Below are 144179 nucleotides of genomic sequence, written 5' to 3'. Positions count from 1 at the left end.
TTAAAAATGTGATTTCTGCAGTCATTATATAATTACTGGTATTTTTCAGTAACATTATTAGAAATAAATGGGCTACTGTTTCTGCAATTATAAAAGATAAAAATACTGAAACTTCCTTATTAGAACTGGTTGTTGAGTAGGTAGAAAGGGAAAATGGCCTGTTTCTCTAAAATGCCAAACCAAACTTTCTTCTATGCACACGGCATCAACCTGGCATTTTTCACCTTTTGAAAAAAGTGATTTGTCCCATTTCTCACATATTCTTTCAAGCCTCCATCTTGCTTAACTTCTGCTTTCTGGCTTCTTGTTCTATATTAATGCTGACCTATAAGAAAAACACTCCTAGAACCTAGAATCCCACTGTTTCATGCTTCCCAGCCAACATGATAGTAAAGAAAAGATTAGGAAGCAGAATCCTGTTTTTACTTTCTAGGCTACTTTGAGAGCTCAGTAGAGTCACCTCAACAAACGTGTAAAGCATTTCTTTGTTTTCTCATGACTTTCAACATTTTTCTTCCTGTGCCTTCTACCCCCTCAACAGTCTTTACTCTTAAAGATCTTCATGTAAAAACCTGAACCAAGTGCCAGGTGGGAGGGGAGTTAGGGTGGGTAAAAAAGGTGAAGGGATTAAGAAGTACAAATTGGTTGTTACAGAATAGTCATGGGAGTGTAAAGTACAGCATAGGGAATGTATCAATAATATTCCAATATCTAGGCATGATGTTGGATGTGTGTAATGTCTGGTCACTGGAGTGAGCAAAAAATAAAAGTAAATAAAAAGATAGGAAATTTTAAAAAATAAAAACCTGAACCAAGCCCCAGATATGCACATCATCTATACCCATGAAAGCCTCCTTCCCTCATCCAAGTTAATAACCCCTTGTGCAATTCCCAGCTCCCTGTTCCAGACGCAACAATGGAGACAATAGGTGGGAAGCAGCTAACAATAAGATAAACAAATTCCTGCTACTATGTTCATTAATGTGCTGGTCCTTGCTCCTCTGCTCCTTGCATCCAGATAACATCATATTTTAACCTGGCCACAGTTCACTAGTCTGCACAAGGCCCTTAAGGGAGAATACCGCTGTTGCGGGTGTCAGACACTATATAGCAGGAAAAGGGGAAAATATTTTCATCAGGCTGACCTTTCAGCTCTCTCAAATCGTACCACACAATTATCAAAACTGCCAGGGCATAAAGCTGACACTGTTTATAATTGTCATTACCTCAAAAGTTAACAGCAAAGGAAGGGAGAAATCGCCCTCTAAAATCCTGGTTCCAGGCCATTTCTCAAAGCAGCATCAGAAGTAGAGCAGCCAAGTTACAGCACTGCCAAGAATTTAGCCATAGCTCACTCCTAGGGGAAGTGTAAGTGAACTGGCTAATTAACCACAAAGGCCTGACTGAAAGGTAACAAAAGAAATAACAAATGCAGAGGAATGGCAGAATTAGAAAAACAGTATTTTGCACACCTAAATGAAAGAATGGATCTAAGCAAGTTACATCAATGGCTGTCAAAAAACACTAGTTGACAAGATAATGACTCTACCTGAATCCTATAATCAATCTTAGCATCACCAAAAGTGGGACATGCACACATGGCATGCCTCATACAATCAGAAGTATGTAACAGCACCTATAAAGTATTCTTGCCTCCTTTCCCAAATAAAAACACTGAACCATGGTCTAATCAATCCTTTAGATGTAACTACTAATTTTCAGAAAACATGAGGGGGGCGGGCAGAGGAATGTGTTAAGTAGCACAATGGGGGCACAGTCGGCAAAAGGCAGATTCAGAATGTGGGAAATTATAAGGGACAAATGACCTGGTTTCTTCAACAAATAAAAGTGATGAGGGGTGGAGAGGGTGGAAGGAGAAGGAACATTACAAATGCAAAAGGACTTTAGAAACATGAATCGAAGCATTTTGTTTAGACCCCAATCCAAACAAATTTAACTGTAAAATGACATTTTTAAGATGACTGGAGAAATTCCAACATAGACTGGATATTAGATGATATTAGGGAATAACTCTCAATTCTTCCAGGTGTAAGGTATTAAGAGGAAAATTGACATAATGCTTAAAACTCAAAATACTTCAGCAAAAGCAAATGGCATGAGATTGGTAAAACATCAGGAGACTCATCATTCTTTATAATTTGGGGAATTCTGGAACACTTCCAGAGTAAATGTTCTCCATTGGTTTGGTTTGGTTTGGTTTTTACAGAAACTACAGGACAGCCTTGATAACTTTATTAGGTAGTCATATCCCTCATCATTGATTTTTTTAAGGCCTGATTTAATTCAGAAGATCCAGCTAATTAAAAGAGGCAGTTCTCTGCACAAACCATAGAGAAGGTAAGCCAGCAACTCGGCCAGGTGTTCCGGAGCTGGCAGCACCAAACAGAGTAGGAAGGCTTGTGTGAAATCCCAGGACCTTCCACAGCTGGCTTGACAAAGACAGCGAGCCAAAGTTCCCCACCCCGAGCACAGACCTGCTGGCTGGTTTCCCACTCCTCCTTGCCAGCTGGCTCCAAGGGTCTAAGAGCCTGTGCCCCCAGCTCCCAGGAGCAGAGGGCAGGAAAAAAGAGGCAGCTCTATTGCAGATGGAGCCGACCATCTCTGAGCCAGCTGTCCTCCTCCTAGGGCTCCATGCAAGAGGCCCAGAGGGCTGATGGCCCATCACTCGCAGGCCATCCTGGGAACATTCTCGGCCATGGCACCAGTCACTCTCCACCCCGCAGTGAACAATCGCACTGGACCAGGCAGAGTTATCAAATTATTGCAAATTGGGGAAAAGACGAATGTGGACTGGATACTAGATATTAAGGAACTGTTAACTTTGCTTCATGTGACTATGAGACTACGGTTATGGAGAAAAATATTCTTCATTTTAAACTATTAAGGGTAATATGTCATGACAACTGTACTATACCTTAAAATACTTCAGCAATGAAAAATAGCAAAATGTTGACAATTATTAAATAAGGTTGGAATTAGATTTGCTTAATTAAAATCAAAAAAGGGCAATGCAGTACACATGAAAACATACATAGGCCCAGCACAACTACTTTCATGTTTTGCATATTACTTTCCAGTCTTTTTTATTAATTCATCTTTATTGTTGAAAGTATTACAGATGTCCCCTTTTTTTCTCCCATTGACCCCCTCCACCCCACACTCACCTACCCCCAGGCCTTCACCACACTATTGTCTGTGTCCATGGGCTATGCATATAAGTCCCCCAGTTAATCTCTCTTCCCTATACCCTCACCCCGCCTTGCCTCTGAGTACTTTCCAGTCTTTATCTAAACAAATACATATTCTTTAGTATCTGAAATCATAATAGAAAATCATTTTTATTCAGCTTTTCTTATTTACTATTTTCATAAAGAGTTTTCCACTCTTTTATCTTAATAATTATTTTAACATTACTTCATAGTGTGCCATAATATTGATGCTCCCTAAATAAAAGCCATACCTTAATTTTAAAGTTAGTTTCCTTTTTTTTTTTTTTTGCTATTGGATTTAATGCTGCAATGAAAAACCATGTGCATATAGCTGCTAATTGTTTCTCTAGAATAAATCCTTAGAAATATGAGTTCTGAGCACAAGTATATTAATTTCAGAACATTACTAGCATTTTCTTAAATTTTTATCTAATTTTTATATTTAAGGATATCTTAATGTGCATATCTTTGATTTCTATGAGAAGGAACATGTTTGCACATCTTTGTTTACCAGCAAGTTGGTTAATTCCTTTTATTTGCCATCGAGTAACTAAATCACAAAACTTTCTCATAAATATTAATGAGTTATTTATATATTGCTATTACCTCCTGTTATGTAATTATCCTTGTTTTATTTTACCTGAGTTTTGTTTCTGTAAGGGTATAACAGATGTTTTTGTTATTTATATATAGGGTATCCCAAAAAAAATGTATACACACACTTTGAGAAATTATAAAGGCAGTGTTTATTAAAATAGATTTCATTTTCAAAATTGAGCTACCAGCTGTTAAAGTGTGCATACATTTTGGGAGACATCCTGTATTCAAATGCATCATCTTTTTCCCCCCTTTTTAGGCCATATTTATCAACAAAATATAACCCGCGCCCTCCCCCCATTACCTAAAGTGCATTTGCCAATAGCCCACTGACACAGTGTGATAGTACTGAACACTTTGTAACTATCTTATCATTACTACACTTGACTCCTCATTCTCTCACACTCCTACTCACGAAATCCTGTCAAAGTTACCTGACAGATATTTAACTCTATCCGCTCCTCTCCATCCCTATTACCACTGTCCCTCATCATCTGTCAGTGGAAATGCTGAAATGCACTGCCTCCTAACTGATCTCCCTACTTCCAAAAAAACAGTCCTCTTGCCCTGCAAACTGCCCATGGATGCCAGCTTACACCTTCCAGGGGCCCTCCTTTTGTGGTCCCTGCACAACTCTCCAATCTCTCAAAAACATTTAGCCAACATGCTTTGCATGTTTGCCTTGTGCCAAGCACTTTGTAAGGATTACTTACACTAACCCTCTCAAGAAGACTTTAAACATAATGCTGTTGTTGTTCCCAGTGCACAGATGAGGAGACTGAGGTGTATAGAGGTTAAGCCATTTGGCCAAGTTCCCACAGCTAGGATGATGCAGAGCCAGGATGCAAACTTAGCTCTGCCTAGCTCTAAAGCCCTCTTAACCACTGCGTCACACTTCCTACATAGCAATCACCAAAGTCTAATGTTTGAGCAAATCTCTAGGCTAGGACCATGTCTAACAATAAAAGAAAGCTGAGAAGTTCATCTCCTTCCTCTTGCTCCTGAGCACCATCTGCTTAGCCATGCCCTTATCTGAGTACAAGGTGCCAAATTCAAGTTTTATTCCAGGACATCTAATCTCTCAATGATGAGCAGCTCACCTTAACTCTTAGACCATTTCCAGAAAATCATGGAAATGCTTCTAAATAAATTAAAAACCTAGAGATTGTTAGATCATGAGATACACTAATAATGACAAAATGTCAGAAACACGTGCAGCCCCATGTAATGAATTCAACAACTATCCTAAGGTCACAGAGGTCTCCCTACAAAATACATGCCATTCTATTTACATCAAACACAGAAAACTCATTTACAAGTGAATGTCATTTTCATCTCTGTTCCATGGCCAAGTGCATCTCATTTGCATTCATTTGTTTCCCTATTGGACTGCTCGGCACTATTTTACAGCTGGTGCAAGTTATGCTCTGTACCTGCTACTTACCATAGGCCCACACTCCAGTCATCCAGTTACACGTCTGAATCAAAATCCCAAAATGGGTTTAGATAAGGTACTTTTAAATAATACACATCATAAGGAAATCAAAATTTGATGCTCATGTTGGTAGAAGAGGTCTTTAAAAGTTCAAATGCCTCTGCACACAAACACACATTTTCCATGTCAGGCTAACATTCGGATTTCCATGTTGCCTGCCATGGAGAAGTAAAGTTCTACAGGTGAGGTTTCCCATGGATTCTTCGCCAGTTTACCAAAAGAACAGAAAGAATGGGATGGAGGCTCCATTTTCGTCTCCCTGTTGCAGAATATGGTCATGAGCTAAAGGTGTGACTCTGAGATCTGCAACCACAGAGAGCAAGAGCAGTCAATTGTCCATCTCCTGGAGGTTTGGTCTGGTTCTGACACGCCTGTGGCCAGCTCAGAGTTTTCACTAACCACCTCCCCACTGTCAGAGCAATGACACCTGAAAATACCTGCACTCCACCTACAAAATCACTTAGCACAAGTTACTCGTTGAAGCATTCTTTATAGAAAACAATCCAAATATCCACCAAGAGAAAAATTGGTTAAATAATCTGTGTATGTATGTCTACATAATAGAATACTATGCAGCAGTAAATGAAAATAAAAACAAGGAAGCTCCCTTTGGACTGTCTGGAAAGACCACCAGGATAGATAATTTCATATATATATATCTATTCTTGAGTGTTTATACTGACAAAAAGAAGCACTGTAAGTACACAAGATACTAAAACAAGTGGTTGCAAAGTACAGATCCAGATATTGTAGGTTCTGACACTCATAGGATTTGGGGGGAACACTTTAAGAAAAAGAATACAAATTAGGTACAGGTATTGGAAGGAACTCATTACAGGGAGTTTCATAACAAAGCTATTTCTGGTCATTGCCTCTGGGTGGACAGGAGTGTATAGAAATGAGATATTGAGTTAATACTCCTAAATATAAATATATTTGTACAGTTATCTTTGAACAGGTGAGCATGTTACCTATTTTAAAAAATTAACTTTATTTTTTAAATTCCAGGTTCTAGCTGCTCAAGATCTCACTCCTTCTCCACCCCCTTTCATTCTATCTCAACCTTCTTATTCTAGTTTGGTTTCATTCTGCTGCCTGGCAAGGACTGGGATTCTGCCACAGCCTGGCTCCTTCCACATGATAGTGTGCCTGGCATTTGGTTTTGATTTTGCCCCTTTATTTCTCTCTTCCTGATCACCCTCAGCTCTACCATTAGCAGAGCAGCTTTTAGGCCAACCCAGCACCACCCCTGTACCTTGACTGGCCCAGACTCCCAGGAATCCAGTCTGCTGCATGAGAGGGGAAAGTTTGAAAATTAACTGAACTATACCACAGGTGATCAGTCCCAAAGAAGGCTAGAGACTGGGAAATGTTTTAGGTCCTACTTTGGCAATTGGGTGATTCTCTGGCAACAGAATCCAACTGTCATACCTTTCTTTCTAGGATTGTTAGGACCACAGGTGGGTCATTATAGACTCACCCCTATATATATATATATATATCTTTGTGTTTAATAAGAGCAAGCCAGGCTATACTGACCTGAACTCAGCCTTATAGGAAGTTACCAGAATTCCAATAATTTCAAGTACATAATAAGCCAAAATGAACTCTACCGCTGATTCAGCTGAAAAAGTCTCAGAATCCATGGATTTTTCAGCTCAGCTCATCTTTGTCCTTTAAAACTGGATCTAGCTGTAAAGAATGCAAACTGAATTTCTAAACATTTCCTATATCAGATGACAGTGTTTTAAAGAGAACATATAGCAGCATTTTGAGAGTGAGGCTGTGGAGTCGACAGACCTAGGAATAAATCTTGGGAATATTTCTAGCTAGCTGTGAAATGTAAACCTTATTTCCTTCCCTGTAAAATAGGTTGTTATCAAGATTAAATAGATAATGGAGATTTAATGAAATGAGTGCTGTCAAGAAAACCTCAAGGCAAAGCTATTTTTCTCTTTATGGGGAGAATATTGGCCAATATGAATATCATGAAGTCCCAAACTACCAATTCAAGACAATAATAAACTAATTGATTTTGGAAACAACATAGGGCACAGTATATGTACAAACACCTGTAACTGGCAAAGCCAGTACTCTGAGACCACATTGCAGCATGTTAGCTTTAAATAATTTAAAAAGTGTGTGTGTGTATGTGTGTGTGCGCGCGCATGTGTGACCTAATGTATTTTCTCTACATCTTCTTGGTTGCTAAGGCATTTCTTTCTTCAGCTTTCTGAATAGTACAAGTAAGCTTATAAAATGCGACATCCTCCATTGACTCGTTTCTCATTGAATTGACTTGTAGCATACATGAAAGCATTTTGTTGTGCATAGATGTGCTCTGCTAGGGTCCAATGCACTCAAGTGAGCTTAAGCCTGACCTGGTCATGTCTCCATTTACCTTAAGGTGGTAATTCAGGAATCAACTGCTCAGTGTCAAGTATGAAAGCTCATCTTTCTGCCTGTTGTCAGGGATTTTTTTTTAAAGGATTACAAACTATCTTTGACCTTCAGTATGTTCTTATGTAAAGCCATCTGCTATTGCATCTGTCTTCACTATAAGACTTCACTGCATCTGTCACATAAGACATTTCCACTTGAGGCTTTCTACACAAATCACTGGAATTGAGTGTCTGCCATTCAAATGTAACTTGCCATGGAATGTTGGAATTTAAATAGCTCTCCACTTAAAGTAACTTTTAGGAACTTTACTGTACTGCCAACATTAAGAATAGAAAATGTGTTGCCCTGGCTGGTTTGGCTCAGTGGATAGAGTGTCAGTCTGTGAACTGAAGGGTCCCTGGTTCTATTCTGGTCAAGGGCACAAGCCCAGGTTTCTGGCTCGATCTCCAGTAGGGGGCGTGCAGGAGACAGCCGATTGATGATTCTCTCACCATTGATGTTTCTATCTCTTTCCCTCTCCCTTCCTCTCTGAAATCAAGAAAAATTTTAAAAAGAGTTTTTTTAAAAAAAAAAAAAAGAAAAGGATGGGAAATGTGTTTTTGCAGCCATTTCCTACAATACTGAATTATGCAAAACATAGGTACGTAGAAAAACAGTAGAGAATACTCATGATATCTAACATTTTGTTGTTGTTAATCATCACCTGAGGATATTTTTCCATTGATTTTTTAGAGATAGTGGAAGGGAGGGGGGAAGAGACAGACATAGAGAGAGAGAGAGAGAGAAACATCAAAGTGAGAGAGCCCACACGGGGTGGGGATCAAGCCTGCAACCGAGGTACCTGCCCTTCACCAGGTTCGAAGCTGGGACCCTACACTCTGCAGGCCAACACTCTATCCACTGAGACAAACCGGCTAGGGCTCCAATATATTTTTAATAAAAGTTCCTCATTCTCCATAAAAATGGCCCTCTTAATCTGTTTGTGAATACCAAAAATCTGTCTTTATGCTATCACTTTTATATTCTTTGATAACTTTCGCTTTAGTTTTTACCTACTTGCATAAAAAGCTAAAATTTAAACAATTAAAACAAATTGTACTTTGAAATAAAATCAGTGTCTTCAAAGTGTTCACACGCATATATGCAGTCCACCCACTCTCGGTCCCTTTTTGAAGGGACCTCTGCTCGGATGGCTTGCAAGCCAAAGGCATTAACAAGTTGTCTGTCTACAACCAGTTACACCTCATTTGAATTAAACTACAATCGCGGGTGACAGAAGCGCTCCTTTCATCTTTTGTAGGAAGGTCCCCCAGCCCAGAGCAAGCGCCACGCTCCTTCTGGAACTAAACACGGCGGGCCCCGCCTCTGGTGAGCGCGCCCCTTCACAACACACACCTGGGCGGCCAAGGGTCAAGTCTGACTTCCCAATGGCGCCAGCGCCTCTGCCCCCTTTCCTTTGGGGGAGCAGCAGATGGCCAGGGCACGCTGACTGGTGCCGCAGCTCCCGCCAGAAGGACTAGCTGGGCGCGGGGTGGGGAGTGAGGGACGGGGGGGGGGGGGAGGGGGGGTCGGTGCCCTGGTCTCCCTCCTCTCCAGGGCTCCGGACTGTACACTTAAACATGGGGGGCTCCCAAATCTCTGCCCCAACCCAGCCCCCCAAAACCCCTGTTCCGAGGGAGAGCCAAGCGGTGACCCGGGAGGGCCCTACAGGACTGGTTGACCCCGTAGCAGGAGCCCAAAGGCGACACCGCCACTGGGCTAGGGGTTCCCACGGGGCAGCGCCAGCCCAGACCTTGGCACGGGCCAGCCCGCCCTCAAGAGCAACCCTGGCTCCCAAAGATGAGCCAATGAGATCTCTCGGACTGAAGAGGCGCCGCCAGTCACCGCCCTGGCAGCTCTGGGACCCAGCGCCCGCACCCCCAAAGCTCCCGAGCTGCAGGTCTAACCTGGAGCCCCGCGCCACTCGCCTCCTTGCCTTGGAGTCTAGACAAGCGATGGCATCAACAAGCTTTCCCCGGAGGAGAAGCCGGAGGAGCCGCAGCACCGGCCGCACGCTCCGCGCTCCGCTCTCCGCTGGGCTCGGGAGAGAAGGACGGGCGCTCACCTCCGCCGCGGTTTTCTTTTGAAACTCTTCACCCACCGCGCCGCGGAGCATTTCAAAAATAAGTGAAAACCGCTGAAAGGCATTCTTCTTCCGGTTCACTTAATCGCTGTGAACCAATTGAATCCGTGTCTGGGGTCAAAATAGAAAGATAGCCTGTTAAGGGGTCTGAAAAGTTTCTCTTTAGCAAAAGTCTGAAATTTACTTACTGTAATTGATGTGAGTTTATCCGGGACTGGAAATGGGCCAAGGGGAGAGGAGTGTCCTTGCAAAAAGATGTTAATGTTTATATAAAAGGGAGGCAACCTTTATCATGTTCCTTGCTGTCCTCAAAATGAAATCACAGAGTTGCTAGAGTTGTTTTACTTTATTACTTATTGATGAGAGAGAGAGAGGAGAAATCTGTTGTCCCACTTATTTATGCATTCATTGCTTGTTTCTTGCACGTGCCCTGACGTGGGATCCAAACCACAACAGTGGAGTATGGGACAACTTTCTCACCAACTGAGCTACCCTTAGGGCGGCTAGCATTCGGAGTATAGCTCCTGGGCCCATAAGATTATAATGGTTTATAATTTTAAAAAAAAAAAAAAAAAAGCTTGTTTGAATGTTAAAAGGAAAAGCTGGAACCTACCGGGTGTTAAATTTACTGCTAGCTCTGAGTGGTTTGAAGAGGGAGGAAGGGAGCCAGAGAGCCCTCCCCCTCCACACACACACCAGCCTCTCTGCACACACTCACTTCTCTTCCCTCCATTGCTCTTCCCTCCGTTTCTCTTCTCTTCTCCATCTCCTCCCGCTCTTCATTTTATAACCTTTATTTCTTTGTGTCTCTTTCAATCTCTACTCTCCCGTTCTCTCTTCTTCTCTTCTTTCCCTCTCTCCCTTCTCCTCTCTCTGATGTCTACTCTCATTGTATTGTTTGAGAGTTTAATATGTGTCAGGCTTGATTCTAAGCAGTTTACCTGCATTAACTCATTTACTCTTCACAACTACCCTGGTGTTTATTTTCACCTGTTTTACAGATGCGACAATTGAAACAATAGAGAGAGTGGCCCAAGAAGTCAAGTGAGAAAGTGGTGGAGTCAAGCCTATAACTCACCTCTATCTGATTTATTTTAATATCCAAATTAACCAGGCCCAAACAATCTAGAGTCATTCACTTCTAAAAGGCATGAATCCCTTTTTTAAAAATCTTTTGGTACAAAATTCTGTTAAAATCTCAGAAATTTCTAGTGGCTTTAGCATAAACCCTCAAAGTTACTTGTGGTCACCAGGATGAGAAGTGTTGAGGGTTGGGGGTGGGAGTGGAGAAAAAGAGATAGGAGATTGACAGAAATGAACTGAAAACACTAATTCAACTGAACCATTTGAAATAAGTAATATTGTTATTGATTTTATATCTCTGGTTTGACTTTTGCAATTGGAATAAATAATTGCATTAATTATGTATGAGGTTGCGCATCTGTGGACCTACAGGTTATCTGACACAACTGATGGAGAATTACAAATGACTTGTGATTAAGAGTCTTTTAAATCTATGTTCAATTTTAATGTTTTATAACATACAAGTTTCAATTTATAAAGGGGAAAACAGAAGGCTATAGGGTGTTTGTTTGTTTTATTAAATCTTGATCATTCTAAATGTATTTCCTTTCCTTCCACTAAATACATTTAGTTTTAATGTCTTTCTTTAAAATCTATTTCCACACAACAAGAGTTATAGGACTTAGTACTAAGCTAGGAAGTGGGAAAGAAAACATGATTTTCATAGCTGATAAAAACTTTTCCTCGCCAAACCGGTTTGGTTCAGTGGATAGAGCGTCGGCCTGCGGACTGAAGGGTCCCAGGTTCGATTCTGGTGAAGGGCATGTACCTTGGTTGCGGGCACATCCCCACTGGGGGGCGTGCAGGAGGCAGCTGATCGACCTCTCTCATCGATGTTTCTAACTCTCTATTCCTCTCACTTCTTCTCTGTAAGAGATCAATAAAATATATTTAAAAAAAAAAAAAACTTTTCCTCACCCTGACTGGTTTGGCTCAGTGGATAGAGCGTTGGCCTGCGGACCGAAAGGTCCCAGGTTCGATTCCAGTCAAGGGCATGTACCTTGTTTGCGGGCACATCTCCAGTGGGAGGTGTGCAGGAGGCAGCTGATCGATGTTTCTCTCTCATCAATGTTTCTAACTCTCTATCCTTCTACCTTCCTCTCTGTAAAAAATTAATAAAAATATATTTTAAAAAAAACTTTCCCTGTGCTCACTTCAGCAGCACATATACTAAAATTGGGATGGTACAGAGAAGATTAGCATGCCCTCTACACAAGGATGACACACAAACTCGTGAAGCATTAAAAAAAAAAAAATGTTCCTATGTTTCAAATCTGGGCAGCCTTTCCCACTTTCCCTGATGACTAACACGATCTGACTTCAGAAAAGTTTTCCAATATTTCTCTATACTGGAAGATTTGGTTTTAAGTAATGATGGCTTCAAAGGGCAGGATCATGATACTAAGCATGTGGTGAGAAAGCCCTGGTCCCTGGAACCCAGGCTGAACAGACAGATGCTGGGGTTCACCTCGTTCTGTGTGGCAGGGCCATCACTGAAAGTGGAGGGACAAGCCCACAATAATCATCTGTGGAGAAGAAAGAACTGCAAACAGCGTAAGGATCTGGAACAAAATAGGTCCTCAATAAATGCCATATTATTGTCACCATATGTACCTGCTAATCCACATATTTTTGTTTCTCTTTAGGCTTCCTTTTACAAAGGAAAATATTTTCTGGTCAGCTGACACGTGCGTGTGCCTGTGCACGCACACACGCACGCACACACACACACACACACACACACACACTAATTTCCAGCAAAAGTTTTCTCACCAGCAAGTCGGATGCCCTCCTCCCAATCCATGCCTCCTGCTGTGATGAGTCAGAAAAAGTCCCTGTCAGCCACCCAATGACTGAGCCCATGTTCCCAACTGAGAGATAGTAGGGTGAAGACTGCTGCCCTACTCTAGATTCCAAAAATACAGGGCAATTTTAAATGACTTAAATCATCAGGGAGCATATTCAGAACCTCTCATGACTTATTAGAATCTTCCCACCATCCTCTGGGAAGAGCACTGCAGACTGGGCTCTTAGTATACATCCTGTCCTTAGCTGAGGGAATGGCAAATCCTACACTTCCTATACAACTCCAGAGCAATCCTCCCCCAGTGTGTGAAGAGGAGGTGGGAGGGGGTGAAAGAGGAAAGAGTACTTTCCAATTTTAACTCACAGAATTATATAATGGATAGCCTTCCATTAGCTAGCATTGATTTTTATGTCCTTAGAGAAAGTCACTGCTTCTAACTTTGCTATTCTAACTATGGGCCTCCCAGGGACCTTGAAGAGTATATTTTTGCTTCTGTAAAATAGAACCTTTACCACAGCATGAGATTATTGGAAGGAGTACATGGGGGGAAAGAAACCTACATAGAGCAAATAGATTAGCGCCTCCAATAAAAATAGATCCTCCTCCATTAGTATTTGTTGTATGACTACTAAAGTGTGTGAATCATAAAAGCAAGTTTCCTTTTGTTTGTTTTGTTTTGTTTTGCTTCCCGATGAAAGTTCTGTCAAAATGGTACATAACAAAAAATAATGATTCTACAGTTTCATAATTCTTTTTGACAAGAAATGTGTGTGTTTCTTGAAGGTCATTAGCTTCTTCCCATAAACAGAAAGATGTTTAACATGATTAAAAATGGTTTCAGAAAACAATTTTCCTACTTGCTATCTGGGAGCCTGTGAAATGTACATATTGAAAATGATATATTCCCCTATTGCAACACTACTTAACATTTATTCTATGAATAATCAAAGTATTCAAGTGTTGTACGATTTGTTTAATTATGGCATCTCCTTGAAAATTGTCTGCAACCTAAACTATTTCTTTAAAGAATCTGCTGAAATCATTATGTGAACAACTCTCATTTGTATCTTTATTTTTATTAAAGATTGCACAAACTTGAACCAAGACGAAATACTGAGTCCACCGTACATCATTCATTACAAAACAACACACATCACATTTGTACTCTATCAAATAGGAGATTTTCTTTAAAATTATACATTGCATGCTCTTAAATGCATGCTTTAGATATTTTACATTTGTCATTATTCTCTTATAAATAATTGCAACTTTACCAATTTGTACCCCTGCTACCAATATATATTCAATGCGCCAAGAAGTGTTTGACAGAACAGATGAAATGGAAACAAGTGTATAGATGCCACATCTACCCATTGTTACTACTCTTCTGCCTATGCAGTGAAATGCTAACACACACACAAAACATTGTTTCAAAGGGCACAGGGGGAAAAAACAATTTTAAAGTACGTGGCAGTTAAAGTCAGCGCCCTCACGGGTGCAGTGACTTTCACTTTCATGTGATCCTGAACCTCGAGAGCCATTGGCCTGGGCGGAGTCCAGCGGCCTGGAGCGCGCGGGCACCCAGCCCCGAAGGCTGCCCATGTAGCCAGGTTTCTTTAAGCCACCTCAAACCTTTGAAAAAAAAACGACTTTATCAGCCAGGTGCTGCTTCTCACCACCAGGAGTTCTCCCCCCCAAAACAGAACCCCCACTTCTCTCTGTCCACGATCCAAACACACACTTTTCCCGGGAGACTGGTTAGGAGACGCGCTCACCGCCACCCCCAGCCTCAGGGTCGCTCTGGTCGTCCGCGAAGCAGACGTTCACGTCGCTGTCGTTGTCGCTCTTGGACTCCCCCAGGTCCAGGGGGTAGTCCGGCTCCGCGCCCGGCCCGTCGCCCGCCTTGGCGAGCAGGTTCTGGCTGGGGTGGCGGGACTTGACGTGGCGCTCCAGGTCCCGGCGGCGCACCAGCACCTTGCCGCAGAACTCGCAGCGGTAGGGCGTGTTGCCTTCGGCGTGCAGCCGGATGTGCTTGTTGAGATTGCTGGGGTCGCCAAAGGGCCGCAAGCACACTTTGCACTTGAGCGGCTTGTAGCCGGTGTGCGTCCGCATGTGGATCTTGAGCCCGTACTTGCGCGAGTACAACTTGCCGCAGTAGAGGCACAGGTGGCCTGTCTTGGGCTTGCCCGCGCCGCCTCCCCCGCCGCCGCCACCCCCCGCGCCACCCGACGCCACGACGGCGGGTGGCAGTGTGCCTACGTCCAGGCGGCCGCGGCCTTTCCCAGCCGCCATCTCGGAGAGCTGGTGCGTGTGCATGGCAATCTCCCGGTCGATGCTGGCCAGGGAGCCCAGCTCGGCGGGGCTTAGGGTGGCCGCCGCCGCCGCCGCTGCGGGCCCGCTGAAGTAGGAGATGGACTCCGGATACTTGAGCAGCCCCCCGAAGTGCAGTTTGAGCGGGTAATAAGCCGCAGCGGCCGGGGAGCCATACAGTAGCTCCCCGTTGTAGACCGTGAAGGCGGGCATGACGGCGGGCAGGTGGCTGCACTCGCTCCCGGGGTAGGCTTTGAGCCCGCTCGCGCCCAGGGCCGGCAGCGCGCAGCGCTCGAGGTGCACGCCCGTCGCTGGGGGCAGCTGCGCGCATCTTGCTCCTGGCAGCGCGGCGGCGGCGGGCAGGGCGCGCTCCACGTGCTTGAAGGCAGACGCCTCTTCCCGGGGCCCGGGGAGCAGAGGGATGCGCAGGGCCTCGGAACAGGGCAAACCGGGCGGGGGCGGCAGCGGCGGGTCCCCCGCGAGCAGGCACTTCGGGTGGTGGTGGTGATGAGCGTGGTGGTGATGGTGATGGCCCAAACCTCCCGCCGCCGGGTTCTCCCGGCTTCCGGGACGCCCTCCCGCCCGCCCCCCTCCCAGCAAACCAGCACCGGATTTGCCACCGCCCTCCTCCCGGTAGGCGTCGCCAAGAGCTGTCGCGGTGGTCCTGGCCAAAGTGGCCGGCCTGAAAGCCGAGCGCACGCCAGGGTAGAAGGCCAGGCCGCCGCCCCCCGCTGGAGAGCCTCCCATGATGCCCAGGAAGTGGCCTTGTCCCCGGGGGGGCCCGCTCGTGTCCAGGGCGCGGTCCGGCTGCTCCTTGCTCTTTTTGGACAGCCCCCACTTGGCGGGTGTCGGGGAGGTGACTGAGAGCGCAGAAGTGGCCTCGCGCTTGATGCTCTCCCTAGCTCCGCAGGCCTGGATAGGCGGTGGTGCCTGCGGATGGGGCCGCAGAGTGCCCGCCATGGCGGCCCCGACGAAGTCGGGCACTGGGTGTTTCGGAGGGAGGCAAAGGCCATCTGCGGCCGGGGCAGCGCCTTGGCGAGGCGCGTGCTCCTGGTGCAGGTAGGCGCGGCCTGCGCTGCTACTGAGCACGCAGTGGAACCGTAGGTGCGCCTTAAGGCTGTTGGGGTACCTGAACGTCCTCCAGCAATACCAGCAAATGTAGCGCTCCTCCCCTGGGCGAGAAAGAGGAGAAAAGCGACCCTGTGAGAGGCGAACAAGCAAGATAGAAAGCGCCAGCGCACCCAAAGCAAAGCCCAGGTTTTGACTAGCGGTATGGGGGGAAGCAGTATTCTTGGGTCCCCGGGGAAAATTAAGCTCGGTAGCCCCACTATAGCAAGGTCCCCGAGAAACCCTAAATGGCCAACTTTGTCATCATCGTCATCCTCTGGAACTACTGAGAGGCCAAGAGAGGTGATCTGGGCGTTTCCAACGAAGGCTTTCTCCGGGCCATCGGAGCAAATCTTCGCTGGGAGAGCAGAGCTCAGGCAGACAAGCCAGGAAAGAGACAGAGCAGAGAGCAGCTGTTGCTTTAAATCAAGTGTTGAGGCTGTGCTGTGCCTGGGCCCATCTGTTGGCGTTTGCAGAATAGGTGGCGTATGTCAAGGAGTTTGGATAAACTAAACAAAGGACAATCTAATGGTCGTGAGCGCCTCATTACCAGGCGAGACAATATCCTGTATGTATGGGCCATATGTAATCATCCCTTTTCATAGAACAATGTCTTTTATGTCCACTGCCCACCCTTTCCACCCCCTCCCAGCCTTAAACACTTTGCCTGAGGTTTTCCTGGAGCGTGACCAACTGAAGGACCACATAGGGACTATGATTCACAATTCTTCTAAATTATTTGTATCTTTATTTCCTCTTTAACCCCACTTAATTTGATGGGAGAAAAGAAAAAGTCCCATGTCCTGATGTTCTAAAAAACTGAAGGATAATGTTGCATTATGTTGTCAGTTTTTTAATTAATTAATTCCTAGATAGCTGCACAAATCCAAGCCTAGTAAAGTCTTTTAGTAAGTGCACAATTGTCTACTAGGATCTGTGTACATGTTTCCTTGTTAAATGTTTTTTGTGTGTTTAATATTATGAACATTGGATGTTTTTTATTTTATCTCAGGGCCTGTGAACACAATCAAGAGATATGTGTATGAAACAGATTCTGACCCCATGGTGGAAGCTAATATTCACTCAAAAAGGTCATGTTACATCTGTATAGAGAGCAGTGATCTGCAATTCGGTGTCTTTTTAAATGTTATTGGTAATAACATTTATTGATAATACTGAAGGGAAGGATTGATGTGAAAAGGAAGTTAGTTGAACCACAAGGAAGTATACAAAGTAAATGTCAGTCTCATTAAATTTAATAGAAAAGCTAAATTTTCCCTCCATGCAGTTAGAAGCGCAACTTTCTACAAAACAACAATGGGAAAAATTTGCAGATCTTCATCCCTTCATGTATTTTGAACAACCATGTAAAATAAATCTTGAAGGAGAGAGAGAAGAGACCTGGGTTCTCTTGGTAGGTATGTTGATTTAATCTTTTAAGTAACTCCCTTCTCTTAAATTCAGGACCTCCCTTTCCTCACCACTTTTTTTAAAAAAATATGTATTTTATTGATTTCTTACAGAGAGGAAGGGAGAGAGATAGAGAGTTAGAAACTTCGATCAGCTGCCTCCTGCACACCTCCTACTGGGTATGCACACCTCCTACTGGGGATATGCTCGCAACCCAGGTACATGCCCTTGACCAGAATCGAACCTGGGACCTTTCAGTCCGCAGGCTGATGCTCTACCCACTTAGCCAAACCGGTTAGGTCTCCTCACCACTTTTTAAAGGAGTTTTCAGAAGCTGCCCAGAATGACTCAGTTCAATGCAAAGCCAAGTAAGCTTTGTTCCTAAAACAAAGGGTCGGTTTTCTTTAATCTTACTGTGGAATTGAAATTCACCAGAATTAGTGAATAATGGAAGAATAGCAGCCATCCCTACTTATGTTTTCCTCTTCTTAAGACATAAGCAAATGTATGTTTTCAGTTTCAATATATTTCTTTTTCAGTTGATCCTAACCAACTGATATGTTCTCTGGACTCTGAAATCCAACCTATGCCAAAAGTATCAAACGTACTCATAAGTGACCTCATCTGCTCTCCTTCATGGAACCCTAAGGTTGTCAAGACTTAAAGCATCTCAAAGGTGGGAAGTCGGGATTCAATATAACCCGTACATTTCCCCAAAGGAAAATGGTATCTGTTTTGACATCTGTTACTATATGACATTTATAAGCTCTATTGGCTGAAATGAAAGCACGGGGCCATCACTCAAACAAGTTGCCTTTATACTATTTGAGGGTGCCTGAGGAAGGGTGTTCTGTGCAGAAATACATGGCCCCTAAAGGCCAGTAGCCCTCAGAATTGTTCTGTAGTTGCAGATTTTTAAGCTCTCCACTATAGGACTTTGGTCATGTTTCTCTTTTACAGGAAGAGGTTGACACGATAATTTAATATAATGTGATGCAAGTAACAAACTGCTTGAGAATAATTTTTATGAATACTGTACATACAAATTTACCCACCAAAAAAATCAATAGGATTAATTTACAGAAGACAGAGATACTCTGAAGTGAAGCAATTCATTGTTTGGATAAACTTATTCTGCCTTGTTCATGAAGTGTTTCTTAATTCCCACATTCAGATTCACTTTTTTAACCCTATTTGTAAAGATCCAAGATTGAGAAGACAATTCAGGAGAAAAGCATGCTAAAATATTTCACAGCATTTATTACATTGACTTTAAGTATTAACTGCGTCTTTAGGGGAAATTACAGATAAACAATTAGCAAGAAAAAAAGTCATGGAAGCATTAAAAGGGAGTTTCTGGATCTTAACTACTTTAGCACCTCCCAGCTTTTTCCACAGGAAGTGCTCTTCAGTGTTTGGGGGAAGTTTTGAAATGTTTTTCTCTTTAGTTACTGCACCTTAATTTGCATAAATCCACTCTTGGCTTTGGAAGGGATCAAATAAATCTTAGAAGAAACTGGGATACATCCCAAATTCGACTTAAGTAGGGAGAGGAAAGTGCATAAATACCATTTAAATGGAAGGGCCTCAGTACCTGCCAACTGACCAGCCATAAGTACCGTAATGCTTCTAAAATGCTGCAGAAGTACATTGCTCTCCTTCAAACCAGTGGAGAAGAGATGCCTTCCACCTTCTAAAAGCATTCCAGGTTTGTTGTGCTTTCTGGAGCTCATGATGTGATCACCCTAATAATATGTTACAGCTTCTTTATTGATTATTGTTTGTTTGTTTGTTTAACCCTTACCCGAGGATATGTTCCCATTGATTTTTAGAGAGAGTGGAAGGAAGGTGGAGAGACAGAGAAACATCGATGTGAGAGACACATGGATTGGTTGCCTTCTGCATGCACCCAACTGGGGCCAGGGACTGAGCCTGCAACCCAGGTACCTGTGCTCTTGGTCAGAATCAAACCCGGGACCCTACAGTCTGAGGGTGGACAATCTATCCACTGAGCCGAACCAACTGGGGCTACTGATTCTTAATTGAGTAAATAGTTGTCTATTTGGATATGCAATAGGGAAGGATGATCCCCATGAAGTTCATGTTTTACACAGAGCAAGAGAAAGGCTTTTCAAGTCAGGGGAGGGTTCCCAAACACCCGGGAGAGCTGGACTCTCGCCCACCCGATCTGTCCTGAAGGCCCTCTCAGAGGCATACCTTTCTCGTCGTGTGTCGGAGTTGCAATTGTGGGGATGTCAAACCACTGAGCCAAAGAGTTGGAATACCACACGGTCAGCTCCTCCCCTGGCTGGACGTCTCTCAACGCTCGGTAGAAGATCTGGGACGCAAGGAACAGGACAGCTTGCTGTCATTTGCTAGGTAATTGGTCAAAAAACAACTGGCAGGACAGGTTCGAATCCTGGCTCAGATGCTGTGTGGCCTTGGAAAAACGACTGGACCTCTCTGAATCACACTTCCCTCATTCTTCAACCGGGGAAAATAACAGTATCTACCTGGGACGTTTCAAAGAGTGGGAGCTAAAGCGCTTTGCTCTTAAGATTGATGGCAGTCAGGTGGATAGAATTGGCAGTGGGAAGCCCGCAGTACCTGTCCTCCGGGTAAGTCTGCAATAGCTTCCAGAGTCTGTTCCTGGGGGTTCCTGGCTGCCCGGATTAACCCTATCCACTCCAGAGGGGAGCCCCCCGATTCGTCCACCAGCTCCCCTCTCACCATGCGCACCTGCAACACAAGCAGTGGTCGTTCTTCCCGCGCCACAGCCAGGCCCACAGCCCAGATGGAGAGTTCATCCTCCACCCACCCACCCGATTCGGGAAGATGGTTGTGGTCACTTTGGCCAGATCGCTGTGGGCTGCTGGGAGGAGGGTAATTACCTAGGACCTGTGCGTGGGAGCGAAGGTAGAGGGGAGGCTGTCTCCTATAGCAGTCCCCCTCTCGCCCCACCTTGCCAACACTAGGGGTGAGAGCATCCTCTCCTGAGCACCTGGGCGCATCCCGTACCAAGACACCCCCACCTCCCTCTAGCTTTCCCTCTCGCGGTTCTGAGAGCAGCCCCATTACCAGGTAGTGATGTTTGAAAGTCAGTGCCAGAACCCAGAGTGTCCCCCAGCCCCTCCCAATCCAGCCCACCCCCATTCTCCCTGCAGTGCACGGAGGTGCCGGCGACCCAAGCAGCGAAAAGGTTTGAACAGAGAGGCTAACCACTGAAAAGCAATGACAGCGCAGTTAAAGGAGTCGTACGCGGCAAACCCCAAACCCGGCTTCAGACCGAGGAGGAGAGGATGACGAATGCGCAGCCAGATGCGCGTCCTGCTGGCTGAGCACCTGAGAAATGTCTTACAAGGAAGCTCCAGGCAGCGGCAAGCAAAGCTAGGGTCCTACCCCACCCCACTCCACCCCCACACAGCACACACAGCACACACACACACACACACACACACACACCACCACCACCACCACCACCACCACCACCACCACCATCACCACCTTCCCTTCCAGGCGGCTGTTCTCAGAGCTGCGCTGGCTGGGACGCCTGAGGGAGGGCAGGGGCCTTGAAAACCCCTCTCTGGTCAGCTTTTGCGATGTTGATTGGGGAGTGAAAGCTGGTGGGTTCGCCTTGGCGCCTCCCAGTTGTGACCCTGGGCTCTCAGAGCCTGGCTGCAGGCGCCGGAACCCGGTGCCCCGCGCGGTGGGCGTTCAGAGCCCGCGTCAAAGCTAGCCCTCCATCCATTTACCCCAAGCCCACAGCAGACATCCGCGGGGAGAGAAATGTGGGGGGTTCTAGGAGCTGAGAGTTTCCTAAGGATCATTTATTTCGGAAGTGAGATTAGATTATGCTAAGGTAAATGTAAGCCTCAAATAAGCACATTGAAGAAAAGAGGTAATAAAAGTCCTCAACGCCCTAAGCTGGCTGGGGGGGGGGGGGGGGAGCATCTGCGGAAAGAGGCCGGGACATCCGCGCCCCTGCTGAGCCCGCAGAGCTGCGGGGAACCACGGGTTCCGAGTGGCCCCGGCACGCAAAAAGCCCCTGGCCCCCCACCCGGGGCTGGCTCCTCTGCGCCACGTCCCCTTCCCGCAGCCCGGCCCCCGATCAGCGCTCAGTTAATGCGACTTTCGGGCAACGATCTGAGTCCCCTTCCACCTGGCACTGTTGGCAGGTAACGAACAACTCAGTCACCCCTTTCTCATCTTCCCGTTTCCGAGGCCAGAGAACAGGGCTGCGAAGGACAATGGTCCAAGGTCAGAATGGCTAATACCTTTTTCTTGGGCCCGGGTTCCCTGCGGTCTGACAGGTACTTGCCCAGCTTGAAAGTTCCCGGCACCGGCCCCAGGCGCAGGCCGGCCGGGATGCAGCAATCAGCGCTCACGCTGGTGGCCGGCGCGCGGGCCGCTCCGTGCATCGCTGCCGCCGCGCCCCGCAGGCGCTCGGGCGCTCCGGGTCCTCCTCGGGGCTCGAGTGACAGAGCCCGAGTGGCGCGCGAGCCGGGGAGCAGCGCCCCGACGTGCGTCCTCCGCCCCCGCAGTGACGCTGCGGGGCCCGCGCCGCGCCTTTTCAATCTGGGCGGGCGCCTTTTGGCACCGCCGGCGCAAGGGCGCGGAGTTTGGTGAGAGAGTTGCGCGGCGGAGCAGCTGCAGAGTCCCACCCGAGAGGGTCACATGGAGTGGTTCCCTCAGCCTCCTGCATAATCGAGCCCTCTGAATGGCTGGCGCACAATGGTCCAGGCGACCTTCCCATTCCTAAAAATCCAATTTGTCAAGGGCGAAGAAAAGGCGCTGGTGAATCAAAGGTCCGGCGGGACCATTAATCCTCAGCATGGGGTATTGTCCGCGAGACAGTTACGATATTTTAAGTGACAAATCCACTGTATAATTTCTCCATAAATTTTGCTTCCTTTTATTGTTCGCCGACAAACCAGTTTTGGGAAATCAGTGACTACTTTAAGTCTACTTGGCTGATTCCTTTGAGCCTTGGTCTACTTCAAAGATTCTTAATTCTCTCCCCTTGGCTTTATTGTAAAGGAGATTAAACAAAGAGATGGGGACTGTTTGGAGGACTTGTTAACTTCTATTGATTTCTGGCGTGTGCCATACAGAAATTAGGCAGGTACTTGATGGGAAAACACCAGAAAATACCTACACTTTCTAAATAACGACCATATTTCCATTTCAGGGGATTGGGTTCAGGCCAGTCATCTATTTAGAACAGCTTTATCGTCCCCTCTGTCCAGTTTCACCCCAAAATATGAAGCGTTTGACCCAGTTTGGGGAGAAGAGGTCAGCTGTGCATCATTGCTCTCGGGTATGGGACCTGCACTCCTCTGGAGAACGGGAGCAGCCGCAGGGACCCAGCTTTGCGGGTACCCCGTAAGCTGACCGCACTGATTCTACCCACTGTGTGGGTTTTTCTTTTTTTTATCATGCCCCCTCACCACACCCGCTAAACAACTGCCCCAAATCCTGATTTCTTATACGTTTAAAACAGTGGAGAAGTCCTTGGCTCTAATTTCCTGAGAACCAAGAAACCAAACTTTTCTTTAAAAAAACAACACCCTCCATGAAAGGTGGGAGGGAGGAGGTTGAGGGGAGCTTTAGAAACCCCTGCCTTTAGCCCAGTTCGTGACCTAGGAGAACAGGTACTTCGGAGTTAAATCAGAGTGCTCTTGGTTTTCTCTTAGGAAAGACTCCGACTTGTGTGGGGACATTTATTTTCATAAGACATAGAGGAGTAATGGAGTTCATCAGGTATTTGCGACAGTTCTGCTCGCACCTGCCACGCTCTGCTAATTCCTGGCACTGCTCCCCAGATCCTAAGGACTTGGACCGAGCCTGATGCAAAATTCCAGGTGAGGCCAGGGTGCCTCTGGGTCTCTGGCCTGGTGTCGTTGGCCCAACCGCTGCATGAATGGGAGGACTCCCAGCAGCTCCACGTGCAATCTCCCACTGGCTCTCCCCTGGCCAAGGAAGGTGTGATACTCAAGCTACTGACCCGATGACTGTCTAACAACGGTGTCAGGACTCAAGGTGGAGACACCTGTAACTCCGCAGTTTGTCCCATGAGGCCCTCAAAGATGCTCCGAGTGAGACCTGAGTTCGCAAGACTGGACACGGTCGTGAGACTGGGGTCATTAAGTCTGTGCTGTCACTCAGGACTCTTCCTTCCTGAATTGCTTCAGAGCCTCAGTCTCCTAATCCTTAAAATGGGAATGATGATGGACCGACCACTGGGCCTCCGCCCACTAAGCTTGTGAAGGTCAATAGCAATGATCGGTAGTGAAAGGGTTCGGGACGCTCCAAAACTTGTGGTTTGCTTAACGGCCAGGCCTACAGGACACATGGCTGGCCGGCCTGTGTAGGCCCAGCTGCTGGGGCGAAGCAGAGAGCCGCTGGCGGGCCTGCGTGGCCACGAGTTGCGGTTCCTCCGACCCTGCGGCCACATCCTGCCCAGATGCCCCTGGCTTTTCCTCCCCAGCGCCCCTCTGCCAGCCGCAGAGGCTGCCTGCCCCGGAGAGGAGGAAGCCTTTGATCCGGCGGCCCATGAATGGCAAAAGCCTGGCAAAAGCCGGGGGAGGGGAGGCGGAGAGGAAACCGCTCCGCAGAGTCGAGGCCAATAAATTTAAGCCATGAACATGTCCCTCTAACCTCTGGCCTGGCGACTCCGGGATGACACCCAGTTTAAATTACCAGCGCTGTGAGCGGGAAAGGGCGAGCGCGGAGCCTGGGTTCGGGCTCCTCCCTGCACCTCCTTAATGAGTGAAAAAGCGTGAACGACACGCGAACAATTTTATCAATAGGACCATGTAAAGGCCGACTGTGAGGAAAGTTATTTATTAATATAGCCGATTGTGGCTGGTTCCCAGCCCCGAGAGAAGAAAGGGCCTGCGCCAGAGGCATTCACACCAGCTCGCCGAGTTTTATTCTGTCCTGTGGCTCGGAGTTGAAGTTCCCCAAGTGAAATAAATTGTCCACAAAGGAGGAAAGGAACACATTTTCTTTTATTTTTCCTCCCCTAAAAAGCAAGGGTGAAACCAATCTAATGTGCCCAGTGGAGCAAGATGGGCCGTGAAAGGCTGGGTGTTAAAAGTAAAAGCGGGCTGTGCAGCAAATGGGATGGAAAATTAAATGAAATTAAATAGCTTGAACGGCCGTATTGTCCCTTATTAAAAAGACACATTAATTACATGGTCTCCGCCTTATTCAAAGACAATGTTGAGACTCAATCAAAACATTCCACTCGGCTTTTTATGGACTTAAAATGGGCGTCCGGAGGCCCCGTTAGTGCGAAATCCCCTCTGCACCGAGACGCGGGGAGAAGCGGTTTCGGGGCCGCCCTGCTCTGCGCACGGCGGGACCACGCAGGCAGGACTCGCGGCACGGAACCGGCTGCCCTTGGCGAGGCCGGGTTCTCCGCGCAGCAGCCCGCAGCCGGGCGGCTCTCCCGGCGGCCTCCCGCCGCCGCGCCGCCAAAGGCCGGGCTGCGCTAGGGGCCGCCCCTGCGCGCAGGGATTCGTCCAGGCGCCGGGCTCCGGTGCAGCCCGCCCGGCACACCTGTGACTTGGCGGGACTCCGCCTCGAGGAAATTCGGGGTTGCGATCAGCGGCTCCCTTCGGAACACCTTTCGCCAGAGCTGCTGGCCTCTGGGATACAAAGCTCTTGGCAGCGGTTCTCAACCTGTGGATCCAACGACCCTTTCACAGGGGTCGCCTAAGACCATCGGAAAACACATCTATAATTACATATTGTTTTTGTGATTAATCACTATGCTTTAATTATGTTCAATTTGTAACAATGAAATTGGGGGTCACCACAACGTGAGGCGCTGTATTAAAGGGTCGCGGCATTAGGAAGGTTGAGAACCACTGTTTCAGGTCCCCAGGGTGGCCCAGCTGTGGCCCTAGGGCTTAGAGAGTCACCAACCCCCTTTCCCCCTCTCACCTCCCCGCCCCGACTCTGGCGGTACTCAGATGCCGGACCCCGAGTTGGAGACGCTTGGAGTCTAGGACTACAGGCGAGGCCGCGGGGAGGGACGGGAGTGGGGGAGGGGGGGGGGAGGCTGGAGACGCGGCGGAGTTGGGGTCTGAGATGGCCCGGGCCGCATCCCCCCCACCCCCACCAGCGTGTCCGCGCCCGCAAGGCCACCGGGTCAGCGCGGACCAGCTGCGAGGCCCCAGAGGCGCGGGTGGGACATTAAGGCCGGGCCTGAATGGGGCGGCAGCGACGGGCTCTGGGAACGCCACCAGATGACACGCCGGCAACCGGGCCATTTTCCCTTAATTGGGAGGCCGGTGGGTGCGCCGCGGCCGGGAGGTTCCAATCGCGCCTCTAGGACGCTGCCCGAACGCCGCCGGTGGGTTTTGCGGTGCCTTTTTTGTTGCTTTTTAAGTCCTTCCTTGGAAGCGGCTCCGTGAGTATATTCAGAGTTCCCCCTCAAGTTGCCTTTTAACCGGAGTTCCCCAACTTATTTCTTGGCTCTTTCGGTTGACATGGTGCAAAGAAAAGTCAAGCGAGCGTGTTGCTGAATTGCAATGTCTCGGGGCACCTCCACATTCAACGCTCCTCTGCGGCCGCTGCCGAGGGAGCCCGCACTCAATTCGATTTTCCTTGCTGTTGGGCACATTTAGGAGCGCTTCTATTTGTGAAGTTCATTTTTAGGCAAATGTATTCAAGAGCTGATGGGAATGAATAGGACCGTGTGTCAGCCGCCCCTAATTGGGATTAAAGCACTTAGGAGCATATGCAGAGAGTGACAGAAATTCTCAGGTTGCATTGTGTTCGGACTTCCACCCGCTTGGACACTCCTCCTCCAAGGGAGATTTATAAAGCTTCCCGGGAGAAACTGAGGAAAGAAAAGCGAAACGGAAAAGAACCCGCCTACTGGCTCGCGGCGGGGCCGCGGTGCAGCAAGTGGTGGTGACAGCTTCGGAGAAAAGATGCTGGGGGGTAATTGAACGCGGGCGGCGGAGCGGGTCTGAACTCTTTAATCAGAAAGGCGGAGAGTTAAAAGGCGAAATAAAGATGTTCTTGAGATTCCCAGACGGTTTTTTTCCCTTCCCCTTGAAGAGCTGGCTTTCTTTCTTCTTTATCTCTGCCTCCCACCCCCTCCCCCAAAGAATGTACCCTCTCTTGGGGCAATAATAAGGACAATTTGGTATTTGAATTGGGCGGGCGGGGGTGGGGGGGATGGGGGGGGGGGCTGGAGGGGGAAGTCAAAAGAAACAAAAGTATCTTCTTTTGTATGTTAAAGAGAACTTCACAACCACTAAGTCAATGAAAATATTTCCTGCTGTGTGTGTGTGTGTGTGTGTGTGTGTGTGTGTGTAAAATATACATCCTCTATGTTAAAACACGAGCATAGGATAAATATTTGTATACATTCAAACTGTGTGTGTAGATAGATAGTCTCTTCTAAATCTCCACCCTGAAGTGACAGGGAAGGGTGCCAAGGCCTTTTAAACGCTGAAAAATCAGCCTGAGGCTGAGGCTGGGACAGTTGTCTAAGCAAAGGGCAGTGATGGCCTCTTTTAGCCCCTGAGGAGCAGAGAAGCCAGAAATGACATATGAACACTGAACAAAAGAATAGTGAGGGGGAAAACAGATAGTTCCAAAATCATCTGGATTTCCTTTTTTGTTTCTTTTTTTTTTTAAATATATTTTATTGATATTTTTGCAGAGAGGAAGGGAGAGAGAGAGTTAGAAACATCAATGAGAGAGAAACATCGATCAGCTGCCTCCTGCACATCTCCTACTGGGGATGTGCCTGCAACCCAGGTACATGCCCTTGACCGGAATCGAACCTGGGACCTTTCAGTCCGCAGGCCGACTCTCTGTCCACTGAGCCAAACCGGTTTTGGCATTGTTTCTTAATTTCTTTAAATCCACCTGGAAACATAGGCTCCTTGGGGAATAGGAGACCTGGCTGACTAAGCTTAGGACCAGCCCCAGTGGTGAGCCCTGAGCCAAACATTTTTTTCTATCTTTTAATTCCTCACCAGACCTAAAACCCTCCTTTCTCCCCAGGCTGGCACATATCCTGGAGAAAGGACTTGTAAATCTGTCTTCAGCAGGTACAGAATTTCCCTTTAACCCGTGACCCATTTGCAACTCTTAGAAAGAGGTGCGTAACAGGAGGAAGCAGTCCTGGCAGATCCCTTCTAGCCCAGGACAATCTGTGAGTGATGGGAGTTCATGAAAGAGTCATTGTGATAGCAATAGGAAAACGTAATAAAAATATTTAGCTATGTCACAACTGAAAACTGAATTCAGGATCATAACCAGCATGTCTGAGTAACAATTAGTAAGTTCACTATAGGATCCTGTATACTCCCCTAATGTCATCGCTATTTATGTTTGTCTGGGGTTTTTTGGTGTTTTTTGTTTTGTTTTGTTTTTTGTTTTTTATTGATTTCTGAGAGGAAGGGAGAGGGAGAGATAGAAACATCAGTGAGAGAGAATCATCGGTCTGCTGCCTCCTGCACGCCCTCTACTGGGAACCAAGCCCACAACCCAGGCATGTGCCTTTGACCAGAACGGAACCTGGGACCCTTCAGTCTGCAGACCAAGGCTCTATCCACTGAGCAACAATGGCTAGAGCTCTGATTGCCTGTTTTAAAATGCAATACCGTCACTCGTGTCCAAGACCAAATGGCAATACATTTCAGGTTCCTGAAAGCATGCTTGAATTTTATGTACCCTTCATTTTACAGTAGGGATTCACATTCAGGTAACCTTTCAAATACATACATAATTACAACATAAAAATGAGGTAAAGTTAAAAAGATGAATCTTTATGCACAAACACTAAAACATTCTTGTTTGCTAAACAGCTTTGTTGAGATATAACTCACATACCATACAATTCACCCGTTTAAAGTGTACAATTCAGTGTTTGGGTTGTTTGTCTTTTTATTTTTGACCATGCATAGATTTTTAAAAATAAATTTTTAAATGCCAGACACAAAACAGCCTGTTAGGTTTAACCATCATAACAACACTATATGGTAGATTTCAGTATTTATTTTTTACCAAGGAGAAAAGTTCAGAGAAGTTAAGAAGCTTGCTTAGGTCACACAGTAAATAATAGAGAGCAGAATTCCTCCCACGTCCTTCTGAGTTTAAAGCCTAGGCTATTTTGACTTGACCACACACATCCAAAAGGTTGCCTTCACATATCTGCTCTTCTCCATGAGGATCATTAAGTTATCATGAGATATTCTAGTGGTTGAGAGAGTAGACTCTAGAGCCAGACTGACTGGGTTCAAATCTGTCTCTGCTACTTACTAACCATGAGTTAGAGTAACCTTTCTATTCTTCAGTTTCTTCATCTGTAAAATATGAGTAATAATATCTTCCTTTCAGGGTTGTTAAGAGGATTTTAAAGATGTTGATGGAAAGTGCTTAGTATAGCACTCAGGACATAGGATGTACTCAGAAATGTTGGTTATTCATATTTGTATAATGATTCTGATGCTTACTAGTTGCTGGTCCCTATGATAAGCTTCTGTACTGTTAGACTGGATAGTGTACATGATACATTAAATGGAACAGGACTTCTGGCACCAGGGGCCACTTAGGCAGTCACATAAGACAGTCATGTGTACTTCAGGGCAACAAATAGTTGATCAAGGAAAGCCTCCCCGCTTTATAGACATATTTCAGATAATAAATGAAGAAGTTCGAGAATTCAGATATTAATGTTTTGCAACCCTTAACAAAATAATGGATGCAGAAAATGATAATCAGTGATGGCGAGCATGACAATGAGCAAGCCATTTACATACAGGGGTGGGCAAAAATAGGTTTATAGGAGGGCAGGAGAGATCTAAGGCAGGCAGTGTGTGTGTATATACTGTTAATATTTCATTGAAATACATGAAAAAATATATATTCTTTTGTTCTGTGATCTTTTAAGAAATTATACCAAGGATGAGCCAGAGAGAATGTGCTGAGTTTCAGAGTCTATGATCTCAATGGCCATCTGGAATCCTCACAGCTACAGTTGTGCCCCATCAGGCCTAAGGAACCACAGGCAGTGTCCAAAGCTGTCACAATAAAAAATACTAATCCTGTGGCACTGAGCAAAATTCTTTTTCTTCCTCTCAATTGGAACAGAAGCCACTAAATGTGGATTGTGATTGTGGATTATAAATAGCCTAAATTCATTTTATATATATAAAGACCTTCCTTAAAAAATATCAATAAAGTTATTTTACATTCATCCCTGACCTTTGAAACCCTGCAGTTTTGGCTTTGAAACCAACAGGAAAGAGGGAAGGCAGGGGGGAGAAGAAGTTTTCTGTATTTCTACTGAAATTAGGGGTAATATGTCCCTAACTGGTGTCCCAACACACACCTACATCAGTGAAGGTCCTTATGTATTGTTATGGGTTAAGTTGTGTCCCCCTGAAATTTATTTGTTAAAATCTTAACCCCAGTTAACCTTAGAATACAACCTTATTTGGAGATAGGGACTTCACTGAAGTAATCAAGTTAAAATTAGATTATTAGGTTGGGTCGTAACCCAATATGACTGGTGTCCTTATAAGAAGGGGAAATCTGGACACAGACTTGAATATAGGGAGAACACCATATGAACATGAAGACAGCCATTTATAAGCCAGAGAGTGAGGCCTGGAACAGACCCTTCCCTCACTGCCAAGGTCGTTCAGAAGGAACCAACTCTGCCAACACTTTGAATTTGGACTTCTCACTTCCAGACCTCTGAGGCAATAAATTTATGTTGTTTAACCCACCTAGTTTGTGGTACTTATTTACAGCCACCCTAGCAAACTAATCCAGGTACAAGCCTCAGAAACCCTTTCTTAAGAGTTGAAGCAGAAAAGGATATTAGGTAGTTCTGATTCTAAGAAATTGCCAGAAAGCCAGACCTGGAGGCCACTGCCCCAGGATAACTGCCCAAAGTAGTCCACAGCATGGTTCCACTGGAGACACCACAGCCACTGTACAGGACACAGACCACGCAAATTGCACTGACAACTCTGAGCATGGACCTGTGCCACTGCTGCCTCAAGAAGTTTGATGCCCCTGCTGTTAACCTCACAAAAATTGGTTATACACAGACATTGTCTTTTTCACATTACCTCCAAGTCAAAGTCCTGGGGTTGGCATCTGACTTAGATTTCAAACTGCTTTCCTATGCCCTAAAAACAAAAAGAAAGCTGAGAGAATGAACTTTTGACTTACAAATAGGGGAAGAAGGATATTCCTAGTCTTAGTTGAAGGGTCTCCGTAGATTCTGGTGAGGAAAAAAGGCATAATACAATTTCACTACATTGCCTTAGTCATTGTAGCAGTCTTTATATTCCTCCCAAGTATCTATTCTCCCCATGTTCTAACAGAACTCTGATTGCATTACATCACACTGGTTATATTGCTGTCTGGAACAAAGACTTGTGTGTCCCCAACCTCTTTGTAGCTAGATGTGGTTCTGTAAATTCTGGTTAATGTGATATAAGCAGAGTTGTCTTTGACTAAGAAGACAACTCGGCCCTCTTTTGCCTTTCCTCATGCCTGTACGCAGACATGATAGCTGGTTCTGCAGAAGCCATCCTAGTCTATGAAATGACCCTGTGTATGGAAGCCATGTGCTGAGGATGCCCAAACAGAAGACAGAAGGAAGCAGGTCTTAAGGATGACTCAGTGGAATCACCACACCAGCCCTGGATTACCTATGTGTTGTTTTCTTTTAGGTGAAAATAAACACTGGTAGCTTTAACCTATTACTTTGGGTGTGTGGGTAGGAGGAGGCGAAGGGAAGAGGGTCTTACTAAAGAAATTCCTAAGTGGTACTACTGACAAATGAAACAGGTTGGTATATTTCTTCTTGGGCTTTGTCTTTGTTTGTTTTTGTTATCAATGCATTGACTTTTTAAATTTCCTTGTAATTTATATTAGTTTTTATTTTGAGAGGTTTATAAATAAATAAACCATTTAAATTGAGATACCACTGATTTTATTGGAGAATAAAAATTTCAATTTATTATTAAATCAGAAACTATTCTCCCAAAAACTGCCATTTAACTTTTTAAAAATAAAGAATCCAGTACAACACTGCTGTGCATTCTGGATTTGTGATCAGTGGTATAAATTATGGACATTGTTAGTTGACTCAAGGTTTAAGTATATTTTAGTAGCTGCTTGATTTAAAAAAACAACAACAGTAAACTAAAAAAAAAAAAGCAGTAAACTATTGGCATAGCATCAATCTTCTTCAATTTCTTCATTTTCAAAATTGAATTAACTCATTCATTCCTCATATCAAAGACAGTAGCTGTGTAACGTATTTCAGGTTTCTGGGGGAGGGGGGTAGGGGAGTAACAAATGCAAAACTGTGTTAAGTGCAGGAAATATGAGCAGGTCCCCATCACTAAACATGAAAGAGAGATACTTACTGGTTTCCATGATCAAACTGAGCCATATTCTTATCAAACTAACCAATTATAACAATATAATTTTACTACTGATGGTGACAACAGAGAACTTTACTTAATTTCAGCTCTTTTTGAGTCATGTGAAGAGTTGAGTTGATTTGAGAGACAGGAATAATAAAGAAGAGAAATGGGGAGTGATAAGGAGATGATAAAGGGGCAGCAGAGAAGAAAAGGAAGATAAAGGAGGGAGAGAAGCTGTTAGAAGTCTTTACAATTAAAAAAAATAAAATAAAATAAAGAAGTCTTTACAATTAAGCAACAGAGAAAGATGTAATGATTTTCTGATTAATATGATTGAAAACATGGGGAGAGATGGATTCTGCTGGTATAACATCTGGGTTTAATACTTCACAAGGAAAATGCAAGTAAGCAAAATATTTTTTTAGATAACATTTAGTATCAGTGATGACTTAGACGTTTCAGTGCCTACTAACCACAAAATGAATGGTTTAACAAAAAAGCAGCAACCAGTAAGCTACTCACTCCCTCATTACACCAGAGCAGAAAGGACATGTCTTGCTAAGATACGTAGCCAAGTACAGTAATTAATAAAGTTGACAAGCTGAAAACAATTTTCAGGTTCTTGTTTCAATAATGACTTTTTGTTTTCACAAAACAATGATGCTGAGTAAAATAATACCAGTAAACAGAAAAAATTTGGTTGCTTTTGCACATAAAAAACATCTAGAAAGATGTTTCACTTTTAATCTTGTACCTGATTCTGTTGCCTTCACCCAAATTTGAATTTAGTTTTCAGATTATTAATTTATAATTTTAAATATATAATAAATCACACATAACAAAAAATTTTATTCCATAGACTTGGTTTTTTGTTTGTTTGTTTTTGTTAATTCTCACTGGAGATATTTTTCCATTGATTTTTAGAGAGTGTGGAAGGGAGGGGGAGAGACACAGAGAGAGAAACATTGATGTGAGAGAGACACATTGATTGGTTGCCTCCCGGACCTGGGCCAGGGACTGAATCTGCAACCAAGGTACGTGCCCTTGACCAGAATCGAAACTGCAACCCTTCAGTCCTCAAGCTGATGCTCTAACCCCTGAGCCAAACCAGCTAGGGTTATTCCATAGACTTGAACTCTCATTTTTACATTTAGCTCAGTCATAGCTTAGAGAAGTTGTATAGTATTCCCAAAATAATGACTCTTTGACTTTTCACAATTATTCCAGTGATTTTTCTTTTCTCTTCAATGGCTAATCTCTTGTGATAAACTGTTAACATAATCATCCCCAGTGAATCAAATGTTCTGATATCTATGTTCTTGTGTAATGTCCTCTCACAAAGACTCTGGGTTTGGCCGTGTGATTTGCTCTGTTCAATGGGACATCAGCCAATGCTGGTTCTGTGACACCAGTAGAAACTTGATAAATATTTGCACATTCGGGCTTTCCTTTTAATACACTGTTGATTACTGTGTGAATAAGATCTAGGAGAGGGAGAGAGAGAGAGAGAGAGAGAGAGAGAGAGAGAGAGAGAGAGAGAGACGCAGCCCCCAGCTGCCCACCACATGATTACAGCCACTTGAATGAGACTAAGTGACACTAGCAATATTGGACTAGGAAATTCCAGTCCAAATTGCAGAATCATGAGTAAATAAATAGTTGTTCTATGCCACTAAGTTTCAAGGTGGTTAGCTATTCAGTATCTGGTAATGCTATATTTCCCATAAGTGAGTACAATTAAATGCAAGATAAATAAATGGGGGATTGCCTTAATTCAAATGATCAGCTGTAGAATTGTGAGAGGGCAACCTATTTAGAAAAGAGATGGCCAACAAAATGGGGATTGTGATTGATCACAAGTGTAGAAAACACTATTAATATGTTCACCCAACAGCCATTGTCCTCACTTCTTTCTTTCTTTCTTTAAAATATTTTTTATTGATTTCAAAGAGGAAGGGAGAGGGAGAGAGAGAACTATCAATGAAGAAAAAGTCATTGATTGGCTGCCTCCTGTATACCCACATCAGGAATTGAGCCCACAAGCCAGGCATGTGCCCAGAATCGAACCACAACCTCCTAGTTCACAGGTTGACACTCAACCACTGAGCCACACAGCTGGGCCCCACTTCTTTTTTGCTTACAGAACCCTGAGTTTATCTTATATAATGAAAGCCTAATATGCTAAGTGTCCGGCCTTTCATTTGACCATTTGACCAGTCACTTTGACGTGCACTGACCACCAGGGGGCAGACGCTCCAACTAGTAGGTTAGCTTGCTGCTGGAGTCTGGCCGGTAGGGACTAGGTGAAACGAGCTGGACACACCCTGGAGCTCTTCTGAGGTCCCTCCCCTGCCGATCATGCACCAGTGGGGTCCCTTGGCCTGGCTTGCGCCCTCTCGCAACCAGGGACCCCTCAGGGGATGTCAGAGAGCCAGTTTAGGCCGATCCCCGCAGGCCAGGTTGAGGGGCCCCACCAGTGCATGAATTTGTTCACCAGGCCTCTAGTTTGTGTATAAAATTGGTCAAGGGCTTTAAGAATGCTAAGTCCCTCCAACTCCCAGGAAGTGAATCTTCATTCAATCATAACAGTTCCTTTCCTCTTACTTGTGAGTGGTTTAGCAATGGGCATGTGAGATAATTCTGGCCAAAAAGACATGACGGAAAGTCTTCTGGAGATCCATGGGAAAGGTTTATCCTGGTCTTAAAAAGTGGTATCCAAAAGAAAAGAGTCTCCATTACTTCTCTTTGAATGTTGTGTGAGGATGAGATTCATAGAGTAATAGCAATCAATCATGAGAGAACAAACCTGAGGGCAGAAACCAACATGCTAAGGAGGCCAGAGACTTGTCATTGTGGGCCATTGAGTTACCCAACCTTAGAGCAGTTCTGCCTTTAGATAATTAAGTAATGTCTGAGATGATAAGTGACCTGAAAAAGAATAAAACAAGGTAAATGGTGAAAGGCTGATGGAGGAAGGTGCTATTTTATATAGATGGCTAGAAAAGTTCTCTCTGATAAGATGATGTCTGATACTCAAAGGAAGTAAGGGGGAAGGCTGTGTAAGATATCTGGAGGAGGTGCAGAGGCCCTGAGGTAAAAGTGTGCCTAGTAAATTCCAGGTATAACAAGAAGGCCAGTATGACTGGAACAGAGTATGTGAGGGGAAGAGTGGTAGGAGAGGAGAGGAGAGAGAAATAATAGGGCCTATTCATGTAGGGCCCTTTGAATCATCTTAAAGACTTTGGATTTTATTCTGGTGATATGGGCAATCATTGCAGGGTTTTGAACAGGGTTGGAACACAATTGGAATGTTGCTTTAGAAGGATCACACTGACTGCTAAAGGGGACAAAGGTGGAAGCAGAGACTAACTAGACTATAATAGTAGAGAGATGATGGTGGCTTAGACCAAGATGGTGGTTGGATAAAGAGGCAAACTTCTAGAGATGTTTCGAAGGCAGAGCCACTAAGATTTCCCGATGGATTGGCTTGGGGTGTCAAAAGAGGAATCAGGGGTGAATTCTAGGTTTTGAGCATAAGAAAATTGTTAGTGTGGATTTGTCATTTACTAAGATGAAAGAGACCAAAGGAGCAGCAAATTTGAAGAGAAACATAAGTTTGTATTAAATTTGAGATGTCTATTAGCATTCAAATGAAATAGTTGAGGAAGCTGGAATGTATATATTTAGAATTTAGAAAAGTGGTCAGTCTAGTGATATAAATTGGAGTATGCATTCAAAGTCACGATAATGACCCTGGCAGGCTTGACTCAGTGGTTAGAGCATTGGCCCACAGACAGAAGGGTAGATGATTTGATTCTCTGTCAAGGGCATGTATCTGGGTTGCAGGTTTGATCCCCAAATCTGGTTGGGGCAAATTTGGGAGGTGACCAATTGATATGATTCACATCAATGTTTCTCTCTCTCTCTCTCTCTCTCTCTCTCTCTCTCTCTCTCTCTCTCTCTCTCCCCCGCCACCCTCCCTTCTGTTCTCTCTAAAAAATCAATGTGGAAGTAAAAATATATATCCTTGGGTAAGGGTTAACAAAGTCACAATAATAGATGAGACTATTAAAGGACTGTTTTTCATATAGAGATGAAAAGCCCAAGGATTGAGTCCTAGAGCACTTCAACTTTTAGAAGTCAGAGAGGTAAGGAGGAACCCCAGAGAAGACAGAAGGGGCAACCTGTGAAGTAGAACTAGAGAAAGTGTGTCCTTGGAGTCAAGTGAGGTTTCTTTCTAAAAGAATGCTGATCTCTGTCAAGTGCTGCTGAGAAGTCAAGTAAGATACGGTTTTAGGAGTTGACCATTACATGTGGTGGCAACATGGCAGACATGGCAGTCAATGCTGACTTTACTAGAAGTTTCCATTGGACTCCTGGGGTGAAAATCTGATAGGATTTGGGCTCAAAGGAGAATGAGAAAAGAGGAAGTAGGGGCAGTGACTGTAGGCTACTTTTTAAATGAGTTTTTATATAAATGGAACTAGAGAAATAGGGTATTAACTGGAGGAGGAAATGGGATCAAGAAGTGTTTAAAGGTTGGTAGATATTTACGACAGGCTTGTATGATATGGTAATGAAGGAAATATTGATGGTGCAAGAAAGAGGAGGGGACAACTGCGGAGTTAAATGAGTTAAATCAGGATGGTTGATAACAACATACCTTTGCAAACTTCTAGCACACTAGCAAACTTCTAGACAGGCTCAACAGGCAGTCCCCAATACTATCCCCCCTCCTCTCTCACCAAATCACAAAACTGAAGGCCTTAATAATAATCTAGTCCAACCCCCTCCATCTTATAAAAGGAGATACCAAATGTTCCAATGAGTACTGCCCTCTCCAAAAGCTTCCTCTTTCTGGAGCAATGAGATTAGCTGGGTTTTCCAATGATTACAGGGGTCATCTCAGGCAGGAAATGGCTGCTCAGGGCATAAGATTGCACTTCACTCCATCAAACTGAAGGTCCGGTGCAGAAAGCAGCACACAAAGAGCCCTTTGACAAACACAGAGGTGAGAACGTACTGCCGTGTGCGACTCGCCCTGGGCCCCAGTCCGTTCTTCAGGCCCCTCGCAAAGCACTCTGGCCTTGGGCGCGATAGAAACGCAGATGCTGACCATGACCAGGCCGAGCGCAGACCGCTAGGGATCCCTGCTGCGCGAGGGGGATGTCCCAGTCCGGGGCTGGGGACTGGAAGGCGCGGGGACCACAGGGTCTCTGCGGACCGGCTGGGTTGGGGAGCAGAGTCGATAGACTAGCCTCCTCCCCTAAACCCGGCGCCCGAGGAGGAGAAGCGTGTGGGCCTTCTCTGGGGCTTGAAAAACCGGGCGCGGGGCCGTTCTGCTGTCCACTGGGGTTGGACTGGCCGGCCGGCAGGGCTGTTTGCTGCGGAGATCGGAGATCGAGAGGAACAGCTGTCCCCAGACCTCGGCGCGGACCCCTCCCTCTTCCCTGTGGCCGGGTCCCCGATGTCTTACGCCTTCTCAGAGGTCGCCTGGTGGCGCGGTGGCGCTAGGACCACCGCGCTCACGGAAAGCCGCGCGTCGGGGCCGGTTCCAGGGGCCACCCCCCTCCCCCCAACACAGAGCCCCCACCCCCCAGGGCAGGCGGACACCCTGTTCGCCGCCCCGCCTGCCAGGTCCCTGCTTTACTCTCAAGGCAAAGCGCAGGGAGCCTGCCCTTAGGCTCGCCCAGCTGGGGGGTGGCGCGCACTCCCGATAGGAGTCCTTTTGAAAGAATATCATCTAATGCTTTTTACTGATAAACACATAAATGATAATAGAGATGCAAACGTTTGAGTAGCCGGCCTCTGGGCGTGAGCACCTGTATTAACTTACGAGCCGTTAATGGTTTCCTAAGAGCACGCCTCCCGAGGCGGATGGCCGGGGTCTGGCGCGTCCCCGCAGGCCTCCCGAGGCCCTTCAGAAGTACTCTCCCCCACGTTTCAGGAGCGCTGCGAGGCAGCTGTTACATGGACGGCTTTCAACACATCTGGAGAGCTCGGCGACCCTTAGGAAGGAAGGTACGATGGCACACGGGAAAGGTGTCCACTCCGCTTGCTCGGTCCCAGGGTCAAGTCTGGGAGTCAGGCCAAGGCTTTGATGCTTTGGAGAAAACAGACCAACGCCAAGGCCAGGAAGACGCTAAAGATGATGTTTATCGTGATTATTTTTTACTTTTTTAAAGGTTGGCATGTCTTTAATCTATTCTTCTTAGTCCACGAGTTAACACTACAGCTAAATAAACTAGCAGCCAATGTAAGTATTCAGATCCTAAGGAAAAACAGATTTGGTGGCTGTGGCTGTAAAAGGTAGTGATTGGTTTCCTGTATCCATAGCGGGCAATTTGATACTGTATATTATGAAACACTAACGAGAAAGCATGCTTATCAAGAAGGAGGACTTGTTTATTTTATTTTATTTTATTTTTAGGACTTGTTTCTTTTAGACAATGTTGTGGGTGAAAGGTTGAAATTATCAGTTGAAATATCTAGTGACGTCTAACATTATCTTTAAGTAAAGCACAAGTGACAGGAGAGTACAGATGCGATATTCCTCTGGGAGATTAACTCTTCCTGGGCTAGTCCTCCCTCCCCCTGCACCCCCAAACTCACCACACAGCCCTGGCAGGGCTTGCCAGTGTTTGAGGAGGTCGGGCCGCGGTAATAGGGCTCACAGCTCTTTGCCTTAGTAAAGGTTAGTAGGTCCCCCGGGTGCCCCAGAGCAGCAGGTGGCATAGGCCGACTCTGGGAGCAAAGGGAGGCGCACACACCTCCTGGGCTCTTACAGCTGCTGCTCCCCCACCTCCACGCCCACCCCCAGCTTCAACGCGGCCGCCACACTCCCTCTTCTGGGCCTCTCGTGCCTGTTCAGAGTGTAAGACGAGGGGAATTTCAAGAGGTCTCTAGAATTGCGCCCGTGAGGCTGGCCCCTGGGCGCGGCGGGTTTCTCCGGCTGCAGCTAACGCTGAAGCTCGGACAAGTCCCACGCGAGATTCGGCCCTGCCCGGACGGAGGTGAAAGCACCGCGCCGAGGACCAGAGGAGCGCAGCGCGGGCCGCGGGGGGAGGAGGGCAGGGCACGCCTGGCCGCTGCCACCCTCCAGGCTGCGCTCCACGCTCTTCCCTGGACTTAAAGCTCGAGCCCACGCGTGATCCGCAGAGCGGAGTGGGCCAAGTTGCGCGGAGGCTCTACGCAGGGAGTTTGTTTTTTGAGGTCCCTGCTCTTTAGGCCCTCGGCCGGGGATGGGACGGGGGCAGGGCTCGTCGCTCCCTGGCGTCCCGCAGGCCTGAGCCCCAGCTGGGCCCAGGAGGTCGGCAGGTGTGTGCTGCGGCCCCGGAGCACCAGGAGCGTCTGGGAATGAGAGCGGAATGCCCCGGGCGAGTCCGTCGGGAGGAATCATCTGGCGTTCAAGACGCCCCCGGGTCTGTTGCTGGAGCTGCAGATCGGTCGGCGCCGCAGGAGCCAGAGAAGCGTGAACCCGGCAGGAACAGACAGACCCTGCAGACACGCACGCCACCCAGCGCCGCCTGGCGCTGGTCTCAGCTCGCGTTCCCTCTTAGCGCGTCGCGTTTAGTGCTGCAGTCCTTAACCTCCCTATTTTCAGCTCCTGGAGTGGCACCCAGTGCACAGCAGCGCTCGGTAAAATAATGGTTCATTCATTTAACAAGTGTTTGCTGAGCGCCCACTATGCGCCAGGCACTGCCACAATCGTGAACACAGGCAAGGCACCTAGCCTCAGCAACTTTACATTTCCCGTTGGCTGAATAAATAAAAAGAGCCGGGTATCAAGAGCAGCTGTAGAAAAGAAAATGCCACCTCTGGGCCACCTTCCCTTTCGTCACCTCCAAAAGGACAGGAAGGGGACCCGGGGCCAGGAAGGCGCCTGCAGGAGGGCACCAGGTGTTAGAAGGTGGGGTCAGACCACAGGACCTGGGTTCAGCAACATCAGTACTTGAGTTTTGCCTAGGAAGGAATTCAGAGCCGAGACTCAAATGTTCAAGAGAATATTTATTTAGAAAATCACAGAGGTAGAAGTAATCAGAGAAGAAATGGCTTAGGAAACAAGTTATAGAGGCAAAGGAAGGGCCCTTGGAGCTTAGAACTGAGGAAGGTAAGGGGTGGTGATCCTGGGTGGGTGGAGAGGGGGAGGAGAAAGGCCCCAGGGTGCTCGCTGGTGGAAGAGCAGAGTGCAGGGTCTTCTGTCCTAAGGGTATTTTTAAAAATATATATTTTTATTGATTTCAGAGAGGAAGGGAGAAGGAGAGAGAGATTAGAAACATCAATGATGAGAGGGGATCATTGATCAGCTGCCTCCTACATGCCCCACACTGAGGATGAGCCTGCTAGCCCCGCATGTCCCTTGACGGAGGATCTAACCCTGACATCCTGGTTCATAGGTCTATCTATGCTCAACCACTGAGCCATTCCGGCTGGGCAGTCCTAAGGGTTTTAAGGGTGGAGTTTTTAGGGGAGGTCCCAAGGGAAGTTCTCAATAGAATATTCAGCGGCTTTCCAGGTGTGTCATTTCAGGGTCCGTCTCCAGTGGTTGATTGGTGGGCCCAGGGCAGGGGTCATTATTCCATGTAGCTGGTCCTGAGGTCAGTCATGGGGTCACTGGTCTGGTTTGCCTGCTTTTCTAGACCTGGAACTGAAATACAACGGCCCACTAGGTGTTATCTCTAGGAAGGAAAGGTTAGGGGATCGAAACCGCATGACCAACAATACGCTAGGGGAGAAAAGGTCACCCTGGGGATGAGGCCCTTCTGTACCCACCCATCGTCCTTGCTCTGTTCATGTCTGTATAACTGCCTACCACAGAACTAGAACAATCCCCTCCCTCTTCCATGTGTCTCTAGGGCGAGAGAATAGGTAAAGGATGATTGGGGGGACTTCCTGTAGTATCAGCTCTGTGTTCTATAAGCATAAAAAATATTGCATACATTCTTTACCTACCTATTTTCAGTGCTATGGTCTGAATATTTTTGTCCTCCAAATGTATATGTTGAATCCCAATGCCCAATGTGATGGCGTTAGCAGGTGGGACCTTTAGGAGGCACTTAGGCTGTAAGGGTGAAGTGCTCATTAACGGGATTAGTGTTCTTATAAAAGAGACCCCAGAGAGATCCCTTCCTCTTTGGGCCTGGGAGGCCCACTGTCTGTGAACCAGTGTTATGCAAAGTGATGAGGTCCCAGAAAACCTCAGCTATTATTCATGAATTCCAAAGAAATAACCTTGAGAAGTAGATGTGGAAGATATGGGTTTATTAGGATTTCCCTGAGCACTGGTGGTGACTGACCAGTGAGGTTTACCACTGAACCAGCTGCCTGCCGCTGGTGAAGCTGTCCCTCTAAGACCCATCCGGACTACAGACAGAGCCTAACTGATAGCAGCCAGCTGCTGCTATTGTTTTGCCGCCACCCAGACTTTCCAAACACAAAGTTTTTTTGTTTTTGTTTTTTAAACATATATTTTTTGGTTTTTCTACAGAAAGGAAGGGAGAGGGACAGAGAGTTAGAAACATCGATCAGCTGCCTCCTGCACACCCCCTACTGGGGATGTGCCCACAACCAAGGTACATGCCCTTGACCGGAATCGAACCTGGGACCCTTGATTCCGAAGGCTGATGCTCTATTCATTGAGCCAAACCGGTTAGGGCCAAACACAAAGTTTTATAGAGTACAAAAAAAAAAAACAAAACAAAACAAAACAAAACAGGGCTCGAAGAGGGAGGGAGACATGCCTGTGTGAGATAAAAACACTAGCTGTTTATAATCCAGGTTCATATCTAGAAGCAGTTTCTTTTTGGCCTTTCTTAGATGAAGTTCTGTCCAGGGTGTCACAGTCTTCTTACAGATGACCTTCACTATAATTCCTAAAGGGTCGGAGGGGGAGTTGGAACATGGGAAGGGACCCATGTTCCTATTTACCATACAACTGGGAAGTGGGCTCTCCACTGGGGTCTTAATCTTGGAATTCTCAGCTTCCAGAGCTATAAGAAATAATTGTTTGTTGTTATTAAGCCACCCATTTTATGATATTTTGTCATAGCAGCCCAAATGGACTAAGGTATTCAGTGTGTTTTATATACTCTAAGGTCTATACACAATTTGCCAGTCTGGTCTCATTGAACAACACCCAAAGAGAACAAAAGCTGAATAAATAAGGTGGGGGGGGGGAAGGAATGAGGCGAAGGAAGAACACAGGCAGTCCAAAGATTAAAAACAAAAAGAATGGTGGGGCTAATCTTGGAACCCATTTCCCTTTTCACAAAGAAACATTGTGAGTTCAAGTCATAGCAACTTTTTCTCTGCCATGTAAGGACTCAGCAGGAAGCCAGCCATCTGCACACCAGGAAGATAGTTCTCACCAGAAATCGAATTACTGGGTATCGAGAACAGGGATGGCACCTTGATCTTGGACCTCTCAGTCTCCAAAACTGTAAGACACAAATGTCTGTTGGTTAAGCCATCCAGACTATGGTATTCTGTTACAGCCGTCTATGCTGACTAAGGCAGCTACATAACTAGTAAGTGGCAGACCTATTCCATGAACTGATCAGTCTACAAGGAGTTTAGAGACTGAGTTCTTAACTAGTACAATTTACCAGAAAGTTTCGAGGTTTAGTCATCTTCAACAAGCATAGGTGTCTAGGAATTGAAGTAAAGGTGGCACAATAAATGACTAGAGGAGAGAATATTTTCACAATAATGACTGTTAGTACCAAAGCATATAATAATTTAATTAAAAGTGAGAAGATGGTCTTCAGTAATAGTGTTTGGGAGGGGAAATTTTTACTACAAACCTAGAATAATGTGTTTACAGTTGTTTAGTCATAGTTTTATCGAAGCTATATAGTTGGGTGAAAAGTTCATTGCATTGGGAAGCAGAACTGAATCCTAACTGTTCTTGCCACTAACTAGCTAAGTGTGCTTGATAAAACCACTAAATTTCTAGGCTTTAGTTTCTGAGAAGTAGTATTTATGCTGCTGGAGAAAGTATTGTAGGAAAAAGGGTAAATTGCTTTTGTGTGTGTGTGTCACAGGAGAATCAACATTAGTATCAAGAATTTATTGATCACTTCCCTATTTGAAAAGCATAAGGTAAATGAAAATTTAGAAGGGACAAGATTGATTGCTTCCAGTAAGTTTAAATTATGAAGGTAGTGAGGACTGAGACACAATATCCCTACAATTATGAAGAAAAGTTAAAAAGCTAAATTAGCAAAAAGAACCAAAACTACATGGCCCATCATCATTTGCATCCAGGTAAGCTGGGATATGTAGGCATTTTAACAGTTTTGTAAATTGCTCTATTCCATCAGATATCCTAAAATGAAGTTAGCTTTTAGCTCAAGTCATTCAATTTAACCTGCCTCTAAAAAGTCCCCTCAGAGATAACTCAATCTGAAGCTAATGAAGCCTGAGCGTCAGGCCCCTGGCTTTCGCAGCCACTGGGAGCACTGGGAGCTGCTGGGCATTTGGAGTTCTGGGTGCAAAGTAGAAACCAGGTTCAGACAAGAGCATTTCTATGTAGTATGTCTGATAAATTGTCTAAAAGTGTTCACAAAAGGACCTAAATCTTCAAGACTAATAATTTGTTATGATTCCTTTTTGTATTCTAAATACCTTTCAACCTAACTTTGTGTCCATGTTATATTATTTTTCTCTAAGCACCCAGCCCCACAAATACCAGTGCCTGCTATGTGTTACACCCTGAACTAATATTTTTTTTAAAAAAAAGATGAAGAAGCTCACAGTTTTGTGGGAAGAAGAGTGCAGAATTAGGTATGAAACAATGCTAGCCTAGTGTTAAAAATAGTGAAATGGGGGCACACAGAATAAAACATTTAATCATATTAGCTTGGATCCTTCCTTACCTTCTGGAGGATGTCAGACTGGCAACCTCTGAGAGTTGAAGAAATTCTGAACCAATGTGAGGTACCCTTGGGCCTGGTGTTTCTTAAGCTACTGCCTTTCAAACTTTTTTGACTGGGATTGGCAGTGCAGCCGATAGCAGCGTTCATCAACTATAGTATAGACTCCTCTATATTTCTCACCTGCCTTGCATTTAAGTTAGAAGCATGTGCCTGTTCTGGTCAATGGGAAGAGAGGAAGTGATGGTGTTGTTTCTGGTTCAAGTCTCTTAACACTGATTAAGAGCCGGTCAAAGTTCTGGGCACTCTTTCTAGAAAGATTTTAAGCCTGAAGGCAAAGAACCAAGATGGAGTAGTTGAAAGATGGAAACATACTACATTCTTGAAGATTTGAAGGGCAACTATCAAGGAGAACAATCTAATCCACATCAGACTTTATGGGACTTTATGGGAGGGACATGTGATATAAAATGCTTTTATGTTAAGCTACTAAGATGCATTTTACATTTTTTTAAATTTAACTTTTATTTTTCAATTGCAGTTTACATTCAATATTATTTTGTATTAGTTTCAGGTGTATGCATAATGGTTAGACAATCATACACTTTACAAACTGTTCCCCTTGATATTTCCAGTACCCACCTGGCACCACACACAGTTATTACAATATTATTGACTATATTCCCTATGCTGTACTTTACATCCCAGTGAGTATTTTGTGACTGCCAATCTGTACTTCTTAATCCCTTCACCTTTTTCACCCAGCCCCCACCCCCACCCCCCCCCCCACCTCTGGCCACCATACATCTGTTCTCTGTGTCTATGAGTCTGTCTCTATTTGCTCCTTTATTTTGTTCACATATAAGTGAAATCATATGGTACATTGATGTAGTACAAGTATATTCGTATGTAACAGTCAAAATTTTAAATAATAGCCTTGCTATTTCTAATATACCTGATTTTTTTTTTCATTTAGGAAAATGCTTATTATACTCATTTCACCACATCCTAATTGGTCTCCACCCACAGTGTGAAAAGTGCTTTCTTGAAAGTACTACTGCTCTAAATCAGTGGTTCTCAACCTTCCTAATGCCGCGACCCTGTAATACAGTTCCTCATGTTGTGGTGACCCCCAATTTCATTGTTACCAATTGAACATAATTAAAGCATAGTGATTAATCACAAAAACAATATGTAATTCTATATGTTTTCCATCGGAAAGGCAACCCCTGTGAAAGGGTCGTTGGACCCCCAAAGGGGTCGCGACCCACAGGTTGAGAACCGCTGCTCTAAATGATCTGCTTCACTCCAAAAGAACTCCATTAAGAACGCAGCCTTGAGGCCAAAATAACCTCTATTTCTCTTCCCAATTGCAGGAGAAAGAAGTGAAGTCAGAAAACCTTTCATTTGATGCCACCATGCTGCTTTGGGGGCCTGTAATATGGACAATGGAATAACACAGCCCGAAGAGCATTGCATCCCCACCCAGCGAATGGTTACAGCCCCAGAAAACCAAGCAGCACGGGCTCCAGGCCGACACTAGCGCGAAGCTCTCGCGAGAGCCTCCCTCCCGCCGCGAGCCTTCGTGAGCACCAGTTCCCATCCACTATCTCCGTGCGACCAGAGGCTGTCTCCTCCCAGCCGGCTTCCTCCCCTGCAGCGGGGCGGGCCGGAACTTTTATCCATAGGAACGGGTTTGCACAGTAGAGTGTTGCCGGCCGGCGTCAAAAGGAATTGGGTGCCATCCTCTTCCTTTTACCTTCGTCGCGGCGGGGCGGAGCGGAGCTGAGCCGATCCGATCGAGGAGCGCGGTTACCGGGCGTGCTGGGTCTATGGTCGCTCCGCGAGCCGCTCCGCCGGCTGGTGCTTTTTTATCAGGGCAAGCTGTGTTCCATGGCAGGGAACTTTTGGCAGAGCTCCCATTAGTAAGTGAGCTTCCGTCTTCTCGCTGGGGCTGGCTCTTGGGGGGGACGGTGATGACGGGGCCTACGACTCCCCTTGGCCTAGAATAGCCAGTGTCCCGAACGCCGCGGAATCTCCCGGCAGTCGGTGGCGGCCGGAAGCGGGATGCGTCTTTCTCTGGCAACTCCCCTCTCCCCTCCCTTGGCTGAGTTGGGGGGCGGGGGAGGGGGGGGGGCTAGATCTGTGAGCGGGAAGCGGGGGAAGGGGCCTCTGTCTCCGGGTCGGAGGTTGAGGATTCTTGGATTAGCTAGGCGCAGAGGGGCTGGGCTGGGCTGGCACAGGTAGGGGAGCGTGGCACAGTTCAGAACTGGGCGCTGGCTCTTCAGGACCTGGTGGGTCACCTTTTGCCTGGGATCTCGCCAATGGGTCGGTATCCTATCTCGTCTTTTGTCATCCACTTCCTGTCTTGAGTGGATTTAATGTTATTCCGAGAAGGAGTCGGGCTTGTTTCTTCTAATTAACCGCCTCCTGCCAGTATTTTATGTCTACATGGAGCTTTATGTTGGTAAGGTATAGGGCAGGTGCTCTCAACATTTATTTCATTAATCATCTGTGCCTGGTATTTTAAGAGTGTATTTATCAGTGACGTTGCCGATTTCCTTCACCTTTTTCATGAATAAATTTTTGTTTCTGTCAATGACCATGGAAGAGCTAGAGTAATATTAAAAACACTAGGGGCCCGGTGCACGAAATTCGTGCACTGGGTGTGTGTGTGGGGGGGAGTGTCCCTCAGCCCAGCCTGCCCCCTCTCACATACTGGGAGCCCTCAGGCGTTGACCCCCATCACCCTCCGATCGCCTGATCGGCCCCTTGCCCAGGCCTGAGGCCTCTGCCAGAGGTGTCAGGCTTGGACAGGGGACCCCCATCTCCCCCCGATCACTGGCTCTGGCCCCCGCTCAGGCCTGAGGCCTCTGGCCCAGGAATCAGGCCTGGGCAGGGGACCCCCATCTCCCTCTGATCGCTTACTCCACCCCCCCCCCCCAAGCCTGATGCCTCTGACCCAGGCTTCAGGCCTGGGCAAGGGGACCATCATATCCCCCCAATCCCCGGGTCTGCCCCACACCCAGGCCTGATGCCTCTGGCCCAGGCATCAGGCCTGGGCAGGGGATCCCCAGCTCCCCGCAGTTGCAGGCTCCGCCCCTGCCCAGGCCTAACGCCTCTGGCCTAGGCGTCCGGCCCGGGCAGCGGGGACCTGCAGCTGCAGCAGCCCCGCGATCGTGGGCTCCGCTTTAGGCCCAGGCAAGGGACCCCTAGCTCCTGGGACTGCCAGCTTCGACCGTGCCCAGCTCCCATCGCTGGCTCCACCCCTACTTCCTGCTATCACTGGCCAGGGCGGAAAAGGCACCTGATTCTCCAATCATGGCTGGGGGGCAGGGCAAAGGCGGCCCCAGGACCGCCTTTGCCCTGCCCCCCAGCTCTTAGCTCTCCCCTGGGTTTCCGATCACTGTCAGTGGCAGGGGGCTTCTTCCTGCTTTCCCTTTCGCCTCCCTGCATTGTGCCTGCATATTCAAATTAGCCGCCATCTTGTCAACAGTTAACTGCCAATCTTAGTTGGCAGTTAATTTGCATATAGCCCTGATTAGCCAATGAAAAGGGTATCGCCGTACACCAATTACCATTTTTCTCTTTTATTAGTGTAGATTTCCGCCTACATACATTTGTTTAAGCAGTCAGGAAGGTGGGTGATGGGGTTAATTGAACTTTGGCTAGACAAGTGAAAGATGAATACAACCCGATAAAGATGATATCTTAGTGTAAATACTCTCTAATGCCAAGAGAGCATTAGTAGTTGTAATTTAAATTTTGATTCTGTTTAAAGATTGGATTACAGTGTTCATTCTTTTTTTTTAGCCCTTTGCAGGAAAAAAGAAACAATGGGCATGGATGCCTGTTTTCAGAAAAGCAGATTTTCCTCTTGTTGTAAAGTGATTCTGTGGAGATGAAATGCTATAAAAGCTTTCCGTCTGATATTTTATTTTATACTGTTTCACTCAATGAAATATTTGTTTGGGCAAAATTAAAATACAGGAAATTTAGGTAGTGGAGAAGAGGTATTCTGAGAAACTGAAAGAAGGTGAGAGAATTGACAGCTGTTTGTCAGAATTTATAGGGATTTTTCAACTTAAAAAAATAATGTATTTGAGGGTTTTTGAGTTTTTTTTATTGTAGTTGATTTCTAACTTCATGCCATTGTGATCCAAAAAGATGCTTAGTATTATATCAATCTTCTTGAATTTGTATAGACTTGTTTTGTGCCCAAACATGTGGTCTGTCTGAGAACGTTTCATGTGCACTTGAGAAGAATGTATATTCTGTTGCTTTGGGGTGAAATGTTCTGTAAATATCGGTTAGATCTATCTGATCTAGTGTGTCATTAAGGCCTCTGTTTCCTTGTTAAGTTTTTGTTGGGAAGATCTATCCAATGATGTCAGTGGGGGTGTTAAAGTCCCCCACTATGACTATTGCTGTCAATCTCTCCCTGTATGTCCATCAAGAGTTTTTTAATGTACTTGGGTTCTCCTATATTGGGTGCATATATGTTTACAAGGGTTATATTTTCTTGTTGAATCATTCCCTTTAGTATTACGAAGTGGCCTTCTTTATCTCTTGTTTTGTGAAGTCTATTTTGTGATAAGAAACCCTTGCCAGTTTGGCTCAGTGGATAGAGCATTGGCCTCCAGACTGAAGCGTCCCGGGTTCCATTCCCGTCAAGGGCAGGTACCTTGGTTGCAGGGTTGCAGGCTCAATCACCAGGAACCATGCAGGAGGCAACCAATTGATGTGTCTCTCTCACATCCATGTGTCTCTCTCTGTCTCTCCCTCTCCTTTCTACTCTCTCTAAAAATGAATGGAAAAATATCCTTAAGTGAAAATTAACATAAAATAATAATAATAATAATAATAATTGTAATAGAATAGCAGGAAATTTTCTGAAAAATAATATCAAGGAGAGGGCATTTTCCATACTAGATTTTAATTATTTAATGTTATATGTTTTTAAATAGTATGGTATAAGGAGGAAAAAACAAAAATAGGAAATTATAAAGAAAATTCAAATATAATGATAAAATTATACATTAGGTAATATTTTGGTGACATTTGGATAACCATTTGACAAACATTTAGCTGGATCTCTATATCCTATACCAAAATAAATTCTGGATGGATCACAAATTTAAAGGAAAAAAAATGGGTAAATTTCAATATATATATAAGTGATTCAGATTACTGTATTACAAATAATTAAATATTGAGAGATCATGCTAAACTTTGGAAATATTTGCAGCATATTTGATAGACAAATGATTTATTGTCCATAATAAACAAACTTTAGATCAGAAGAATCTCCTAAACAAAACAGATGAATATCTCATTTTAAAAATGGCCATATTAGAATTATAATGTACAAAAGAAGAATTCTCTTTGACTAATAAAAACATAGAAAATGTTTAACTTAAGATGTATACTTAAATAGCCCAGCCAGTGTGAGTTAGTGGTTGAGCTTTAACCCATGCACCAGGAGGTTGCTGTTTCGATTCCCCTCAGGACACATGCCTGGTTGCAGGTTTGATCCCCAGTAGGGGCTCTTGCATGAGGCAGCAAGCAGATCGATGTTTCTTTCCTTTTTTTTTTTTTTAAATCTTCACCCAAGGATATTTTCCCATTGATTTTTAGAGAGAGTGGAAAGGAAGGAGAGATACAGAGAGAGAAACATCCATAGAAGAGAGACACATCATTTGGAAGATTGGCAATAACCCATATGGTTAAATACTTTAAGACATGCCCAGGTACTGTTCATAGGAAGGGAAATTGTTGTGACTTATGGAACTTACTAGGTGTACCAGTTAATAATGGCGGATTTTGTAATCAAAGAAAACACAATAATTTCAAGAGAAACATCAAAAGTGCTTTTATTCAAAGTAATGTCCATCGCTAGCTACACATTTCCCCATCTTTCAGGTAATTTGTGGATACCGCCCCAATAGAACTTTTCTTGTTTTGAGGCAAACCATTCAGAGACCCAATTTTCCACTTCTTCGTACGTTTTGAAGTGCTGCTCAGAAAGTGCACGTGCCATCGATTGGAACAAGTGGTAATCTGAAGGAGCAAGGTCTGGTGAATACAGCGGGTGGGTTAATACTTCCCAGACAAGATCTTTTAATGTGTCTTCACCTGGTTCTGAAGTGTGTGATGGTGCGTCATCATGAAACAAAGTTACTTTGCCGTGTCTTCTGGCCCATTCTAGTCGTTTCATGATCAAAGTGTGGTTAAAATTGATTATTTGTTGTCGGTAGCGATCAGTATTAATGGTTTCACCTGGTTTTAGAAGCTCATAATACACCACACCTTCCTGATCCCACCAAACGCAGAGCATTGTCTTCTTTCCGAAGAGATCTGGCCTTGCAGTTGATGTTGATGGTTGACCTTGATCAACCCATGTTTCTGTGCATTTGGGATTCTCAACATAAATCCACTTTTCATTGTCAGTCACAATTTGATGCAAAAAAGACTTTCTTTCGTGCTGTTGAAGCAACATTTTACTGATGACTTTTTAGTTTTCCATTTGTCTTTCGTTCAGTTGATGTGGCACCCATTTTCCTTCCTTTACCGTCTTTCCCATTGCTTGTAAATGATTGGAAATTGTTTGCTGAGCAACATTGAATCTTTCTGCAAGTTGTTTTTGAGTTTGACACACATCTTCAACCAATAATGCCTGTAATTGCTGGTCTTCAAACTTTTTCGGTTGACCTGGACGTTTTTTGTCTTTCACATCGAAATCATCACTTTTAAAGCGTTTAAACCAGCGTTCACAAGTATCTTGAGATGGAGCATGTTCACCATAAGCTTCCTGAAGTATATAACTTTTTCTTCAAAATAATGAATTAAAACTTTCCGCAAATGCTCTTTTTTTGGCATGAAATTCGACATTTTTAAGCATAAAAATATCTATGATGTTAACACCTTTAGCAAATTTGACATGAAGTTTTGAAGCTTGCTGTCAATACAACAAAATAGCATACATAGCAAATCACATATATATCAACATATGTGTAACTCCATCTATCAAAAAAAATCTGCATTATTAACCGGTACACCTAGTAAACTGACAATTTATATCAAAGTTACCAGCAAAACTGGCCCATCAGTTCTACTTCTATGAAATTATTTCAGATGCATTATTAATCAAATATATAAGGCTGAATTTCAAAGATATTCATTAAAGTATTACTTGCAATGGAGTGGGGAAAATAACCTACATGCCTATCAATAGGGATTAACTAAAAAATAATGATTCAATCCATAATGCTGTTCATCAGTTTAAAAGAATGCTGAATAATAAATTCAGTGACATTAAAATACTTCCAATACATACTGAGTGACAAAAGCAGGTTGCAGAATAGTATGTGGTTTTTTTTGGGGGGGGTGGGGGTCATGTCATTTTCATATCTGGTTAAAAATAGTAGACTTGACTAGGCAGGAGGAAGGAGGCTGTCAGTGAATACATTCTGAAGCAGCTTTTACATGTTTGGAATGGTTAGGTAGTAAAATTAAATACTCCAATTACCCATGAACAACTGATACAAGATATACTTCATCAAATTCAAGGCACCATCAGTTGGTGCCAAATATCTTCACCATTATTTTATGTATTACTAAGAAAGAATAAAAGTAGGGCCACTTATAAGGCTGAGGCCCCACTGATTGTAAGATGCATCTTTTTGTCAGAATCTTAGTATCAATGAAAATATAGTAAAACTAGTGACAGACTGAGAAGGAAGAGAGAAAATATAAAATATTTCAGGGCATATTTACTAGCAAAATAATTCTGTGTTGGGAGTTTCAAGAAATGTGGAAAATAATGTCTTTCAGGATTACGTGTACTTTGTATTTCTCAGAATGTTAATAACTTGTTTGATCCTATGACTTCGTTGATTTTTCTATAGCATGTTTATCTTTGCTTCTTCTAGTTTGCAATGGATTTTGGATGAACAAGATCTGTTGAAGGAACGCCAAAAGGACTTAAAGTTTCTTTCAGAAGAAGAATATTGGAAATTACAAATATTTTTTACAAATGGTAAAAACAATTTTTTAATTAGTTGAAATGGTACAGTTGATTACCTCTGAATTAAAATATTTTTGTGCAGTAATTTGTGATGAGCTGTTTTAGTCCCTACTTAATATTTTTATTTATACATGTAACCTTTTTACAACTCATACTCATTTATCTTTTTTTTACGTGATCTAAATAAAGTCGTTTTTGAATCTTAATGTCAGAAACATTCAAGACAGTTTCAAAGTGTTCCTTAATCTTTCTAAGCCTTTATGATGCATTATTAAACTCAATTTAAGATTGGCTAGAGCAGATTACTTTGAGGATAAATGATTCTTTGGATTGACATCCTGTATTGGGCATTCCTATCTTATAAGTTTGCTTTGGAGGGAAGGGGATTTAGAGGCAAAAGATTCTTGCTCTGCTATATGATAGCTTTGTCACATGATCTTTCTAACCTTTAGTTCACTCTTCTGCAAACCTACCTCTTGTTTTGAGGATTCATTATGGATTTGTAAGTAAACTTTATAAGTTGGTAGTTATAGTGAGTTTGATAGGTATTTAATCTTTTCTTTTTATATTCTAAAAATAATATTAGAGGCATTGAAATTCTTAGAAGGTAGAGGAGAAATTCCTATCATTCAACTTCTTTAATACAAGAATAGTGTTTGCTGTGGGGCAATTCAATTTTTTGTTTTTATTTATGCATTTCCATATATTTTTGTAAATTCTAGTATTAACTGTTATCCAAGTAGAGCTTTGTAGGATGTGTAGGTTTTTCCTCTATGTTAGAAATGAATATAGTTATGATTTAACCACATGGATACCAGAAAATACATTTAAAACTTTTTCTTTTTAGTTATCCAAGCATTAGGTGAACATCTTAAGTTAAGACAACAAGTTATTGCCACTGCTACAGTCTATTTCAAGAGATTCTATGCCAGGTAGGACTGCTTTATTTTGGAAATGTTATGCTTATTTGAGACTCTTGTATAAGTTTGATGAACCTTAGTATAGATGAATCATGTGTTTGCCATAGTTATCTTAATTTTTTTAGTGTTTTTTCTACATGTAACTTTGTTTTACTGTTTTTTAGGTATTCTCTGAAAAGTATAGATCCTGTATTAATGGCTCCTACATGTGTGTTTTTGGCATCCAAAGTAGAGGTATGAAATAATTTTCTATTTTTCATCAAGTATAGTCAATGTGTGTTGCCCCAGTTTTCACATTACCTATGTAAAAATAATAATAGATGGTGATTTATGCAAAATACTGAAATTTGTACCAAAATTAAAGAAATATACACATATCTGTATTTTATATATTCATTTAATAAACGATTATATAGCACTTACTGTGTACAATCAAGTGCTATTTTAAGTCCTTTTACAACTATAACTGACTTAATTTTCATAACAAAGAGATATATCCTATATAATAAAAGGGCAATATGCAAATTGACCCTAACAGCAGAATGACTGGGAATGACTGGTCTCTATGACACACATTGACCACCAGGGGGCAGACGCTCAACACAGGAGCTGCCTCTTGGTGGTCAGTGTGCTTCCACATGGGGAGCGCTGCTCAGCCAGAAGCTGGCTCATGGCTGGCCAGCACAGCAGCGGTGGCGGGAGCTTCTCCTGCCTCCGCGGCAGCGCTAAGGATGTCCAACAGGCCTAAGCTGTTGGATATTGGCCAAGGGCTCCTGAGCTGCCAGAGGGATGTCTGACTGCCAGTTTAGGCTTAACCCCCTGGGGAATGGGCCTATGCTATTAGTCGGACATCCCCCAAGGGCTTCCGGGCTGCCAGTGGGATGTCTGACTGCCAGCTTAGGCCTAGTCCCCCTGGGGAGCGGGCCTAAGCCAGCAGGTGGACATCCCCCAAGGGGTCCCAGCCTGCAAAGAGGGCACAGACCAGGATGAAGGACCCCTACCCTCCCTCCGTGCATGGATTTTCATGCACTGGGCCTCTAGTCTATAATAATAAAAGGGTAATATGCTAATTAGACTGGATCTTCCGGATGTCATTCCAGACGTCCTTCCTGACGAAGCTGGGGCAAGGGGAAATCAGCCTGGGTCCCGGGTGCCTGCGGCAGCCGTAGGAGGGAAGCCCAGGTCCTGGGTACCAGAGGGAAGCCGGTGCCAGCAGCCAGGGGAAGGAAGGCCTACTCTACATCGGGCCTCTAGTAGATATATAAATGAGGAAATTGAATGCAGAGAGGTTAAGAAATTTGCCTAAGATCATGGAGCTGGTAAACAGCAAAGCTAATATTTGAACCCTGGGAGTCTAGCTCATAAATCCCATGCACTTAACTGCTTTGCTGTACTGCCTCTAAGACATTTATTGTTTGGCACTAAGTAGTATTCCATAAGTGCCACAAGTTCTTACTATAACTGGGCAGTATCCTTCTTCATTTGCTTTCTATGTCCTACTGTATTCCCTTCCTGCCTCCTAATGATTGGCTTCTCACCAACCCATAGGGAAAGAAAGCTAGGGGAAGGCAGGGATTGGGGGTGGTTCTAGCTACGTAGATTCTAATGAGGAATCATTTTGGCAGTGAGAGTAGAGAAATTAGGTGAGGGAGAGAGAAGAGACATGAAAATTTGCACCTGAAACCAAATCTTTGGCCACCTTATTTCCCTTTTCAGTATTTTTAAGAGAGCTCAGGTAAAATCCAGACAATAGTAGCAGACATTGACTGGTTTACATAATAATCTATGCAGTCTTTAGCATTATGAAACTTTTGTGTTATGTTTCTATTTTTAGCTCACAGCTTTAGAATAGTAATTGTATTCTTGAATATTGAATGTAATTTTAACCAAGTAAGTTTACATTCTTTTTGATACTCATTTTGAATTTTATTTTAGCCATTATTTAGGATTGTTGATGATATCTTTCCTGCATATTACCTAAAATAATGAGAGTTGACTCTATTAGAAATTATATTAAGACAAGCTTTCTAGAGGTTTAAGGTTTTCTAATTGTAAGTGATAGTTGAAGGAGGCAGGACCAGCTTTGTTGTTGTTAAGTTTTTCAATGGAAGACAAAATGTTTATAAAAAGCCCGTATTGTGGGGTGATTTTCCCAAGTATTTCATGTAATTTTATGTATTGGAAGCACAATCAGTATGGGAACCTAGACAAAATTTTATAAACTTCTCTTAATTTGTCTTGTTTCTTTATATTTTTTTGTTATATGATTTTCTAAGTAGAATCCTATTTTACAATTTATTGAAAGTTTTTGCCTTAAGAATTTTGCATAGCCCAGCTAGTGTGGCTCAGTGGTTGAGCCTCAACTTATGAACCAGAAGGTTAAGGTTCAATTCCTGGTCAGGGCATATGCCCTGGTTTTGGGCTCAGTGTCAGTAGGGGGCATGCAGAAGGCAACCGATTGATGATTCTCTCTCATCATTGATGTTGTTATCTCTCCCTCTCCCTTCCTTTCTAAAATCAAATGTGTGTGTGTGTGTGTGTGTGTGTGTGTGTAATTATTTTTATCCAAAAAATAATAAAAAATTATTCCTAAAATAATGTATCTTCATATTTGGTTATAGCTTTATTTTTTTTCATCTTTATGACCAAATCTTTCTTTGTTTTGTCCAGTTGTGTGGAAATTAAATGTGAATGGTACTTGAGGAGATGTCTCAGGTGTTTACTTTTTAATCTTAGTTATTATAGTTTAAGGTTTAAATGTGAATATAGATATATACATACATACATGCCCCACTGCCCTCCCTTGTCCAAGGATAAGGATGTAAGTTGAAGGTATTTGAATAGACTAGATTTAGTTTAGTTTCTTTGTTCGCTAAGGAACCAGTTCTTAATTTTTGTTTTAAAATGAAATGAAGCCCTAACCAGTTTGGCTAAGTGGATAGAGCAGACTGAAGGGTCCCAGGTTCGACTCCACTCAAGGGCATGTACCTTGGTTGCGGGTACATCCCCAGTAGGGGGTGTGAAGAAGGCAGCCGATCGATGTTTCTCTCTCATAGATGTTTCTAACTCTCTATCCCTCTCCCTTCCTCTCTGTAAAAAACTCAAGAAAATATATATTTATTAAAAAAATAAATTGAGCCGAATCGGTTTGGCTCAGTGGATAGAGCGTCGGCCTGCGGACTCAAGGGTCCCGGGTTCGATTCCGGTCGGGGGCATGTGCCTTGGTTGCGGGCACATCCTCACTGGGAGACGTGCAGGAGGCGGCTGGTCGATGTTTCTCTCTCATCGATGTTTCTGGCTCTCTATCCCTCTCCCTTCTTCTCTGTGGAAAGTCAATAAAATATATTTAAAAAAATAAAAATAAAGAAATAAATTGAAATGAAGGCTTTAGTAATTTTTTTAAAATATATTTTAGTCATCTTATTAGGTTGATTACATTAAATGAGGCAATATATGTAAGGTGGATCACCTCGTAAATTTTAGTCATTTTTAGAATGGTGGTATATTAAGCTCAAAGAAGAAATGGGAACTGACATTGGAAGTCTTATACTATATCATTCTTCTCTTGCTGTTTCAAAAAGAATAATTGTGTGGTCTTTTGAGTTCTTTTGGTGATATTAAAGTTTATTTTCTTCAGAAATTCAACTTCTTTATTATTAAATGGCATGAAATATCTGTTAGTCCAGGTCCAGTTGAATAAGAACAACACTTAATATTCTTGCTATTAAGGGCAGAAGCTAAAAAATCTCCTTGGAAGCTAATTTGAGTGCCGAAAACTATCATGTCCCTGGTTTCTAATCTGGTATCTTTCAGTGATGTTAAATTAAAATTATTTAAACACTTAAATTGAAGCAATTTTAAGGAAAGGTAATACATTTAGAGATTTAAGTACATCATACTTCAAGTAGGTAGAAGATGAATAGACAATATAAATATGAGGGGAGCCCTGGCCGATTTAGTTCAGTGGTTAGAGCGTTACCCTTGGACTAAAGGGTTGCAGGTTCAATTCCAGTGAAGGTCACATACCGCAGTTGTAGGCTCCATCCCCGGTCCTGGTTGGGATGCCTGCCAATGGCAACCAATTGATGTGTCTCTCTCACATCAATGCTTCTCACATGTTTTTCTCTTTGTCTCCTCCCTCCCTTCCAATCTCTCTGAAAATCAATGTAAAAAATATCTTTAGGTGAGGATTAAAAATAAATAGATAAAATATAAACAAGGAGGAAACATAGGAAATATTCTGTTTTGAATAGATCTCAAATACCCTTGAGTTCATTGGCTTTCTATGTACCTGATCTTTTTTTTTTTTATTGCTTAAAGTAATACAAAGGGTATTACATATGTGTCCATTTTTTTCCCCCCGCCCTAGACAGTCCCCTCGCCTCCCCTATCCCCCAGTGTCTTATGTCCATTGGTTATGCTTATATGCATGCATACAAGTCCTTTGGTTGATCTCTTACCCCCCTACCTCCTGTCCCCCAACCCTCCCTTCCCACTGCAGTTTGACATTCTGTTTCAGGCAGCTCTGCCTCTGTATGTACCTGATCTTGACCACTTTTTTTTTCTCTAGGAATTTGGAGTTGTCTCAAATACAAGACTGACTGCTGCTGCTACTTCTGTATGTAAGTGCAAAAAGTATATCCTGCTTTAAGGATATAATTCTTAGGAGAGCTCCGTAGGGCATGGATGTTTTTCAGTTTATAAGACCTGTGACAGATTATTTGGGTTAATTAAATCTCCTGAGGTCACTGACCTTCTTGGCTATTATACTTGACAAAAAATAAAGTTAAGCCCGGCTGGAGTGGTTCAGTTGGTTGAGCATTGTCCCATGCACCAAAAGGTAGCTGGTTCGATTCCCGGTCAGGGGCGAGATCAGGCCGGCGCAGGGGAGCAAGCAGTTAGGGGGTGATCAGGCCAGCAAGGGAGAGCAGTTGGGGGTGATCAGGCTGGCAGGGGAGGGCAGTTGGGGGCAATCATGACACTTGCTCCCCAGCGCTGGCCTGATCTTGCCCCTAACTGCTTGCTCCCCTGCGCCAACCTGATCTTACCCCTAACTGCTTGCTCCCCTGCCAGCCTGATTGCCCCTAACCACCTCTGCCTCGGCCCCCACCACCGTGGCTTTGTCTGGAAGGAAGTCGGGTGTCCGGTCGACCCGGTCTAATTAGCATATTACTCTTTTATTAGTATAGATATTTTTTTTGAACAGATTCCTTCTAAGCTAAATGACCACATGGAAGTTTTGGCTTAAGAATATTGAATAAAAAAGTTATTCCTTAAAAAAAAAGTATCTTTTCATATTTGGTTATAGCATTATTTAATTGAGGCTCTGTAATTGTAATATGGATGGGGGCCTGGGACTTCCTGCCACTCATTTTGCTCACCTAAAAGCAAGAAAATCTGGGTTTCTAAGTGTCTCCAAGCTCCCTACTAAAAATGATGAAGCCCTACCTTAAATACTATACAAAATGTTAAAGAAATTTGGGGTTAAGTCACTTTCTCATTTACTGTTTTGTTTTTTGTTTTCTCCAGTAAAAACTAGATTTTCATATGCCTTTCCAAAGGAATTTCCTTATAGGATGAACCATGTAAGTATATTGTATCAAGTAAAACTATTTGTCAAAGTTACATATAAACTAGCTCCATTTTACATTAGAATAAACTGAATAGTCTCCTAGAAATGGCAGTTCCAAATATTACAATATAGACTTTAATTCTAAATGAAAGCTAAATTGTTTCTATTATTTTTAAAAATACTTCATAGCAATGGTTATAAACCTTGGGTGTCTATTAAATCACTTTGGGAACCTAATAATACTGATGTCAGGACCTCTCTAGACCAACTAAATGAAGATTTTCAGTCTTAAGGTCTGGGGACTGGTATTCCTAAAAGCTCCCAGGTGATGCCAATGTGCAGTTGGAGCTACTATGGAATAGTATGAAAATCATATTTGAAATTTTACATTATGTTAGAAGATAAATCTCTATTGGCATTCATATAGGTATGTTGTTTTCCACCTTGCAAGGGGTTTCTTCATTCCGTTTAACTTGTATTTATTTTGTTTCTTTTTTTAAAATTAAATCTTTATTGTTCAGATTATTACAGTTGTTCCTCTTTTTTCCCCCCATAGCTCCCTTCCACCCAGTTCCCACTCCACCCTCCGCCCTTACCCCCGCACCCCCGTCCTCATCCATAGGTGTACGATTTTTGTCCAGTCTCTTCCCGCACCCCCCAGTACCCCTGAGAATTATCAGTCCACTCCCTTTTTATGCCCTGATTCTATTATATTCACCAGTTTATTCAGTTCATCAGATTTTCTGTTCACTTGATTTTTAGATTCACTTGTTGATAGATATGTATTTGTTGTTCATAATTTTTATCTTTACCTTTTTCTTCTTCATTTTCTTAAAGAATACCTTTCACCATTTCATATAATACTGGTTTGGTGGTGATGAACTCCTTTAGCTTTTTCTTCTCTGTGAAGCTCTTTATCTGACCTTCAATTCTACATGATGGCTTTGCTGGGTAGAGTAATCTTGGTTGTAGGGTATTGGCATTCATCACTCTGAATATTTCTTGCCACTCCCTTCTGGCCTGCATAGTTTCTGTTGAGAAGTCAGCTGACAATCGTATGGGTACTTCCTTATAGGTAACTAACTGTTTTTCTCTTGCTGCTTTTAAGATTCTCTCTTTGTCTTTTGCTCTTGGCATTTTAATTATGATGTGTCTTGGTGTGGTCCTCTTTGGATTCCTTTTGTTTGGGGTTCTCTGCACTTCCTGGACTTGTAAGTCTGTTTCTTTCACCAGGTAGGGGAAGTTTTCTGTCATTATTTCTTCAAATAGGTTTTCAATATCTTGCACTCTCTCTTCTTCTGGCAACCCCATAATTCGGATGTTGGTACGCTTGAAGTTGTCCCAGAGGCTCCTTACACTATCTTCATATTTTTGGATTCTTTTTTCTTTTTGTTTTTCCAGTTGGGTGATTTTGCTTCTTCGTATTTCAAATCTTTGACTTGATTCTTGGGATCCTCTTGTCTGCTGTTGGATCTCTGTATATTATTCTTTATTTCAGTCAGTGTATGCTTAATTTCTAGTTGGTCCTTTTTCATATTCTCCAGGGTCTCACTAGATTTCTTTAGGATCTCACTAAATTTACCGGCAGTTTCTAGAAAATTCTTGAAAAACTTTATAACCGTGGTTTTGAACGCTATAGCCAGTAGTTTGCTTTCCTCCATTTCTGTCATTTTGAACCTGTTTGTCTCCACATTTTAGCTGCTTCCCTGTGTTGATAGAGTGGCTTTGTGTGCTAGGTGTCCTATAGGGCCCAGTGGCTCAGCTTCCCCAATTACCTGAGGTGGACACTCTTGGTGCACCCCTTTGTGGGCTTTGTGCACAGTCTTGTTGTAGTTAAACCTTGATTGTTGTTGGTATCACTGGGAGGAATTGACCTCCAGGCCAATTGGCTGTGAGAATCAGCTGTGTCTGCAGTGGGAGAACTTTTGTGCTGGAGACACCCCTCCGGGGCAAGACTTGCTTCAGTGGGTCTTTGGTGCTCACTGAGTCAGCCCCCTGAGTGTGTCCCTTATGGATCTGAGGAGTTGTAATCTGGATGGTCCCCCTCTGACCACTGGGTACACTGGCTCTTGGATCTCTAAGGAAGTGTTAATTTAGCCTCTGCCTGAGGCTACCCAGCAGGAGCTACAGAGAAATCTGCAGATTCCTCTTCTTTGTTTGGGGTTTGGAGGTGCCCAGATGAGGCCCAGCTGTGAAGCAGTGCAAGCTGCTGTGGGGCCTTGGGCCTTCTTTTGGATGTTTGGGTCTCTCTGACCCAGCTGCAGTTTGTTAGGTAATTTTAGATTGCAAAGGGCCAGGGCATTCATATGCAAAAGCCTCTGCACACAGCTTGGATGGGGCAGGGTCTCAGGGAATCAACAGGGCGGAGCAAACAGCTATGGCTGATCCTTAGCCCTGCCCTAAGAGGCCCTGGGTCTCTGTCCCTCAGTAAATGTTGTAAGCACCTCTGAGAGAAAGCCGCCCTCAAGTTCCACCTGATGCCAGACAATCCAGTTTCTCCCCTTATAAGTCTGGGTCCCCAGAGACTCGCCCAGAACTGTAGTTCAGAGCAGTTGGGAGGCTGTGTCTCCCTACTGATTAAAAAAGACAACCGTGCCGAAACCGGTTTGGCTCAGTGGATAGAGCGTCGACCTGCGGACTGAAAGGTCCCAGGTTCGATTCTGGTCAAGGGCATGTACCTGGGTTGCGGGCACATCCCCAGTGGGGGGTGTGCAGGAGGCGGCTGATCAGTGTTTCTAACTCTCTATCTCTCTCCCTTCCTCTCTGTTAAAAAATCAATAAAATATATTTTTTAAAAAAAAAGAAAAAAAAAAAAAGAAAAGACAACCGTGTCCTCAGTTGCCAGCCCTTTCCACCTGCGCCTCCGTACCTCTGCACTTTACTTCTGCACTTTACTTCTGCACCTCTTCTTAGTCTCAGTGTGCTTTTCTCTTTCCTTCTAGTTGTAGAATTTCCACTCAGCCAGCCTTCCTGGGGTTCTGGATGATGTCCGTTTTGTCTTTTAGTTGTAGTTTTGAAGTGGTTGTGCGAGGCAGCAATTTCAGGTGTTTACCTATGCCGCCATCTTGGTTTTCTTTTGTTTCATTTTTTAGTATTCTTTCCTTGTATTGATTTATAATATAATAAGAATAACATTTAAGATAATTCCATTTTGTATATTGTAAAACCTAAAGTTTATACTGGATATTTTAAATAAAAATAAGTAATAAGAATGTTCATGAGGCTGGGTTTCTTTAGGGATTAAAATCCTTTATAATCATAATTGTATGCCTTATGTAGTAATCATTTTATTGCATAAGTTAATTCTAATATGAGTTACTATGTTTATGTTCTTGATTTAAAAGTTTTTAGTAAAAATCTGTGATAAATTACTATGCCTATAAATCGTTGTTAGATTAAGTAGATTCATCTAATTTTATTTCATGTTGACATTGATAATCTTTTTTAAACAGATATTAGAATGTGAATTCTATCTTTTAGAACTAATGGTAAGTATATTTCTTCCTTGTGATTAATAGAATAAAACTTATTTAGTGAAGTTAGAAATTTTTTAAAGAAATATTTGTAGGGAGGTGCATTTTAAAACTAAGTGATGTGATACATGATGGTGAAATCATAGTACCTAGTAGCAACATCACCTGTATCCTCTTAAATAATTTGTAAAGCCTACTTAGGATGGGAATATTTTTCTGTTCTATAGTAACTATAATAAAAGGATTACAAGCAAACCAATCAGGACATTAAACCACTGTCAATTATTTGCACAATTTGTGTATGTTTGTGGTGTTATTTAAAGATAGATATGTCTTTGGCAGAATTCTCCTCCAGGTGGGAATTACAGATTTATAGGCTAATAAGAGGTTTCAGTGTGTTGCAGATGTGACACTTTGAGTCTCTAAGGGATTGGATGCTGACTGACTGCCAACCGATTTGCCAAGGTATATTCCAGAGAGAGCACTGCCTTCTCTATTATAATAGTTTAGGGCTGCCATACTGGTTTCTTAAGACAATAAGAGGGAAGCAAGCATGAGTTAGAGAAATACATAATTATAAATCAGTAGGGTAATGATAAGTTTTTTGTGTTGTAATAAATCTGTTTTTATACATACACATTTTTCAAACTGTTTCTAGGATTGTTGCTTGATAGTGTATCATCCTTATAGACCTTTGCTCCAGTATGTGCAGGACATGGGCCAAGAAGACATGTTGCTTCCCCTTGCATGGTAATTAGAACAGAAGTTATTCATAGTATAACTTGTTATTAGCTAAGAAGATTGATGACTAAATATTAAGTTTAGTATTTTTAAAGTAATTAAAGTAGTGCCCCAAGATATTTTATGTTGAAAAAATATATACTTACTGAATTTTAATAACTATATTGGTACAAATGATAAAAATCTTTAAATTATATATTTGATGAATATTTTCATTAAAATTTGATTATTATGAAAAACGCTGTTGATATAAAAAGTCAATTTATCTTTAAAATTATCAGACTACTTTCTGGTGGTATTCAGTGTACATATTCATTGTATGATTTCTGGTTTCCTATATGATATTCTAATTTTTGGAAAATTAGAAGAAAATCTTTAAAATTTACTGTGAGGTTTTAAATTTTAAAATATATTTAGCTATCATTTTATTCATTAAAATATGCTTATTTATTGAATCATTCATGTATCCATCTTTTTCCCATGATATTTTCACCTTTATATCTGTGCTTCGGTAATATAAAAGAGAAATAATGTGTACAAAGATGGTAAATACAGCCCTTTCTGGAGGGAAATGTATAATCATATGAGGTAGTTCTGCTTTCAGTAATAATATGGTTTACATTTCTATAGGAGGATAGTGAATGATACCTACAGAACGGATCTTTGCCTACTGTATCCTCCTTTCATGATAGCTTTAGGTATGTAAGTGTGATTTATCTTTATTAGTTTAATTGTTATAAATCTATTTAGGTCATCCTAAAAGAAATTTCACACTATAGTACTTTTTTTTATATTTCATGAAGTAATAGACTAATCCTTGCATGTGAGTTTTCTTTTCTTTTCTTTTTTTTTTTTTTTAAATATATTTCATTTATTTTTTACAGAGAGGAAGGGAGAGGGATAGAGAGTTAGAAACATCGATGAGAGAAACACTGATCAGCTGCCTCCTGCACACTCCCCACTGGGGATGTGCCCGCAACCAAGGTACATGCCCTTGACCGGAATCGAACCTGGGACCCTTGAGTCCGAAGGCCGACACTCTATCTATCCACTGAGCCAAACCGGTTAGGGCGAGTTTTCAATAATATGAACTAAACTGTCACAAATCAGGATTATTGTCCCCCTTCACCCTCCTTTTTTTTGTTTTTTTGTTATTTTTGGTTTTTTTAATCATTTAAAATAATTTTAACCAGTGTTTAGGGGGGAAAGTTCAGAATAAAGTCCTCAGAAGTTGAGTAAAGGAGACTCTGTGGTCCTTAACACCTTTTTGGAGGGATAAGTTTGCTACCATTCTATTATCTGTGGAAGGCAGTACTGGGTTAGAACACAGTCTTTGGAGTCAGATGACCCTAGGTTTAAACTTTACTTCCTTTATAGTTGTGGAAAAATTATCTAACTTTTCTTAGTTTGTTTTCTAAATTGTAAAATGTGGGGATACTAACAGCTCCATACAGACTTGTTGTAAGAATTAAATGAGATACCTTATAGAACACCAAATATTGTCTGCCTTATATTAGGCACTTATTACTTTTTGTTCCAGTTCTTTTCTCTGTTGATAGCCATGATTCTATCCACTTGATCACTTCCCCCATTCTTTAACAGTCCAGACTTACTGTTTTCTCTTTTTTCAATTATTCCTTTAATGTTAATGTTTCTTATCCTTCTCATATCAGGGGTGGCATATACGTTATACTTATATATGTTGAAGTTTAATTTCACAAAATTTATTTAAAATAACAATTAATGACAAAAATAACCTGTTAATTATAAGCAAATTTTGCTTTAAAGCATTTTAGAATTAACGGGATATTAATTTTGACAAATGACATAGGGACCTGAAATTTTGTCCATTAAATCCAAAGTTCGTTAAATCAAGGGCTCACTGTATTGGTAATTAGTACCTTTCTTTAGTAATTTCATACCCATAATTTCTTTTTGTTCAGGTTACCACAATAGTCTATTTCCTGACCAATTGGCCTCCAGCATCCCTGTTCTTAGGGAGACAGTCATTCTCCTCCACACTTGAACTTGGCTACTAGTTCTCAACCAGAGATAATTTTGTTCTTCAGGGGATGTTTGGCAATGGTTTTGGTTGTTACAGCTGTGCTGAGATGCCACTGGCATTGGTGGGTAGAAGCCAGGGATATTGTCAGTCTCAGAATTGTCCAGCCCACAATGTCAATGGTGCCAAGATAGAGAAACTCTGATGTAGAATTTTACCCCAATGAAAACCTTTTTTTTTCCAATGAAAACTTTTAAGTGCTTCTCCCAATTTTTGGATAAAATATACAACTTCTTTTGACCATTTATATGCATGCCATTTTCTGCTCCCACTCTCACCTATTTTTAAGACTTGGCTCAGATTTCACCTTTAGCCATACTGTCCCCCCACTATCCCTCCCTATATCATCTCATGCTGGGTTCAGTGTACTCTGCAAATACCCTTATGATGTTTTCCACTGTGTTTTAGTTACCTGTTATAATTTCAGTCTTTAAGCTTCTCAACTCCTCCTGGATCTAAGTCCTTTATATAGCTCCATTTGACTTGGTGCAACCACTGCAACCGTTTACAGTTAAGTCACTGATTGCCTAGAATATCATCCTTAGCAAAGTCGTATGTGTAAGCACATCAGGGAACATAAGTCTTAACAAGCTAGGGTGGAATCCAAATAACCAAGCTGCTCAGTAGGAATTACATTGGGCACAATTATGATGTAGCTTGTTATCTTTGAAATTTTTACTATCTTTGTTAGTTGTATATCTGTTCTATATATATAAAAGCCTAAGCAACTGAACGACCTGTTGACCGGTTACTATGACACACACTGACCACCAGGGGACAGACACTCAATGCAGGAGCTGCCCCCTGGTGGTCAGTGCACTCCCACAGCCAACCTCCCGTGGCCCCTCCCCCCAGCCAGCTAACCTCCTGTGGCCGCAATCGCCGGCCCATGCACGAATTCATGCACCAGGCCTCTAGTAATGTATAGAAGTATATACAATGCATTATATATTTTTTCTAAGATCTATTTTATTACAACACTCAATTCTGTACTAATGTGCCCAGTTTTCACCTAATTTGATATACTAGTAACTTTAAAAAGTAGTTCTGGTTGGGTGGTTCAGTTGGTTGGAGCATCCTCCCATGCAAGGTTCAATTTCTGGCCAGGGCACATACCTAGATTGCTGGTTCAACAGTCAGGGTGCACACAGGAGGCAGTTGGTTGATGTTTCTCTCACACCTGTCTCCCTCCATTCCTTCATCTTTCTAAAACCAATAAACATATCCTCATGTGACAATAAAAAAAAAAGGCAGAGGCTGAGGCTAGTTTGGCTCAGTGGATAGAGCGTTGGCCTGGGGACTGGAAGGTCCCAGGTTCTATTCCAGTCAAGGGCATGTACCTGGGTTGCGGGCACATCCCCAGTAGATGTGCAGGAGGCAGCTGATCGATGCTTCTCTCTCATCGATGTTTCTAACTCTCTATCTCTCTCCCTTCCTCTCTGTAAAAAATCAATAAAATATATTTTTTTAAAAAAAAGGCAGAGTCAACAAACACTACTTTTAGTTGAAATATCAAAACATGGTCCATATTGTTGAAATTTATCAGTATATTGCTTGGCTGAGATTTTTGTTTTGTTTTATTTATTTATTTACTTACCTCCTCACCCGAGGATATGTTTATTGATTTTAGAGAGAGAGGAAGGAAGGGGGGAGAGAGAGAAACATGAATGTGAGAGAGAAACATCAATTGGACTGGGGGTTGAACCCACATCTAGGTATGAACCCTGACCAGGAATCAAACCTTCCACCTTTGGTGTATGGCAAGCACGTCAAACTCACGGCTGGTGGGCCACATGCCTCGTTAACCCTAACCTGCCACGGGATGACACTCCAACCTGTGTGAGCCACCTGGCCAAGCATTTTCTTTCTTTTTTTTTAATCACACTGACTTCTGATTATGTTGTATACTACTTTGTATCATTGTTCAGAGATAATTTCTCTGCTTTAATTTCCTCATTGAATTTTTCTCTCTCTAACATGCCCTGACTCTCAAGGCAACTGCACCATGCCACACTGAGGAGCTGGAAATGTCAAGAACCTTAATATGGTCTAATAATTTTTTCTGTCTGTATGAGGTTAAATTGATGGCATGGTCAGTGGTAACTATTATATGAATCTATGCAATTTTCTAAAAGAATATTGGAAAATATACATGAAAAATGTAAGAGAAAATTTTACCTTTAGTTCTGAGTCCACACATTGTATGTTTCTAGTTAAACGTGGGCCTTTGTCTCTTATTTTCTTTCCAGCTTGCCTACATGTAGCCTGTGTTGTACAGCAGAAAGATGCCAGACAGTGGTTTGCTGAGCTTTCTGTGGATATGGAGAAGGTATTCTTTAAAATTCCCTTAGTGCAGTGGTTCTCAACCTTCCTAATGCCGCGACCCTTTAATACAGTTCCTCATGTTGTGGTGACCCCCAACCATAAAATTATTTTCATTGCTACTTAATAACTGTAATTTTGCTACTGTTATGAATCGTAATGTATATATCTGATATACAGGATGTATTTTCATTGTTACAAATTGAACATAATTAAAGCATAGTGATTAATCACAAAAACAATATGTAATTATATATGTGTTTTCCGATGTTCTTAGGCGACCCCTGTGAAAGGGTCGTTTGACCCCCAAAGGGGTCGTGACCCACAGGTTGAGAACCACTGCCGTAGTGGAATATAAACTTGAACATTTTAAAGTTAATGTCATATTTACTAAAGTCTTAAGGCTCAGGTCAGGCTAAAAAGTTTTTGGTAAAAAATAAAAAAGAAGAAACATGTTTAGCAAGAAGACTAAGGTTCTCTTTCTCTTTTCATTTTAGGCTTAAGCAGAATGGTAAACTTTTAGTTTGATTAGTTGAAGAGCAGCCTCTAATTTTCAGGATTATTTTAAAAGCTACCTAGTGACCACTAAATGGTGCTATAAACTTCTAGGACACAGGCTATCTTCTGGCAAAGCGGTTTTTGCCCTTTTTTCTATCTTTCCTGCTGAAATGTTAATAGCATTCAAATTAATCCAAGGTTAGGTCTACCCAGGTGAGAAAGAAAGAGCTAATTTGGAAACTGGATATACAAATTTATAACTGCCAATTTTTTAGCACCTTAACTTGTTTACTATAGTTAATAGAATCAAAACAATATCTTTTTGCACTACTTTCCATTAAATTGTTTGAAACTACTGTATAGTGGTAAACTTCATGATTTAGACTTCTATTTCTAGTACCTCACTGTTTTCTTTTGGTTTAGATATCAGCAGATGGAAGGAAACTAACTGCAGAGAGATGGATAAGGATGGACAGGGGCATACATGTTAACAGATGAGAGGCTAGAAGGAAAAGCCAAAATAGCAGACACAAATACTACTTTCACATTTATCAGGATTGTCTTGCTTGAATACTTAAGGACAGACATTGTCTTTTCACTGTTTCTGAGGCATGCTGGATGTGTATTCTTTATATACTAGATGTTGCTTTACATTGTCACTGAGAACTTTTTAAATATTTTCTTCTAGATTTTGGAAATAATCAGGGTTATTTTAAAATTATATGAACAGTGGAAGAATTTTGATGAGAGAAAAGAGATGGCAACTATTCTTAGCAAGATGCCAAAACCAAAACCTCCTCCAAACAGGTACTTTGTAAACTTTAATTATAGATTCCATTTAATTATATATTTCATATATATTATCACATTTTTTCATAGATTACATTGGGGGTTTTTTTCCTTAAAATTTCTTCCAAAACTTCACAATACATACTAATTTTTTTTTAAATTTCTGACTTGATAGATTAAGAATGTCTCGTTTTAAAATATTAATTGGATCATCTGTTAGTTACTTCCTAATGCAATGGCAGGTCTATTACAGGTATCCCTCAACATATGGCTAGATACTATACATAAATTTAAGGACAAAATTAGGCCAGTTTATCAGAGATTCAGAGATAAAAAATTCTGTAGTACTCCAATGTCAGTGTGACTCTGTGTCATCTTTTTTATTTTATTTTTCCCCGATACTGGCTGTTATCCTGTTTTATGAATTAGATTATTGATCTGATATTGTAAAGATAAAAAATTTTAGCTTTTGAGTGCCCCAAATGACACCCAATAAACATAATCTTATTAAATATGAATCACTTATGCTCAGGGGGCTTTTGTTGTTGTTTTAATAGGATCTGTTCATTTAGTTTAGTGGTTCTTCGCTTTCACTGTACATCAGATCATTGGGGTAGGAATCAAGGTCAGAAGGGATTAAACAAATAGTGCCCATCCTAATTAACTTATATTTAAGTTATCAAACATTGAGATAGATTTGTAGGTCTGATAAGTTAATGTCACTGTTGGGAAAAAATAAATACTTATACAAGGAGCTGTTTTAAGGCAGTCATTCAAACAGCTACCTTTGGATGCATTTTTTGCAGAAGTTCCCTGAGTGATTCTCCACTAGTGGCAGGGCCTGAAGCTGCAAGATGATGATGGACAAGATAAGGCAATAATCCTATTGCCACAGATACTGGTATTTTCAGTTTTAGTTATTTTTATTTTGAATATTCAGCATTTTCCTGGAAATTACCATATTTTTATTTATAAAGGTTTGCTGTGTTTACATATGATTTTAGTATGCCTTTGGATAGTAATTTTTTGGGTGGAGAATACTTCTTGATTTTCATAGTTGTTTAGTAGAAATAAGATTTTATATGTAAGATTTAATTTTATAGGAAATTTGTTCAGAAGCTCTAATCTATATGTTGAGTGATACCTGTAATGACAATGAAATCCCATACCCTAATTTAAATTTTTTGAGTGTATATGGACACTAACTTCCAGAATGCTTGTTATGTATGAGGGCACTAAGTTATATAAGAATAAAAATTTAAAACCAAATGTTAGTCTTCTGGATTTAATTTTTCCACATCTGTGTCTTACAGTTGGGAATGTATTTGTTTTGTAAGTTTGTACTACAGAATAAATAATGTTAAAATTATTAGTAGGCTTATCCGGGTGTTGAAAATGAATCTTTTAATTGGTATAAAATCTCTTTCTTCCCCACTTGAACAGTGAAGGAGAGCAGGGTCCAAATGGAAGTCAGAATTCTAGCTACAGCCAATCTTAAAACATTCCGAAGAATTCCGTAGTGGACCAGTTGGAAATAAACCATTGGACAGATTTCAGTAATGTCTTCAATGGAACACAAATGAACATGAATAGCTTGTTTCTGTCAAGCATATTGGGAAGTGATTTTATTTTTGCAAAATAAGGTTTTCCTTACCTAATTTGATTCTAGTACATAATTGATTAAAGGCTCTTGATTTTTTAAAGTTTGGAAAGGTTCTAAGGGGACCTACAGACAGACATTTCAAAATTAATAGCTTTTGCTTAGTATAATTTTTCTTAATTTGGATAATAATTGTAGTTTTTTATTAAGCCAGGAAACATGAAGCATAATTTGTTTAAAATTCTCTTTGGTCATTGAAGGACCAAAAAAGGACATAAAAAGTGAACTATATGAGGGGTTTTCTCCCTCCTTAACTTAAACTTTAAAACTGTATTTAAGGAATCAAATCTTACAAAATCCTGGAAGATTTTGGTAATGATATTGATAATTTCAGGGAAATTAATCAAGTACCTATTGATTTTAAAGTGTATTTTATTCAGTAGTTTTAGTATCTTGCCATGGAAGATACTAGCCCAGCCTCGCAGAAAAGTGCAATATGTATAGCATACTTTGACATTTTAAAAATTTTATTAATTCTGTAACCATTTTGAAATGCTGGGCAAACTTTTTTTAAAAACCTACATGAAGTTATTTGCATTTGACTCAGTTTAATCAGACATTTAGAAAGCTAATTGGATAAAACATAAAATGGTTGAAATTTGATAACATTTTAATGTTAATTTTTACTCTACTGTGAAAAGTTTTTTATATGACATACACACTCTAGTTTATTTTTATGTCTTAGCCTGGATTTACAAATTTATTACAGGTATCCTGAGCCAGGAACACAATCAGGTTTCAGGCCAGTTTGATACTGGCTATTCTTAATTCTCACATGAGCGTAGGATTTAAGACTAAATGTTATGTCAGTGGGACTGTGCTGTCTGTGGAACTTAATAAATTAATCATTTTCTTCAGACTTGAAGGGGAGAGATAAAATTTAGAGTCATAGGATATTGATGTACAATTTAAGGATTAAAAAATTTTATGAATCAATTGTGAACAATGAAATTACATGTTGATTTCGTAGTATAAAACTGCAAAAATAAAAGTACGTTCTCCAGCTATATTGACCAGTGTCTTGAATATTTATCTTTTTAAATCTGCCTTATGTTGTTTTCTGAGAAGAGTGCTTCTTCTTTAGACAAGTATTAAAGCCTCCTATAGTTAATCAAGTGGGTAATTTCAAAAGGTTTAAAATTAAGGCTAAATATTAATCACTTGTGTTAAGGGGGCTTTTGTTGTTGTGAAGAGTAGCAGAGAATCTGGAAAGGGAGATTATGTATAAAGTCAGTATCAGCAACAAATAAAGGTCTCATGGGCAGGATAAGACAGATAAAAGAAAAAAAGCTTTTCTCAGGTCTGAAGGAACTAAGATTGGGCTTGTGTTGGAAGAGTGGAGTGATTATATGTCATAATCATTGACTTACCCAGATGGGTCCAAAGAGGCACAGATGGAAGAAAGCACAAATATTTTACCACTAGCACACTAACAAGTGTAAGGCATTGCTAAGGAATATACTCATGCTAGTGGTTAAGTTTAAATATATATACATGTATATATTTTTTTTAATGATATAGAAAATGTATATTTTCAAGTGTCTACTTCAGTGAGTCTTGATGATGTATGTGTCAATACATCAAGATATAAGGCATCTCTATTACCCTAGAAATTTCCCTCCTTGCCTTTCCAGTTAGTCTCCTTCCCTCAATAGAAGCAACCACTGTTCTGATTCCTATTTTTAAATTGAAAATTATTTCACTACCATGCTGGTCACAACACTGCCATAAGTCTTTGGATGCTGTCAATACATTTTCATTGTTTATTATTTCAACTAATAAGGATTCCAGATTCTTTGTATTTTAAGGTCAAGTCTGTTTATTAATCTGGTCTAACTCATAGCCTCTGATTGGTGTGCTAACACATATGCACATGATTAGGAAATCCAAATAGTAATTCGGTTTTTTTGGAATACTATTGAACTCTAGTAACCTACTTAAAAATTAATTCCTGGAATCCCAACCCTTATATTTCCATGGCAAGTCACTAACAGTATCTCAATCCTCAATAGCCTGTGCAAGTAGGCAGGGGGAAGTAGTATTCTTTTTTTCTTTTTTTGTAGAAAGAGTGAAACATCTGTTTGTTCCACTTATTTATGCATTCATTGGTTGATTCTTGTATGTGCCCTGACCAGGGATCAAATCCACAACCTTGGCATATGGGACAACACAATAACCAACTGAGTTACCAGGCCAGGGTGGGAAGTGGTATTCTCAATTTACAGTTGAGAAAAAGATTCAACAATTAATTGACTTATACAAAATCCCCTTCCCATTAGCCAGTGGTGTCAGAGCTAGATTTTTATTCTTTTGCTCATTCCACAACTCTAGGCTGCATGTACATAAGGCAAGAGTCAGCTTGTATTCCAAACTTCAGTTTCCTTGTTTCTTCTCTGAATGTTCATAGGTAGACCATTCCTTCCATCCTCCAGCATAGTGCTGAGACCTGAAAACATACATCAAATAGTGCTGTAAACATTTTTTACTGCTTCATAAAACAAGGTTGATGAAAACTAGTGATTGAGAGATGCGATGGCTACTCACCATACTGTTTAGAGTAGACTACAAGCCTATTTAAAAGATTGTGTTACTTTTGAGCACTATGAAAAGATAGAGGCTCTAACTCTTGCTATACTGCCATTACTAATAGTGTAAGAAATTCAGTAGACCAATAACATAATACATATGAAGCATTACAGTATATATGCTTCACCTACATACCTGGTAAAGCCCAAAGATATTGCTGTGTCCAGAGCCTTCTTGCTTCTCAGGCCAGCTGCACAGGAAAATATTAGACTGTCAGATTTGGATGGCTTTATTTCATTATACTTCTCCTTGAAGTCTTCTGGGTTCATCTGTAGAGCTTCACCTACCTCATTTACTGAAAGAAAGAATCTCAATTAAATTTTATCTACAGTAAATTGGCTGAATATGTATTTTTTGAAATGAATCAGATTAAGATACATGTCACTTACATGGTATATTGACAGACCCAGGGATTTTTCCACACTCAATAATTTCCCATGTGTTTCTAACATCAATTAACATAATTTTTTTGGAATTCAAGAGGTTTTTCAGTTCCTTATAAGTTACATCTTTATAAACAGCAGTACAAAAATTGTGCCAGTTTCCTTTTATTGAGTTCAAACCTGGAAAGAATAAAATAATATAGGCATCTTCAAAATGGTATCACTATTAGTATCTGAAGAAATTTTTCCCCTGGTTCCGGTCAGCTAACTACTCAATCTTTTGACTTTACTAAACTATATTTAATGGATGTACTTTTTACACAGCCTGACTGAGCAGGAAGATACAACTCTATCTTCCTGCCCTGCATGCTTAATGGCTGGCCTTATGCCGGCTCCATATTCTACTCCCTCCAAGCCCCTTAATTGGGGTGGGGGTGGAGGTGGGAAGGACTTGTAAATACACATAAAGCATTTGACAACTGAATTGTGTGAATAATATGTAAATCTTACCCTGATCTAAGTTACAATATTAAAATTTTAATATCATTTTTCCTTACAAATTAAGATAAGTCATGTTAGATGTGGGGGCTTTACATTTGAAAGCACTTGTAAGTACTTAGTGGTACTGTTTCTATCTCTCTTAAATAATTAGCATAATAAGGTAATGGATAAATAACCCATAAGACAAAATAAAAATTCTATCAGTCCATACTGATATAAGGATATAATTAAATAAATGGGGAGAAGGGATTGCTTCAATCAATAAATGTAGAAGGAATGATGGAAACAGTCATCATTAGGTAAACACCCAGTAATAATTGTTGCAGCATAATTTTTCAAACCTTATCCTCCTCCTCATTCCTCCACTGCCCCAATTACCCCACCCTCCAGCTATATAAAAAATATACAAGCCCTGATTTCTGGTGGCCAGTGGGGCTTACTCATTTAGTCCCACATGACTGGGTACATCTGCATACAAAGCTGATGCCTGAGGGTCTGGCATCCAGTCAGCCCGAGAGTCACCCTTTTGGGACACTGACAGGTCTTGGCATATGTTCAACTACTGGGAGCTATTAAAGATGTACTGAGCCCTAGCCAGTTTGGCTCAGTGGATACAGTGTTGGCCTATGGACTGAAGAGTCCCAGGTTCGATTCCAGCCAAGGACACATACCCGGGTTGCAGGCTTCACCCCCAGTGTGGGGCGTGCAGGAGGCAGCCAATCAATGATTCTCTCTCATCATTGATGTTTCTATCTCTTTCTCCCTCACCCTCTCGGAAATCAATAAAAATATATTAAAAAAAAAAAAAGATGTACTGGGCTGCTTGGACAAGCACAAAGATTTGAGAGTCAACCAAAAGCTGAGGCAGTGCTGAATGACAAGACAGTGATGAGGCCACTCCTTCAAGCTGGGAGAGGGATTGTCTCATCTACTATATTCAGCAATTCCATTTCTAGGTATTCAGAAAAAAACAAAGATAGTATTTCAAAGATATATGCACCCGCATATTCACTGTAGCATTTACAAGATATGGAAACAATCTAAGTGCCCATCAACAGATAAATGGATAAAGAAATTGTGATATATACATATATATGGAATGGAATATTACTAGGCCATAAAAAAGAATGAAATCTTGCCATATGTATGTAACATGGATGGACCTCAAAAACTACATTAAGTGAAATAAGCCAGAAAGAGAAATACAAATACTGTACAATGTGTCTTATATGTGGAATAATCTATATGTATAAAGAGGTAATGTGCTAATTGGTCCTAACGGTGTCCCAGTCACGACCGTTCAACAGGTTGCGCACGCACAGGAGCTGGTGAGCGGGGGATGGGGGCGGGGACTTCTGCCCCCAGCGGAGGCATGTGCAGGCCTGCCCAGCGCTAACATCACACTGCCTCCTGACAGGCATGTGCAGGCAGGAGCGGTGGGCAGGGACACAGACGGGGGTGGGGGGGAGGGGGCATGCCTGAGCCACCACTGTGCAGCTTAAGCAGGCCCAGAGCAGACACAGACATTTTTTGTGGTGAGGGGACTGGAGTCTGTATTGATGAAAACATCTTGGCAGCTGCGGCGGCTGGCAGTGGCAGCAGCAGTGGGGTTATGGGGGTGGCCCCCTCCCCTGATTAGCCTGGTCACCTCCCGCAGAGGGAGGCCAGACTGTGGCTTAGGCCCATTCCCCTGGGGAAGCAGGCCTAAGCCGTCAGTAGGACATCCTCTGAGGGTTCTTGGACTGTGAGAGGGGGATCCTCCCCCGCCCTCCCCCAGTGCACGAATTTCGTGCACTGGGCCTCTAGTGTGTGTGTGTGTGTGTGTATAAATAAATAAATGAGTTATACTATTTCCAAGATACCGTCTAAGTAGAATTTCTATAAGTCTATGATTAAAACTTTTTTCTTTGCCAAAATAGTGATAAATAGTAAAACACTATTATATCAAAGCTTGTTATTACCCAGATATTAATATTTATATATACACACACAGACACACACACACAAGCTCATAGATACAGTTTGTTGGTTGCCAACTGTGGGCAGAGGATGGGGGGGGGGGCGGGGAAAGGGGAAGAAAAATAGGTAAAATGTGTGTTTTTTCAGATTAAATAAATTGAGTAAAAACTTTTTTAAATAAGGGAATTGTCACTATTAAAAAGGCAAAAAATAAAATCCTACCTGTCAGGCATCAGCCCTGTCCTAACAACCAGCATCTTCACCCTGATGTCTACTATGAAATATCCACAGGTCAATGGAGGCAGGGATGGGGGTGAGTGTATTGATCTGATGACCTGATCCTCATAGGAGAGACCCCACTCACCACCACTGCTTTCCTAGCTCATCGTTCTTGTTCTTCCAACATTAGTCATCTCTGAATGTAGATGGTAGTGAAGGGTAGGATCACCTGACCTTCCTACATGTGTCATAGCAAATTCTGGTACTGTAGGTATTACTTGTGGACTCCTGGCTATGAGTGAAGTCAGTACCTCATGGAATGACTTTGAAAGTTCATATGCCAAGAAACCCTAGCTTTAAAAATGGAGAGAAAAACTCAGTACTTTCTCCTCATTCATTTATATACAGAACAGATGAACATAGAAGCCTTCTGTGAAGCAGTGCTTGAGCAAAGAAGAGCAGTAGTGTGTATGTGATTTTATGCCACTTGCCTAGCTATTTGAGCTAATGATTCTCAATCTTTTAAGGTTTGTGGGGTTTTTTTTAGCCTAAGTTCCTGATTTATACAATACATGAGTTATACTATTTCCAACATACCATCTAAGTAGAATTTCTATAAATCTATGATTAAAACATTTTTCTTTGCCAAAATAGTGTTAAATAGTAAAACACCATTACATCAAAGCTTGTTATTACCCAGATATTAATATTTATCAGATATAATTAATTCCCTTGAAATATATCAAACATATTAAACAAACATGGATTGTAACACAGAAAAAAAATAGTATACATGTGTCCTACCTACATTTTTATAGTAGTAAGAGCAGGGGTTTTAGAGTCAGATAAACCAGTTTTAAATCCTGGCTTGACCAATTAGTTCTGTAACCCTGGACAGATTACTTAAACTCTCTGGGATTTAGTTTATTATTTGTAAAATGGGAATACTATTACTTAACCTTTTAGAGTTGCTGTGAGGTTTAAATAATCTACACAGTACAAACAGTAAATGTCTAATTTCACTTTTCCTCCATGACTTATGCACACTGTTTCTTCTGAAGGGAATACCTTTCTCCCTCATCTCTACTTGGTACACTCTTACTCTTCTTTAAGACCCAGTTAAATGTCACTTGTTACTCTGATCCAAAAATTATACTTCTAGGTTTCTATTCTAGTAAAATGCTTGTACATATACACAAAGAGGTAGGTACAATGATAATTATGGATAGTGTTTTTATAATAAAAATTTGGAAACCAAAATGTTCATCAACAGGGGACTGAATAAATAAACTGGTTATCCATACTATGGAATATTTGCAGTGTTTAAAAGAGTTATATGTGTTGTCATAAAAAACTGAATACATAACAGGAAAAAATTACAGAAAAATATGCATGGTAAATCACATTATCCTATATAATAAAAGCCCAGCAACCATAACGGCAGAACAACCACTCAACCAGTCACTATGAGGTGCACAGACCATCTCTTGGTCCCTTTCCCTGGCCGGCAGGCTCCTATCACCTGATGGCGAACGGGGACTCCGGGGGTGGGTGGTAGGGGATGCAGGGTCCACAGGCCAAGCCCGCCGCCCCACTGGTTGCCCCACACACAGAGGGCGACCCATGGCAGGGGTGGGGCTGGCGAGTGGGCAGGAACGGCCAACCTCTGGGTTCCTCCCCTCAGCTGGCAGGCTCCCATCGCTGCATGGCAAACAGGGAACCACAGTGAGGGGGGGGGGGGGCAGAACTGGCAAGCGGGTGGACCGCGGCAGTGAGGCTCCAATCGCCCAATGGCTAATGGGGAAACGGGGGTGGGTGGTAGGGGATGCAGGTGGCCCCAGGCCAAGGCCCCTGCCCCACCGGTCCAAGGGTGGGATGGGTGAGCGGGCAGGAACAGCTGACCTCTCAGTCCCTCCTCCCCAGCTGTCAGGCTCCCATTGCCCGATGGCAAACTGGGAACCCGGGTGAGTGGCAGCGGGGGGCGAGGTGGCTGCTGTCAGCTGGGAAAGATGGCCCTGCTCGAAGGCTAGGCCTAGGGACTATACCCACGCACGATTTCGTGTGCTGGGCCTCTAGTAATATAAATAATATATAAAATGTGATTTATAACATAGAGTTCTATTGTATGTAACATATATATGTAGTATTTTAAAAATATATTTTTATTGATTTCAGATAGGAGAGGGAAAGGGAGAAACATCAATGATGAGAGAGAATCATCAATTGGCTGCGTCCTGCACACCCCACACTGAGGATGGAGCCTGCAACCTGGGCATATGCCTTGATAGGGAATCAAACCATGACCTCCTGGTTCATAGGTTGAGGCTCAACCACTGAGCCACGCCGGCCGGACATATATGCAGTATTTTATGTGTATATTTATTTATGTATACTCATAGAAAACTGTTTAGAAAGATTGATAACAAACCATATCTGGGGAGGAGAGTGGAATGGGAGGTTGTATAAAGGACACCAATGCTGTGCTTTATTGTTTTAATGTAATCAAAATATAATCATGTATTACTACTAGAATTTTTAAATGAAAAGGCACCTTTTCTCGAACTTTTCCCAACTCTGGTAGAGTCAGTTGTTCTTTCCATTGCAGTCTCACTAGACTGGGCTGTGTGTGTTGACTGTGTACTTGTGTCTATCTACCCACAAATGGTAGAGAACTGTAGAGGCTGTATCCCCAGGAGGCCTGGCTGAGAAGGTGCTCAATAAATAACTGTTGAACAAAGGCAAAACCAAACTACAAAGAATCTGCATAGAAAAAACACACATCATAAACCGAAGGATTTCCCAACAGTTAAAATGGAATACTTGAGCCCTGACTGTTTTGGCTCAGTGGATAGAGCGTCAGCCTGCGGACTGAAAGGTCACAGGTTCAATTCTGGTCAAGGGCATGTACCTTGGTTGCGGGCACATCCCCAGTGGGCGGTGTGCAGGAGGCAGCTGATCCATGTTTCTAATTATCTCTCTACCTTCCTCTCTGTAAAAAAAAAAAAAAAATCAATAAAATATATTTTTTAAAAAAATAAAATAAATAAATAATCATTGTCAAGTTGCTTCTTACTGGGTGTTCTTAAAAAAAAAAATTTGCCGAAGCCGGTTTGGCTCAGTGGATAGAGCGTCGGCCTGTGGACTGAAAGGTCCCAGGTTTGATTCCGGTCAAGGGCATGTACCTTGGTTGCAGGCACTTCCCCAGTGGGGAGTGTGCAGGAGGCAGCTGATCGATGTTTCTCTCTCATAGATGTTTCTAACTATCTCTCTCCCTTCCTCTCTGTAAAAAATCAATAAAATATATTTTTTAAAAAATGGAATACTGTATTGGGGGGGTGGGGACGGGGGGGGGGGGGTGGGGAGAGACAGTGGTATGCCCGGCCCCTGTACCTGCGTCCACAAATAACAGTTGTTGCCAAAGGAGAGGCAGCATATAAAGCGAAGAGAAGGAAGGGAGGCTGGCGCTGAGTCCTAGACCTAACACCACGCACTACCTTTGTCTGTCTTCTCTTCCGCCATCTGTAAAACCAGGGTGGCACTTTTAGAGTCCTAACTGCTGTAATTCTAGGTGAATGTCCACCGAGCCATCAGCGCTGCTCTCCAGTGGGTCACAAGTGGAACTCAAGGCTGGGCTCGTCATTCCGTCTCTCCCGCCGGCTCGCTTCCCGGGATCGCGAACGGCCTTTATTAGTCAAGCACCAGTATGTTTACAAATGCCTTCCCCGCGAGCTCCCAGGCGCAATGTGGACTCCTCTCCCTGCGTCCCCAGGCCCCAGAAACGCGGGATCTGCGGGAACAAGAACTGTAGGGCGCTCACCCCCAGGTGCCGAGAGGTACGGTGTCACTTTCAGGGGAGTCTAAAGACGCGAGCACCCCCGCCATCCCTTCCCTGCCCTGCCCTTCCCGGGACCCGAGGTTAGGCGCTCCTCCAGGCCCCACCGACCGCCTAGCTCACCCCGCAGCGCAGGCTCCGCGGACCCGAAGACCGCGCGGCGCGCACCCGCGAGCAGCAACCTCTGCAGCGGCATCGCGGGCTGGCGCAGCCACCCGACCACTGACCACTTCCTCCTCCTGCTCCGCCTCCTCCAGCCTTCGCCCCCGCCAGCCGGGTCGGGCTCTTGAGCGCCCCCCAGCCAGGTGCCGGCCGAACCGGGTAGTGCCACAAGGCCTAATCGCTGACCCACACGTGTCCCACGAGCATTTAAAATCCTTTGGCTTATATACATGTATACAAGTCCTTCGGTTGATCTCTTCCCCTTACCCCCGCCCTCCCCTACTTTCCTTCTGGGGATTGTATATAAGCCAAACCAATGGACATGGACAACAGGGGGATGGGAGCATGAGTGTGTGTGTGTGTGTGGTGGGGGGAGGTTGGGGGCTAATGGGGGGGATGAGGACACATTTGTAATACCTTAACTAATAATAATAAAAATAAATAAATAATAAAAAAAATCCTTTGGAAACTGGCTGGTGTGGCTCAGGGGTTGAGCGTCACCCATGAGCCAGGAATATGCCGGGGTTGTGGACTCATCCCCAGTAGGGGCGTGCAGGAGGCAGCCCACGATGTTTCTGTCCCTCTCTCTTCTGCTCTCTGAAATCAATAAAAACATTTAGAAAAAGAAATCCTTTGGAAAGAAGCTAATTTAATTTTTATTAAGGAGAGATAAAGTTAATTTTTATTAAGGAGAGATAAAGTTTAAAAGTAAATACATGCATGGACAGACAATAGTGCGGTGAGGAAGGGGTCAATGGGGGGAAAAAGGGGACATCTGTAATACTCCTTTCAACAAGAAATAAATTAAAAATAAATAAATAAGAAGTAAATAAGTTGTATTAATAAAAGCAAAAAAAGTAGAAAGTAAGAAATATACCAAAGATAATATTTAAAGATTTAAATACATTTCTCCAATTTGCTTCAACGGGATTCTAATATTATAGATTAAAGCAAACTACGTGGAGGTTTTTCTCATAATTGCTCTTGGCTCCAATAGTTCAATTGATTCGAGTGTTATGATAATCTCATGCTGTCATCTTTTTCCCACCACTTGCTGATATTTGATGATATTTGGTGATAACTTTGTCAGGGTTAGGGTGCAACTACTTTTTAAAAATGTGTTAGTTTCCAATTGTTACTATAATACATCACCACAAGTTTGCTGGCTTAAGACAATACAAATTTATTATTATCCAGTTATATAGGTCAGCAGTCTCACATGGCTAAAGTTAAGGTGTCATCAAGCCTGTGTTCCTTCTGAAGGCTCTAGGCGAGAATTTCTTTCCCATCTACGAGAGCAAGCATGACAACTCGCGGACCGTGGGCTACACGTGGCCCACAATGAATATTTCTGCAGCCCAGCCAATATAACAGTATGTAAGAAACTTTTTAAAAAATATATATTTTACTGATTTTTTAGAGAAGAAGGGAGAGGGATAGAGAGTTAGAAACACCGATGAGAGAGAAACATTGATCAGCTGCCTCCTGCACACCCCCCACTGGGGATGTGCCCACAACCAAGGTACATGCCCTTGACTGGAATCGAACCTGGGACCCTTCAGTCCGCAGGCCAACACTCTATCCACTGAGCCAAACCGGTCAAGCTGTCTCAACTATTTTTTAAAAAATACATTTTTATTGATTTCAGAGAGGAAGGGAGATGGAGAGAAACATCAGTGATGAAAGAGGATCATTGATCGGCTGTCTCCTGCACGCCCTCTACTGGGGATCGAGCACGCAACCTGAACATGTGCCCTGGACCAGAACGGTACCCAGGACCCTACAGTCCGCAGGCTCTATTTACTGAGCCAAACCCGCTGGGGCCATCTCAACTATTTCTTACTCAGCTATTTCTTAGCCTTGAGTTCCACTTGTGACCCACTGGAGAGCAGCGCTGATAGCTCGGTGGACATTTCATTACCCAAAGGGGAGGGGGTCAGTAAGGGGACAGGTGTCTGGCCACAAGTCAACCTGTAGTGCCCTAACCTAGAAGGGGAGGGGAGGGATAGAACCTGGGGCTTCTGCTCCCTTGCTTCGGTTCAATGGAAATATTTCCAAACCAGCTACGTTTACTAAGCATATGCAATATGCAGACCACTTTCACGGGTGATCTAAATTTCAGGAGGTATAGGTGTAGATCAAGAAGTTCCCTGTCCAGAAAGGAAATAAGAAAGATAAGACAATCACAATGAAGAAAAGCAAGGTAATGGATGATGGCTGTCAGATGTGACTTGGTTGTTCAGTGTGACGAGGAAAGGAAGAGGCTGTCCCAGCAGGTGCGCAGCAACAAGGGAGATTTCATCCCGACCCTGGGAAGACCGAGCTGCGCACTCCAGGCTGCTATTCGAATCCAAACGGGAGCCCTGCGCTATTATTTTAAGATCAGCGGGCGCCGACCGGCTCTGCCCACGGAGAGAACGCAGGCCTTACCGCGCCCGGCCCGCCCTGTCCACGCCCCGCCCGGTGCGCGGCTCCCCAGGGCGGTCCCCGCCCGCCCGCCCGCCCAGACCTCCGGCCCCGCCCGGCTCCCGGCCCCGCCCCCGGCCCCGCCCCCGCCGCCGGCGGGACGGCCGCGCAGGCGCAGTCCCTTCTGGTGTGGACCCGGAGGCCCGGCCCGGCGGGTGAGTTGGGGCTGCGGGGTCGCAGCTGCTCGGTCTTGGCTTCCGCGACCCTGCCCCCCAGGGGCGTGATGGGCCTGGGAGAGGGGCTCCCCTGCGCCCTCCCGTCCTGCTGATCTCGGAGGGCGCCGGGCGGTCATCCAGCGCCGTGTGGTCGCGGCTGAGCGGGCCCGGTGTCCGGGCGGCGGCCGGAGGGGCCGGGGCGTCCTGGCGGGAGAGGGGCCGAGTCCCCGCCTCACCTTGACCGGGGCGCGCGGCGGCCCAGCGCCCCTCTGGCCCGGCCTCCCTCTGGCATTCTCTCCTCCACGACGCATTTCCTTCGAAGAAATGGGGGGTGTTTGTGTTCGTGGCCGGGGGCCGCGTGTCTACAGGGTCTCTGGCTGCAACGCGCAGTGTTGGGAGCCCTGGAAACGGACTGCCTGGGTCCAGATCACCCTCCCCCCCCCCACCCCCCCAGCACACACACACACACACACACACACACACACACACACACACTTCTTGGCTCCGGGAACCCTGCCCGTCACTTAATCTCTGTGTACCCCTGTTTCTTCAAGTGTAAAATGGGCGAAATAATAGTACCCTACCTCGTAGGGTGGTAGTGCGGATTCCCTGGGCTTAGGCGTGCTTGGAAGCGAGTGTGATGCTCAGTAAAACGGTGTAAGTGCTGTTCATCTCTTTGAGCCTGGAATCTAAAAGGAGAGTTGTGTCCCAATTTCCCCTCCCTCCCCCAACCTGGCCTCCCGCCGCTGAAAATAATTGCTCAAGAGTAAGAAAAATATTTTTCTTTAAAGAATATGGGCTTTTTTTTTTTTTTTTTGCATAACCTGCTTTTAAAAAATTAAACATTCCTAAACAACTTAGTTGTACATCCTACATTAAAGAAAAGAACAGATGTTAGAGTAATGCTGACGTTGAAAACTGAGAAAAATGGTCCGAAAGCATTTGTGCTGAAAGGAGCACAGTAGGCCTGGGCTTGCTGTCTTTTTAGAAAGGCTCCTTCCTGCGAGGTTAGCGCTTGTTTGGTATCTGGCAACAATATGGTATATGCTTTATAATATGGTTGCGCTGAAGTTATCAGCTCCCATAGAAATCCTGGGCCTGCGAGTCTGTAATGGGCTCCCCTGGGCAAAAACATTGCACAGACATTTTGCTGGATTGGATTCCTTCTGGGAGGGAGAGAACATAAAGAAGCCTACACATGGATTCCTCCAGCCTTTGGCTGTATCTTTTTCCATTAAGATGAGGCGGTATTTTCATACTACATTGCCATAGTAAACGTGAGCTGTGAGTACAACTAACTGCTGTATATGCCGAGTTTTGTGAGTTGCTCTAGTCACTAGTGAATCTCCGAATGTGAGGGTGGTCTTGGAACACCCCAGACACAATACTGATAGAAAGTATTTAAAGCTCTAGTAATTGGACTCGTCTTTTTGCTCTAAAGGGAAATTGAAAAAAAAAAGGCATACAGATAAGTGATTGCTGAACAGTAGGTTACTGTCCAAAATGATTCTGTACTAGTATGTGTAGGCATATTGTATATATCAGGAAAATCACTGGAAATTGACATTGCCAAGTTACGTTTGAGTCAGTGTTCTTGGGAAAAACAAAAAAGTCTGTCTTTTACAGATTTTAGATAAAATACCCGGTTCTTTTTTTTTTTTTTTTATGTGTTAATGTTCTTCTTTATTGAGGGTTTATCTGTGCATTTATGGGCCACTTTTCCTGGATTCTTTTAGTTATGTCTATCTCTTTTTTTGGGACATCAACTTAACATAGTTGGGGGTAAATTTGTATGTTTAGGGGTGGAAAGATCAGATTTGCCATCTGATTATGTCTCTTTCAGTAAAGTAGAAAACCAGATTCTATTTTGAGGAGTAGGGAGATGGAAGAGTTGGAGGTTTGGGAGAGTGAAAAAGGTTTCAGGTGGCTGTGTGAGGATAGATACGGTGACCAGAAAGAATAGTAGATAATGGCATGTCTTCATGCATTTGAGATTGGGTGTGAATTTAGTGGACCCACTCTGCTTTCTTAGGAGACTCTCCTGCCCATTGGGATGCAGACATTGAGAAAGTGGTTAATTGTGTTCATCTAGGATTGGGCTTTTGTTAGAGCAGTGATGTACTCATTCAGGCTATGCACACGTATTCTGTTCCTCTTGGGAACGTGATAAGGCTGCATTCTTTGTAGACGCTAACATCCCCACTCTCTATGTCTACTTGAAATGAGTTGCCATCTGACTTGTTTTGCCCAGTAAAATATGAGCAGACATGACACGTGTCACTTCCAAGTGACGCTTGAGGAACCAGCGCTCCCATTTGCCAGGCCTCCTTTTTTCTGCCCTGCTGTAGTGATCCTGGGAACACTTGTTGAGATGCAGCCTCCTGTGAGCCCGGTCACTAAAGGAGAGCAGGAGTGGCTGGGCAAGGAAGCTGGAAGAACTCGAAGTTGTGGTCAGAGAATGGAATACTTGAATTAGTGATTTTGCAAAGCAGGACTGTGGGGCTAAGCGGACGAGGAAGAGGGAGGTAAAAGGCAATCAGAAAGGAAGTGGTCAAGGAACGCAGAGGCCGTGTGCATCTGTGACCTTGAAGGCCTTAATGTTTTGCAGTTCAATATGGTGACCCTTGGACTTAAATAAATTACTCATCAAATGACTCACAAAAGCTCCCTAACGTGGGACATTATGTAACTAAATCAAGATTCAGAATTTATTACTGAGTTGAAAGATTCTTGCACCTTGATCAATAAAAGCAAATAAACAAATCATGAATATTACAGTGTAGCTGAGCCATGGAGCAGGGTGATACTAGATAGGACTTAGGCTAAGCTACTTTAATAAAGACACTAGCCCTGACCGGTTTGGCTCAGTGGATAGAGCGTCGGCCTGCGGACTCAAGGGTCCCAGGTTCGATTCCAGTCAAGGGCATGTACCTGGGTTGCAGGCACATCCTCACTGGGGAGTGTGCAGGAGGCAGCTGATCGATGTTTCTCTCTCATCGATGTTTCTAACTCCCTATCCCTCTCCCTTCCTCTCTGTAAAAAATCAATAAAATATATTTTTTAAAAAAGACTCCAAAATATAGTGGTTTAAAAAAATTGCATAACTTGTATCTAAAATCTTTAGAATTAACTGAGTTTTAAAGAAACATAAGAGATAGCGTTAAATAACACCATGAGGAAAGAGTCAAATTCAATGCGGGATATTATAGTCTTGCTATTGAAAGTGGACCCCCAGCACTGGCTTCCCATTGGGAGCTTGCAAAGGAGGCAGAATCTCAGGTCCTGTGACAATCTTGTTTAATCAAAATCTACATTTTATTTATTATTTTTTTAAATTTTATTTTGTTGTTTAAAGTATTACAAATAGTAGTACATATGTCTCCTTTTAAAATCTACATTTTAGCAAAACCTCCAAGATGACTCATGCACTGCCCTGATCTCTTAAAAAAGCCAGTGTCTTAGGAAAGTAGGGCACTGTTAACTTTCCATCTTTTATGGGAAGAACAGTTGTCAGTTAAAAAGTACTAAAGTGACATAACCAATACAAAAGCCTTGATTGAATCCTTATTCAAAAAACCAGTATAGAAGACACTTTTGGGTCAGCGGAAGAAATTAAATATGTTAATTTTCTGAGATGTGATGTGATTATATAGGAGAATATTGTTATTCTTAAGAGATACATGCTGTCTGCAACATTCAGATAGTTCAGCAAAAACAAACATACAACCCTGGCTGGTTTGGCTCAGTGGATAGAGCATCGGCCTGCGGACTGAAGGGACCCAGGTTCAATTCTGGTCAGGGGCACATACCTGGGCTGTGGGCTCCATCCCCAGTAGGGGGCATACAGGAGGCAGCCAATCAATGATTCCCTCTCATCATTGATGTTTCTCTCTCCCTCTCTTTTCCTCTCTAAAATCAATAAAAATATATGAAAAAAAATCCCCAAAACAAACATATAGGTATATATGTCTATATTCACATTGCTATTTAGATAAAATAAGTATGGCAAAATGTTTTAGTGGGATTTAGATAGTATATGGGTATTCATTATATTGTTCTTTTAATTTTTGTGGAAGTTTAAAACTTTTCATAATAAAAAAGTGGGAGCCAGGCCAGTGTGGTTCAGTGGTTGAGCATTTACCGATGAACCAGGAAGTCACGTTTTGATCCTGATCAGGGCATGTGCCTGGGTTGCAAGCTCAATTCCTGGTGAAGTGTGCAGGAGACAGCTGATCAATGGTTCTCTTTCATCATTGATGTTTCTCTCCCTCCCTCTCCTCTCCTCTGTGAAATCAATAAAAAATATATTTTAAAAAATAATTTAAAAAATAAAATAAAAAGTGGGGGAAAGGTAGAAACTTATTTCTCTCTCAGTAGCCTAGCACTAGGTCATACAGAAAGGTGGGGTGGTTCTACTGTGCTTGGCACATGGCTTCCATCCCTGGTCCATTGTAGCTTTACCAACTCCTACTATCTCCTAGCTAGTGAGACAGACAGGGCAAGCGGAGCGCCTGACTTAGAAGCAGCACTTGTTCCATTGATCAGAACTTTAGTTTTTCATTCATCTAGATAGCATATATCTAGGGAGTAGTCGGTAAAAGTCACATATGAAGTGCCATTTTATGTTGGTTTAATAAAGACTTTTTCATTCCAGCTGACTCTCCCCTCTTCCTCTGTTGATATAATAGACCAATTAAAATGGAAGTAATCTCAATTTTAATATGCATTAACTATAATACATAAAATTTTATTTTTGAGGATTAAATTATATTCATCCCTTCCCCCCCAACCTTTTCAGTAAATAACAGATGCGGGTGAAAGAGCCATCCAAAGTTTTATCTGAGAAAGCCAAAAGAAGTAAAAGGCCGACAATACCTCATGATGAAGACTCTTCAGATGACATTGCTGGTACGTTGTGACTGGCCTCCTAAATAGTGTTCCAGAAAAGAAATAACATACGTTTTTTATTTTATTTTTAAATTACAGTTTACATTCAGTATTATTTTGTATTGGTTTCAAATGTACAGCATAGTGGTTAAACATATACTTTTAATTAATAAAATCTTTTCTCTTTGTTTTTACCATTTTCTGTGTAAACATAAAAATAAGCTTGTTTAGTTTCAAAAGCTGCTGTTGGTGTTTTTATTGATATTTTGTTTAGTTGACAAAGTAAGCAGAAGTGGCTTATTTTTGTCATTGCCCTGTTTCTCATCGTCTATTAAAACCAGTGTTTACATTGTTACAGAACTTACCAGGCGACTGGAAAATACTCACACAGGAGTACTCGGAGATACAGGAAAAAGCTATTTATTTCCAGATGTACTAGTACTGTGACTTAGGGGAGCCTGTTTCCAAATCCTGAGCAAACCAATATGGAGGAACCTTTCCCTTTATACCCTTTGGTTTCTTTGTCCCCCAAATATGGATCAGACTTCCAGACCTTTCGTTGGCTTTGCAAAAAGCCCCATGTGTTAGGATGGGGGCCCTGAGACCACACCTAAAGGCCTGGCCTGGCGCCAGCGCTGATAACCCCCTCCGAGGGTTGTGTATTGTTCATGGTTTAAGGCCTCTGTAAAATGGGAATACTTAGGTAAACAGGTCTTGCAAGACCAGATAATTAAGGAAGGGGCAGTGACTAGATCAGGGGTGGGCAAACATTTTGACTCGAGGGCCACAGTGGGTTCTTAAACTGGACCGGAGGGCCGGAACAAAAGCATGGATGGAGTGTTTGTGTGAACTAATATATATCAAAGTAAACATCATTACATAAAAGGGTATGGTCTTTTTTTTTTTTAGTTTTATTCATTTCAAACTGGCCGGATCCGGCCCGCGGGCCGTAGTTTGCCCATGGCTGGACTAGACTATAGGCTAACAGGAATGTGCATAAGGGATACTAATTAACTAGGTACAGAGTCAGGCTGCTGTCTCCCCCCACCCCAGAAAATGACTTATTTTTCTCATCAACGTCACTGAGGTACAGACGATCCTGGAGAGCTGCTGGCTTTAGGACCTGCATTAGCCTCATGCCTTTGGTTTTGGCCTTGGAGGATTTTCTTTACTTTCTTACCAGTTAGTTCAGCTCTTCATTTAAAAAGATGTTTTGAAGCCCTAGCTGGTTTGGCTTAGTGGATAGAGCGTCAGCCTGTGGACTGAAGTGTCCTGGGTTTGATTCTGGTTAAGGGCACATGCCTGGGTTGCGACTTGAAATCCTGGGGGGGGCGTGCGGGAGGCAGCTGGTCAATGATTCTCTCTCATCATTGTTTCTATCTCTCCCTCTCCCTTCCTCTCTGAAATCAATAAAAATATTCTATGTAATAAAAGGCTAATATGCAAATTGACCAAATGGCAGAACAACCGGTTGCTATGATGCACACTGACCACCAGGGAGCAGATACTGAATGCAGGAGCTGCCCCCTGGTGGTCAGTGAGCTCCCACAGGAGGAGCCCCGCTCAGCCAGAAGCCAGGCTCACGGCTGGCGAGCGCAGCGCCACTGCGGCAGTCCTAATGACCCCTTGGGGGATATCTGACTGCTGGCTTAGGCTCTAGCTAGAGCAGACATCCCCCGAGTGCGAGAGGACACAGGCCAGGCTGAGGGGACCCCCCGCCCCAGTGCATGAATGTCATGCATTGGGCCTCACCCTATCTAATAATAGAGAAACATGGTAATTAACTGTAACTTTGCTACTCTTCCCATTGGCTAATCAACGAGATATGCAAATTAACTGCCAACCAAGATGGCGGCTGGCAGCCAGGCATCTGAAGCGAACAGGAGGCTTGCTTGCTCCAGTGATGGAGGAAGCCAAGGTTCCCCGCCTGCCGCTGCTGGGCTCTGAGCTGCAGTCTAAGAAACAATGTTGCAATTATAGAAGCTAAACAATCCCCAGAAACCTGCTTTCAGCCAGCCAGCCTCGGAGCTGGAGCTGAAACAGTGTTTCAATTATAGAATCCAAACAAACCCAGAGACCTGCTTTCAGCAGCCAAGGTCTCAGAGCCTCAGAGCTAAAGCCGGCTCTCAATTCCAGTGACAGCCATAGAAGGTAAATAAATCCCAGAATAAAAAAAAAAAAAAAGAAAAAAGGAGAGGTTGGGAGCTTCAGTCGCCCACCAGCCTGAAAACGGCCCTCAGCCCCTCACCCAGACTGGCCAGGCACCCCAGTGGGGACCACCACCCTGAAGGGGGTGCAACCAGATGCAAACAGCCATCATCCCCTCATCCAGGCTGGCCAGGCACCCAAGCGGGACCCTCACCCTGATCCAAGACACCCTTCAGGGCAAACCAGCCTGCCCCCACCCGTGCACCAGGCCTCTATCCTATATAGTAAAAGGGTAATATGCAAACTGACCCTAACAGCAGAATGACTGGGAATGACTGGTCACTATGACACACACTGACCACCAGGGGGCAGACACTCAATGTAGGTGCTGCCCTCTGGTGGTCAGGGTCCTCTCACATGGGAGGAGCTCTGCTCAGCCACAAGCCAGGCTGATGGCTGCCAGTACAGCGGTGGTGGTGGGAGCCTCTCCTGCCTCCTCAGCAGCGCTAAGGATGTCCGACTGCAGTTTAGGCCTGCTCCCTGCTGGCAAGTGGACATCCCCCGAGGGCTGCCGGGCTGCCAGAGGGATGTCTGATTGCCATCTTAGGCCCAATCCCCCGGAGAGCGGGCCTAAGCCAGCAGGTGGTCATCCCCTGAGGGGTCCCAGACTGTGAGAGGGCACAGGCCGGGCTGAGGGCCTCTCCTCTCCCCCCCGAGTGCACAAATTTTTGTGCTCCGGGCCTCTAGTGTGTGTGTGTGTGTGTGTGTGTGTGTGTGTGTGTGTGTATATATATATAATGTTTTTAACATTATTTCCATTTTTACATGTTTTATAATCTGGATAATGTTTCAGGATAGCTAAATTATTGAATTGAAGAAAGTCTGAATTTTATCTTTAAATAGTCTCTTGTTAATACGTTTTTCTTCAGGGATTCTGATTATTCTTATGCTAACTCTCCTTTGCCTGTCTTCCTTCCATAGTTATCATTTTTTTTCTAAAATCCTCTAAAACTCTTCTTTCCTTTTCATTTTGCTTGCTGTTCTTATTTTTATCCTTTGGTGTGTTTTCAGCAGTCACCTCATGTACTTGAGTTTTGCCTTCATTTTTGTGGTTTTATTATGTTTTTCTTCCACTTCTTTCCTGAACTCTGCTAGTTACTTCCTATTATTTTACTACTGTTTGTATTCTCTCTGCTTCTGTTTTGTGTTTTTATTTCCTGGCAGTGATTACTCTGCCATGATTTTTCATTTCCTTTCTTCCTTTATCTTATGTTATCTCAGCCTAGAATTTGCATTTTTAATTTTTTACTTTGAATACTCATTTTTTGATGTAGGGTTGCCTTTCTTGGGCCAGTAAGTTTTAGAATGTTTATGCTGGAAGGAGGACCAGAGCACTGTTGAGACCTAACAAGAATTTTGAGTTTTGAGTCATTTAGCCTTTGCTTCTTTCCAACCACCAGGATTATGCAGCACTGTTGTTTGTTTGTTTTTGAATCCAAAGTATCTCTTCTTCCCAACTGCCATATAGAGACAAGTCTGTTCCTTGCAAATATGGCTGGCTTTTTTGTCCCCCCCCCCCCCCTACTGAATGAGAAAGTCTCTACTTGTGCTTCTTCTGAAAACAAAATTGAATATAGGGGAGCCCCTGTTGGTGCAGCACAGAGATTTGGGTTTTGTTCTGTGTCTGCGAAGTATTCGTCATTCTCTATGAAAGCCACAGCTGCAGTGTTCTCTCTGCCTCCTGTGTGTACTCCTGTTTGATCTCTGCTGCTTCAAGGTGGGGGCTCTTCCTCTGACTTTGCGACTTGGATATTCAGCTGTATCCTGGTTTCACTGAAAATGATGTTTGTTACTTTTTCGTTTTGTCCTTGGATATTTTCTGGGAGGAAAAAGAAGTGATGATTTTTATGCCACTATTTGCAAGCTGGAAGACATCCTTATAAAGTTTTTTTTATTAGTATTTAAAGTAGAAAACATGGAGATTTGGATTATTGTTTTCGATTTGTTAATGTGAAACAACTATAGACTTTAACACATTTTTATATTTTTATTCAGAAATCTCTAGGGGGCCTACTTGTCAGATGAAATTTAGATAATTATATGACTAAAATTATAGAAAACTGCTTATTAACACACAAGGAATTTTTTAATATTCCCCTCCCCCCAATATGGTTCCATTTAAACACTGGTTAGCTCTCGAAGGAAAACTTCAAGCTTTTAAATTTTCTTATACTTATAAAAAGTATATATGGTGAGACATTTAAAAGCTAATTGACTTAATTTAGGGGCCTGGGACGTATTTTAAAAATCTGACTAAGTAAATTTTAAAGAACTTACTGGCTTTATCTAATAATTCATGAATTGGTTAGCATCCCATCTAGCAGACAGAAAGGAGCTCCAAAATGAAAGTCTTTTATAGGCAAAAGGGAGCAGGACAAGGAGGTTATACTAGCAAAAAGCAGGTTTGTGTGGCACGACCACTTTCCTTTAAGGCAGTGGTTCTCAGCTTTCCTAATGCCGCAACCCTTTAATACAGTTCCTCATGTTGTGGTGACCCCCAATTTCATTGTTACAAGTTGAACATAATTAAAGCATAGTGATTAATCACAAAAACAATATGTAATTCTATATGTGTTTTCCGATGGTCTTAGGCGACCCCTGTGAAAGGGTCATTCGACCCCCAAAGGGGTCGCGACCCACAGGTTGAGAACCGCTGCTTAAGGGTTGGTGGGTGTCCTTGCAGATTACCTCACTAGTGCTGACCACGTAATTCCAGGTTGACTGCTTTAAGATTCCAGTCCTGGTTTAAAATTCCTTCCCAGAGGCAGAAACTGTAATTAAGTTAGGAATTAAGAACTGAATTGGTGGCATGGGGCTTTGCATAACTGACTCCATTTTGGTCTTGTCTTTTTTTTTTAATGTCTTTTATCTTGAATTCATTAACAATTTCAGTATTAGAAATCTGAATTATAGAATCAGAGAATGGTTAAGTTGTAACCTGACCAGATCCCATCCCAAAGACGATATAGGAGGTATGTGGAGTGATTTTACTCTTAGAATGTTAAAATATAAGAACAAACAAAACACTGGCATGTGGTAAAACCATTCCTAGGTTTTGTTTGACAGTGGAAGAACATCTTCATTTTTCAGGAAAGACTGAGACTGTCTCCTTGGAATTCTATACCCAATGAAAATGTCATTTAAAAACAGAACCAAATTGGTTTTCAACCAAAGGAATATTTAGAGAATTTTTCAAAAGCACTGAACTGCTGCCCTGGCTGGTTTGGTTTGGTGGTTGGAGCATCAGCCCCTGGGTCGTGGGTTTGATTCCCAGTTGGGAGCGTGTGCCTCATTTGTATGTTCTCTTTGAAGAAGTGCCTATTTAGGTCCTTTGCCCAGATTTTAATTGGATTGTTTGTCTTCCTTTTGTTAAGTTATATGAGTTCCCTATATATTTTGGAAATTAACCCCTTATCGGATGTATCCTTGGCAAATATGTTCTCCCATGCAGTGGGATCTCTTTTCATTTTGTTGGTGGTTTCTTTTCCTGTGCAGAAGCTTTTTGTTTTGATGTAGACCATTTGTTTATTTTGTTTTTAGTTTCCTTTGTCCCATTTCTAGCCCATTCGCAGGTTTTGAACTTGAGTGATTATTTATTCGTCCCCCCACCACACTCACCGAACAGCCCTTTCTTAATGGCATGCATCCTTGTTTTTCAAACCTAGGACTTCAGACATACTTCAGATATAGTTCAAACATACTCCTTTATGTCTATTCTTATAATTTGCTCTTGGTGTAAAATGAGGAGTTTTAATCTTTTACCAGATTTATATAGTATTTCTGTTAAAATTGTATTTTATTATAAGTAACTTGTCAGGCCCTAGCTGGTTTGGCTCAGTGGATAGAGTGTTGGCCTGCGGACTGAAGGGTCCCAGATTCGATTCTAGTCAAGGGCACATGCCTGGGTTGCAGGCTCCTTCCCCAGTGGGGGGCTTGCAGGAGGCAGCCAATCAATGATTCTCTCTCATCATTGATGTTTCTAGCTTTCTTTCCCTCTTTGAAATTAATAAGAATATATTTAAAAACAACAAGTAACTTGCCAGGAATCACATTCTTAGCCTTCAGGATGAAATGGAAGTAATGTTTAGGCTGTCTCTAGTTAAACAGTAGGTGAAAAGGCATGCCTCGCATTTTGAAAGGGAAGTGGAGAAAGTTGAAATGTACATACTCTTTCTGTTTCCTTCTTCAAGTTACTCAGTCTCAGTTTGATTTTGGCAGGTAGTTATAGCTTGGTGTTTGGAATATTTGAGGTGAAGAAATTAAAGTACAGGTATTTGGGAGAAATGGAAGCATCTTTGTGCCCTTGGGAGAAGAATATAGTTATTTGAAAATTAAAAACATACTTGCTTATTTTGATCATTTGTCTCCACACAATGCACACAGTGGGAATATGTTATAAGGGGTAATTAAGGACCATGCAAAATCATTTGTTATTTGGGAATATTCATTAAGGAGAATTCCGAGAATTCTTATTACTGTAAATTATGCCATTGTTCCTCTCTCTCCTTTCTCCCAACAATGATAAAAATAGCGTCTATTCAAAATGATTTTAGGTGTGTACTTCTAGGAATATATCCCAAGAAACCAGAAACACCAATCAGAAAGGATATATGCATCTCTATGTTCATAGCCACACAATTTACAATAGCTAAGAATTGGAAGCAGACTAAGTGCCCATCAGCAGATGAGTGGATTATAAAACTGTGGTACATCTACACAATGGAATACTACGCTGCTGTAAAAAGGAAGGAACCCCTACCATTTGCAACTGCATGGATGGACCTTGAGAGCATTATGCTAAGCGAAATAAGTCAGTCAGAGAAAGATAAATATCACATGATCTCACTCATTTGTGGAATATAATGAACAACATAAACTGATGAACGAAAACAGATCCAGAGACAGAGAAGCATCGCTCAGAGCATCAAACCTCAGAAAGAAGGCAGGGGAGGGGAGCGTGAGGGGAAGGGGGAGAGATCAACCAAAGGACTTGTATGCATGCATATAAGCCTAACCAATGGACACAGACACCAGGGGGGTGAGGGCATGAGTGAGGAGGTGGGGGAGGGGAATGGGGGATAAGGACACATATGTAATACCTTAATAAGAATTTAAAAAAAGATTTTAGGTGTGTATCTTAATGGAAAGAAAATATATTCAAAATGCTAGACACATTGTAGCTGCTCAGTAAATAATCTCTTTTTATTTATTAAATTTTTATTTTTGAACTAATTTTAGATTCACAGGAAGGTACAAAGAAATATACAAGGAGGTCCCACTCACCCTTCACTTAACCTCTCTTGGTTTAATATATTGTATTTCTATATATATCAAAACCAGGAACCTGACAGGTGCAATGCTTAGGTTATTCAGATTTCACCAGATATATATGCATTCACCAGATATGTGTGTGTGTGTGTGTGTGTGTGTGTGTCTATGCACATGCATTAGTAGTTTTGCAATTTTATTACATGTGTAGCTTTCTATAACCACCACAATCAAGATACTTGACTGTTAAATCACCACCCAAAGTTGATACCTGTCTACAGCCACAGCTTTGAGTTTCTCCCCATCTGCAGCCTTTGGCAACCACTAATCTGTTCTCCAACTCTATAATTATGTTATTTCACAAATGTTTTATAAATGGAATCATGCAATATGTATCCTTTATGAGTTATTTTGTTCTTTTTTTCAATCTCAGTGCTTTTTACAGCATTTTAATATTAGTTAGTTTGCTTACTGATGATAGCACTTTGGTTTAGCAAAGAAAATGCTCAAATTTTGTTTTGTCTTATTCAGTAGGTTTCACTTGCCAACATGTAAGTCATGCTGTCAGTGTGAATCATGTGAAAAAAGCAATAGCTGAGAATCTGTGGTCAGCTTGCTCAGAATGTTTAAAAGAAAGAAGATTCCATGATGGACAGCCAGTACTTTCTTCTGAGATTTGGTTGTGCCTCAAGTGTGGTTTTCAGGTGAGAAAAGTTTTTTGTTTGTTTTTTTATGTGAGAGTTTGTCTTAAATATTTTCCTTAATGATTATTTTGAGTTGGATTGTCAGTAATGCTAAGAACTTAAGATAAATTTATTCCATGTTTTGATAGAACTCTCCAAGAAATGTCTTAGAAATGTTTAAGGTAAAGTAAAAGGTGTTTTGTTCAGAAAGTAATCATGTGTGGTTTATAAGAACTTGAAAAGGAATCCAGTCCACTCGAAATAGTTCTCATATCTAGACCTTCTTTTACTATTTGTATTTTATGATTTTTGAGTTTGGGTATGATTTAAGTTTTGGTTGATTTAGAAACAATTATGTATGTAAATCAAAACAGCAATCTGTTCCTCTTTAGGGATGTGGTAAAAACTCAGAAAGCCAGCATTCATTGAAGCACTTCAAGAGTTGGAGAACAGAGCTTCACTGTATTATAATTAGTCTGAGCTCATGGATTATATGGTAAGTTAGATTTTGTTAGTACTTATGTCCACTACAAAAATACCCTCTTTTTTTTTTTTAGCTTTATGGGTAAAATAATTAAAGATGTTATACCAGCTTATGCTTTTTAGCCTGACTACAACCTATGGAATAATTTAAGAAAATAATTACTCATGAATATAAAATTTAAATAAGAAAGAAAATAGAAAAATTCTTTCCAGTCACTTTTTCGTAATGAACTTGCTAATACAGAATCCCGAGTTCTAGAGGAGGAAGGAGCTTGAAGCAGTCAAGTGTATGGTGATGCTCTGTAGGTAAAAGGGAACTTCTTAGGGAATCTACTATGAAACCTTACTTGGAAATCAAGTTCCGTTCCCTCACTTTATGCATAAGGACACTGCATATCATTTACCTTTTTGTGGTTACACAATAAAAATCCAGGCACTAAAACAAGTCTTTTTTTTGAGTCCCTAGTCTCTTCTCAGCATACCACACAGCTTCAGTGGTATAAGTGAACACTATTGAAATGCTTTCCTTGTATTTTACAACAAAAATTTTCTAAACTAGAATTTATAGACTCCTAGGGTTCCTTGAATGAGTTTTCAGGAGTTTTCTTAAGACAAAAATATTTTAACTTTGTGTTTTTATTTCAGGGTTCTAAAATTAATATTAGAATATTTTGGCTGGTAGGAGAGATCACCATCTTATAATTTAATTCATCCACAAGGTCAGATGGTTGCAGCATTCGTGTTTTTGTTGTTGTTGGTTCCAAGCAATAGTATTGGGGAGAATGAGGGGAAAAAATTGCCTGGCTTGTGGCTCAGTGGTTGAGCATCGACCCATGCACCAAGAGGTTACTGGTTCCATTCCCAGTCAGGGTACATGCCTGAGTTGCAGGCTCTATCCCTAGTAGGGGATGTACAGGAGGCAGCCAATCGATGTTTCTTTCACCCATGTTTCTATCTCTCTCTCTCCCTCTCTTCTCCTCTCTCTCCAAAATCAATAAAAACATATTAAAATCAAAGAAGGCAAAAATAGAGGGAACTTAATATGTAAATAGTGCATTGGAGCTAGAGGAAAGGGGGGATGATGTCTAGTATGGCAGCACAATAAACATTTCTCAGTAGTCTTAAAGGAAGCAATGGTCTCAAACTATGGGATGGGCTTGTTAAAGTAGATTGCTGGGTCCCAGGCTTACAGTTCTGATTTAGCAGTTTTAGGGTAGGGCCTGAGAATTTGCCTTTCTATGTCCCCAGGTGTTGCCAGTGCTGCTGGTCTGGAACCACAATTTGAGGACCATTGCAATGGGAAAAGGTGATGGGAGAATTGAGTGGAACCTGGTAGAATAGTCTCATCTCAAGTCAGTCTGTGTCAAGACTGCCATTGTAGCTCTTAGGATCATGATTGTGGTCCTAAGGGAATCATTTCCTGTTTAAAGGAAGAAATTCAAGTTTGTCACATACAGCTATAGAAATTTAAAGGTTGTGACTATTTTCTTTTCTCATCTAATTATTTTTTTATAATATGTTTTTATTGATTACAGAGGAAGGGAGAGGAAGAGAGAGATAGAAACATCAGTGATGAGAGAGAATCATTGATTGGCTGCCTCCTGCACACCCCCACTGGGGATCAAGCCCGCAACCTGGGCATGTGCCTTGACCAAGGAATCGAACGGTGACCTCCTGGTTCATATGGATAGATGCTCAACCAGTTAGCTACACTGGTCAGGCTCCCATCTAATTCTTAAACGTTAAAAAGATTAACAATTTCAATAGAAAATTTCACTAATTTGGATTAAAGAGAGGCCAGCCTGAACTAGGGTAAAACCTAAGAAACTGAAAAAAGAAAGGAATATTGTAGATTTGATCATTTAATTATGGCTAAAAAAGTGTTGCTAGATAGTGGATTTGGTACTGCTTTAATCAATAATAATAATTAGCACAGTAGTTTCTTATCTTTGAATTCATGTCAGAGTCACACACACAGAATTTTAAAAGCCCAGGGGTGCCAGTGGTCCCCTCTGAGATCAGGGCTTTTGTATCTTTAAGTTCCATAGGTGATTCTTATGCCTAAGCAAGAATCTGATTTAACACTTAAAAGTTAATGTATGAATGACTGCTTTTTAAAGTGTCTCAGTTTGTCGTATGTAAAAATAAAATCTTATACTTCTGTAAAGTTATTTATTTTTAAAATGATAATACTTTTTGGATTGTTGTGAGGAATTAAACCATAAAATACATGTAAAGCACTTAGAACAGTGCCTGGCTCATAGTATATGCTCAATTAAAAATTTTTTTTTTTTTACTTCTAATGAAAACAAGTAGAATTAAGTTATTTTGAGCTGTCTTCTTTTCTCCAACTCCACTGCCATTGTGCAGCTTTTATTTACATTTTCTTTTTGTACTCTTAAAGTTACAGTATATTTTATAACAAGTAAACATTAAATTGCAATGTCAGTAAAAATTTCTTGACATTTCAACATCTTTAAAATGAGCAATTATATTTTATTATTTTTGACAATAGTTACATTCGTAAATATAGAGCATCTATCATGTAAGCCTGGTAACTGTTATTAACTTGTTTAAATTCTTTTTTTTTTCTATGTTTTATTGATTTTTCACAGAGAAGAAGGGAGAGGGATAGAGAGTTAGAAACACTGATGAGAGAGATCGATCAGCTGCCTCCTGCACGCTCCCCAGTGGGGATGTGCCCGCAACAAAGGTACATGCCCTTGACCGGAATTGAACCTGGGACCCTTGAGTCCACAGGCCGACGCTCTATCCACTGAGCCAAACCGGTTCGGCTTGTTTAAATTCTTTATCGAAAAGTCATTTGGGGATGTTTTCTGTGACTCATTTCCTTCATGGATTTATCTTTGTATCTATTTTTGTGTATAAGTGAGAGAGGGGACACTCAGTAAATATTTGACTATAAATACTATTTAGGAAAGGAACCTAAATCTAGTTTACAGCCATCGATCCCAGGACCATTAATAATTATAAGAAGATTGTGAATATATAAGTTAGTGTTAGTACAACACATTACATTTACCAAATTTCATTGCTTTCAAACACATGTTTTTACTTGATCTTTGGATCTCATGAAGATAAAGGGAACAGGTAATGATAATATATATAAGAAACCTTTATTAGTCCTGTATGCATTAATGCGTAAACTTAGTGGAGGTTGGTTTTCTGAAAGGGTGTGCACTTTTGGAAATCATCCCCTAACCCATTCTTTCCAATTAAACCTCAAACAAAATAAAACCTGATGTCAGCCAGTCTTCCCCGTCTCTATAAGTGGAACTAAGTATTCAAGCCAGAAGCCTGGCGGTGTTGTTTTCTTCCCTTTTTTATCTTGTTTTATTTTTTAACCTTTTAACAATAGTAGACAAATAGTATAATGAATTTTTCCTCTATATCCATGACCCAGCTTTAAATATTACTAACTCTCAGCTAGTCTTGTTTTATTTAAACCAGGATTTCTCAATCTCAGTACTAGTGTCATTTGGGCTGATAATGCTTGGTTGTAAGGGGCTGTCTTGTACGTTATAGGACGTTTAGCAGCATCCCTGGCCTCTCTACCCACGGATGTCAGTAGCAGCTTCCCCAGGGTAACAACCAAAATGGTCTCAAAATATTACCAAATGTCTTCTAAGGGCAAAATTGCTCCCGTTTGAGAATCACTGACGTACCCCCATCCACTTCTCCCTTCTCATGTCTATACCTGAAAATATATAAGATAAATCTGTTCATTGTTTTCAGGATCCACTGATCTGCTTCTATTCCCGGTACCCTCTAATTTGATATTAGTCAGAGTGGTGTTTTGAAATTTAAAGTGGATAATGTCACTTTCCTGCTTGAAAACACCTCATGGCGTTCCATTGCACTTAGGATAAACTACCAAAACTTTAATTGAATAATAAGGTTCAGTATTAACTGTCCACTGCTTATTTCTCTTGATTTTCCTGGTGCCTCACCCTTTGTACCTACTTCCCTTACTCTCATAATTGAAAGGCAAAAGCAGGTAAGTGCCAACTTTGTTACGTCATGTGCAAAATTATTGAAGATACTTTCAGAATTTGCTTAAATGTTATATGTTTTCAGGTGTTACGAGTGTGATGAAAAATTATCAACACATTGTCATAAGAAGGTTTTGGCTCAGATAGTTGATTTTCTCCAGAAACATGTTTCCAAAACGCAAACAAGTAAGTTAAGCAATTGCTAAGGAAATTTGTATTAAATTACACTATTTTATATTTCATATAAAGAGTTCGTAAATTCATACGAGTACCGTAGATTTTACAGTTACCTCTCAGTTCAGGTGCCATGCATTCTTCCATAGCTACCTTGTGTTGTATTTACAGTATATGACCAGTAATGAGAAGCTGGTGAGGGTAGTGATTAGATTCTGGGCTTTTGAGTCAGACAGTGCTGAGTCTGAGTTTTGGCTCCTCCATCTCTGTAGCTTTTACTCCTTAGTTTATTACTTAAAAAATTAGGATAATAATTCTATCATGTGCAGTTATTGTGAGACTTAGAGATATTTTCTAAAGATTTAGAAATCATGTATGTAAAAATGCTTGTTTAATGCCTGATGCATTTTTATGAAATATCTGTTACTTGTGCTGTAATTATAGTGCAGTCCTGACACTAACTACCTGGTGTTAGACAGATTAAGGGCTCAGTGCCCCCACAAGACACCCTCACTTCACTCACCATTCTCAAGCTCAGGAGTTATCAAACCACCCACATTTTTGCACAGCTGGCTACAAATTCAGGGGTTTCTACTACCCTCTTAGGTTCAGAAATTTACTACAGTGACTCAGAGAACTCAGGAAAGTGCTAACCTTACAATTATAGTTTTATTATAGCAAAAAAAAATAAAAAAAAGCCACAAGTCAGGACTAGCCAAAAAAAAAAAAAAGACACATAGAGTGGGTCTGGGAAGGTCCCAAACATGAAGCTTCTGTATCTTCTTCCTGTGGAGTCAGAAAGCATCAACTTCCTGACACACTGATGTGTAACAGTACACAGAGTATGGTTAACCATGGAAGCTCACCAGAGCTTTGATGTCCAGAGTTTTTATTAGAATTTCATTGAATAAGCTTTTGCTACATGATTTAACTCAGTCTCCAGGACACCAAGCCTCTAATCACAAGGCTGGCCTTTCTGGCTTGACTGGCTCCCATCCTGAGTCATTTCATTAGCATAAACTGTCTGGGCACCCACAATGAGTGTAAAAGACACCTTGTTAATTTGTTAACATAAACTATCAATTACTCTAGATATCCAAGGATTTAGGGGGTACTTCTCAGGAACCTGCGGCAAAGGGAGGCAAGTTCTTTATTATATAATAGTAATGTATTACATATATGTTTTTATTGATTTCAGAGAGAGTAAAGGGGAGGGAGAGAGAGAGATAGAAATATCAGTGATGAGAGAGAATCATCAATCGACTGCCTCCTGCACACCCCCTACTGGAGATGGAGCCCGCAACCTGGGCATGTCCCCTGATTGGGAATCGAACTGTGACCACTTGGTGCATGGGTTGACACTCAACCACTGAGCAACACCACCTGGGCAATGTATTATATATTATATACTTTGTTATCTAACATATAAACAATATATAATACATGTTATTATAAATTAAGAGTAAGAGGGAAACAGTTTCTTCATTCAGAAATATTAAGTCCCTGCTACATGCTAGGTTTTATACTTTATTTGGTACTAGGGGCCCAGTGCACGAATTCGTGCAACTTGAACTGTGGGGTGCAAGGCTGCAGTGGGCACAGGGGTGGGTCTCAGTACATCCTCCCCACCCCCGCCTGGCCCCTCCTGCTTCAGCCCTTGGTCCCCTGTCTGATGGCAGCGCCGCTGCTGCCGCCGCCGCTGCCACCACCACCACCACCACTACCACTCCCATACACTGATGGCGCTGGCCCTGCTCACACCCGCTGACAGCGCAGAGCAGTTGGGGCCAGCACCAGCAGCGAATATGAGCAGGGCCGGCACCAGCAGCAGGTGTGAGCGCACAGGAGTAAAGAATTTTCACTAACCACCAGAAGCTCACCCCAGTGATAGTGACCAGCACCCCACCTTGGTCTGGCGCCACAGTTCACCTGCTCCACCATCCCGCTGTGGCCGATGCCCATGGGGAGCGGGCCTAAGCCAACAGTTGGACATCTCCTAAGGGCTCCTGGGCTGCCAGAGGAATGTCTGACTGCCAGCTTAGGCCTGATCCTCCGGGGAGCCTTGCTGTATTTTCTGGAGCCCAGTATATATTGTATTTGTTAACTATTATTGCTCTGAGATAGTAATGGTGAAGAAATTAGAGGAGGAACTAGAGAAAGTAAATCCAGGTTCCTAGTCAGTAATTTTATCACATTTATTCAACAAACATTTATTGAAATCTTATTCTGTCATCTCCAATTATGTTCAAATCAAGAATCAGGAAAAATATGGTGTTGGTAGACATTTAATACTTCAGGATCAGAGATGTGGGTCTCAGGGCTATCTCCTGAAAACTGCACATGAAATGTGTTCTGTTGGCTATAATAATATATATGTGGGTATGATGTTAAGGTGGCAAAAGTACGATTGTAGAAATTATTTTTTCTGTATTTTTCACCTAAGAGGTTCCTTGATATTAAGAACAAAGCCAGTCTGACTCCATTTAATTTTATACATTTCTTGAGTATTTATTGTTGTAAGGGATGTAAGGAAGGGAGATTGGGGTAATATGTAGAAAGCACGCGGGCTTTTAGTCAGGCAGCCTGGCATTCACCTTGGACTCTTTCAGTCACTGGCTGTGTGATGTGGGGCAGATTATAGTTTGTCTGAGCCTCATTTCCTCAGCACTTTCCCCTCTTTCCCATGGGCCTCAAGAAATAGAGGTGATAAAACAGTTCCTGCCCTAAAGAAGTTTAAGATCTAAAAGAGGTGGTGAGATAAAAAATATTGATAATGTGGTATGCAGGAGGCAGCTGATCCATGTTTCTCTCATTCCCTTTCCCTTCTTCTCTCAAAATAAAAATAAAAAATCTTTTTTAAAAAAGTGATAATGAAAGCAGAGTATAATTTGTATTTTGAGAGAGGTTTACACAAAGTCCTTTAGATATTCAAAGAGGGATGTAACATTCAGTTGAAAGAAATTCAGAAATCTGGGATGAGTTGCTTCCACGTTGACCTTTAAAGGATGAACTTTGGGTGGGTCCAGATTAGATAAAAAGTTATTTCAGGTGTGGAAAGGACCCCTGCAAGCTTTGATTGTGTTTAGGGAACGATGGGTAGCACCTGAAATGATGGGAAACAGGTTCTTGAGGGAATTTGAGAGCGTGTAGAGCTTTCAAAGCTGGAGAGAGATGTAGTTCTGAATTCAAGGTTTCCAGAAGTTCATGGGCAAAATGGGGTTATCTTTGTTTTCCAAGCTACAGGATGTCTCAGGCAAGTTTGGTATAACATAAGATCCCTTGGTATTCTAGAAGTAAGTTTTTTGGGATAGTAATTTTCCATATTCTTTCTTGCATGAGGCTTTAGTAATTTTTATAAAATACTTTAAAAACCAAATGTGAAAGTTGCTATTGAGGTTTGTAAGAATGCTGGATATGATTATGCAGCGACTTTAAATTATCAATGTGAAGACTAGAAATATAAAAACGTCCATATATGTACAGTAATTCAAAAAATATGAATCTACATATTGTATTTAGGTAGAAGAATAAAAATGATGTTTAAAGATTGTTTTTATATTTTGCACTAAGTAAAAATAACTTTACTGAGAGGAAAGTCCCTACCTGTACTTTAAACATGTTTTTAAGTTATGCAGTGCCTCAACGAATGCCTAATATATCTAAATTATCTTCTCTACACAGAGAATCTAGGCTTCATCCATCTCTTAAAAACAACTAGCTCAGGGTTGGTAGCCCATTAGACACTTAAGATATTATTGAGGACTTAAAAGAGCTTTGGTTAGATAGGTTATAAATCAATACTTATCGAAATAGAAATTAAAACTAAGAAAACTAAAATATTAATTCACGAAAATTAGCAATAATTTCATGACATTTGAACACAAATAACTTTTTTAAAATATATTTTATTGATTTTTTACAGAGAGGAAGGGAGAGGGATAGAGAGTCAGAAACATCGATCAGCTGCCTCCTGCACAACCCTCACTGGGGATGTGCCTGCAACCAAGGTACATGCCCTTGACCGGAATCGAACCCGGGACCCCTCAGTCCGCAGGCCGACACTCTATCCACTGAGCCAAACCGGTCAGGGCACAAATAAACATTTTTAAGGAAGAACTATTTTTTTCAAAATAATACAAATGTAGTAAGTGGCATTGTTTTACATTTTTACAGATCTCTTTAATGGTTGGCTTAATAGAAAACAGCTGAGTTCTCATACCTACTTCTGCATTCAATGTGCTATCACATGGATTGTAGCCTCTGGAATACTGCATTTATTATTGATATAATTGAGAATGAATGGAAGCAAACATTTAAAAAAGCAACTAACATCATAGTCTTATAAAGTACTTTTGACCTGACGGACCCGGAAAGGAGGATGGTGTCTTCAGGAGGTTGTTTTCAGATTCACTTTCAGAACTGCTGACTTAGCACATTTCTATTTTCTGTCTTCTGCCTTCCTTGCCCTAAGGCTCACTCAAATCCTACTCCAAGTACACATGCCCAATCCTTTGTCTTACCTCCTTTCTTCTATTCAGGGTACCTTAGAATGAAATAATACAGGGTTTTGTGGTGTTTACTAGTAGCTTTCATGTGTTTGTGTGTCTTATTTATAAAACTGTACGTTCCTTGAGGATTGTCCCCTGGCTTATATTCTTTTTGAGGTGGCTAAGCAGTAAATACTTGCTGAATTGAACTGAACTAGCATGTAATCAGTTTATACTGGGGAAGTAGATAAGCTTTGCATTTTTTTCCAAAATAACCGCTGAATATTAGTATCAAATTATTTATTCATTCAGGTTTTTTTTATACATTTGCACTTCTAGCCAATCGTTGTGCTAGCTATTGGAAATATAGTAGTGCATGAGACAGATTTATTTCTCAGTTCCTGCCATTATTGATCTTTTGGTCCAGGAAGGGATATTGATACATCACACTTAATTATAATTGCCTGTGAAGGAGTAAGTACAGGGGGCTGTGAGATCACTTGGGAGTAGTCTCTATCCTAGACTGGAGGAACATTTTATGTAGAGGAAGACCTTTCTAAGCCAAGAGCTGAAAGATATCTAGAAATCAGCTAGGCAAAGAGGCACGGGGTTATGTTTTCAGGGAGAGGAATAGCTCCTTGCTGAGGGAGCTTGATAGGTTCAGGGAATTTTATAGAGCTGCAAGGTTGAGTTTTGTGTATTAGGGAATGGTGAGAGGTGAGACTCTACAGGTAAATAGGAAGATATTAAAGGGCCTTGTAAGTGTAGTTTATCCTGAAGGCAGTGAGGAACCACTAATTTTAAGTGGAGATATGGATGATTAGTTTTGTACTTTAGAAAAATTTTGTGTCTACAGTGTGGAGATAGATAGGAATGCCTTTGTATGTATACCTGCCCATTCATGTGGCAATATCAGTTTCAGACACGATCAAATAAAGATGTCTAAGACTAATGGTTAATGGAATTTTAAGAATAAACAGGTGGGGTAATGTTTGGTTCCAAGGTAGAGGAGTCTTGGGGCAGCAAGTTTTTCCTTTTTAAAGATTAAACTTCTTTTCAGCTGTAGAAATGAGCAAATTACATTACTACTACATGACTGGTTTAGGTAATTGCATTAAACAGTTGAGGGAACCCCAGTGCAGGTTCCCAGAAGAATGCTTACAGCTGTGTGGATTTCACATCTGATGCTACAATTTGCTTAAAAAAAAAAAAAAATCCCTCCACACCCTCCCTTTCAATCACATACCAGAAAACTAAAAACAACCAATAAAATCCTCACATATAACACAAAATTGAAAAAGAGCAAGAAAACTTTCTTGTGAGACCCACCCAGAAATATATATTATTAAAAAGTGGATCGAGCCCTAGCTGGTTTGGCTCAGTGGATAGAGCGTCAGCCTGCGGACTGAGGGGTCCCCGGTTCGATTCTGGCTAAGGGCACATGCCTGGGTTTCCGGCTCAATCCCCAGTGGGGGGCGTGCAGGAGGCAGCCAATCAATGATTCTCTCTCATCATTGATGTTTCTCTCTCCCCCTCTCCTTCCCTCTCTAAAATAAATAAAATATATTTTTTTTAAAAAAGTGGATCAAAACCTCTGAAAGGCTCGTTTGTCACTTCGATAGTCTTGTAAATGTCATGTAAGTATTCTACAAATACTTACCAAAAACAGGAATTCGTGATGAAATAATATTGTTAAATATTGGTTTGCTGTTTGTGAACTAGACAGGTAATTGACAATCTCACATTTTTTTTTCCTACAGCAATAAATTTGGCCCATAATTTAAATACTGGTGGGATGCTATTTTCAAAGAGCTTAAAGAGAGAATTAAATATTCCGTTAAATTTATTAAACTTATGCTTTTGGTATAAAAATTTTGACTTATGTTGGTTCTTTTGGTTTTATTAAGTTTGCTCTATCTATTTTTTAAATAAGAAAGTAAATGGTATATTTGGGATCTGAAACAAAATATCTGAAGATAAGTAATGTCCTTTCACAGACAAATTGAATGTAATAACTACCTTTTTTTAAAAAAAAAAGTAATATATTTTGTTCCGCTTAAAAGTGACAGTTGTAAGACTAAGAAATATGCATTTAAAAAATAAATACTGAAAGTAGTTATTCCCCTTTATAAAAGGGGTTAGGAACAAAAAGATATCGGACTTTCAAAACACAACTTATTGTTACCTGTAGGGATTTAAATCTGGTGTTCCTTGTTTGAACTACAGAGCATAGATAATTATTTGAGTGACTGTTTTCTCAGTTCTCCCAAAGATGTCCCCTTACTATACTCTTCTGGATACCTAAGGAGAAGTTAATCGCTTACATTGGGTACCTAGGGCATTAGGGCTTAATTCTTTTGAGGCCCATTTGAAAAGGGCTGCCATAAACTTTAATATAGCTATAAATTTACACACCAAAAATATCCAGTATATCCTGCTTTGCTTAAGAATAGTGGCTTTTTCTTTCATATATCATCACTAGAATTTCAGTAGTGTCTTAAATTATCGCACATATTAACCTTCTCAACCATTATTATACAGAAAAATAGTAGATCATAATGTTTAAGTGTGCAGAGTCTGAAGCCAGCCTGCTGGGGTTTGAATCTACTCTCTATTACTACTAGCTGATTTCATATCTCTCTGCATTGGGGACAATTATCAGAGGAGATAATGCTCTCACAGGTTTGTTTGTGTGTGTTTTTTTTTTAAATAAGCAAGCAACCAAATAAGTTTACTTTTCCCATGCCTCTGGGAAACTTGGGAAGCACCAGGTTTCCCTTCTGGTTTAACCAAAGTAATGCACAAACATTCATACCTTTGAGAAAAGAGACATTTAATATTACTCAACTACAAACCCACTATTGGTTGTTTTCACTTTTCTCCCATGATAAGAAAAAACTGCATCTCTATGTACTTGCTCTTTTATTTCTGTAGGTTAAAATTTGGGGGATTTCTGGCCAATTTATAAACATATCTTAAATTTTGATTACCGTTGCTAAACTACCTTCCAGAAAGATTACACAAAAGGTTAAGTTGACAAGAGTATCCATTTTCCCTATTTAACTTTGTTGACAGTTTTTAGAGGGTTTTGGATAATAATGAAGTTCTTAATGTCATTGTTGCCAGATCCATCAATCTTTCTTTTTTGGGGGGTTGGGGGGATCAGGGGGACCGTTGTACTTGGCTGGTACTTCATCCAGTTTTCTTGCAAGACCTGAGTATGTATAAAACCTTAGCAGGTTACTCAATCAACTAGCAGCTCTGAGTACTCAGATTATAGGCTTAAAGGTAAACTGCAGAGACATAAAAGAGCTTTAAAATTTTTACCTAGAATGCCTGAAGTTTTCTCAATGTTCTTTACATTCTGGTGTCTATGTTATTTGATTACACACGTGTAGTATTTGATGACAGTGTTGGTAATATAGAGGTGAGATAGAGTAAATCCCTTTTAATAAAATAATCTTCTAATCCTGAAATTCTTTCTAATCATAGCTATGTCATGAGTTCAGGTAAAACTTGAGAACAAAATGAATGATAATCAGAATTTTGTATAATTTGTCTTTTTTTTTAATGCTGTTGCAGCTTTGTTCTTTTAATTATGCTATACTTTAAAACATTTTGAAGTTCAGTCCTTGGTGCATTTGGCTCTGTGTTTATGAAGAAAGAGTTCTTAAAGTGAATAAGATCTAGAATCACTGCTAGATTGAGAAAGCTTTGTTGTCTCTCAAAACAAAATGATCAGTAATCATTCTTTAGTAGAAGTAATAAATTGCTTTTTATTAAAACATACTTGTTTGGCCGAAACCGGTTTGGCTCAGTGGATAGAGCGTCGGCCTGCGGACTGAAAGGTCCCAGGTTCGATTCCGGTCAAGGGCATATACCTGGGTTGCAGGCACATCCCCAAAAGGAGATGTGCAGGAGGCAGCTGATCGATGATTCTCTCTCATCGATGTTTCTAACTCTCTATCTCTCTCCCTTCCTCTCTGTAAAAAATCAATAAAATATATTTTAAAAAAACATACTTGTTTGTATGTCAGATAATTGAGAGACTGGTTCTCAGACACCCTAGTTGTAATCTAGAATCTTAAACTTTCAAGTTGACAGTTTCTTAGTAAATGTACATGTATGCTTAGTTTCTAAAGTTTTCCTAAGATATTCTCATGCATTTAAGGCTTCCTGTCTCTGTGCTGTTCACTATGTACCAGTTCCTTATACTGTAGCCATAAATCCTAAGCAGTATTTATAGGTCGTGGTTCAGCGGACATTTGTTAAATCAATTGAGTTTGAATTGTTACATTTTATAAATGTGCTATTTATTTAGTAAAATGAAAAACTTGGGCTTTAGATAAAACAAATGTAAGTAGTTATTAGAAAATGTCATTTTATTTTCTCATTAAATTATCTGATCTAGCCAAAACCGGTTTGGCTCAGTGGATAGAGCGTCGGCCTGCGGACTGAAAGGTCCCAGGTTCGATTCCGGTCAAGGGCATGTACCTGGGTTGCGGGCACATCCCCAGTAGGAGATGTGCAGGAGGCAGCTGATCGATATTTCTCTCTCATCGATGTTTCTAACTCTCTATCTCTCTCCCTTCCTCTCTGTAAAAAATCAATAAAATATATAAAAAAATAAAATAAAAAATATATAAATTATCTGATTTATTTAATATTCAAATTCAGTGGCATAATTAATTGTGAATATGTTCTCACAGACTTATATGTAAAAGTCAACAAATAGATCCTTGCCACTTGTGTGAAGTAGCTATTTAACCATGAAGTAAACTATTTGTATTGCCATTGCCCTGTGGATATGTTCTCTCTGGCAGTGCTGTCCATATTTGGTGGCCCTGCATGGAGAGCCAGGTGGTGCTGAAAAGCATCACACAGTGAAGCGTGGATATATCTAGGTTCGACATTTGTCATCCCTTACTGCTGAAGGGAAGGGTAAAATCTGTTTTTCCATATGTTTATGCTTTTTTTTTTTTGCCTGCAGTTTTGTCCAGATGGTCTTATGAACATTGTTTACTTTAGGATGTTATCCCAGATGTTTTGAAATCTAATGGGCAAATGTAGTACACAGATATATAAGTAATTTGCATGTTATGGTTTAAAAATGCGATATGTTTTTATAAGATTGAAATATAATTTCTGGAAGTATTTTCCCAAGTGAATAAGAAATGTGTGTTATATGGACACATATGTAATACCCTTTGTATTACTTTAAGCAATAAAAAAGAAAAAAATGTGTGTTAAATATGTAATATATTTATATATAGTTAATATAATCAATATAGTTTAGATCCCCTAATCACTCTGTTTTTATGTTAATAAGCTAAAAAATATGGCAACATTTATTAAGATTGTTAACTAAAGGAAATACTTTTGAAGAGCCATATTTGTTCAGGGTTGCATATACCCAGATTTGTAAGAATGTTGTCCTATCTTTTATAATTCTTCTCATTGTACATAAATCACCGAAGAGAAATCAGTTGGTAAATGACAATGAATTTATAATGAAAAGGGTACCATTATGATTGTGGGCAAATCACTTAACCTGTTGGAGACTGAGTTTTGTAAATATAAAATCAAAGAACAACCTCATGCCCCCCAAAAATGGACTAATGCTTGGATTTAATTATTCTTTCATCTTAAATCTCTTACAAATCACTATGAAACCATCTAGTGGCAATAGCTATAGTGAGAACCTGAAACCTGCCGATTCCAGCCTCCAGTTGGAATCTCAGATAAAATAATGAAGAGGTGGGCTGCTCTTGTTTACAAACCCAGCCAGGATCACTATGGGGCTTCTTGTTTGTGTAATGCTTCCTAAGCACTGACTGGCATTTGTCACTTGCAAGTTTCCATACTGCCTGGCTTTCTCTTGCTGCCTCTTTTCTCCGTGCCTGGCCTCCGCATCTCGGTGACCTCCACTAATTGTACCAGCCGTTGCCGCCAAGCTCTGTGTTCTTAACACAGTGAAGAACAAGAACGATCCCTTCTCCTGCCCTCCAGAGAGTACAATAAGTAATAAGAATTAAATTGGAATGAAACATCTTTTCCATGCAATCAATTTGCTTAATGATAGAAACATCTTAGAAGCCACCAATACATTTTTTCTCAATGAGATATTTCACATGTTCAAAAGAAAAACCAAGAAATTATGAAAACCACAGTCAGTATAAAAGGCAAAACTTGTATTAGCAATTCAGAAAATCCAATCAGAAATAAGAGATAAACTTGAGGGGGAGAAATTCAGAAAGTACAGGGAATGATTAAAGAGAAGAAAAAAAGTGAGAGCAGACCAGCAGTAGACGTGAAGAATAACTCACGAAGACATGGCTTCTGGCACAGATAGTTTTCGGTGGCTTGCTGGACTGTTTTTCACACACACAGTGCTTGCCATGCCAACTACTTGGCAAATAGCAGCTCATTTAATCCTTATGAAAAGTCCGTGAGAAAATGTGCTAATAACCTCACTTGATTGATACTGGAGCCCCATCTATTGAGGCCTTATTTTTTGGGGGTGGGGGCCAAAAGTCAAAGGTGCCAAGTCAAGCTTTGAACCAATAGCATGTGGGTGACATCACTCTGCCAGCAGCCAAGACTAAAGTTTCTCTTTATGGTGTTTTCTTGCCCCTGTCCTGAGAACAGGGCCACCTCCACCTCTGTTCATCCCCGTGATGCTTCTGTACAGATGGCAGGGTGGGGAGCTCATCAGAGACATGGAAGGCAACAAGTCTACTCTATTTGCTGTTTAATCTTGTAGTTTTTCATTTATATTGACTTTTTATTATGTATGTTCTCCCCAACATCACACCCCTGTGGAAGAAGGAGCATTCATCTGATTATAGGGTCAAACAGCCAAGCATTTAGCAGTTAATTGGCAATGCAAGGCAGCATGTCAGTATTAGATGAGTAAAATACTGTATATAATTGTAAAGAACTACACACTCTGAGGGTTAAAAGGGATTTAAAAGAACATTCGGTTGAAACCAAAAGATTTGAGAACCTGGGACTTCCCTGTCAAACTTCAAATAATAATGATCCAGAAAATAATCTGTTAAATAGGTATAATTGTGTTAGTTCATGAGTGTTAAGAATTGTTCTTCATTTTCATATTGTTATTAAACATATAGTGTAATTTTCAAATTTGCATTAATTATACAAGTTAGTAAACCCAAAACTTACACTCAGTGTACTATACACTTAGGTATTTTAGCTTTTATATATAATTCTGTTAACTTTTAACTTTTTATTTGGCATTTTTAAATACAGAAAAGTTGCAAGAATACCAAAAAAATTGCCATTGTATAGGGATTTTCTAATTTTATAATTTCTTTAGTTTATTAGTTGGCATTCTCTTGTAAGGAAATTTTCTCCCTTTCATCCCCACTTTAAAATTTATTATCAATTCAGAATCACTTTCATTTTATTCAGTGAATAATAATCTGCTAGTGCCCTTTTTTAGTTTTATATTCAAACTGTACCATATTGGACCTGTGGGAACCTATTAGAAGTGGCACCTGTGTATTTTGACATATTCATCACTTTTTTGGGAGCACTTCCTTAGTTTTTGGCACAACAATAATGTGATAGGCTCATTTGGCCTCTTTGCTGCCCCAGGTTAAGAATCAGCCTTTCCTTCAAGGAGTGTACATTTCTTTTAGTAAGGGATGGTATTTAGAAACCCAAGATCTGGATCTTTTGTACTCATTTTTTAACTTTACTCATTTATGTTTAATTTTTCTATTAATCTGGAGTTTAATCTGCAATGCGGTGTGAGGTACAGATGTGTAAATTAACATGAATTAAAATGAAGTGCTTTAGCAGTAAGATACAAAACTCAAGACAGTTATTTGTTTGTATTCCTGTCCTTCAGGAGTACTGATTCAGGGGAAACAGCTTATTTAATGTCAAATAATGTATTTAAATGATGTTAAATGATATGTACTTAATTTTACATTTCATGTCAGTTATGTTTTTTCTCACTTAGATGCATTTTCTAGAATTATAAAACTTTGTGAAGAAAAACATGAAACAGATGAAAAAAAGAAGGGAAAAAAAGGCAACAGTGTAACATCTGTAAAAGGAATTACGAATTTAGGAAATACTTGCTTTTTTAATGCAGTTATGCAGGTAAGAGGCATCCGAAAGCTTTGTAAAATGTCAAAGATCATTTTAATTAATTTATATTTGTTTGCACACCTGTAGCCTGTCAAATGACTACTAAATATTCATCTAGAAATTTGTTTTCTTTTCGTTTGTTTTAGGCTATTTTTAGCCATCGTCATACACATATATAAACCTTCCTTTTCCATAGTGCTTCTTAAATATCTTCTCTGTATTTTACCATGGCTCTATCAGTAACTATGACATTTATTAAATGTAAAATGTACTCAATAAATTTTTTAAAGTTAAAAAACATTTCCTATGCAAGATGAAATTTGAAACTTAGAGTACTGTAATTTATTCCATAAAATCAGAGGCATAGTATACCTGAATGAGAAGACTTTCGTTTTCTTTTAGAACTTGGCACAGTCTTACATTCTTATTGAACTGATGAATGAGATCAAAGAAAATGGTACAATACTCAAGATTTTCCCTTCCTCAGACTCTCAGATGGTAAGAAATGTAACTATCTGGATAAGAGCTCTTTTGAGATGAACCAGCGTCCTTTCGGAGTGACCCTAAACCAATTGAGCCACGTCAGCCAGAGCAGAGAGTTTGACTTTTGTTGAGTAAAATGTCTAGAGTTCATGTTTTGTAGTTATTGGTGACATTTGCTTAAATATAGCATTTTTGTTCTTTAAAGGTAGATTAATTTTAATAGTGAACATCTAAAGGTTTTTTTGAAGCCTAATCTGATCATAGGTTTTTAAGCTAATGAGGAGGGAAAAAGCAACCTCTGACATCCAGCAGCTGGCCTGGCACCCGCAGTTAGGCCATGTTATTCAAACAATTCACAGAATACCAACCCCAGGCCAGGCTACTTTCAGTCTAATAAATGAGGCAAAGCAAGGTCACTTCATGATTTCAAATAACCAGGTTGCTCTATCACTTAGAAAATTCTAAACAAGGAGACATATGTAATACTCTTTGTAATACTTTAAGCAATAAAAAAAAAAAAATTAAATAAATAAATTTAAAAAAAAAAAGAAAATTCTAAACAATCTGTCTGTTGGCCAAAATGATTGAGTGCTGTTTCTTTTCCTTTTTTCAATTTATCTTTATTGCTGAAAGTATTACAGATGTCCCCTTTGTTTTTTTCCCATTGACCCCCTCCAGCCTGCATCCCCCCCCTGCCCAGGCCTTCTGAGTGCTATTTCTTTATTAGTTTATCTTCATTCTCATCTCCCCACACACACCCACATATAAGATTTATTGAGATACCTAATCATAGAATTACCCCCACTTTCTGACACTGTCCAAGCAAGAGCAGACCTCTGCTTGCTTAGCCTCCCTGCTGAATTACCCAACTAGAGCCCCAATCCTATATTGGTTCTTGTTCCCCATGGTTCGTGTTCTCCCTCAGTGCATCAAGCAGTAAACCCACCTTGTTAAACTGCAGGTGTGTTCCTGGTGGGCTTTGGCTGGAGAGCATTAACATTAGTAATAATGATTATAGTTAGAAATTGATGTGTGTGTGTGTGTGTGTGTGTTTTAGAAGAAGAAAGAGTGTATGAATAGCTCATGATCTGGTTTTCAAAAATACTTAAGAAAGAGTTCTTCTAGAATTTCTTAGCCCACTGTAGTAATCTTAGATTTTTCTTCCAAGGAGACAGTTTTGAAAGACAATATTATTGAAAAAGCAGACTATAAATTCATTGCCTGTTTAGCCCCTTAACATTTTTATGGTAGATCCCAATGCCCTCTTCTAAAGTGAGGTGAGGCCTAGCCAGTATGGCTCGGCTGGTTAGAGTGTCATCCCGTTCCCATGCACCAAAAAGGGTGGTTCAGTTCCAGGCCAGGGCACATACACAGGTTGCAGTTATCCTAGAAGATAACATACTATAATGTTCGAGGATTATATTTGGGATCTGCATTTTTACTCATTATGCATAAGGAGAGGGGTATTACTGGGGAAAATAACATTTTAGAAAACAAAATGTGATGGAATAGAAATTCTAGAATAAAGTGCATTGATCCTTCACCAATTTAAGCTACTTTTGCCCAGCTTTTTGTCTCTCCCCTTTATTTATTTTTTATTTTTTATTTTTTAAAATATATTTTATTAATTTTTTACAGAGAGGAAGGGAGAGGGATAGAGAGCCAGAAACATCAATGAGAGAGAAACATCGATAAGCTGCCTCCTGCACACTCCCCACTGGGGATGTGCCCGCAACCAAGGTACATGCCCTTGACCGGAATTGAATCTGGGACCCTTGAGTCTACAGGCTGACGCTCTATCCACTGAGCCAATCCGGTTAGGGCTGTCTCTCCCTTTAAAAGAGAGAGAGATGGTATACCAGGTCCCCGCATTCCTTATTTAGCAGTAAAATATTTGGGGGAAAGAAGGGTATGGAGTTTTGCTAATATAAATATAATTTATGATTATTTGTGAAAATGTACAAATATCAAGTAGATGAAGAATTTCACTTTTAGGAGAGCACATTAAGGAACAGTTATAAGCAACTAAAAATTGGTGATTTCATTCTTAAGCTAATAGTTTTATTAAGTACTAGTAAAGGGCAGACGATATGAGAATACCTGTGTTTTTCAAGATAAAGCATTTAATTCTAATTTTCATTTTTATATTTTTATATATGAGGTACTAAAGTTTCTTAATACAGTTGAGGGAATTTAGTTGTCATCACTGAAACGAACTAGAACTGTTTGATTTAAAATAATATATATTTCTGACATAGAGTTGATCTTGTTTTTAAAGGATCCATTAATGGTGGAACTTTCAAGCCCTGGACCATTGACCTCAGCCTTGGTCCTGTTTCTTCACAGCATGAAGGAAACTGACAAAGGATCGCTGTCTCCTAAAGCTCTCTTCAATCAGCTTTGTCAGAAGTGAGTGCACCTACATTATTATTATTTTTTAAATATATATTTTATTGATTTTTTACAGAGAGGAAGGGAGAGAGATAGAGAGTTAGAAACATCGACGAGAGAGAAACATCGATCAGCTGCCTCCTGCACATCTCCTACTGGGGACGTGCCCGCAACCCAGGTACATGCCCTTGACCGGAATCGAACCTGGGACCCTTCAGTCCACAAGCCGACGCTCTATCCACTGAGCCAAACCGGTTCCGGCCACCTACATTATTAATATAAGTAATCATGAGTTACAAAATGCTATTGTGTTTATACTTAATATGAGTACTTTCAGTCTTACTGTAACATTGCTATTACTGCCTGGATACCAAGAGGAGGAATTAACATTATTTAGCTGCAGCTCTGTGGTCTATGAAAATTATGTCGTTTTAAAATATATATATATATTTTTTAATTGATTTCAGAGAGGAAGAGAGAGGGAGAGTGAAATAGAATAATTGATTGGCCGCCTCTTGCACACCCCACACTGGGGATTGAGCCGGCAACCTGGGCATGTGCCCTGACCTGGAATCGAACCATGACCTCCTGGTTCATAAGTTGATGCTCAACCACTGAGCCAGCTGGCCGGGCAGGGAAATTATATCTTACTAGAGGCCCGGTGTACAAAAAGTTGTGCACTCAGGGGGGAGGGGGGGTCCCTCAGCCCGGCCTGTGCCCTCTTGAAGTCTGGGACCCCACGGGAGATAACGACCTGCTGGCTTAGGCCTGCTCCCGGGTGGCAGAGGGCAGGCCCAATCCCTAGGTGCAGCCCCTGGTCGGGCTCAGAGCAGGGCCGATTGGGGAGTTGGGGCGCCGCCCCCTGTCATGCACAGAGCAGGGAGATTGGGAGGTTGTGATGCCACCCTCAGTCACGATCAGGGTAGGGCCGACTGGGGGGTTGGGGCACCGCCCCTGTCACACTCAAGGCAGGGTTGATGGGGAGGTTGCGGCGCCACCCCCTGTCACGCACAGAGCAGGGCCAATCAGGGGGTTGGGGCACTGCCCCCTGTCACTCACAGAGCAGGGCCCATCAGGGGGGTTGGGGCTCTGTACCCTGTCACGCACAGAGCAGGGCCAATCAGGGGGTTGGGGCGCTGCCCCCGTCACACACAGAGCAGGGCCCATCAGGGGGTTGGGGCACCGCCCTCTATCACCCACAGAGCAGGGCCGATCAGGGGGTTGGGGCGCCGCCACTCTCACACTCAGGGCAGGGCCAATGGGGAGGTTATGGCTCTACCCCGTCACACACAGAGCAGGGCCCATGGGGGGGTGGGGGGGGAGGGGGAGCTCCCCCCTATCAGGCACAGAGCAGGGCTGATCAGGGGGTTGGGGCGCCTTCCCCTGTCACGAACAGAGCAGGGCGGATAGGGAGGTTGTGGCCCCACCCCCTGTCACACACAGAGCCACAGGGCGATCAGGGGGTTTGGGCGCTGCCCCCTGTCACACTGATCCCGGTGCCGGGAGGCCTCATGGCTCCACTGATCCGGGTGCTGGGAGGCATATTACCCTTTTACTATATAGGGTAGAGGCCTGGTGCATGGTTGGGTGCCGGCTGGTTTGCCCTGAAGGGTGTCCTGGATCAGGGTGGGGGGTCCCCACTGGGGTGCCTGGCCAGCCTGGGTGAGGGGATGATGGCTGTTTGCAGCTGGTCACACACCCTTCAGGGTGGGGGTCCCCACTGGGGTGCCTGGCCAGTCTGGGTGAGGGGCTGAGGGCTGTTTTCAGGCTGGGGGTGACTGAAGCTCCCAACTGCTCCTTTTTTTCTTTCTTTCTTTTTTTTTATTCTGGGCCAGCTTTAGCTTGAGGCTTGGCTCCAGCTCTTAGGCCTCGGCTGAAAGTAGGTTTCTGGCCTTTGCTTACAATGTTGCGAATCTGCTTGCTGAAGTCAGGCAGTATTCGTTACAATGTTTCTTAAACTGCCGGCTCAGAGGCCTGCAGCGGCAGGCGGGGAACGTTGGTTTCCTCCATCACTGAGGCAAGCAAGCCTCATGTTAGTTTCAAGCTGCCTGGCTGCCGGCCACCATCTTTGCTGACAGTTAATTTGCATATCTCGATGATTAGCCAATGAAAAGGGTAGCAGTCATATGCCAATTACCATGTTTTTCTTTTATTAGTGTAGATAAAACTCTGAAGAAGTGATTGTTTATCCCCATTTTATGTATAAGGAAACTGAGACTCATAGCAGTTGAGTACTTTACCCCATTTCATAGTGACAAAACCAGGATTCACATAGAGGTCTGTTCTAACTCAGAAGCCCATGATTATGCATTATACACAGACAGTAGGGTGGTGAAGGCCTTGAACAGGGTGGGAATCGGATGGAAGTGGCAATGGGGGGGAAAAAGGGGGACATCTGTAATACTCTCAACAATAAATATTTTATTTAAAAAATTAAAAGAAGCTCATCATGTAACACAATAAAGTATGAAAATTATAGAATTGTAAGATCTTAAAAGGTGCTATGATATCTAACCTAATTTCTTTATTTTAAAAGATGAGCTTTGAGGCAAATAGAGTTTAAGTGAATTTCTCAAGATGTTATGAAATGTTTAAAAACAAAATATTTGCCCAGCTGGCATGGCTCAGTGGTTGAGCCTCAATCTATGAACCAGAAGGTCATGGCTCGATTCCCCTTCAGGGCACATGCCCAGGTTGGCTCGACCCTGCAGGAGGCAGCAGATCAGTGATTCTCTCTCATCATTGATATTTCTCATTCTCCCTTCCTCTTGAAATCAATCAATAAAAATATATTTAGGCCCTAACTGGTTTGGCTCAGTGGGTAGAGCGTCGGCCTGTGGACTGAAGGGTCCCTGGTTTGATTCCAGTCAAGGGCACATGCCAGGGTTGCTGGCTTGATCCCCAGGAGGGGACGTGTAGGAGACAGCCAATCAATGATTCTCTCTCATCATTGATATTTCTATCTTTCTCTCCCTCTCACATCCTCTTTGAAACAATAAAAATAATTAAAAATATCTATATATATATATACAAGCCTAAGCAACTGAACAACTGTTCGACTAGTAGCTATGATGCACACTGACCACCAGGGGGCAGACGCCCAATGCACAGGCATGGAAACATGGAGCAGACTGATGAATTTCGGAGGGAAGGGGGAAGGGGAGAGGGCGGGAAGAGATTAACCAAAGACCTTGTATGCATACTAGAGGCCCGGTGCCTGGATTTGTGCACCGGTGGGGTCCCTCGGCCTGGCCTGTGGGGATCTGGCCAAAACCGGCAGTCCGACATCCCCTGAGGGGTCCCGGATAGCAAGAGGGCACAGGCCAGGCCGAGGGACCCCACCGGTGCGTGAATTCATGCACCAGGCCTCTAGTATCTATATCAGCCATGGGCAAACTACGCCCGCGGGCCGGATCTGGCCCATTTGAAATGAATAAAACTGTTGAAAAAAAAGACTGTACCCTTTTATGTAATGATGTTTACTTTGAATTTATATTAGTTCATACAAACACTCCATCCATGCTTTTGTTCCGGCCCTCCGGTCCAGTTTAAGAACCCATTGTGGCCCTCGAGTCAAAAAGTTTGCCCACCCCTGATCTATATAATAAAAGCCTAAGCGACCATTATGGTGGAATGACCAGAACAACCAGTCACTTTGATGTGCACTGACCACCAGGGGGGAAGATGCTCAATGTAGGAGCTGCCCCCTGGTGGTCAGTGCACTCCCACAGTGGAAGTGCTGCTCAGCTGATAAATGGACACCAGACAGCGAGCCTCTCCTGGACATTCCCCCTGCACATCCCAGCGGCTGCTGCCACCGTAGGGCTGGGTTGAATGGGAGCAGCGTGGCACCCAGCTGGGGCTCCTCCCTGGCTGCCTGCTGCTTCGCACACTACTTCATGCTGTGCAGGATCAATGCGGACAGCGGGCTGGAGCCCAATGAGGGGGCTGGAGCCTGATGAGTTGGTGGGTAAGGCCAGGCTGTGGTGACAGGGAGGTTCACTGATCCCCGCAGGCCAGGCCGAGGGACCCCACCAGTGCATGAAGGCCTCTAGTTTGTGTGTGTGTGTATGTATATATATATATATATATACATACACACACACACACACACTGACACACTCACACACACACAATATTTGAGTGTGTGGAAATAAACACATACTATAAAGGTCGTGACTTAACTTTAATGTATGTACTTATTCTACATCTAGAAAATTGAGAGCTTACTCTGTTGTCAGTACTTGCTAGAATTCAGGTACACAACGTGTCATGTGTTTAAAACGGGCCTTGTAATAGAGCCATAAACTAGTTTAGTCCACAATGAACTAAAATATGTAGAAACAAAATTCTTTAAACATGAACTTGCTTTTTTTTATATCTACACTCTTTAAAGTTTCATTTTAATTTAAGCTCGTTATTTGTGTCATGGTATTGTGTTTTATTATATTTTGTCTCATAGTAGTGTACCAATATAATTTGTTTCTAAAAAATGTATTGTGTAAAGAATACAACACAAACTCTACCCTCTTAAAATGTTTTTGTGTAGCCCTAGCTGGTTTTGCTCAGTGGATAGAGCATCGGCCTGTGGATTCAAAGGTCCTGGGTTCGATTCCGGTCAAGGGCACATGCCTGGGTTGCGGCTCCATCCCCAGTAAGGGGTGTGCAGGATGCAGCTGATCAATGATTCTCTTTCATCATTGTTGTTTCTATCTCTCTCTCCCTCTCCCTTCCTCTCTGAAATTAATAAAAATATATTAAAAAAAATAAATGTTTTTGTGTATAATATATTGTTGACTGTAGGTACAATGTTGTACAGCAGATCTCTAGGGCTTATTCATCTTGCTCGACTGAAACCTTATGCCTATTTATTACCAACTCCACCTTTGCACCTCACTCCAACCCCTCACAACTATCATTCATTCCATCCTTTGATTCTATGCATTTGAGTATTTTAGATTCTTCATATAAATGGAGTCATGCAGTATCTGTCTTTCTGTGACTGGCTTATTTCACTTAGTATAATGTGCCATCATATTAAATGTAGTCTAAAATATAGAGAGTGTATTGTATGTTTCATTTGCTCGGCAAATGCTGTTTTTTTTTAAAGGCTGAGGAACAAAAAGATCCCTGAAAAGCCTCAGAAACATAGGTGCCCCATAAAATTAAGAAATTGTTAGGATATATGTACTCTAGAAATTCGTTTTAGACTCTATCCAAAATAACTGTGTTTTGTATCATTTTTCTAATTTTATAAAGATTTATAAATTATTAATAAATTATTATTAAAGTAATAGATGCTCATGGATAAAAATTCAAATTATTAGTATGTTTTTTATTTTAAAAGTCATTATGCACATACCGACATAAAAATTGCAACTTCCTTGTTTTGCTTACTGTGTTTTGTATATCTCTCTATATAGTACATGTGGATATAACTGATTTGATTTTACATATTTGTATACAGGGTGGGGGAAAAGTAGGTTTATAGTTGTGAGTATGTGAAACACATATGTGGCTGGCATGTAGCAGTTGCCCAATAAATGATAGCCGTATTGTTCTCAGTACACTTAAGGTCTCTTCCTAATTGGAACAGGAATCACATTTTGACTTAGTACAAAAAGAAGTAAATTGAATCTTTGACTATATGTTATTATAAAGTGATTTAAATAATAATATATTGTTGATGAAATTATCTTTTTTTCTCTCCTGCTGTTTTTAAATCAAAGGGCCCCCCGATTTAAAGATTTTCAGCAACAGGACAGTCAGGAGCTCCTGCATTATCTGTTGGATTCAGTGAGGACTGAAGAAACAAAGGTCAGGTTTCTTCATGTTTATCACATATACTCTTTAAGAAGAGGGTTCAAAACTGAAGGATTTCATTTCTACCGTAATTTTTATGGGCGGTTGGGAAGTTAACTTGATTTTTTTTCTCACTATTCTATTTCTTCTCTCTCGCTCTTTTTTTTTTTTATCTCTTCTACAAGATTATTTTCTTTTACTCTGTCACAACCCCTGTTCTTTATTAGTTAATGTTCTTTGGCTATAATTAACAGAAATCAACTAAAACTAGCTTAAATAAAGAAAAGGGATCTAAGAATCCAGGTGAAGGGGGATATAGCTGGGAATGTTTACTACATGATGGTTATGAATCATTGTAAATGGAATTAAAATTCATGTCTTTACATTGTTTTTCTCTGTCGTTATCACAAATAAAACAACAAAATCTATCCCTATCATTTATTCTATTTCCCTTCTATTACTTGACTAGAGGCCCAGTGCATGAAATTTGTGCCTGGGTGCAGTCCCTGGGCCTGGCCGACGATCAAAGCGCAAGCGTCTGGTGTGGAAGGGCAAGTCCCACTGGACCTCTGCTCGCACCCGCCTTGGCCTGATGCTGCCCACTCATCTGCTCCACCATCCCACCGCGGTCCCACTCCCGTGGTGGTCAGTGCACATCATAGCGAGTGGTTGAACTCCCAGTCGAACAACCGCCCGAGGGGACAATTTGCATATTAGGCTTTTACTATATAGGATGGCATTCTTTGTTTCAAATTAAATTACTGTTCTGTCATAATGGTACATTGGGATTCACAGTATCTTAAAAACTCAGGCAGTGTAGCAAGAAGCATTGGTTTTTGAAAGCTCTTATCTTTCTTCCTCTCTGTGAGGGTTTTAGATGGCGTGGCAAAATTAAAATGTCAAGTGTGTGTATCTGCTCAGTCCTGTGAGCAAGGCCAGTCTGTTACAGTGGTACCCAGGCGGGAGCTGCATTGTCTGGCCTGGGAACCCACAGCTGTTAGTTGTGTTGCTGTTGTCGTTTGCCATTGCCATGTGTTTTTTGATTGAAGAAAGGCTACACCATTAGGTCTGCCACCAGAATCTTTTAGTAATGATTACAAACTACTGATCTCCTTTCATATTGTTTCATCACAGTCTTTTACAACTATAAAGTTCAGGACTATAATATGCTCATATTGAATGGAGCACTAAAAGGATCATTTGTGCAAAAATTGTAAGTTTTTTTATGTACAAATAAAATCAGATTTACTATAAGAACTTTTATAAGCAGTCTTTTCAACTTACAAATATATATGCTTCACTTTTTCCCTTTTAATTTGAGCTATCAAAAAAAAAATTTGAGCTATCACTAAAGAAATGTTACATTTTTATTATCTTCTCAAAGATATATCACTTTAATACATTATTGGATAGGATTTTTTAAAGGCACAATACTTCAGCTAACTTAAACTGAGTTTTTTTGCATTCTTATTTTTAAAAGAAGTTTAAGATGGAGACTTAGATAGTTGAACTTGGGTAGTGCTAGTTGATTAATGTGCTGCAGTTGTTAGTAGCTCCCTGATCTAACAATGAGAGGTTGTAGATGGACCTAAACTCATGGACCTAAACTCATTTATTTTATTCAACTTGATGAATTACCTATTAATTAACTCTTTAACAGTATAGAACAGAGAATATACATTTATGGCTATAATACAATTAAAATAAAACAAGTCTAATAGTTTAAAAAGTTAATTTAATCAACTTAATTTTTTAGACTTTTTTATATTTTAAAGAGTAATATCATAGCTTACATTTTAAAATATAGTAAAAGCTCATTAAATCATTGAAATTCATATCTAAATTAATAAAATGTTCAAATTGGAAAACAAATATACAGACTTCTAATTGAGTTAGAGGTCGATTTCTAGTAACTAGAGAGCCTTTTTACAGTTATATTAAATAGTTAAAGGTGAACATTAGTATTTATTAGAATCTTTCATTTATATGCATTAAATATTTCTCCTGCATGGAATTCACACCATTCTAATTTGTTTATTTTAGTTAAATTATTTTTTTCATAGGTAAGTCAACTTTAGCTTAGACAGGAAGTCCAGATCAAATAGTAGTTTCACATATGAAAACCTGTGATTAAGACATTACTTAAAAAAATATTTTGAAGAATAATGAACATTCTTTTCACCTCATTGTTAAAATGTGAATTAGAGAAGATTAAATTTATCCATTAATTAGGGGCATAATTAGTGTAAAAGATGATTCATTAGCTTAGATACATTTTTATTTTTAGAATATATAGTTTTAATTTATTCTAAAAGTTTTCTATGAGGTTGGATCTTTCCTAAAACATACGGAAGAGATGTGAAAACATAAACTTTGAGGACATTAATTGATATTCTGGACTTGAGTCATATATTTATATAAGTAAAATAATCTGTGTGGAAGCCAATGTGACCAGTTTAAGAGCTTCTTATATAATACGGTTTTCTTCATAGACAAGACATTTCATATGGTTTATTTGTGACATTTTGTCCTGATTAAGGAATACATCATTTTTAGGAACAGAGTGGGAGAGGGAGACAAATGGAGAGAAAAGGGGAGAGAAGGGAAAAGAGGGACAAGTTACTCTAAACCTGTAAGGATAATGAGACTAGGCTGCTTGCTTTTTGTAGACGGAAGAAACACCTTCAAACCCAAAAGAGAACCTAGACATAGGAACTTTGACTGTAATTCCATATTCTCTCCCAAATAAGAAAATTTTTTGTTCATGGAATTTTAGGACTAGATTTAATTTTTAAAAATTCAGTCATTTTATTTTATAGATTAGGGACTGAGATCCAGTGTACCTTGCTGTTTGAAAGTCCTTCTCTTATTAAAATGAGGCTGGAGGTAACTGTTACTAAAACAGATGATATTTAAAAGAACACAGAATACTGCTTTAAAATAACAGATTTTATAAATTCTTATTAACTTTGTTTTATAGAGAATACAAGCTAGCATTCTAAAAGCATTTAACAACCCAACAACTAAAACTGCTGATGATGAAACTAGGAAAAAAGTCAAAGGTATGTTGACCCACTGTTAAAATTTTATTCTACAGGAAAATATTTAAAGTTTCTTTACAGGGACAAAGAACTGAGCATTATGTGAATGAATGTTGTAAAATAGTTGCCTTAAAATGAAGGGATACTTATTCTAGTGGCTGCAAGATAGTCTAGTCCAGTGGTTCTCAACCTTCCTAATGCCGCGACCCTTTAATACAGTTCCTCATGTTCTGGTGACCCCCAACCATAAAATTATTTTCATTGCTACTTCATAACTGTAATTTTGCTACTGTTATGAATCGTAATGTAAATATCTGATATGCAGGATGTATTTAGGTGACCCCTGTAAAAGGGTCGTTTGACCCCCAAAGGGGTGGCGACCCACAGGTTGAGAACCGCTGGTCTAGTTGGTCATAGAAAGAAAACGTTAGAATTTATCCATGTGAATTTAAAAAAATAAAAGTAATATCACATATACAGATTGACACTATTGCTCTTAATAGGAGGCTGTAAGGGAGACTTGAAAGGTGGTTGAAGGTAGCATCCTTATTTGGAAGTTCACTTTTATCATATTGGACTATTTTGCAGTTGAGGTGTGTGCTTGGATGAGTGAACTCATGGATATTTAACTCTAACTTGACAATGCTTAAGTGCTGCAAAGACTCCTGCAAGGAAACATTTATTGACGAGAGTACTGACAGGTCAAGTGCACATGTCTACTTTACTCCTAGTGTTCTCTCTTCCTCAGCCAAAATGTGAGGCAAAAACAATGATTATCTAATCAAAGTGGTCACTTACAAGTATTTAAGTGTGGATTTATAGTCTATGTTATTAGTGATTTACCATGTCCTAAATGTGTATTCTGCCTTGAGATGTTAACTAATGGTAGTATAAAGTCATCATTTTTAGAAGACACTTAAAATATGATTTGTATTTTATTCATTCTCTTTTCTAACTTTTATTTTTTATAGTAGTATATGTACACCCTATATATCTATATAAACAAATATATGTTGTGATTATATATGCCAAATTTTATATGCAGTTTTAAAGGTTCAGGTTTTTTTAAATGTAGATTTTCAAGCATGCTCTTTTGTTTTGAGATAGTGCCATCTAGAGCATGTTTAGAATAACTGCCCAGTTTTTCTTTCATCTCTTTCCAGTTTTGTAATCTTTTCTGTTAACCCTTGTACAATTTTTCTTAAACATCTTAGTGTACTATAATGTCTCAATTATAATTAATAAATGTTTATTTATATAGCCCAATATGTCTGCTCTGTCATTCATTGCAGAAAATACAATGTTTTAGAAGACAGAGATCTAAAAAAGATAGAAATGAATAGATTTTTAAAATATATTTCTCCCCCAGTGTTTATTGTGGAAAATGTCAAACTTCTATTAAGTAGAGTGAGTAGTATATGAAGTTCCATGTATCCATGTACTCATTACCCCATTTCTTACATTCATTTCCTGGAGTATTATGTTTCATCTATTTTCTCCCAACCCCAGATTATTTTGAAGCAAATTATAGGCATAATTTCCCTTGATATATAAATACTAGAGGCCCGATGCACGGAATTTGTGCAAGAGTATAGGCCTTCCTTCCCCCTGGCTGCCGGCACCGGCTTGCCTCTGGCACCGGGACCTGGGCTTCCCTCACAGCCCCAGCTTCATCTGGAAGGTCGTCCGGAAGGACGTCTGATCTAATTAGCATATTACGCTTTTATTATTATAGATTTTTCAAACAAGTAATTCTGACAGTTTTAATATAACTGAGCAGTTATGCGTGTAACCGAGTTATTTATTGTCATATTAATCTCTTACACTATCCTGTGTTTACTTGTCTTTTATACTCTGTCATTTCCATAGTTGGATCGTGGCATCTGTAGCCCTTAAAGCATAATCTCCTTTCCCATCCCTCTACCTCTGGGTCAGGCACAGAGGCTTTAAAGGATTTAATGGGAGCAGTTGAGATGTAGTATGAGTCGTAGTTACTGCTCCTATTATTTTACCTCTTACAAGCAGTTTGTTATTTCTGGAAATACTATCATTGCTAGTTACATTTTCTCTACAGAACTGTAAAAGAGAGAGACATTATAATGTCATATAGGAGAATATATTATTAAATGGGGCACTGGACATCTGCCTTAGATTTCTTTTGAATCAACAGGAAAAAAAAAACTATGTTAATATGTAAGGTTGATGGTTGACATTTTTTGCATTAAAAAGTATTATTTTTACAGCATATGGAAGCGAAGGTGTGAAAATGAACTTCATAGATCGGATCTTTATTGGTGAATTAACTAGCACCCTCATGTGTGAAGAATGTGCAAATGTAGGTACTTTGAAATTCACTTCAGCATGGACTAGATTACAATCCCAGAATTTTGATTATTTTCTTTCACATATAATCTTCAGCAGTCATTTACTTTTATTTGTGACAGATGACTACATATAATAGTTTTTGAAAATCTTCCTAAAATATATCCTTCACTCTTAGAAAGTAAACATAATCTATAATTTTTAAAAATAAGTGTGTTATTTTATTTTTCCTCCCAAGAAACCTGTGAAGTTCTGTTAGATCATTTTAATATGTTTGAATGTGTAAGCTACTTGTTTAGATGGAAATAAAATAAAGTTCTGTGAAGAGAATAACTATGTTTGTAACTATGCATTGCCTAAAATGTAATTCCAATGGAAATAATTTAATGTAGTAACATAACCCAGGGTGATCTAGCACATTTGATTTAAAGTTTATTTTTATATGACTTGTTGAAGTTTATTTTATTAAGTAGACTTGACTCATCTTTGAATTAGTGATACTTTTTATTTGGTGGAATGGAATGCCATCTGTCCTTTAACAACAATTTAAAGACATATAAATTTTTATAGGCTTTCGGTTCCTTGATAAGGAATACTTCTGAAAGCAGATAACTTAGAGTTTGATGGGTTTACACTTTTGTCAGATTTTCTTGTAAAAGAGAGAGTCTTTATGTACATTTTCCTGTTCCTGATTATGGAGTATTTTTCTATCTTCTCTAGTCTTATTCCATCAGAATTATATATTGTATCTCCTAATCTGTAGCATTGAAGCACAGACTATGTCAAAGTATTACTTCTGTAGTATATTCTACATAAAAGTTGATTTCTCTCTCACAAGCTAGAGAGTATCTTTTAGAATTACCCTAAAGAATCTACAAAACACAAACTTTCTGCCTTTTTCATATTTTACGTTATGGCACTAATTTCACCAAAAATATGTTTATATCTTTAGTTAATCATTATTATTAAACATTTTATTTAAAAGTTACTTTAAACATTATTGATATTATGATGTTGACAACATAAAATTCAACAGGTTTGCATTTATTAAAGTTTTGGGATATCTTGTTTTGATAAACAGTCATGCTGCTCTACCCAATTAAATTGCTATTTGTTCCAGGAATGCTTTTTAACTTAAAATTTTAAGTTGCCTGGGAAGTCTGATTCCTCTAAGCCTTTACAAAACTATATTGTCTATATTAGAATTCTACCTGAAGTTCTCAATATGTGTTGTTGTTTTTTTAAGATCTCCACGGTGAAAGATCCTTTCATTGATATTTCACTTCCTATAATAGAAGAAAGGGTAAGGAGAAAAAAAACCTTAATTGTTTTGTGAAGGGAATTCATTTTATTTAGACATTTGTTGAGTATGTTATCAGATCTGAGAATCATTATTTTTTATGTACAGTAGTTGAGTTTGTATAGTTAATATTGGGGTTTGTGTATGCATGCATAAAGTATGAGATCATTCTTATTCTCAAGGAATTTAAATCCTTATGCTTTATATTTTGAGAGTTAAAGGAAATTATATTTCAAATGAGTTAGAAATTTTAAAAAGTAGATTACATCCAGAATTTATTTCCTAAAGAAGTTTTGTGTTATGTACATGTCATTTATATAGGTTTCAAAGCCTGTACTTTGGGGAAGAATCAATAAATATAGAAGTTTACAGGAGACACAGAATGGCCAATATAGTGGCCCTGTTACTATAGAAAATACTCACCAACCCAGAGCTACCAGGAAGCAGTCTCCATCTAAAGATAAGGTAAGACTATGTGTATTTGGGAGGCATCTTCTTTTTTAAACTTATTATTATGAAAAATTTCAAAAATATACAGAAGTAGAGAAAATAGTGTGATAAACTTCCATGTAAATAGCTGAACTTTATAGTTATCAGCTCATGGCTAATCAGCTTTTATCTATAGCTTATATTCTCCCCACCTCCCCCCAGATTATTTTGTAATAAATCCCAAATATATCATATATTTCAGTATGTAGATCAAATAGATACTCTTTTAAAATACGTAACCACAGTACCATTATCATTACCTAAAATATTAATAACTTTGTAACAGCACCAATATCCAGTCATTATTTAAATTTCTGCAACTGTCTCATAAATACTTGTTTTTTGGTTTTGCTTTTTAAAGTCTATTTGAATTCAAGATCTAAAAAAGAGCGATGGAGTGCGGTTGATTGTCATGCCTCTTCAATCTCTGCGCTATTCGCACAAGCCCTCTTCTTCGCAAATAGGTTTCTGTTGTTGGTTTCTTGTGTAAAATTTATTTTTAAATTAGAACTATTTGTTAGTATATCTTCTATTGGTTATAGTTTATGTAGATTTAGGAAGGGTTTTAGGTGTACGAGAAATACTAGAGTATTTATTTAATAATTGTGGGACATTTAATTACTGGTATTTATTTTTAGTAAGTTCACAAGATTCTTTTCTCTAAAAACACTGTCAACTTACAGAATCAGCTAATTCATGGCAGAAAACGTGCAAGGAAATTTTCATCTGGAGAAGATAAAACTGTTGACATGTACCGGAAAAATGGAAGCATGGAAGTGAATGGGGATTCTTCTGCATTTGCAAGCATCATGAATACTGAATCGAATCTGGCTGAAAACCCTACCGATGGTAGTGAGAAGGAAGCCAGCCGTTGTGAAAGTGGTGTTGATGCTGACAGTGAGGCTTCAGAACCTGAAAGTGCTTCCAAGCAAACTCTGTTGCCAAGATCCCGTAGTGGATGCTATGTGCACACAAATGGACATCACCATCCATCAGCAAGAGAACTGCCCACCAAGAAGACTGATAGTGGCGTTGAAGGAGTGGTTGAAGCTATTTCTGAACTTCATTTAAGCGGCACTGTAGCTGGAGATAGAGATTTTGATGGGGAAAATCGGCCACTAAGTCTTTCAAATAATTTATATTTTTCAGAGGAGAAGCGTACGATTTCTCACAGTCCACAAAATGCTTTTCAGACCCTTTCTCAGAGCTATATAACTACTTCTAAAGAATGCTCAATTCAGTCTTGCCTCTACCAGTTTACATCTATGGAGTTATTAATGGGAAATAACAAACTTCTATGTGAGAATTGTACTGAAAAGAAACAGAAGTACCAAAGGGAAACCAGTTCTGCAGGTAAATATTTAGCTTTATTTTTTATTCACAGATTATCTGTTAGCCAGTGACTAGTTGGTATTAGATCCCAAAGAGAAGAACCTAAGAACCTGTCTCTATACTTGAGCTTCTTGAGGGCAGGGATTGTCTTTTTCGTATTTGTATATTTGTACTTCAGCACTGCAGACACTGACTGGGCAGAATGAATGTTCAATAGATTTCTGTTGAAATAAATTAAAGAACAGGAGTATCCATCTCTGCCCTGAAAATGCAAATCCACATAATCTTATTTCAGTGGACTAGCTTCCTGAAATCTTTCCAGAAGAAATTTCCCTAAAACTTAAAATTTTATCATGAGATTAACGATGAACTTAACTTGCTTCCCAAATCCCATTAATCTAATTATCTATCTATCTATCTATCTATCTATATATATAAAAGCCTAAGCGACCGTTCAACTGGTAGCTATGATGCGCACTGACCACCAGGGAGCAAACACTCCACGCACAGGCATGGAAACATGGAACAGACTGATGAATCTCAGAGGGAAGGGGGGAGGGAGAGGGCGGGAAGAAATTAACCAAAGGTCTTACATGCATACTAGAAGTGCACAAATTCGTGCACCGGTGGGGTCCCTTGGCCTGGCCTGCAGGGATCAGGCCAAAACCAGTAGTCTGACATCCCCTGAGGAGTCCTGGATTGCGAGAGGGTGCAGGCCAGGCTGAGGGACCCCACCGGTGCACGAATCCATGCACCTGGCCTCTAGTGAAGTCATAATCTATACCAGCGGTTCTCAACCTGTGGGTCGCGACCCCTTTGGGGGTCGAATGACCCTTTCACAGGGGTTGCCTAAGACCATCGGAAAACACATATAATTACATATTGTTTTTTTGATTAATCACTATGCTTTAATTATGTTCAATTTGTAACAATGAAATTGGGGGTCACCACAACATGAGGAACTGTATTAAAGGGTCGCGACATTAGGAAGGTTGAGAACCACCGATCTATACTAACAAAAGGGTGATATGCTAATTAGAGCGGATAGACCGGACGTCTTCTGGACAAAGCCATGGTGGCGGGGGCCAATGCACAGGTGGTTAGGAGCTATCAGGCCAGCAGGGGAGAGCAGTTAGGGGCAATCAGGTGGGCTGGGGAGCAGTTAGGGGCATCAGGTCGGCAGGGGAGAGCAGTTAGGGGTGATCAGGCCGGCAGGCAGAGGGGTTAGGGGCGATCAGGCAGGCAGGCAGGTGAGTAGTTAGGAGCCAGCGATCCCTGATTGTGAGAGGGATCCTGAATTGGAGAGGGTGCAGACTGGCCTGAGGGACCCCCCCCTTCTGTGCACGAATTTTGTGCACTGAGCCTCTAGTAAGACATAAATTTGAAGGTTTTAAATAATTGTGTATTATAAAACTAGCAACATAATATCTATATTTAGTTGACTGGGAAAAAGGGGGACTTGTCAAGAAATTTTCAGTGTACCTCTAGCCTTGACTAAATGGACAGAATACTCATTCCTGGTGACTAGTTTCATTCAAAATATAGATTTTATTTTTATTCAGGAATTGTGAGGCCAAAAAATCAGGATATGGTTGTCACTGAGGATACTTTGTTTCTTACAGTTCCCAAGAAGAGAGGGCACATGGGGAAGCAGCAGGGTTGGGCAGGAGGCAGGGACAGCCACGGGGAAACTAGGGCAAGCGACTTTATTGTGGTTTCCAAGGGAAGGAGTGGACAAGGTTTGATAAACAGGTTTAAGACTGACTAGTTTTGAATATTTTAGTGGGCTCTGGGTTTTAGGGACTGTTGCTAGTTGTCTAGAACTTGGTCATGATATGATTAGGGCAAGTGGATTACAGGCTAGGTAAAGGAGGTAGTTGGGGTGTGTATTTTGAATTGGTTGGTTTGCATACGAAAGGCACATTTAATATTCACTAACTCTAGCAATTAGCTCTGGGAGTGGCCCTCCTTCCAGTGTCAGCAAGGCCCCAGTTGTCAAAGCATCAGAACAAAGATGTGCTTAATACCCTAGTAATTAAGAAAATATCTAAATAGGAGAAGGAAGAAATACCAGTTTATATTAACCCAAGTTAAATATGCAGTTGGTCATATTCAAATCCTATCACAAGTCCTTTCTAAATCCTATCACAGGTCTTACTGAATGCCCCAGTGGTCCCCATGATATGACCTCTCCTTTCACCGCAATACATGTTGAGCCTATTTTATCATCTGCAGGTGTGTTTGTGGTGGTCTTTGGCTGGAGGGCATTGTCCTAAGTCACTACTAGTTCATCTTCTTTCCAGCTTCTAAAATTGTGTTGCAAGTGTCACCTCACCTGTTCTTTGTTCATATAAGGGAGTGCCTTTTAAAAAAAATCTTTCATTTTAGTGTTTTTGGAAAGAGTAGAGGTACCCTGTAACCAGGAGTCTAATTTCTCTTTTATTTCCTTTTAAAAAATCTTGTTTACTGAATTTGCACATAGTATATAATTTGCATACAATAAAACTTATTTTAAGTGTACTAGTACAGTTTAATGAGTTTTGCTAACATATTCAGTCCTGTAACTACCATCAAGCTATAAAACATTTTCATTGCCCCAAAATGTTTTTTTGTGCTCCTTTGCAGTTAATCTCCTCTCCCATTCCCTAATCCCTGCACTCACTAATCTGATTCTTCTCCCTATAGTTTTGCCTTCTCCAGGATATCATAAAAAATGGAATCATATAATATATAGCATTCTGTCTCTGGCCTCTTTGCCACTTAGCCTGATGCTTTGAGATTCATCCATATAGCTTCACATATTAATAGTTAATTCTGTTTTCTTTTTTAATATTTAAAAAAATGTGATATGATGCTTCTATATAAATGTTGACTATGTTATGTCGTAGATTCCATTAGTATGAAATGGAATCTTGCAAATAAATTTATTATATTTTATACAGAAAAGAAAGCAGAAGGGATTTATACTAATGCCAGGAAGCAGTTGCTTATTTCTGCTGTTCCAGTTATCCTGATACTCCACCTTAAAAGATTTCATCAGGTAAAAGTTCCTTTTGTAGCACTAGAGTCATTTCCATCAGGTGTTTTATAGAGCCCTAAGTCTTGTAAAATACTGTCAAGGATTAGGCACTAATTTCCTGAATTTAAAAATTTGTCATATAGGATTTACTGCTTTTTCAGCCGTAATAGTTTACCAGACTTTTCTAATTAAAATTGTTTAATTCACAATGTTTGAAGATTTAGGTGGTAGGAACCCAAATGTCATGTGTGTGTCAATGGAAAATAAGAATTTTTAAGAACCCTTGGGGGGAAAAAAAAAGGAACACTGAGAAGTAAAGAAATAGCCAAGTGCACACACCTGTCTGAGTTTTCTTGATCCCAGTGAGAGGGCTGTGAGGTCTGGCCATGGCTGACTAGGCCCAAGTACACAAAGGGCTAGTCCAAGGCAGTCTCCATCACTGTCGCACTCTACAGTGAGAGGGAACCTAAATATTTTTAATGTAGCAGATTTTTCTCCTTTTTTGGTGTATTTTTTTTAAATACGTTTTTATTTATTTTAGACAGAGGAAGGGAGAGGGAGAGAGAGAAACCTCCATGAGAGAGAAACATCGATCTGCTGCCTCCTACATGCCCCCCCCCCCCTACTGGGAATCAAGCCCACAACTCAGGCATGTGCCCTGACCTGGAATGGAATCAGTGACCTCTTGGTGCATGGGATGATGCTCAATCCACTGAGCCACACCGGCCAGTCTGTGTGTGTATTTTTAATTCAATGCCTTGACTCATTTTTATTATTTTTGCATTTGATAAAATGATTTTAACATTTCTCTGGAAGAATGAATAAGTGAAAATACTAAAACATTTTTGCAAAAGTTAGAAGGAGTTTTTAAAATAAAACTATAAGTAAAACAGTATGGTCAGAATTGTCAAATAAAACATGAGTATAATTTAAAGTTCTTTTGTTATGATAATAAAGTAACAGTTGGGAAGGGGGCTGTATTATTCAGTAAAGGACTTAGGAAAGAAAATAGCTGTTGAAGGAAATAAACGTTTTTAGCTACCCTCTCTATACCATATATCAATACTATTTTCAGATTATTTTTTTAATTGTATGAAACAAGTTATCAAAAGACTAAAAGAAAACTTAAGTATAAACCTGATCTCTTATTGGGAAGATTTTCTAAGTATAAAACCCAGGAAAGAAATCTCAAGGGAAAAGATTGGAAGCTTTGATCATATACTAGTATATCTGCAACATTTCAGGTGGGCCACAGATGGGCAGGAAGAGATTTTCCTCTACACTTTCATCCTATCCAAAGAAAGATTAGGTTAAGTTCTTGATTTTCTGTAGCCAGGATTCTAGAAACTTAGCAGGAATGAAATGGCCATGGAGAGCAGATGTATCATGTCTCCCTACATCAAAATGCCTAATGGAAGGTGTGTGTCTGTAGTGACCCTGTGTGAGCAAGAGAGGGTCATGCCAGATCTGAGAAGCTAATTGCATGATGTGCCAGTTGTTTTATATATGGTCAGTTTATCCCTATTTAGGAACAACTTACAGAAAGCATTCATGCCCTTAAAGGGAAATATTTACAAACATCTCGGTCCCTTCTTGCTCTCAGGCTAAATGTAATGTTAGCAAAGTCACATTCTTGTTCCCAGAACTGGGAATTTTAGGGAGCAGACTCTTTGTCTCTGGTTCTAGTATTTTATTGTCTCTGAAAGCCTATTTCTCTGTAGTAACTTCAGAGCTGTTTAGGAAATCTCCACAACACTGAAAGGCCAGTCTCAAACAGGAGAGAGATCTTTGTCATAAATATGGCAAATGATTAGCATTGTAAATATATAAATAACTCTTAAAAATCAATCGTAAAAATATCAAGACCCTAATAGAAAAATGGTAAAGAACATGAATTGACAGTTCATAGAAAAAGTAAAGATTCCAAGAAAATATGAAGAAAAAGGTCCATCCTTTCCAGCAAAACAAATGCAAAATAAAATGACAGCAGGATTCTTTTTTTAATCTGTTCAAATTGGCCCAGACATGGTCGTGTTAAGGATGCAGTGAGATATAGGCATTTTCTTGTTTCAACAGTAGGGGTGTAAGTTGGACACACCTGGAAAGTAATTTAATAATATAGTTCAAGGATATTAAGGAATGTTTTGAATAAAACATTTTGAACAAAAGTATTACTTTTGACTAAGTAATTCCATTTCTAAGAACCTATTCCAAGGAAATAGAGATATACTCAAAAATTTGTATCTTGGTCATTATAGATCATGTCAGCTGTGAGGCCTGGCACAATTGTCCAATATGCAGGATATCATATTTATATTTTAATGACATGGGGAAAATACTTATGATATTCAGTTAAAAGAAAAATTTTAAAAAGGCAGGAGGCTGCATATGCCCAAATATAAGGCAAGGTATTTTCCAAAAGTCATCCCCTAGAAAAAAAGATTCAGGGTAGTTACTAGATTTATTGGGGTAGATACTATATAAATATTCCAATAACTATGTCTACCTGAAACTAATATAATATTGTATGTCCACTGTAAGTTAAAAAAAAGTTTAAAGAAGGAAAAGAGATTCATCTTATAGTAAGGCCCTTTATAGAGTCTTTCCTATTACGGGGTAGCTTCTCAACAGCAACATGCTATCTGGGGAGGACACATTAGCCTGAAAGGGTCTCAGGCAGTGCTGGTATTGGATGCTTATGGAGGTCATCTGATGAGAAAAAACAAGGCAAAAAAATTGAAAACAGATTAAATAATTACTCCTGGGGCATGACCTCATGATTTCACATCAGATATCAGGTTAAGTCTTCTAAACATCACTTGAAGATACAAATCAGTAAGTGGGTATATTTTGGTAAAAAAATAAGCTTTTTTTCCTTTAAAATGTTGTCCTTGGAGTAAGTCATGAAAGCCTTCCATGAAAGGTTGCATCGGTTAGTTTTTGTCTACTCATATAATTCAGATTTACGCATTTTCTGATTCCAATAGTTTCTATTTGTGGGTTTCCTATCCAATACCTTTGACAGTCTATCAGCTAGTTTTTAATTATCATTAAATAATGCAAAGTGTACATTTTTTCAAGTACTGCCTTTAGCAATTAAAAATAGAGAAAGGAGTAGAGCTTATTTGACAACAGGAAGGTTCATTTTGATTTATATAATATATAACATTTTCTTTTATTGATACAGTGATTTAAGTATTCAAATTCAGGCTTTTTGTTTTAATGAATGAATATCACTGAATTTTAAAACGGAAAAGGATCTATTCTAAACCATTTATACCCATTTTCTGCCTTGATGTAGATGAGGTAACCTAGAGTCAAATTAGGTGTTAAGTCAGGGCTAGGACACCAGGCCCCTGACTCTTCAGTTGAATATCTTTTCATGATAGCTTATGAAATAGCTTAGTTTTATCACATTGAATTTATTTTTGCCTAGTGTTGAAAAGCCACAATTTATTTTTCTCTAAGTGTTGAAAAGCCACAGTGAAAGTAATTATTCCCATATTGTTTATAGTAAAAATGCGCATAAAAATATATATTTGCAATAACAGTTCATGAAACCTAATTGAAAAATAAAAATTTAGTCATATATCAATTTTGGACTATTCATTAATCATGTTTTTATAGCTATGAAAAAACTTCTAGGATTCCTCTTTTAGTTTTAATTAACAAACAGTAATTTAGATTGAGTTTGTCACATTAAATTTTTTTTTTTTTTGTCTTTTTAGGCTGGATCAAGCCTTCGCAAAGTAAACAGACATGTAGATTTTCCACTTATACTTGATTTAGCACCATTCTGTTCTGCTACTTGTAAGGTGTAGTATATTATTAAAATATTTAATTGACTTGCAAATAATATGCTTAAAGTATTCTGTGATTGTTTGCTGTGCCATACTTTTCTTTCTTTTTTTAAAAAACTAAGCTCCTGTTCATGATTACTGGTTAGTAGTCTAGGTTTTGTGGTATATAAGATAATACTTACTGAACTTAATATTTTTCATATATTGATTAATCAAAACAAAAAATATATATTTTTGACAACAGGATTTTATGATTAGGTAAATCAACAAACACACAAAAAACTTAAACGCAATTTTTCAGTGAATCCAATTCATCTGTAGAATGTTAGCACTATCTGTCAGTTATTCACACTCAGAATTTGATAATGCGGTAAAAAAAAAGGAGACTTAACAAGCTCTGTATCAAATTTATAAAAACATATTTTTGAAAGTACCTATTATGGAGAATTTCCAAAATACACAGAAATAGACAAGACAGTACAATGAACCTCTCGCACCCATCACTTAGCCTTAAAACCTCAGATACATGGCCAGTCCTGCCCCATCCACAAACTCATCTAACACCCCTATATTATTTTGAAGCATCATTTCATTCATAAATATTTCACTATGTATTTCTAAAAGATAAGAATCACTCCTCCTTTTTAACATAACCACAATACCACTTTCACACTAAACCAAATAATTTCTTCATATCATCTAGAGTCTATATTTCTAATTATATCATAAGTGAAAAATCTTAAATGAATTCATATCCAACTAAGGACTACACATTATAATCGGATAATGTCTTTTAGTCTCTTTTAATATACAGTTCCTCTCTCCCATCTCTCTCCCCTTCTCTTCCCTCTTCATAATTTATTTGTTGAGGAAAGTAGACCATCTTTCATGTAGATTCCCATAATTCAGATTTTAATGATTATCCCTCTGATTTCAGAGAGGAAGGGAGAGGGTGAGAGAGATAGGAACATCAATGATGAGAAAGAATCATTGATTGGCTGCCTCTTGCATGCCCCCCCTACTGGGGATCAAGCTGCAACCCAGGCATGTGCCCTTGACTGGGATCGAACCAGGGAACCTCTAATCCGCAGGCTGATGCTCTATCTACTGAGCCAGACTGGCTAGGGCTATCCTCTTTATTTACTACAAGTAGGCAGTTGGATAGTTGGATCTGGAGAAGCTTGAACAGATTCAGGTTTGATAGTCCTTATTTATTTTTTAATTTTTTTCTGGCAAGTGTATTTCATGGGGAGTGTTTAGTCAGGTGACACAGAATGACAATTGTCTTTTTGTGATAGTGGCCAATGATGCTCAATGTTAGATTCATGAGTTCATTAAGAATTACAGAATGGTGATATTCTAATTTTCTCATTCCTTCTTCATTTATTAACTAGATAACCTCTATATAAAGAGGTATTCCTTTCATCTATTTAGTCATCTTATGGTATAGTTCTTATAGAAAAGACAGGGTAAATGCTCAATTCTTTTCCTGTCTCCCTTTTAAACTAGTTTTCAGAATAATGAATTCACTAGCATTCTCAAACTGTGATCAATTAATTTATCATTATGAGTTCATGGTTTTAAACACATCAGATAAGTCTTAATTTACTACACTTTTCTTTTATTCATGCTCTAATATATTTGTCTAATGTGGCTAATTGTTGGCTACTGAAAGCCACTTCAAATTGGCTTCTGGTTTTTTTTTTACCTGACCCTAGTGGTTCCTCTCTGAATGACTATGCCACCAACTGGATATATTCTTTACTGCTTAATTTTTTTATTTTGATTTTTAGGGACTGTTTTTAAATTCAAAATTCTCAAATTTTGTTTAATAATTACATAAAATATTTACACAGTTCCGAAGTCAAATGTATCAAATGTACAAAGCAAAGTAAATTTAAACAAGTATAGCTTTTCTTCATCTGTCCCATCTGTTTCTTCCCTCCCTTTCTAGATAACCATTGTTAAAAATTATAGTTTATTCTTCTACTAGTTTTTTAAAAAATGTAAGTAGATAGGTATGTATATATGGATTTCTCCTCTTAAGTAATCATAACTTATAATATGTATCCTTTTTTCTACCTATTCTTACCATTATATTTTGGAGATTATTTCAAAGCAGTATTTAGAGATAGTCTGGTATTCCACTTTTTAAGCAGCATAACACTCTTGTATGGCTGCATCATAGTTTATTCAACCAATCCCCAGTTAATGGACATTTGGGCCTATTCCAATTTTTTGATAATACAAATAATTATGCAGTTAGTCGTGTGGTGCATATCTTTTGACATTTTGCTTATGTACCTATGAGAGAGAATCCTAGAAACAGGATTGATAAATCCAAGAGTATCGCATATGTAATTTAGCTTGATAACATTAAGTATTCCAGCATGGGGGCTGGACCCCTTTGCATTCCCACCTACAGTGTGTGTGAGGACTCTTCCCCACAGCCCATCCAGCAGAGGATCTTGTGAAGCATTTGCATTTTGTCAGTCTAATATGTGCAGAAAAGCATCTCAGTGTATTTTTAATATGTTATTCTCTTATGTTAAGCAGGATGTACATTTGACTTAATTTTCCTTACAATAGCATTTCACTAAGCATTACTAACTTATTTTTGTCTGAAGAATGTAAGTGCGGGAGAGGAAGTTCTCTATGGCCTGTACGGCATAGTGGAACACAGCGGCTCAATGCGAGGAGGCCACTACACTGCGTATGTGAAAGTGAGAACGCCCTCCAGGAAGTTATTGGAACAGATCACTGGAAAGAAAAGTGTACCTGGTATGTTATCCTAAGTTTATTTTATTCTTAAAAACAAATGAATTTATTCTTCCTTTTCTGGAAGAGGCAAGCTATTTCATGGATGACTTATGTGGATTCACTTTATTAATGTTGCGTGAGAAATACATTTAAGAGTACTAGGGAATCTTAAAGAATCTTAAATATCCTAAGACTGTGCCCTTCTAGGTGCTGTAAAGTGGCACAGTTTTTCAAGGTGTCAAGTCATGTACTGCAGTGAGGTGGCATTTTATTTAATAATAACAAAATTTCTGAAGACACCAGGTCTCAGAATATAGTTGGAGTTGATATTTTGCTAACTTTGCTTATGGATCCGCAAACTAACTTTGTTTTTTGTTTTTTTTCTTTTAGTGAAAATGATTTTCCTGAAACAATAAATATTTACAAGGCTATCTAATATTTCACTAGATTTTTCAAGTAAAATGATACTATTATTAATGCTTTAAAGAGTTAGTTCATTTAGAAGAAACAGACTTATGCAATAACATCTAGCACTAAATAAATCTAGTTTGTGATGTTGCTTATAATGTAAAGAAAAAACACACTTATTGTAAAAATTATACTTCTTTTTGTTTTGTTAGGTTTGAAAGAACCGGATAGTGAATCGCCAGGCCAGTGGGTCCATGTCAGTGACACTTATGTGCAGGAGGTTCCAGAATCAAGAGCACTTAGTGCACAAGCGTACCTTCTTTTTTATGAAAGAATATTTTAATTAGTTGTTAATTATTAAGGTTAATGATTATTTGGATCACTTTTATTTAAATGCTGCAATGATAGCTATAATATGCAATGTGCCTTTGTGGTCTATTCTCTCCTGTAGGAATAGCATGTCCCTCAAATCTCCTGAACATTTTTACCATTTGGGTGAATCCTTTTAAAGTAACTTAAATTTAGTCAGTGCTTTCAAATCTATATTTTTTAAATAAACGTAAACACATGTTTTAAAATGTTTGTCCTGGAACAAAACTAGAATTTACAGTAGTAGAGGAAACTCCTTTATGATGTGGCTTATTATTACAAGCATTCAGAAATGATGCTGGCTAAATCAGATCCTTCCTTAAAACTTATCCAGCCCTGACCGGGTGCTCAGTGGGCTGGAGCATCATCCCATACACCACAAGACTGTGGGTTCGATCCCTGTTTGGGGTGCGTACCAGAGGCAGCCGATCAATGTTTATTTCTCTTTCTCTCCCTTTCTCTCTCAATCAATAAAAAACACATTAATAACAAAACGAAACAGTGTTAGCCAAATGTGAGTCACATACCACCTTTCTGATATATATATATATATATGTATCTCTTGTGCCGTCATTTACTTATAATTTTTAACCTTAGTTTTTAACTATAGTCCCGTTTATGTGCTAGTTGTATTTTCTCTAATAAACCTTAAAATAAATATATAACTATTAAAGAAAAATTGTTCATTCCTGTAGCAATTCACTCAAAATCATCTCAGGACTATCCAGTGGTATATGTATGCTGCTGAATGGGAAACATTGCTATCACATACATTTATACAGTTGGCATAGTGATCTTGTCATATTTTGTATGGTTTCAGACATATAAAAAGGTATTGCTGTAACTTCAGTAATATGGATTTGCAATCAATATATTGATTAGCTTATTGCTTTGCTGTTTTGAGAACTAGAAAAATATTGAAATATTTCATCAACATATTATTTGTAACCTACTCATAGTGGAGTTGCAAGTGATTAGGCAAGGTAAAAGTATAATTATAGATAATTGTTACATTCAGAATTGATAAATAGAAGTTGTTAATCCATACGAGACCATAGGATATCTTTGAAATATCAATTACCTAATTAAATCTGTAAATGATAATTATATTCTATTATACTTAACAGGGTAGAAAATACCTGTATAATTCTAGATCAGTAAATACAAATCATGGTATTAGGGTTTTGCGATCACTTTGTATTCAGCAAACATCATTGATAAGTTCAAGTGAGTTTAGCTTTTATTTTAATGGGGCATGAAGTTGGCATTTCTGATTTTCTTTTTAAATAATTAAATAATAGTAAAGATATGATAGTTTTCCCCCTAGAATACAAATTATTAAGCTGTCAAAACTTGGCATGAAAATATTTCTACTGCTTGGCTTAAATTTTAAAAAATAATTGCTATTTTGGTGTCACTTGATTGAGTCAGAATACATAATTGCATGGTTCAAGCATCCTAGTCATTAGTGCCAACAGACGATGCTACAGGAAGGTGCTGGATAAGTGCCTACTCCCAGTTCTCCTTTTGGGAAGTAAGGAAAAGAATAGTGGCTGGAGATCATTGTGGAACTATTTAACCACGACTTTGGTTCTTTTTAATGTGCGAGTATATAACATTATCAGGGTTACCAGTGCTGCCTTTTGATACATGGATGAATGGAATTGTGATAATGTACAAAATGCAGAACTTAAAAAAGTGTCATGGCACAAATTCTATTTTTAAGCTGTTGCAATTTTAATAGTAGTATTTTTCTTGATTTTTAACAGTAAAATGATGGAAAAATATATATGTTAATCTGAAAACTCAGGTTGTTTGTCTTGTAAAAGGTAGTTTAAACAGTGTTTAAATTAGTATTTCTGTTTAATTGTAATCCATTAACATTGAAAACATCAGTAGCAGAGCAGTGAATTTTTTTGAGAAATACTAGTGAAATCTCTATTCATGTCAGCCAACTTGGTAATGACAATTACCATCCACTCCCCCAAATGTAAATATTGTCACCTCATTTTGCTCCTAGAAAAGATACTACGAAGAGGCATGTACTTTTCATTGGATGGTCACCTGCTTCTTGTATCATTGATAGAAAGAGAGAGAGAGAGGGAAGCACGAAGGAAGGGAGAGAAGAAAGGGAAGGGAATGAAAGGAAAGGAAGGGAAAGGAAGAAAGGGGAGAGGAAAGGAAGGAAGGAGAGAGAGCATTCTTTTCTGTTGCCTTTTGGCTTATCCCTTATGCAGCTAAAGTCAGAGATGGTGAGTGATAGTTAAGGCCCAGAATCAAGGCAAGTGCCTACTCCCTCCTTTCATTGACAGGATGCCAGAAAATGCATCAGTGCTGTATTTATCAAATGGATATTTTAAGCTTTATTCTGAGTACCAGTGAAAACTGATTCTTCGTTCAGTGAGTGATACATTGTAGCTTCAGAACATTACTTCCGTACCGAAGTATTGCAGTTTTTATGCTTAACTTCACATTTATTCATTATGTATATATTTATTGAACATCCACTATGGGTCAGGCACCTCGCTGACACTGTTTTAACATGTTTTAAAATGGAGAGACCTATGTAAGTTTTAGACATTATCCCGTAAGTAACATACAAATAGAATACTTTTATTTCCATTTCCATAATGTTAAATGAGCTAATTCTAAAATCTACTTATTTTATGGTCTAGAATTTATGAATGCTTTTCCAGGTCTGTTGATAATGGAATAAATTTAATTTTGAAACCTAAGAATTTTTGAATTATAGCTCTTGTAACAAGAGAAAGTATTTTAAGTTACACATGGGTCTGAATTAACATTTTTGTTCTTATTTTGAATATTTCCAAAGCACATTTGTAGGGGTACAAAATTATGAAGCTACTAAAATAACGAGTTTCCAGATGACCTCAGGAAACAGTACAAATAAGTGAGAATGTTTACAGATCTTCAAAACACCAACCATAAGTGCTTGGCCAAATGAATTTAAAAAGTTAAACAGAAATTTTACTAGCTTTACTTAGAAACTGGTTTAGAAGGTATGTCTAATCCCAGTGTTCCCTGTTTTTTCCCTATTTAAAATAAAATTTCGATTGTGCCAATTATGTGAATATTTTTGACATAACCATGTATGTGTCTATATTTAAGATTTTGTCACTTAATATTTTTAAACCTGATGTGAAGACCACCTTTTGGGTGGCTAAAGAGAGTGGTAGATGGTGTCAGTTGATACCTGTTTTATTTTAAATGTGCCAACAGAGCTATTTTGCAATATAATATTTAATAGCTCTTAGCTTGCATGTGATTTTACTCAGTGATTTTATACAATAGCTAAATAAAATTTCCTGAAGATTAAGCTGTATAATGTATCACTTTCATCTAATTTTTGTAGTATAAAATAACATCCTGCCTACTTTCCTTAAATTCATATTCATAATTTATTTATCTGCATGTTACCTGATATATAAGCCTAAACCAAATATGTTATGTGCAATAAAATTGAGCATCTATGTATAGTGTATAAAGAAAGACTATTTTTAGATATTTAAAATGTTTTGGTTAATGTGAAAATTCATCAATTCAAATCTATTTAAAAGATAGATAACTATATTTTTAATTTTGAGTAGCATTGGGTAATATATCATTCCTACGGTTTTATTTTTTTTGCAGTGTTTTTAGAAAATAAATAACTTATTGAGTATTATTTTGATGTTCCTGTATAAACATGCATAATAAATATTAAATTCTTATTTACTTTATACTTCAAGATTTGTCCTGGAGTTTTTTGCAGTGCACATTACTGAGTAGAATATTTTATCTATCAACATTGTATTTACTTACTTAGCAAAATTCAAAACATTCTTCATATTTTAGAAATTCATGGTTTCAGAATAAAATATTTTAAATGGGCTACTCTTACTCAGATTTCATTATCTACTAAAGGTGAGTCTTCATCCTTTCAGATGTTTCTGGAAATGTTTGAGTTATTTAGGCAGGATAATTCATTAGGTAATATTTTGTTTAACTGTGTTTAACCTTTTTTGGGTCATATCGCTCTTTGAGATTATGAGGAAAGTTATAGCCCATCTTTCTTTTGCTTAATAATTTAGTAAGTATTTATTGAATACCTGCTGTGTAGTAGGCATTGGGGATACGGCACTGAACACAGGAT

At 40.7% G+C, this 144179-nt stretch overlaps 4 protein-coding genes across 5 annotated transcripts; 2 read left to right on the top strand and 2 right to left on the bottom strand.

Moving 5' to 3' along the window:
- Nucleotides 1-14495: 14495 nt before the first annotated feature.
- On the bottom strand, nucleotides 14496-21982 carry PRDM13 (PR/SET domain 13; the record flags this gene model as incomplete). The annotated part of the gene is made up of 4 exons (XM_081094774.1): nucleotides 14496-16219; nucleotides 19782-19902; nucleotides 20172-20303; nucleotides 21839-21982. The coding sequence occupies 4 exons, from the start codon at nucleotides 21980-21982 to the stop codon at nucleotides 14496-14498; spliced, it is 2121 nt and encodes a 706-aa protein (XP_080950900.1).
- A 23641-nt stretch (nucleotides 21983-45623) lies between these two features.
- On the top strand, nucleotides 45624-70930 carry CCNC (cyclin C). 2 transcript variants are annotated; one of them, XM_081093649.1, is made up of 13 exons: nucleotides 45624-45785; nucleotides 51792-51898; nucleotides 52734-52818; nucleotides 52971-53040; nucleotides 57377-57428; nucleotides 58336-58391; nucleotides 61831-61866; nucleotides 62510-62601; nucleotides 63223-63290; nucleotides 66904-66983; nucleotides 68163-68281; nucleotides 69070-69164; nucleotides 69707-70930. In XM_081093649.1, exons 1-12 carry the CDS (start codon nucleotides 45754-45756, stop codon nucleotides 69119-69121), a joined length of 849 nt encoding a protein of 282 aa, XP_080949775.1. In that variant the 5' UTR covers nucleotides 45624-45753; the 3' UTR covers nucleotides 69122-69164; nucleotides 69707-70930. The 2 variants fall into 2 exon arrangements, with proteins under 2 accessions (XP_080949775.1, XP_080949774.1); XM_081093648.1 differs by lacking the exon at nucleotides 69070-69164.
- Nucleotides 70931-72211: 1281 nt separating this feature from the next.
- Nucleotides 72212-79830, bottom strand: TSTD1 (thiosulfate sulfurtransferase like domain containing 1). The gene is made up of 4 exons (XM_081093647.1): nucleotides 79527-79830; nucleotides 72899-73072; nucleotides 72645-72804; nucleotides 72212-72369 (listed from the first exon to the last, which is right to left on the bottom strand). The coding sequence occupies exons 1-4, from the start codon at nucleotides 79795-79797 to the stop codon at nucleotides 72297-72299; spliced, it is 678 nt and encodes a 225-aa protein (XP_080949773.1). The 5' UTR covers nucleotides 79798-79830; the 3' UTR covers nucleotides 72212-72296.
- A 2295-nt stretch (nucleotides 79831-82125) lies between these two features.
- Nucleotides 82126-140676, top strand: USP45 (ubiquitin specific peptidase 45). The gene is made up of 18 exons (XM_081093646.1): nucleotides 82126-82186; nucleotides 86985-87094; nucleotides 95081-95253; nucleotides 95625-95728; nucleotides 99814-99914; nucleotides 112380-112522; nucleotides 112913-113008; nucleotides 115272-115402; nucleotides 121114-121201; nucleotides 124167-124248; nucleotides 126471-126562; nucleotides 127796-127852; nucleotides 128171-128314; nucleotides 129022-129691; nucleotides 132613-132710; nucleotides 136418-136504; nucleotides 139117-139270; nucleotides 139870-140676. Exons 2-18 carry the CDS (start codon nucleotides 86995-86997, stop codon nucleotides 139998-140000), a joined length of 2451 nt encoding a protein of 816 aa, XP_080949772.1. The 5' UTR covers nucleotides 82126-82186; nucleotides 86985-86994; the 3' UTR covers nucleotides 140001-140676.
- The last annotated feature ends 3503 nt before the right edge of the window (nucleotides 140677-144179 follow it).

Source organism: Myotis nattereri (assembly GCF_964212035.1).
Source record: "Myotis nattereri genome assembly, chromosome: 6".
NCBI classification, from domain to species: domain Eukaryota; kingdom Metazoa; phylum Chordata; class Mammalia; order Chiroptera; family Vespertilionidae; genus Myotis; species Myotis nattereri.
Note: the sequence above shows the minus strand (reverse complement) of the source record. Positions and strands in the feature narration are given on the sequence as shown.

What these genes read in the sequence shown, in the direction of transcription:
- CCNC (XM_081093648.1), top strand. Translation starts at nt 45,754, where the DNA reads ATGGCAGGGAACTTTTGGCAGAGCTCCCATTA. An exon ending in TCCTTTCATGATAGCTTTAG is followed by an intron (nt 63,291 to 66,903) that starts GTATGTAAGTGT and finishes TTTTCTTTCCAG; the next exon opens with CTTGCCTACATGTAGCCTGT. An exon ending in TTTCTGTGGATATGGAGAAG is followed by an intron (nt 66,984 to 68,162) that starts GTATTCTTTAAA and finishes ATTTTCTTCTAG; the next exon opens with ATTTTGGAAATAATCAGGGT.
- USP45 (XM_081093646.1), top strand. Translation starts at nt 86,995, where the DNA reads ATGCGGGTGAAAGAGCCATCCAAAGTTTTATCTGAGAAAGCCAAAAGA. An exon ending in TGTGTGAAGAATGTGCAAAT is followed by an intron (nt 126,563 to 127,795) that starts GTAGGTACTTTG and finishes TGTTTTTTTAAG; the next exon opens with ATCTCCACGGTGAAAGATCC. An exon ending in AGTCTCCATCTAAAGATAAG is followed by an intron (nt 128,315 to 129,021) that starts GTAAGACTATGT and finishes GTCAACTTACAG; the next exon opens with AATCAGCTAATTCATGGCAG.
- TSTD1 (XM_081093647.1), bottom strand. Translation starts at nt 79,797, where the DNA reads ATGTATATAAGCCAAAGGATTTTAAATGCTCGTGGGACACGTGTGGGT. An exon ending in CGCGGAGCCTGCGCTGCGGG is followed by an intron (nt 73,073 to 79,526) that starts GTGAGCTAGGCG and finishes TATTCTTTCCAG; the next exon opens with GTTTGAACTCAATAAAAGGA. An exon ending in ATATCTTTGGGCTTTACCAG is followed by an intron (nt 72,370 to 72,644) that starts GTATGTAGGTGA and finishes GTATGTTTTCAG; the next exon opens with GTCTCAGCACTATGCTGGAG.